Source organism: the organism of the source record quoted next, unplaced genomic scaffold, assembly GCF_019419815.1.
Source record: "Pyrus x bretschneideri cultivar Hongxiangsu unplaced genomic scaffold, Pyrus_bretschneideri_v1 Contig22, whole genome shotgun sequence".
NCBI classification, from domain to species: domain Eukaryota; kingdom Viridiplantae; phylum Streptophyta; class Magnoliopsida; order Rosales; family Rosaceae; genus Pyrus; species Pyrus x bretschneideri.
Window position 1 is genome coordinate 1 of NW_025999524.1, and position 133091 is coordinate 133091.

Below are 133091 nucleotides of genomic sequence, written 5' to 3' on the forward strand. Positions count from 1 at the left end.
TGGCACGGCAAGAAAATCGCTCAAGCCCTAATTTACAAGGCAGGTCCGAATTTCTTTCTAATTTCAATTCCTAATTTGTGTTTGGTTGCCGAGAATCGAAGGGAAACGGAAGAGAGTGAAACGCTGAGTCTTATTGCCCATGACTAGAAAAAAGAGTGAAATATTATCATCTGTTTGGTTGCCTAGAAAATTTGAGTTTGGGTTTTCCTAGTTGACAGGGAAAAGGGTAACATGCAATTCTTTTTTTTATTTAGATTGCTGCTTGATGTTAACTGGGCCTTATTGTCTTTTGTTTGTGTGTATATGAGCAGTCTAAGCAAAGCAGCAAGGAGGTGAGCGGCTAGTGCTTCCCAGTGTGGAAGGGCAAGAGGGAGGAAAGTGGATTGTCATCGACTCTGGTATGTTCTGCTCTTTGTAGGATCTTCGTTTTTGGTTGTCGAAAAGTAGCTTTGATTACGTATTTACTCTTGTTATGGTATGTTTGGTTTTTTGCATAAACCCGCCACAATATTCCTGGAAAACTAAAAGCAATTTCCAGTAGCCATACGAGGGCTCAGAGTTTCCGTAGAGTGTATTTTGACTAAATTATGAAGGATAATGCTAGAGAGACCAAACTATCTCGATCAAATTCTGTAAACCATATGACGTGGTTGTTGATGATTGTTATTACTTAATTGCGATTAACGTGCTTATTTCCCATTGGTGACACATCCCATGGAATTTTACAAATGGTAGTAGAACGTATGAATCTTGTACTTCTGCATAATGTTTGCCATTACATGCCTCATTGATATTGTTAGTTCCTTTCTCTTTGGGTTTTAATACTTGGTTTCTTTATTTATTTAGGCAAAGTGATAATTCATGCTCTTGATGAGAACGCTAGAGCTTACTACAATTTGGAGGCTCTTTGGACCTCGAAGAAGTCGGAAAAAGAAACATTGGAGGTGAATTGCAATACATACTTTGAATCATATTAGTTTGTTATGCTACCCAACCAAAGGGCACTACTAGAATATTATCAATGTTTTTGGGAGATCAGATCACCTAAGCACTTTTTCACTAGGTTTAAGCCGTCATTAATCTAACCAAATATCTCAGTAAGCTTTACATGTACAGAAGCCATTTAGTAACTTAAATTTATCTTAGAGCAAGGTTGACGGATGGAAAAGTGATTTGGTTAGTTGAAATTTGCATGATGGTTTTTAAACTATTTTTTTGTGGTAATTCAGGTTATCAATTTTTTAGAAGGTCTTGTATCAAAAATGAAAAGAAAAGAAAAGAAATTATCGTGTCGTTCTAGTTATCAGTGTCCTGAAATCAGTTGACATAATAGATTATTTCTACATATAACAAGTCAATTAGTTTCTTAGGGTCTTCTGACGTTGCAAAACTAGAAGTAAAGATCTGATATGGCTGGCTGAAGCTAGTGCTCGTCGTGGACTTTAGAGGAATACTGTGTCCAGCTATGTTAAAATTCTGCTAGTTTATTGATATTTGTTATGTGTTCTGTTAACATTACTGAATTGGTAACCTATGTCCTTACTCTCATGCAGATGCAAAGTTCTTGCTTGCATAATTCCTCTTAATTTCTTGTGTTTTGATTGTTTAGGATTTGGATAAGGCTTTTGTGAAGATTCGTCCGAAGAACAACTCCAAGAGGAAACCAACATGAAACGGGCATAATCATCGATTTTCAGATGTATAAGAACCTTTGCCAATTTATCTTTACATCGTCAAGCTCCATGCTTCTTCTAAATGTACATTCTGGTTGCTTATCTAGTTGAAATTTTCGTGGTGTTAGACTTAGACATTTACACTGAAGACATCATCTCTGACTTTTAATAGGGCATCGGGTGGTTGGGGTTGAGCTTCAACCCGTGGCAGAAACCTGTTTTAGATCTTGTATCGAGTTTTAATACAAGCGATATTAAGAGGAGAGAATGTCCTTGGATTGCACTTGGATTGCCAGATTTCATAAATTTCTCTTTTTTTCATTGATAACAACCCCAAACGAAGTTTAACGTTCGAATATAACATCGACAGAAGTTCCATAATGAAACTAGGTTGGACAGTGGCCGGTTCAGAAAAACAACTTGCATGACACAATTATACTATCTCATAACATTTTGCTTCCATGAAATTAAGTCCCCCTGATTTAGGGCCGTTGATGGACTAAATCCGGTCTACGTCCTTCAAAGCAAAGATCATGACCCAGACGTCTGTCGTTATACTACCAAAAGCCCACACGACATTTGGGCCCAACAAACAGTTGCCACAGCCCATTGGATTTTACTTATGTTACTCTCTTCTCCTTCCGTCAAGTGATTTCCCGCATGGAAAATACCGAATTTGGATCCTCTCCGAGGTAAACCCTCGGGATCCAATAACATGAGCTATTGAATTTCAATCAAACGGCTACAATTATTAGAACTTTTAGAAAGATTCTCTGTTTATGACCGTGGATCAAAATCTAACGGCTTGTGTTAGTGGATCCCGAGGGTTTGCCTCGGAGAGGGTCCAAATTCGAAAATACCAACTTCTTCGCTTCATTATCCGCGTTCCATTTTCCGCGTTCAACCTCAATATTACCATCCTGCCCCTTCCCCTCATCATTGTCATCTATGGCTTCATGGTAATTAAATGCAAAAGCAGCCCCACTCGTCAATCCCAGCAGCCACTCGTAAGAAACAACTCAAGCTTGCTTCCATCGCCACTGCCGGAGTTCCCAAAGCATTTCAACGCAGAACACAACCTCACCAAAACGCCTTCGTTTTATAAAAGCCGATCGCCAATTCCTCGCATTCGAGCTTCTCATTTCTCCCTTTGCATTTTCCAATTCTCCAGAGCTCCCATGGCTTCCATATCTGCATCAAACGTCGTCGCTTTAAAATCCGCCGTTAAATTCGGAGCTACCACAGACGGCAGGGCCTGCCAGTTCAAGCAATGGGCTCCGATTGGTGGAGCAACCGTATGGGGTCGGAGCATTGGGCTTCAGTACAGATCCAAGCGCTCCTCCACTTCCTCAGGTAATTCGAATTCCAATTAGTCATCGAAACGATTTGTTTAGTTGTGATTTAGGATGATTAGGGATTTAGAGAATGTAGAAATCAGAAAGTAGTTGGTAATGTTATGTAAGAATTTTGGAAATTGAAATGAAAACTATAATTTGATGGTGATGGTGATGGTGATGGCACGTGACAGGTTACGTGAGGGCACAGGTGGCGACGCTGGAGCAAGCGACCACTGGGGAGGCCAAAAGTGTGGAGGGTCCGGTGGTGGTGGTGACCGGAGCTTCTAGAGGCATCGGCAGAGCTATTGCTCTGTCTTTGGGCAAAGCTGGTTGCAGGGTTAGGTTTTTGTGTAATGTTCTTAGTTTCTGTATTGTTGGTTTTGGTTGTTGATGGTGAATGATGATTGTGTGCGGACAGGTCCTTGTTAACTACGCTAGATCGTCGAAGGAGGCCGAAGAGGTTTCCAAAGAGGTACAGTCAAATCATCTATGCAAATCATACGAATAAGTCTTGCTGACTTGAAATTCGGACTAAATTTGTGTGCTATGATTGTTGGGTTTATTTACTAGTGATAGAGCGATATTGAATGAGGGTTGTGTTCTTTCAGATTGAGGCGTTTGGTGGACAAGCTATTACTTTTGGAGGGGATGTTTCGAAAGAAGAAGATGTTGAGGCGATGCTCAAAACCGTACGCAAATGTTCCTTCTTATTTTAATTGTGGCATGATTATGCTAGTTTGGTGATGTGGTTAATAATTTTGCATCTGCAGGCAGTTGATGCTTGGGGAACTGTTGATGTACTGATAACCAATGCAGGTTATTGCAAATTTCACCTGCTTTTTGTCTAATGTCCAATTTCAAACATGATCGTCATTTATACCATGGTTTCAGGAATTACCAGGGATGGTCTGTTGATGAGAATGAAATTAAAACAATGGCAGGAGGTCATTGATCTAAATCTTACCGGTGTATATCTATGTACCCAGGTATGTGTTTCGAATTTTCGTTTTTCATGGAAATGCTACTTGACTTCAATGTCGAACTGAGGAACTTCACTTTTTCAGGCAGCAGCCAAAATCATGATGAAGAAGAAGAAGGTGAATACCATTCCTTTCAAAAGGAGTATCCCGACCTTTTCGTCTAATGTCTTATCTCAGTCGAATAATGCTTCTTGCAGGGAAGGATTATCAATATTGCATCCGTTGTTGGTCTAGTTGGAAATGTTGGACAAGCCAACTACAGTGCTGCAAAAGCAGGAGTAATTGGCCTGACCAAGACTGTTGCTAAGGAGTATTCAAGCAGACACATTAATGTGAGTATTCCAAGATTCTTCTATTTGTTCCACTAATCAGACACATCCCGAGATGGTATTAAATCCAGATGATGGATTGGGTCGTAAACAATGGATTTCCTTCAGGTTAATGCTGTTGCCCCGGGCTTTATCGCATCGGACATGACTGCAAAGCTAGGGGATGACATTGAGAAGAAAATTTTACAGACTATTCCATTAGGTGAGGCTGGGGAAACTCTAGTTATTCAAGTCAAGCATGTTTACAATAATAGCTTATAATAGTTTGCTAAATTTTTTTCATACTGGCTGTGATTACAGGTAGGTATGGCCAACCCGAAGAAGTTGCTGGACTGGTGGAATTCTTGGCCCTTAGTCCTGCAGCCAGTTACATGACCGGACAGGTATAAAATACATATCAGTTTTTGGAATAATTGTTGAACTCTTTGGACTTGAATCTTTCTGATAGTTACTCAAATGTGACTTGTTATGGTCTGTGAAACGGGATGCAGTATGTTTCACCTATCTTGGACCTATGATAAATTTGACTTGGATTCAAGTTGAAGTTTCATAGACAGTTTAACTTTTAGTTTGAATGTGATGGAATCTAAATGTATTTGTTTTTTGGATAAGTTTAGCCTCGACAAAAGTTCTTTAGTTATCAAGTTACTGTGTTTCTCTTCAAGATGATTTATTGAAGAGATAAATGAAGGAGATTTTTGGATCATTGGAATGGAAGTGTATCACGTTTTGGACAAGTGAACCAGATCACAGATCACAGATCACAAGGGCAGTAGTGCCTATTGTGGTGACTATGTTGCAATTAAGGAGCTTTTCTGTGGAAGTTCATCGGTAGCCCAACACTGTTGTGTTAGAAACCTTTCTTGCAATTTATTTATCGATGCTTATTGTCATTAGCGAAGGTCGTGTCATTACCTTGACCTTCCTGGCCTTTATGCAATTATCATTTGACAACAATCTGCTTCTCTAATTTTGCACCAGTGACCATAACACGCCTTTCTTGCAGGTGCTCACCATTGATGGAGGGATGGTGATGTAGGTTTACTATACTGCCGGCCTCAGAGAAATGTATTAGAACCTTTGAGCTTCAGAGTTCCTACCATGAGATCAACAGATTCTACCATGACAGTAAAAGTGTATGTGAAAGCTCATCAAATTACAGGTCTTTCGCTTTAAGTTAGTTCAACAACAAATTTTACTGCAAGTTTTGATAGAATTTCAATTTTAGCTTGTTAATGGCACTAAAAAGTGCTCTGTACGATGACATGTTTGTGGAATGTGTACCAACTTGTACACACTGAAAATCTCTAGTAAGTGGGGACACGTGATGACGCCTCTTTAGTTTGGGCGTAAGCTTAAACGAAGTTGGTCAAAAAGATCATTATTTCACGTTATACCAAGTTTGGAGATTAATACTCATATTTTTAGTTCAAAGATCAAAGCTTCAATTGAGTTAAAACCCTAATTTTTTCGAATATCTAATTATTGGTCAAGTTTAAATTTGGCCAATTTAGTAAATAACTTTGCTCAATTCCGTCTAATTTCCGTGTAGCATGCACATGTTCACACGTCTGAGTAAACTAATATCAATAACTGTTGGGAATTGTTATTAGCACAATGTATTTTTTTTTCTTCTAATTATAGAAAATTTGGAATGTTAAATGAGATTTTTAAAATGTTAATAACAATTTTCTAACTACTAACGAGATATAGTACAAGAACCAATCTTGTGAGATTCAGAAAAAGGACGAAAATGAAAATTCAAGAAGTAAAACATAAGGACAAAAGTAATATTTAATCTACATGAAATGATGTTGAGTTGAACTCGAATTGTACAACTTTCTTTGGACCACTTAATTACGAGTTTGAATTGTACAATAGATACATCAGGAACATTTTCGGATCACCACTACAATACTAGAATATACTAATTGAAGTAAATTATGGACTATCTTAGTTTGCGAATCACTTATACAAAACGATTTTATCGTTGCTATAGCATCCGGATCAATAATATCTTGTCATATGTAAGGATTTTCTTCATATAGCAGGATATAATTAGACCAAGATAACACATGGTGGTGATTTTATCTCATACAAATTTCTCTTCCTTACAGTTAAGCAGTGTTTAAAATATCCACGAAACTGTTGACATTTCTGGCAAAAACTCGAAAATCAATGATCGATATGGAAATGAGGTGAAATGCAAACTTTACCTTCTATCGACGAGATATTGAAAATTAATGAATATTAACGATATTTACTAATTTACCATAGAAATCAAAATTTTAATTTGTTTTGAAATAATTTTTTCTCTAACTTTGACTAAATTTGAATGAGTTAATATGCCCATTGAAAACAACTGATATTGAATATCCATTGATATTTACATAAAGTTGTACATCCATATTTCCAATATTTTAAACGCTGCTCTTAAGCTAACAATTTTTTTTTTTTGAATAAATGATATTATCTATATTACGGGCGATGGGTGGACTTAGCCTCACAATAGACTATCAATAATACGGTTCAAATTCACCTTCAACGATAATTAAAGCTAAGACATTTCACTTACAAGTAAAGAACAATATTACTAGACTGTAATAAGTGGTTGTTAAGCCAGCTATTGAATCAAAGGTTTATGTAGTTGTTGACCCTAAAAATTACAAAGCCTATGTGTCCTTTGGTTGATGCGGGGTGTGCCAACTCGTCGGGCGAGCTCGGCCAATGAGTAAAATTTGTTGATGTTGCGTTGAGCGCGTTGTTGACTTCTTGATCTTGCAACTACGGTCGAGGAAGGAACATGTCTCGGCCTTCGAATTCTTGAGCCTGAAGACAAGACTGCTAGTTCTGCGAAGTTCAATATCAAATTCGGCTTTCAATGTGCCGAATGTAGTAACTTGTAACACCTCACTTCGTCGAGAAGACTAATGAGATAACCTCTACCAATAAGGATTCGAAAACCCTTCTCAACTGAGACTTGGATAAGTAACCAGTCGGCCTCAACGCAGTGCTGTTTATCCAAACTGAAGGTGTTGGTGGAAAATGAAAAAAAAAATCTCAAGATGTTTGAGAGATTTGCGCATGGTAGTTGTGTATTGATTTGGAGGTCCTCTTCTCGTTGCCATTGCCTCTGTATTTATAGCATTCATATCTTCTACTGGGCACGGCCAGATAATTTTGTAGAGTCCAACTACAACTCCAATTTGTGGAACGTAATTTGATCCGCATCAGAAACCAAAGCATATCCTTTAATTTGATCAATAGGATTTTTCCTTTGACTTTTCAAACATAATAAAAATTAGGTTTATCACATCTCATAAGAAACCTAGCCCACCTAGGCTTTTTTTCATCAAAACTTTAAACCCATCTGACAATATCCATTACCATGCAAAAATGCTTAGTCTACCTAGATTCCTTATCTCATCATTATCCAAGACCATGATTTTAAGATCATCAAATCCCAAATGGTGATCTCCACTCCAAGCTATTTCAATCTACACATCCATTGCCAGACATTCAAATCAATTTGAACTGAACTGCTTGCTTCATTATCTGACGCGATGCATATCCCAATATTCCACCATCATTCAAATTAATTGGGATTTGGACAAATATTATGTTTAAATAATTTAATATATTAGTAAGAGATAATATCATGATTAAAATCACAATATTATTTCTCAATAATAATTGAAAATTATTTCAACTATTTTGTCCTTCAATGGTCTAAAATTCTGCTCATTCAGCGGTCTCGATTGCTCAGACCCATAGTGTAAAATCGGATCCAAACAGTAGTACAACTCTATATACAAAGGAATAATTGTTTTAAGTTTTTGCTTGCAAGCATAAAAGATAAGAATATTACGTGTTATTATTAAACTTTGATTTGTTAACTTTCATGTTTCAACACCCATATTATTATTGTTATTATTACTTGAGAGACTCAACAACCGTACGACTTGTCATTACCAATAATTACCCAAAAAGAAGAAAGTGAACTACCGTGTTAAACACACAACAAACATGATTAGCTCAAACGACAAGGAATGAATAGTTGAGTTATAATTAAATTAGGATTTCGATTTTTCGAATTTGTTAAAAGATATTTGAATTTGAGTTAGGTTAAGAGTTCAACCTTCTTCTACGTACGTGAAAGAAATTTTAACAAACAACAAACGTTTGCGTTGATATATTACATTGTATTTGTGTGAGTGAAATATAAAATTGCATTTAATCACGATCAGTTGAGATTGATTATCGCTAAAACAAATTGTATTATGGTTAGGATCGCTAAGGGTCCACCCACGAGGATTTCCTTCTACTTTTCATCCACCTCTCACTTAAAGCAATCTCGCTCGTCTTCAAAAGCAGGTCACCTTCTATCCACTCAGTCTCTCTCTGTCTCTCTGTCTATGATTAACCGAAGCTAAGACTCTTCCCCAACAGTTTTGGAGCCCAATAATTTCAAGTTTCGACCTTTATTTCTGCTTCTCTCTCTTGCATTGTTCCTGCAACTGGGTTTTGATTTCCATGGAGACCTCAGCAATCCCCACCCCAACACTCCCAAGATTCTTCTCCATCTTTCTCCTCATCTACCTCTCTGCTTATTTCCTACTTTTCCGCAACTGGGCCCAAAACACCGACCGGGAGCTTCAAGCTGCCTAATCTCTCTATCCCACGGCTCCGCAGCTGCCGCCATGGCCGCTCACGCGATCCTCCGCAGCCACAAAGCCACCACCTTCGCCTCCCCTAACACCACCACCCAAAACACCGTGCTCGAGTTCAGCATCGCCTACTTCTCCCTCGACCTCCTCCACTACCTCATCTTCTTCCCCAACGACGTCCTCTTCATCCTCCACCACCTCGCCACCCTCTACGTCTTCACCACCTGCCGTTACGCCGTCCGCCACGGGGCCTACGCCATCCTCGTTCTCCTCTTCCTTGCTGAGATCACGAGCGGCTGCCAGAACGCCTGGACCCTTGCCGGCTTTCGGAGGTCCGGTTCGCCTGCCGCCGCCAAATTGTACGACTTTTTGTCCCCTAAATTCTATGCTTTTACAGTGTTTTTAGAGGGATCTTGGGGCCGGTGTTCATGTACAAGATGGGGGCGTTCTATGTGAGTGGGGCGGCTGACCCCGTCATCCCCAGATGGGCATGGGTTTCTTGGATGGTGGTGATTTCAACTGCCATTTGTCTGAGTATTTTGTGGGTTCTGAATCTTTGGATCGATTGGTACAAAACAAAGTGCAGAAGAAAAAGAGGTAGAAAAATATATATTTTTTAATTTTTAATTTTTATGAATTGGCAGTAATTTGCTAATTGCATGTATAATACAAATATATAAGAGTTTAATATTTCCAATACTAAGATTTAAGTTTCACATAAGTAATACGCCAAACAACTTTCCAAGCACTTGGAATGCGGTATCTCATTTCCTATAAGACAACGGATGATTAGCTTAGAATAGCGTCAAAGGCAGCAACCCTGTTACATTAGACAGGTTGGTCTGCAATTATTGATTGTCGTTTGTGGAAAAGGATCCAAACTTCCCATCAGGTCTCACATCGACTCTTAAAGTCTGTGTACATGAGTTCGATTCTTTTTTGGGGGGACCTATCACAATGAGTCCGACTAATATTTGCAAGAATTGCACCATAAATTTATCACCATCAGTCACTACAAACAATATAAATGATGTTGCAATCGACCCTAGCCTGTGGAGTTTCTTTGAAACTTACTGTGAATTGAAATCATGTTACAACAAATTATAACTCAACTCCGATGTTTATATGCTTATAATCGAAGCACTCGTTGTGTCGGGCTTACCATAGTAGTCAAGCTCGACGAAAGTACCTCCTCCTTCTCCCTTGGCCAGTCTTCCCGGATTGACACAAATGCACTTTAACTGCTCTTTTTCTTCACCTCTTTCACCAATGGACAGTACCTGTACTCAAAAAGTACTTCTCTAGGTAAACATCTCAAAGTCGCAGAATGTCACACCCAATCTCTATTGGAGCGACGTGCACGTTTCTGTACGATTTATTGGAATTGCTTTGACATTGAAATTGGAATAACCATTTACCTTCACAAAATACTTCACGTCAGAGGGTAGGATGAGAATATTTGGGATCAATGAGATGTTTAGAGCTTGAGGAGCAAGTGAAAAATCCAGTGGAATGTCTTCTGCTGGTGGATACAGAGGATAAAAGCTGTCCGAAAAATTGCAAAATATGTTTAGAATTTTAGATTGCAGAGCTCTTCTAACCATATAGACCTTAACAACTTCTAAGAAATTAGAGTGTGCCTGCGTTGCTAATTATATGGTTTGCAAGTCTACTCAAGCGGTCACTGGGTTTTCCATCCTTCGGAACGCGCGAGATCTCTTCTGCACTAAGGTGTTTGAGAACATCCACAGAGCAGCAACCTATCTTGACCTGAAATCAGAATGTGGTAGATAAAATGTTGTCTACATCTTATCATTTGGATTCTTATCAAGCCAACTAGAGCAAGGAATGAAAGATTTGTAACGTAGATACATAATATAAAAATGGTCATGGATAGAGCTCAATCAAGTTACAGTTCATTTGTTTTGCCAATTCATCTTTGTTGGCCAAGCGTGTCTACGAAATTAGAATCCAAGCCTTTAGATAATAATACAATTCTGGACTACCAAACTGATAATTCTAGTATCAACAATCATTTGAGCAAAGTTACAGAGGTGGTCAGAATTTCAGGGCAAATGCTTGGTTACCTGATCTGCCTCGAAAATCCCTGGATTCGTGAGACTTTTTATCTGATTAAGAGTGGTAAAATCACTTTACTAAGCATAACTGCAGAAATATTTAGGAACTTTGAATGACAAAAGCTCGAAATCTACAAACATGTACCTGATGCTTGAGATCAGGTGGGTGAATATCAAAGGCAGGCTGCACAACAAAGAAATGGTATCTCGAGATTACATTCTCTTATCATCTAAATGAATCGGAAGCAAATTGTGCAGTATATACTACATTGACTTGATTCAAAAGTAACATTACCTGAGGGAATACAAAATCATGGTTAGCATCCCGTATAGATGGTACAAGAACAATGCGCGCATGCGAACCTATGCATTCGACATGATCTTGCAACTGAAAGAATGATAAAAGGAAAGAAGTCATGAAAACCAACAGATGTGGATAGTTCTTCGGGATAACTACTACACAATGTTCTGAGTAGATACCCTTCTAAGAATTTCAGTTTGGAATATTCCATCAAAGCTCCTGTCGACGGTTCCTTTCTTAATTTCTGTATGTTCAGAATCAATAAATGGTCCTAGCTGCGAAAAAAAAAAAAAAAATCTGTTTGTAAACAACATGAATGGTTCAAGCAGTAAAATCTTGTTAAAGAAAAATCCAGTTCAAGAAAAGTAGGTAGTCACCAATATAAGCAACTGAGGCAGCTTTTTGCTTGCATATGCTAGAAGCTCTCTCAGAGGCTCAAACAATAAGTTGTCTGTTGTGGTAAAAGGGCCTGATGCGATGATCTGTTTAAATACAGAAATTAAATGTTACCAACACTGATGAAGAATTTTGCACAGAATTATGGAAAGTTCAATCTTTTCACATCAATGATTAATAAGCCAATAATTTCCAGAGTTGCGTCTCATTGAGTAACATAGACTAAAACTTGCATACCACTGATAGCTCTGGTTGTTTACTGGAAAGTTCAGTTGGCAAAATCTCCTGATCCAAAGCCTGCTTTTTAGCAGGAGGCAAGTTTGCATCAGCAGCAACAGGTAGAGGGACTGAATCTACCAGTTTTGAAGCAAGGAAGCAGTGTCCACTAGGATTGGTCCCTTCGACACCGATTATCTGCAGGAATGCAATCTTTCCTGTTAGATTTAGACTACACTACAGTACTTCAAAATTTAAAAATCTGAACATGGTTCTATGTCTTTCATGTTCCAATTTCCATACCTGGCCTGGAAAGATTGAAAATTGGCTCAAATTTTGTAATTCCATACGAACACGTTGACCTCCAGAATGCTCTGCGCTGCCATTGAAAAGGAAAGATAAAAAGTTTATCTAAAAAAAAAAATATGGATTACCAGAAGTCTTTCAGCTGTATGAAGTAAAACATAGGTAGTTGTGCTTCACATTTAACAAGTTCCCTCCAAGAGAGTGTTACCTGAGGGAAGACTAAGATCCTCAGATACTATTGTTTAATAGCTAAACTTATTTAAGGAATGCTTTCCTTGTAGGGATGTTAGTAACTGTTTCACATGAATAGTATAAAGGAGAGTGCAAGACTTTCTACCTGCTCTGCAACAAGGTGGATTTGTCGTTCAAATGGCCCTCTCCGTCACAACAGACCATGCCAGCAGTAAATATAGTTTTCTGAAACAAAACAAGTTTACATCATAAACAGCCTCAAGATGACTCGGAGAAGATTGAGTTGCCAAAACATCTTCCCACCCTCAGGGGAGGGGGAGGTACCATACCTGAGACGAAACTGTAGGGTCCAGCGGTTCCTCATACTGCCCAGATGAAACTAATGCAGTCGCATACTTTCTAATTCGGTTTTCAAGTGCGTTAAACTAAAACAGAAAAGTCTTATGTTAGTGGACAATATATATGTGTGTGTGGAGATTAAGATCACCATACTATAATAAGTTTCACTTACCCTATCTTCAATCCTATCATACATAAACCTACAACCTATTTCGGGTCCTGAACCATGGACTACTAAAGAACACCGCTTTCCAGGCTTAACCTTCCTGATAATTTCATCATCCTCATCATTCTCATTATCATGTTCCTTCTCCCCGTTCTCTATAGTTGGCTTATTATCAATGCTGAATTTCACAACAAACTTGTCTGTTCGTTGCCCAAAAGGAGTTACAAGTCTTGATGGTTTTCCAGAAGAAGGAACGTTCCCAATTGTTTGTGGCGTTGAGTCAGATGGCTCTGAGTAACGGTTCTGGGATTCGGATGGTGGAGTGCTAGGAACCTCTTCCTTTATATCTACATCCTCAACATTCAGAATCCTGGACTCAGTTTCTCGTCAGATACTGAACCTCAGAAACTAGAATCACACTAATCCCATATCCACAAAAATTCATGCCACCAAAAACAAATTACAGATATAAAAAGGGAAAGTGAAAAAAGTGTGTGTGTGTGTATATAGTGCTCACATGTCCGTGTGTGTGTGTGTGTGTGTATAGATATATATTGTGCTCACATGTCCACATCTCTGCTTGAGTAGATATGCAGATTGGTCTCCTGTTCTTCAATGGCTACTTTCTTCTGCTCTTGCAAATACCCTTAAAACCCATCCATTTCCGCATCACATACCACCGTTCCATTCATTTGCCTGCCCAAAATAACATTTTATCCGATTATATTTGGCAACACATACAACTTATTCATCAAAAAAAAATTACTAACACAAATCTATGTACAAAATTAATCCCTTTATCCGGCGACCATAAAAAATATATTATTAAAAAAAAAGCTATTTAAAGCTAAAAGCTATCCTCAGATACAAAATTGAATCATTCCAAACGTTGTAGTAAAAATCGTAAATTGGGGAAAATTGGGAGAGAAATGAACCTGTTTAGGTAGTAAATTTCCCAGCTCGTAACGAGATCAGAATGCGAAAGATTGAAATTTATGCAGAATGTAGCACCTAATCAACAATTGAGGAATCAATATATACTCTTCTGTAAAATTAGGGATTGAATTCAATTGGGAACAAAAAAAAGCGAAGGATCTTACATTTTTTGAGGATTTCCTTCTTGTCGTCGAAAGTGAAGCCGCTCCGGTGGAACTCATCTTTGATTTGGTCTTCCATGTGGCGCGTTCTGGTTCTGTCTGTCTGTCTGTCTGTCTGTCTCTCTCTCTCTCTCTCTCTCTCTAGGGTTTCAGAAGCTGCCACTCTGAGAGTTGCAGAGAAATGGCGGGAAGATTAAGATTTTTGGTGGGTAAACTGCTAACTAATTTACTATAATACCACTTTGTGGATTCTAACGCGTCAAGACTGCAAACAACCTGTCGTATGTGTCTTAGACGAATTTCTTCTTCCTTGCAATTCGGGGAAAAAAGAACAAAAAATAACTGTACGCATTGGCAATACTAAGCCCAACTATATTGACCCAAAAAAAGCCCAACTAGTTGAATAAATACTGAACTCTTCATAGAATAACGCTACACTTGCTATCTATTTGTACGATCATTTAAATTATCTCTCCAATAGAGGTAGGACCCACCAACACATATGAATCCCATCTTTATTGGAGAGTTGATACAAATAGATGGTAATAATACATTCATCTTCTATAATACATGCGTTAATTACAAAGATGATTCTGCATTAATTGTCTTTAATTTAATAGTATATAAGAGAGGAATAAATCGTTTTCTTTCTCTTTATAGTTGTTTCCTCAATCATCTCTATTTGCTGAAGAGTATTTTTATTTTTTCAATTCAAATCAACGAAATTTATTTAAAAAGATAATCATGAATTTGAAATAAAAACCGCACAAACAACTAAAAACCTTACATCACTAATATAATATGATTATACAAATAAATGGTAAGTGCAACATTACTCATTATAGAAATATAATTTCCCATGTAGGATTCCTACCTAAATAGGGATTTATGTAGCCCTGTATATTGTAATAGTTGACCCAAATTAATACAAGAGTCATATTTCTACACATAACTTCTCCTGCTGCATATTCATTATTCTGCAATGCTTGCAGATCAAGTAATCTAATCCCTTTTCTTTTATCATTAGCATTGTGTTTACATAAATGACTAACGAATTAAACAATACTGTTGGACATGATTAATGTGCAAGAACTCTAATCAAAGAGGAGGTCGCTCTTGTCTCAAATCCCATCGTGGCCGTCGGAGGGTACCAGAAGTCAATTAATCTAGAAACGCCGAAGGGTTTGCCTTGATGGTCAAGCAACAACGATCATATCTGTCTAGGTTTGAGCTTTGAATATGAGGAGAGATGAATGTTTGTTGCATGTAAAACTGGCAATTTAAGAGAAGAATGTGTAGGTTTTCGATTGCAAGATGATACTCCGTAGGGCACCGATGGGTGCTAGAATCATCAAGGTAACTCCCAGTATAATGCAGGTCTGAAATGAATGAAGTGAGCGTTATGAATGAGCCTGAAGAACAAGTTATCGAAGCAAAAAAGCGCAACGTACCCAGTTTATGCACCAAGATAGACTGAAACGTCTCGGTTTGTAGATGGCGAGCCACATGATGCAGGGAAGCTGCAAATTAAGAACAGCATCGGAAGGTTAAGCTCTATTTGACATGTTATCAAAGGGTTGGTGCAAATTCACAAACTTGAGAAAGAATAAAGGGTATTCGTGTGTGTGTGTTTATGTAGGGCAAATGAGAGCAACGAATCCTTTAATTTTCTTACGAAGTATGTGGTTGGGGCGAAAGCAAATCCTCCAAAGAATCCGAGAAGGCCACCAAAGAAAGGGATGGCCATACCAATGACCATGGTAATTGCTGCCAAATTAAGAACATATTATATGGCATGTACTGATATATTAGCATACAAATCAGGAAAAACACTCTGCAGTAGTGATGAGAATTGTAAGCTAACTCAATTCACGTACCAACATATATCGTGCGAGTAATAAAGCGAAGGGTGAAAGAAGGTGGGAAGTTCATTTTCTTGACCAGAAAAGTTTCAACCATGTCAAAAACTCCCATTGCGAAAACTTGGTAGCTTCCAATGACATGGATCACAACAAACATGTTAGCTGCTGCAATTAGCCAGACAGGTTTTTCGAGTGAGATGAGGATGTTGTCTTCAACAGAGTTTCCGTACATATAGTAGCCAACAAAACAAACAGGGAAGTAGCACAAAGCCACCACAATGTATGCCACAATAACTCCTTTCCACATTGGTCCCTTGGAAGGCTTCTCGAGTGTGGAAGGAATCGTTGCTTGGATCTCCAAAACGACATTGTGGCCAGCGTAGGCAAATGCTATGTCTCCCAACCCACTAAAGAAGTTGAAGACAGCTCCGACATTGGATTTAGCTTTGTAGCTGTAGTCCACGTTCGGTACCTTCCCCTTGTGAATAGCAGCTCCCCACGCGATCGTTGAGTAACTGCATATGATCACAAATTAACAAGATCCAACACAAGAACGGTAAGAAATCGGATCAAAAAAAAAAAGTTTCCCTAAACATTAGTCACGGCCAAATGATCGTGCGCATTAGCGTTTGAATTAATCTACATACATACGAACAGGCAAAACACTGTCCACATCATTTTGATCTAAAATTTTGGGAATTTGGTTTGTAATTGGTCTCGATAGCATTACTTGGGAATCAAGAAATTTCTAGAATTTACGATACTAACTGAACGATTTAATTAATTACCTCAAGGACATGACTGCAGCAGCAAGCGAGATACCAGAGACGGAGTTTAAGTTGGGGAGATGGGAGAGAACAAAGTGGGCAGAAGCAAAAATCAAAATCCATAAGGTGAGTTTGATGTCTTTGCAGCTAGGGCAAATCACATCATGGACCTTCTTCAATGATTTTCCTCCTGTGACCATGTAGACAATATTGACACCAACTTCCACAATTAGCTGTTGGGGCACAACGACCCAGAGCCCCAGCTTTTGCCCAAAGGCGTGCTGTCCCAGCTCGTGGTAACGATCGAACCGCTTCCCCGGCACCATTTCATGCATCTCAACCATTTGCCATAGTGTGTATAGGGTGATGATCCATGACAGAAGCATGACAGCAATACCAGGACCCCTGTTTAATTTTGTTAGGAATCAACATTCGGTTTCAAATTGGCACAGATCATACACAAAAAAATTGTAACTTTGTAACATTCAATCTGAAATGCAGATGGCTAAACGAGGAGTGCCAAAATCGCTACCCAATTATAATGGGTTTTAATTCTGAGATTTCTACTCAAATTATAGGAATGAAAGTCATGAAACAAAACAAAGGGTAGGTTAGTAATGTTCACACTCCCGTTTTCTCCTTTTGCACTCATTTGCTTGTTTCTGCCCCTTAATTTTCCTCTAATTTGTTCGGTTTGAAGGTTAGATGAAAAAAAAGGACAAGTGCAAAGGGAGGAAAAGAGGAGTGCAAAAATAACTTCCCATGAAACGAAAGTATAAACATATACATACCATCCAAGCTCAGCCATGGCATAGGGAAGGCTGAGGACACCAGCCCCAACCATGGCAGTGACATTGTGGAAAGCTGAGTACCACCATTTGGCATTCCTAGCAGAAGTGACCGGAAGCCAATCATCAATCTGCTTCTGCTTCTGCCTCGCCTCTTCAGCTTCCTTCAACGATTGTGTCATTCTCTCTCTCTCTCTCTCTTGAAACTCAACAATGGCAGAAAAAAGGGACGACGATGATAGTATAACTTACACAAAGCCAAGACCTTTGTTTATATACTGGTCAGGAGAAATGCAAGACTGCCAAAGATAGCAAAAGCGTTGGCCAAGTTAGGAAAATTAAAGCCGCCCGCTTAGGGGGGGAGTCTTTGCGCTGTATGACAGTTTGGAGAATTACCACCAAGCCCCTATTTTCTCACTCTTGACAACTTGGTTTATCCGTGACCTCCAGAGGGTCCAACTGTAAAATTACCTGTAAAAACCAACCCAAGTCCCTCCCCAGTCCAACGGTCTCCAAAGTCCTAGGGGGATTTGACCTCTGACGCCCTTCAAACATGGTTCAACGGGGACTCACGTCCTTCTCTTTAAGACAGGCTACCACATTTCTCTCTTTAGGGCTTCCCCCATCCACAAGCTTATCAGTTTCATTGTTTGGTTATCTTCTCTCTTTTTATTTATTTATTGTTACCATGATATTTTTTTTCAGGTAGGTTGAATCAACGATCTATCAGAATATGAAGCAATAACTTATCGTAATTTTAACCCCTCTTTCGTTTATATTTGGGAGTTAGGACATAACTTCTGTCCACGTGTCGTGTCGAGAGCGGACGTTGAGGTCCACATTGACATTGCATCCTCTCCTACTTGTAATTTAGAAATTTGGGTAACTGAAAAATGGGAAAATGAGAAGGAAATTGAATACTGCACGAAATTTCTTCTGGCAGAATATGTTATAAGAGGATAAAAAAAGTCGGCCATCTCAAATGGCACATGACTTGCTTGTTGCCATTTCTTGTCAAAACTTTCCCTACCAAGCTTTTTACGTGCACGATTTTCCTGATTGTTGGGACGGCAATACCACGCATTTCTGCGAAAAGGGCAGGTCTGCATTGTGGCCGGTGTATCGAGTACAGATCATGTCCCGGCAAACTAAGAAATAAACTTTGTGGACGGAAAAAATTCGGCGATATAAATGACTACGTAAAGATGACAAACATTTATCATGACATGCTTTCGTGTTTATGATAATCTGAGTTTTAAGTTGCAGAGAGCAGATCAGTTAGGTTATCTGATATCAAAGCTTTAGAGAGGTATGAATGACAAAGAAACGAATTCATAGCACCAGCAAATATATTCACGTCTCTAACCAAAATTTGGCATGAAAAGAAAAACGAACAGAAAACACGCAATGTGTGATTATTTAAGCATTTTATGGCCCTCTATATAAATTGGTCATCTGGAAGTCACTTGTGAAAGCTAACCAGAAAAGAGGGAGATTCATTTGACTACCATGCTGCTTAAATTCACACTCAACTGACTCAACCAATTTACAATCAGTGTGGACGAGCCAAAATTCACGTATGAGGATATGCAAAACAGTGTAACCCTATCATAACATTTCTTGAACATTATAGAGAAACTTTCACACCTGGTACGAGACTATGCATATATCCACAGAAATTATAAGACATGTGACGGGAACTAGGGGGAAAGGGAAAAGAAAGCAAGAAAAAGTGTATCGATAAAGAAAAGAAATTTTTGAGAACTCACCACAATTCTACTCTCTATAGGTCTAACCAAGAACACCAACTCCTTTGCACATCCTGATCAAGCAAATAAAGGACCGCAGTGTTTGTAATTCTGATTCGGCCAAGTGGAACTAATTGATTCGTTCATGTCCAGGCCTTGCGCGCCAACACACAAATATTGGTTTATTAACTTCTTATTGAAGGAATCATGTTTGAAGCTCGCTTGTGGATGTGGTGGTTTGCCATTTGAGCTAGAGGGTCCTGAAATGTCAACACCCTTCTCTTTGTCTATGAAAGTAGGGGAAGACATAGACGATCGTGACAGAGGACTTGTGTGTGATTCAGATGGAAAAGCTAAATGAGGCCTTGCCTGAATCACACCGTGTGATAAACCAGCAGTAAATTTCATTTTAGTGTATGGGCTCGGAAAGGAAACTGTCCTTTTGTTGTTTGGGAGGGAGGAAGATTTGGAATACATCTGCCGAAGTGGAATTGGATTGTCGTCCAAATCTACACAGGTGCTGAATGACTCAGAATCATTATCTCTTATGTCTATGCTAGATTCCCTTTTTTCTTTCCTCCTCCGCCATTGAAGAAGAAACTTAAGGCGCCTTGCAGCATAAGTTACAGAACTTGACTTCTTATTGTTTACTGAGTTGGGTGAGCCAAACTGTCTTAGCTCACCTGAGAACGTGTTGAATTGCATGCTTGACTGATCGCAACTGGCATCAGAAGCATTGTCAATGCCTGTGTATAAGAATATCTCTGCATCGGGAATTCTGAAAGAGGTTCCCGGACTGCTCCCAATACCCTGCATTCTCAAATGGGAAACAAGGGCACTCCTTGCTTTACGGTCCTGACAATTAGAGATCCCTCCAGCTGAAACCAATTGCTTGATCAGAAGTTCCGAAGATGCTGACTTTGGCCTTTGCTTAAGAATATCTAGAGGGGTCATGCCGCCAGAATCACGGATGTTTAAATTAATTGATGGAACAGTCATGAGGAGTTCCACCAAATTAGATTGAATGTTCTCGGTTACAGCCATGTGAAGAGCAGTTCGTCCATCATTGTTCTTAACATTAACAACGTCCTGCATGTTCGCAGTATCACCACATACTAATTGCTTAATAAGCTCAATCTGTTTGTCCAGTCTCCGGAAACCAGGGCTTCTGAAACCAGCCACTGCCAAATGCAGAAAGGTATCTCCATAGTTGTTTGACAAAGTGGTTAATGAGGGAGATGCACGAATTAGGACCTCCACCACAGCCAAGTGACCCCTATAAGCGGCCACATGTAAAGCTGTGTTCCCTTGATTATCTACAATTGTGATGGTATCAAAGAATGCTATTAGATACTCAACCACCTGCACAACAGAATGATAAAACTTTTAACATTATAAGTAATATTTCAATGTTTAAAGGAGTATGAACGATATAAAAGGTTAAAATCTAACGAAGCAAGAAAATGGATTAAAAAGAATACAAAGAGACTTCCATTCAGTCAAGTTTTGGTGCCTGTGAGGCCGTTAAATTTGGTGAGCAGCCATCAATATGTTGAAGCCAAACTATTTATGAGTGGATGTTAAGGCCAAACTAACAATTAACCGTTTAACTGTTTATTCTAATTTAATTAAACCAATCCTCATTCCATTTCAGCAATACAACTCAAAACTAATAAGCAGTCACATAAACTGAAGAAATAAGTAAATAACTGAAGAAAAATCTCTTCCAACTTCTGTAAACCTCAATATCAGACCTAGCGTACCTTCAAGTACACAACATTCTACTAAACGATGCGAAAGTAACTGAATTCAATCGTCTAACAAACATATAGAACGAGACTCACCTCAACCTGACCTCTGCCAGAGGCTGTATGCAAGATGGTAGATCCCTGAGCATCTCTATAAACCAATACATCCTCACAGTCCCTAAGCAGGTCCCTCAAAATCTCCAAATTGCCACCTCTAGCAGCGGCATGAACCGCCCGGTTCATCATTTCCCACTTGAAATCCGATGTAATATCACCCAACCTCTCTTCCAATTCTCCATTGCTGAGACTAAACCTTGGCGACACAGAGAAATCAAGCAGCAGCCTGAAAACCTCAGAGTTCTTGCTCCTGGCTGCAGCATAGAATATGTCAGTGACTCCATACTCTCCTTCTCCAAAAACAAGAAGAGGGTCTCTGTCCAGCAACTCCCTGACAAACCCCACATCCCCGGCTGAGGCGGCGGTGTAGAGAAGCCATCCGCCGTAGCCGGCCCTGACGAGAGAGTTGTGTCCACTCTGCATTTGGCACTCGTGGAGGAGCCTCTTGGCAACTTGTGACCGGCATTTGGCAACATCATCGAGCTGAGCCTCGTCGTCCCAGACAGTTTCGAGGCGGCGGATACGGCGTAGTGAGGTCAGCTTGATGAGGAGATTAGTATCAAGGTGAAGAAGCTCACAGACCAAATCATATAAGCCATTGGCTGCTGCCCAATCGATTGGTGATGCATACCACCATTGGTCTCCCGTGCTCTCCCACCTCAGAGGGAAGTAAGATGGTGGCATTGTGACCCAAAAAATGGCTATCAAATACTCAAATACCAACTCTCAGAGGAATTTTGTCGAGCACATGGACTGCAAAATCCAAAACCCAGAATAACAGAGCACACAAAAGCAAATCAGAGATGAGACATAAAGCGAAAGTGAAAAGGCCCAACAGGGTACGAAAGGAATTTGCTTTTTTAGTGGGAAAGTTGCAGAAAAGCTAAAGATCTAAGTTTTTCACTGGAATGGAGGTATAAGAATCAATGCAACTGAGTTTGTTAAACCAAAAAAAAAGAAAAAAAAAAGATTGGAGAACGGACCCATCAACTGTATGAGAACGACATGCAGTTTTGGATCAAACCCAATAGATTTTAAGCTGAGAAATTGGTATTGGAGGACTGGGAGGGCAATATTAAGCAGGAAAGGCCACTGTCTGTTTCCACTTTCCAGATGAAGCTATGGAGGTGGAAAGATAAGCAGGGGAGACTTGGCCTTTTTAGGAAAAGGAGAGAAGGAGAGGAGCCCAATGAGTGAAGGTGGGGAGGAAAGTGAGAATTTTGGAAGATAATAACAAAACAAGAGGAAAATGACTTAGAGACAAAAGCATCGAAAGATAGAGATTCTTTTTCGGTCCGTGGGGGCGCAGTGCAGATTGAGATTTGAAGTCACTTAGAGTGAGGGAGAGTTTTGTAAAGATTGCATAGGAGACCGGTGACGGACCAAACTAGGCAGATCATTCATAGTTTTGAGTAATCTTTTATGAAGAGACAAAATGAAAATGATCGACGGTACTGGTTCCAGAAATTCGTTACTTTTTTGTGTTAAGTTACTCGTTCATTTAAAACACGCATAGAAGATTGATTCGATAATCTCTCGTGTGTATCTTAGACAGATAGATGAACTTAGCATAAGAACATATGTTTTAAGAGTTTCTCGTGTTGGTTAAATTGGGTATTCTCATCCCTTAATTTAAGGGGCTTTTATTATTTTGGTAACAACTAATAATGTATTTCTTTTAGGAATTAGTGTAGTATACATGTGACAAAGAAACCCTAATTATATTGGTATAAATACAAGTAGGGCAGAAGGGGGTCACGGTCACACCGACAGTGGGGGTATCCTATGGTAGGGTTGACCTAATAATCTGGGTGCATAAATGGGAAGTTGGGTTGTAAATAGAGGACCCTCCATGCTGGAATTCGTCCTTAAATTATATTTAAATGAGAATAAAAGGGCACGTGGACACTTTAATTATTTCATCTCTATGCTTTTTAATGATCATCAAGACCTACTAATTGAGCGTCTGAGTTACTTTTTATATTATCAATTGATTTTATGGTATAACTTTAATTTTTTTTTTTTTTTTATCAGTTGTAGATACGTGTTGCTCAAATTTGGTGAGCAAGCATGGCGGACAAAGGGTCCCCTGATCCCTTAATGAATTTGTCTCTAATTATGACAATAGTCTAGCCATGAAACATATATATTTGTAAATCCTCCGCATCGTTATAATCAACAAAACGCAAACAATAACATAGACTACAATTACATTATCGAAAATATCAACACAATATCGCTAACAAGATCCCAAAGTATGGGAAGGGGAAACATGAGCAATGAGGAGAGCAAACATTAATGGAAGAAAATCATGACTACCAAAAAGGAGTGGGAGAGTAAAAGAAGGGAGAGCAGGTAGACAAGGGTCAAATAAATACGAGTAAAAGAAGAGAGAATTAGTTAAGATTAAGTAGGTGGGCCATGTTGCATCGCTGCTCGCACATGGCTTGGTTCGTGGTTAGTAGATCGTAAATATCATTGGTTCACACGAGAGAAACTGAGCTGATTCTCTGCAGAAATTCGTAATCTTTTATATGGTCACGTGATCCAATATCTCCAATGTTGCATCGCCATCGAACACACGGTGAAATATTCTTCAGGATAAGAACGACAAATGCAAGGCATCGTCGCTTGTCAAAATTTAGGAACGGAGTGCCCTACCACGACAGCAGGTTAGGTACAAATGAGCATAGAACATTGCACTAATTGCGTGTTTATTAATTCGTAATCTGGAATTTAACAGAAAAAAAAAAAAAAAGAATTTGATTGACGAAGGTTCAGGATCCAGATTTCTATCAGAAGTACGCTAAACTACCTTTGGATTAAACTATTACGCCTGGGGCGTTGTAGGATTTGCTTGTGTGCACACGAAGTGTGGTGTTACCACCCCATATTGCACAAGTATGTCAGAGTGCTGTTTTAGGTAAAGAGGGGTCAATTTTCCGATGTGAGATTCAGGGTCTAAACATTCACCATTACAACTTATTTACGAGTATTAGCACACATACCAAGGCAGAGGGGGACTTTATATAAGTGTGATGGCATGAAATAAGAATTCAGATCCTTTCCAAATTTTTGTATCCAAAGCCAACGGTTTAAAAATTCAAACTACTCGATTTAAATCACATGACTTTTATTAGCCCATCCCATTGAGATCACTTCACATAAAACCAAGCCTGTAAACATCTTGGAGAGATTTTTCACCTAAACGGTCCGGTCCAGGAATCCGAGGTCCATCAACTCCAAAAACAGAGATCCAGCAGAACAGCTTAGGCAAATCTAGGGTATACAAAGAGAAAGCAAGAAACGGACTTAAGCTACAATGACATATCACAACTTTGCCCGATAAGCATTACCAAAAGGGAATAATGGCGAGTTTAAGGGGCAGGAAGTTGAAGTTAGAAGAGAGGAGCAACCGCCCTCCCCTCAGTTTTTACATTATATCAAAAATAGATAACCCAGGGAGCATTTAGTCACACGAAACTTCTTATTCTGAACTCCCAAACCATAACCTCCTAGAGACTCGACCAAAACATTTAGAAGATTAAAGCCTTGGATGCTCGAGGAGGGCTTATCATTTAGCAGGTGGATGCTACGTGCACGATCAAGTCTACCACACGGGTACTGTAACCCCACTCATTGTCGTACCATGAGACAAGCTTGACAAATTTGTCGTTCAATGCAATTCCAGCCTTGGCGTCAAAGATGCTTGACCTGCAACAGCACCAGACATGTAATTAGGCTACATTCATGGTATATAGTAAACAATCAACAAAAACTACGCAGGTGTGCAAAGCGATCCCACATCAAAAAACAGGGCAAACTTGGATTCAAAACTGTTTTTTTTAACGTATTATCAATAGAATCTTGTTTCACATAGACTAACAATACCAAATTCATCAAAAATGGATTTGCTATTTTACCTGCTGTCACCAATGAAGTCGGTGGACACAACATCATCTTCGGTGTAACCCAAGATACCCTTCAACTTGCCCTCAGACTCCTCCCTGTTCATAACAGAATCACAGATGAAAATTAAAACCAACACAAACTCATGGTTATGTAGATGACAACATCCTGATAAAGAATACCAAATGCAAAGCAAAACAAGAAAAACAGAGCAGAGCAAATCTTACTTGATAGCGGCCTTGATCTGTTCATAGGTTGCAGGCTTCTCCAGCCTGACAGTCAGGTCAACAACGGAAACATCAACAGTGGGCACACGGAAGGACATTCCGGTCAATTTTCCATTAAGAGATGGGAGCACCTTTCCAACAGCCTTCATAATAACACATGGTTAGCACTACAAGACAACTTAAAAGAGATGGCCAATAGTGATGAGCATTGTTAATCAAAACTCATCAATTACCTTGGCAGCTCCAGTGCTGCTAGGAATGATGTTGAAGGAAGCAGCACGTCCACCTCTCCAGTCCTTCATTGATGGACCGTCGACAGTCTTTTGGGTGGCTGATTAACAACAGGGTAACCATAAACTTGGGTTAGTTTCAGCCTATGTTATATCAAAACTCATACAACTTAACAATTCAAGAACCAAATCTTACCAGTGATGGAGTGCACCGTGGTCATGAGACCCTCAACAATCCCAAACCTGTCGTTGATAACCTATGAACAATTGAAACAAAAAACAACGTAAATTACACATTCAATAGTATCGAAAATAAATAAAAACCAACAGAAACAAACAGACTCAAACCTTGGCAAGGGGAGCAAGGCAGTTGGTAGTGCAACTGGCATTGGAAAGAATGTGAATGTCTGGCTTGTATTCCTTCTCGTTCACACCAACAACGAACATGGGAGCATCCTTGCTGGGAGCAGAGATGATAACCTTCTTTGCACCTCCCTGGACACGAAAACAAAACGATTCAGTCCTGATGAATTTAAAAATAAAGATATAAAAGAACCATATGAATACCAATAAGGTTGACTCCACAAAGACACAATCACTATTCAGGCTACAACAAGTCAGCCTAACTTCAGGAGTAACAGATGAAGAATTCCAAAAGCTTATGCAGGATCAATTAACGAACGGGATCATAATCACTATATAGGCTACAACAAGTAACACAAAGAAGCTAAAAAGTACCAAGTGAATTCCGAATGCCTATCAATGATGTAAGAACAATCACCAGAAACGCAATTACTAGATGGCAATTGTGATAACAACCAAAATATCATATGCTATTTTCAAAAATCGAACGATCAATGCAATAGAATCATAAAACCAATAAAAAGAGAGTAAACCTTGATATGGGCAGCTGCTTTCTCCTTGTCGGTGAAGACACCGGTAGACTCAACAACAAAGTCAGCACCGCTCTCACCCCATGGGATCTCCTCTGGGTTCCTTTATAAGATCAAACAAAGAAATCATTCATTAAGCAATAAGCATTTGAATCTACAAAGCAAAACAAATATTGCGCTCCAATTGTCCCAAAAACAACAAACTGGATTCTATGCTAAGTTCAATCACTTAAGACAATAAACTAATTAGTACCTGATTCCGAAAACAGCGACAGGCTTCTCACCGAAGAGAAGGGTCTTGGAGTCCTTGACCTTGAGCTCATGGTGCTTCCATGCGCCATGGACTGTGTCGTACTTGAACATGTAGGTCTAAACACAAAACCAACCACACAAATCACTAATCCAATTCAAAATCCGAAATCAAAACTCGAAAAACAAAATAAACAACAAATCACATTCAGCATCCGAATTCGAAACTCACAAAACAAATAAACAACAGATCAGTGAAATCACAGATAGATATTCATGTCAATAACTCACCATGTAGTCAGTGGTGATGAAGGGATCGTTGACAGCAACGAGCTCAACATCGTCCCTCTGAAGAGCGACCCTAGCAACCAATCGTCCGATTCTTCCGAACCCTAAACCCCATTTCATTTCAACTCTCAATTAATTCACAGATCAAATCACAGGTCAACAACCCAAAGGTCAAAACACAAAAAGCGATGGATCCGATAGTTACCGTTGATTCCGATCTTGATCTTCTTGCCAGATGTTGCTGATCGATACAAAGAAGAACAAACAAAAATGGTCAAAACACACAAAAATTACAGAAAATTCAACAAATAAACACTAGATCAGCAGCAAAAATGGCGAAATCGAAATCAGTAATTGAGAATTAAGATCAATACCCATGATGATTGTAGAGAAAGAAAGTAAAGTCCAGAGAGAGAGGCAGATAAGAAAACTGATTGAGGATTTTAGATGGTAGTGTGAGAAAGAGTGAGCGTCGAGATATTATATATAGCGGCGAAGGGGTTAAACAAGTCGGTGGTTTTGGTCACATGCTGCGGTTTTTCTTGGACAAAAGGAAAGTCGCTTTGCAGCCGTTGGTTGCGTTTAGGGCTTTGTATTAGCCGCTGATTTATTAATATCCGCTAGATTTACTGTGAAGCGCACCCCGGCGATTGGACAAAAAGAAAATCGCTTTGCAGCCGTTGATTGCGTTTAGGGCTTTGTATTAGCCGCTGATTTATCAATACCCGCTAGATTTACTGTGAAGCGCTCTCCGGCGATTCGGTCACCCGTGACCGAAATCCTTCTGGAGATTTGGCATTAATGGGATGTGCGTGGAGGGCAAGCCGCTTCAGCTGCACGTGGCGCTCGTGAGAATGGGTCGGCGACCCTTTTTTTCTGGTATATTCGGAAGGAGATGCTGCGTTAAGGAAGGATGACGTGGCGAAATTGAAATTTTGGTCGATGAGTGAAAACTGAATAGTCAAATTAGAAAGGCTGAGCTTCTGGGATTACCGGTCAAATTCGACTTAAGGGCAAATACAATTCACGCGATGTTCTAGATAGTTTTATATACGTTTTTACGAGATTTATTTTGTAATGTATGCTAATAATTTGAATTGTTTATCATTTAGAACATTATTTATACAATATTGTGGTGAAAAAATTAGATAATATAGAACAATTAATTAAGACATTAATTTATAGTGAAGAAATTAACGAATATGGTTCTCCAAAGAAACGTTAAACCTTTAATCTACCAGTCATATGATTTTAGATTTTGTGATTTTTGGTAAATATGATATTTTAGAGAAGAACTAAAAGGTAAACAGTTCGTATCATTGACATACGTTAATGATGTAACAAAAACACGTGTCAATTGGAAAAAAAAATTGGTGCCACAGATCCATTTTCATAAAAAAAAATTATGGTTAATGTACAAGAAAAAGGTCTCAAGTCATAGATTAAATTCTTGTGTTCACGATAGAGAGATTAAAGTTGTGCTTGAATGTTGGTGAAATTTTATATTTTGACTGAGTATATAATTTTTTATCTATGAATTTTATTTACGAAGAAAGATAAAGTTTACATGTTACTTTGCCTAATTGCCTTTTAGCTTTACGCAATCTCAACCTCATAACGCATTTTCTTAACATTTCGAACAAATGCATGTCTATTTATGTGTTGTTGACGTAGCAACTAGCAAAAAACAAATTTTGCTCTATACCTTTTGAAATTGATTTAAAAATGATAGATATCGTCGTTGAGAATTTTGAAAGACTTATTGTCATGCCTTACCGACGGATGGTGATGCATCAACTCATCCTGCCCACAGATTATGCACCAATTGACCAGTATTATTCACATGTTCATTCTTTAAATCACAACCATTACCTTGATCAAGTAACTACTAGTCTTGTTGCTCAATCATCTATTCTAAGTTAGAATAATCTATATATACACAGTGACAAATCTAAAATTTGAACTTTGAAATTGTCGAACACTTGGTAGGTTTGTTGTCGTTAGTCGAACCATGTTGCACATTCACAATTTGATGAGTGTTATCAAGAGCTTTGAGTGTTGTCGGCGCAACATTACATCAAGTCTATTAAGATATGCCTAGCAGACATTAAACGCTTCATGATTACAAGTGGGATCTATATCAAATATTTAGAGGGTCTCCAAAGTACCTTCACATGCATGTTTCCCCCGATCTCCAAGTGGCCTTGGAACCCCATATGCGACACTTGCATACACTTTATCGCTACATTTTCTTATACATTCAGTTTGACGTATTTTATCCATACCAATGTTATAATTATTGATATCGACAATGATCGAGTTATCGTTTCCAGTGGCAGAGCCATGTGACATCCCACATCGCCCAAGATAGTGATCCTTATATGTATATTCTCATCCTTACCTAGCACGATACCTTTTGGGAGCTCACTGGCTTCGGGTTCCGTATGAAATCCGAAGTTAAGCGAGAAGGGGCTAGAACAATCCCATGATGGGTGACCCACTGGGAAGTTGCTCGTGAGTTCTCAAAAACAAAACCGTGAGAGAATGGTAAGCCCAAAGCAGACAATATCGTGCTACGATGGTGGAGCAAGGCGGGGAAGTGATCCGCCCCGGGCGGGGATGTGACAATTTGGTATCAGAGCCTAACCCTGGTCGCGAGTGTGCCGACGAGGACGTCGGGCCCCTAAGGGTGTGGATTGTGACATCCCACATCGCCTAGGGGAGTGATCCTTATATGTATATTCCCATCCTTACCTAGCACGAGGCCTTTTGGGAGCTCACTGGCTTCGGGTTCCATGGGAACTCCGAAGTTAAGCGAGTAGCGCGCGAGAGCAATCCCATGATGGATGACCCACTGGGAAGTTGCTCATGAGTTCCCAAAAACAAAACCGTGAAGGAATGGTAAGCCCAAAGCGGACAATATCGTGCTATGGTGGTGGAGCGAGCCCGTGAAGTGATTCGCCCCGGGCCGGGATGTGACAGCCATGCTTCAGCTGCCTATGCACAAAATATGAATACGTTCTTAACTCAATCAGAGTCTTTCAACGTAGAAAATAAAATACCTAAATATATATGATAAGAATTTTTACCATCTGCAAAAGTAGGAAAACACTTAAAAATACTTGCAAGAGTACAAGGTTTTCGTAGTATAGCAGCTCAAGCAAAGTCGTTTTCCACATGGATTGAATGAATAGTTTGTGTTTAAAACCAACTCTCAATTAATTATTTAAAACAAAGTTTGTAAAATGTTGATTTTAGAATTTAATATAATAAAAACGAATTTTAAAATAAAACAATTAAAGAAATTAACTAGAGAACAATTTAAAAGAAAATCAATTTGTAAAAGCCTAGAGTTCTGCTGTCCCCTTAACAATCCTATGCAATTTTACCAATTACTTATGAATTTCCACACACATGCTTTGAATTTTAGGTTTTCCTAATGCATATATTTCCTCGTGATGTTCAAGTGAAAACGTATATCTAACATGCAAGACTCATTAAGATATGTGAAAACCCTTTGAAAAACCATGCAACCCTTAAAAGCGTGATGTTCGCCTTAAGTGAACTTACAATTACTAATTACAAGAAGCCTTCCTCAATTTCATGGTGATGTTCCAACAAAATTGCATCAAATTACTTGTCTAAAAATACTAATGGTTGCGAATCACTAAGACAATTAAATAGTTTAATCGCAGTGATTAATAATTCAAAGCAAGCGTGCATCCATTCATAAGCAAATTAATAAAATCACATATTCATGCTAAGGTTCATGATATCGCCCTAGCAAAAGAACTTAGTTATGAACAATTATAAAACAAAATATTATTAAGAACATGGAAAGAAACACATCTAGAAAATAAACTTGAATTGTCAAAGGCTTGTGCGTGCGTTTCCACCTCTCCTTCCCTTCTAACCCTAAAAAGTCTTAGAATAAAACTAGGAAACATAATAAAATAATAAAACAGAAAATAAAAGGTTTCCTATTTAAACTGAAATTCGGATTTCTCAGAAAATTAGACCTTTGACCGACCAAATCAACTCCGATTTGGTCCCAAAAGGTCTCTTTTGAAAGCTGGAGATATCCACTACAAATCCTCAGAAGGAACTTCCTCAAAAAATACCATATTGACCTCCAAAATACCCAAAATGTCAAGAAACATCAATCTGGGAAAGCTACACGCTGGGCCTTTATTTGATCGCCACGGTCAAATAGTTTGGTAGAAAAATCTGAAACTTTGATACAATCATCTTGAAAACTCACGAACATCCTCCAATTGGAATCACTCCAAAATTCATCCGTTTGATCACTTTTTGCTCCAAAGAAAATCAAATGTCCTACATTAGAAATATAACTCAAAGTATCAAAATAATCAATAAATTAATACTAAGATTAGGGTAAAATATATAGTCTAATATTCGCTCATCAATATAGCTAGGCGTGCATGAAACATCACCAACCACCATGTTGAAGCGTGGATTGATGACCGAATGGTAGGTATGCATTTTCAATTACAATAGTCAACCATGAAATGAAGGCTCTAGCGATTAATTAATCTGCAAGTGACTTATAGCTTAACTAGTTAATAGTGTTTATTTTTGCACTTGAAGCTCTATGTTTGAATTCCTTTTCATGTAGTTTCGATGAATTAGTTTTATTTATCTTATCGATTGTTATAGAAAATGAGTGCAGTGACGTTTTATGGTTCATACAGCTGAGCCACTTAATGAGATAAGACTTTATTGTTATATCAATTGTCATAAAAAAAAAAAAGAAGAAGTAATTATTCTATTTTTTTAAAACATTACCATAACCTAATTGAAACGTACTAGAATTGCATAATGTCAAAGGCAGATGCCGGATTTTTTTATTAAAATTTGCGGCCGATCGAACAAGAGAGAACTAAAGCGAGAAAATCATGTTTATAGGTTCCTCCAATTGCCCATTTCATGATATTTAAGCGGATTGAAGGATAGATAAACCCTATTTTGATAGCAAAATTCTCAAGGACTTGGATAGTTTGTTTATCAATGACTTGTCCTTTCAAGTTCGACTTTTAAGTTGGAGCATGACACGAATGTTGTTCTATTATAATAAGGTGATTTAGTAACATACGAGAGCTAAAAACTCATTGAGACCAAAAAGCGTGTGTGGTCCAAGATAAGGAAATGACAACAATGCACACGAAGGCAAGTCTCGATTTGCGATCAAGACGGATAATGTGATGACAAGTGACCCTTTGTTGGATGCATCGTGCCCTAGGCTCGGGTAAGGAATTTTTTGTTGACTGGACCTGCACGAGAGAACATTCTATAGGCCCATTGGGCCAAAATGGGTGACTTAATTAACTTGTAAATATGGCGAGGACCAAAAAATAAACTTAAATCAAATATTTCCTCAATTGGAAAGGCCACAAATTTTGAAACGAAAAATTAGAATTGTTGCCCACATACCAATTTGAATTGGAATAGGATACTCTCTCCTTCAAATTTTTTTTATTTATTTATTTATATTTTTCTATGTGAATGGTCACGATTAAATCACGTCAACATATTGTGTTGACTTTTTTATAGAGAGAGAAAAAGAGAAAGGAGAGGGGAGGAGAGAATTTAGATGGGAGAAAATCCTACTCTATCGGAATTTGAATAAAAATTGGTCAAGGCTGAGCCTTTTCTTTACCTTGTAGTACACGCGAGCCACTCCGTAATTTTTTGGAGTCTAAAAATGGGTAATTAGTGGGGGCAATAAATATACAGCCCATAATTGTGAAGAAAAACTCATTGTTCTGCCTTGTCCCTCACCCCACCTCCGACAAGAAAGAGAAGGGAATTGTTGTTCAATCATCTTCCGCTCTCTTCTCTTCTCTTGGTTTCTCAATAGCTTTATCATGGCTTCCTCCTCCAGATGGATAAGGCCTGAGGTACTGGAATTATTTCGATTCTCGGTATCTTATATGGTTACTTCAAAGTCGAATATGAAAAAACCCGATATTGAATTGATGAAGGAGAATAGTTGATCTCATTCTCTCGTCATCCTTTTGACAATCGACACTCTGTTTTTCATGTGGAACCGTTATAAATATTCACTCGATAGACTTTTAGTGAATTGTGTTCTAGATTTGTCGTGTAAGTTTTAATTTTTTAATTTTTTTTTTATCATATATGTGGTAAATTTCTGAATTCCATGCCAACTTTTTATTCTATGATATACTGTACGCTAAATAATATTTTTTTTTGGCATGGACACATAGGTGTTCCCCCTATTTGCTGCAGTTGGTGTAGCTGTTGGCATTTGCGGCATGCAGCTTGTTAGGAACATCACCAGCAACCCTGAAGTCAGGGTTACCAAGCAGAACAGAACTGCAGGGGTGCTAGAGAATCATGAAGAGGGTGAGAGATACGCAGAACACGGACTCCGGAAATATGTCCGTACTGTTAGACAAGATCAGCATGCTAAGCTTATTGCCGAAACTTGTGGAGTTTGACTTCGTTCAAACTCTTATCGTTCCAGCCGTTCCTTGTTTCTAGGGCTGTTTAGTATTTGTTCTTCTGTTGTATTTTTGAACGTATGGTTGTAATCTGTTTCCTTAGTTTTCTGGTTGTAATCCTTTCCTTGTATCTAGGGTTTTCAAACCCAATCTGTAATCATGAAACTCTTATAAATACATGCATCCCACGATTGTTTGGGTATGCAATTGAAGTGAATATTACAAGTGATTAAGTTTTACATGGTATCAGAGCCTTTTTCGTCTAACGACATCGATCCTTTCCCTTCTCCTTCCCACGCTCCAATGGCTGAAAACACTATCACCCCTTCCTCCTCCACTTCCAGCCCTACCACCAACCCTACTTCGAATCACCCCTTCCATCCATTCTCTACAGTCGTCAACATCAAACTTGATAGGACCAACTACCCACTGTGGTTGGCCCAAATCCTTCCCATTCTCAAAAGCCGAGATCTGATGGGATATGTTGATGGTACCTTGATTCCCCCTTCCAAATTTTCCCCATGAAAAACAAAAGTGAAGTGTTTCAAATCTTTGTTAATTTTAAAGCCAATGTAGAAAATATGCTTAATTTCAAAATCAAAACCCTTCAGTGTGATGAAGGGGGTGAATATAAAAACCATGACTTTCACAAATTTCTTACTGCCCATGGCATTTCCCAACGTTTTTCGTGTCCTAAACACCCTGAACAAAATGGAATTGCCGAGCGCAAGCATCGACATATTGTTGAAACAAGTATAGTCCTGCTTTCCAAATCTCACATGCCACAAAAATGTTGGTATGATGCCTGCTCCACGGCTATTTACTTGATCAATCGTATGCCAACTAAACTTCTGTCTTTTGCCTCACCTTATGATAAACTCTTTCAAAAACAACCACACTATGATTTTTTAAAGGTTTTTGGGTGTCGCTGCTTCCCTTGGTTAGTGCCTTCTACTCATAATAAGCTTCATCAGAAATCCAAACCGTGTGTATTCTTAGGGTATTCACTGAACCACCAAGGTTACAAATGCTTGGATCTATCAACAAGACGCATTTACGTGTCTCGCCATGTCCTATTCGATGAGGACTGTTTCCCCTTTAGGGGACTCACATCTGTCTCTAATAACGTCTCCACTTCGGGTAATCCTCAGGTCTCAGACCTAGTATTAAATTTTGATTGCCCTAGCACCTATAGTGTCCCTCCACCTCGAAACCTTCCTCTGGCCGAGCCACCTCTTACCCAGGATATCCATCCTACCTCACTTCCCCGTGTCCCCGACCTCTCCCATCCTGCTACACAATTTTCTCCTATTGCAGACTCATCATGCCCTCCCCTGCTAGTATCATCTAATATTCCCCCAGCCGCCCCACCATCAAATGAGCAAGTTGGGGTCACTCCTGAAACCTTGATACCTGTCACTGCCAGTGGTTCACAACATGTGATTACCACACGCTCCAAGTCCGGAATACACAAACCCAATCCTAAATATGTTATGCATTTAACTGTTGACAAGTTACCTGTTGAACCCACGTGTTTCAGTCAAGCTATCAAGTCTCAGGAGTGGAGGAATGTCATGGTTCAAGAGTTTAATGCCTTGCAAAAATATGGGACTTGGACCTTGGTCCCTTATCATTCCAAAATGAATCTGTTGCCTAATAAATGGGTGTTCAAGGTGAAACGACGTGCAGATGGTTCGGTTGAACGCCATAAAGCTCGCCTTGTCGCCAATGGATTTCATCAACAAGCGGGTGTGGATTACGGTGAGACATTCAGTCCCGTTGTTAAGCATAGTACGATCAGGCTTGTTTTAAGTCTTGCTGTGTCCCACAGATGGCCTGTCAGGCAGTTGGACGTGCAAAATGCGTTTCTGCATGGGTTTCTGAAAGAAGACGTCTACATGCGACAACCACGGGGCTTTGTTGATCAACAATTTCCATCTCATGTGTGTAAACTACAACATAGTATTTACGGGTTAAAACAAGCACCCAGGGCCTGGTTCCAAAGGTTCTCAGATTTTCTGCTCGAACTAGGGTTCCAAGAATCCTCTTGTGACTACAGTTTATTTGTGTTTTGACAACAAGGTGTGTATCTGATCTTGTTAATTTATGTCGACGATATTCTGATTACTGGCAATAGTCCTCATCAAATATCCAGCTTGATTACTCGATTGGGAACGCTGTTCTCTATGAAAGATTTAGGCCCACTTCATTATTTTTTGGGTGTTGAAGTTAAATACAATGGGACTGCTATGCATTTGTGTCAATCAAAATATGCATTAGACTTGCTTTCTCGCACCAACTTCACTGAAGCCAAGCCAATATCCACCCCGGTCCCCTCTGGTCACAAGCTCAGTGCGTATGTGGGGGAATCATATGACAAACCCGACGTGTATCGAAGTGTTGTTGGAGCCCTACAGTACATCACCATAACACGCCCTGATCTGTCCTATGCTGTCAACCAAGTGTGCCAATTCATGCATTCTCCTAAAACTACTCATTGGATGGCTGTCAAACGGATTTTACGGTATTTGAAGGCCACGCACACTCATGGGCTTCTATATAAGCCTGGTTCTACTCAAATCAGTACCTTCTCAGATGCGGATTATGCAGGCAATCCTGATTCTCGGCATTCAACTGGTGGTTTTTGTATATATCACGGTTCAAACATTGTCTCCTGGAGTTCTAAGAAGCAGAAGACCGTATCTCGGTCTAGTGCTGAGGCAGAGTACAGGCAGTTAGCATACACTGCCGCTGAACTATCGTGGTTTCGGTCTTTATTCAAGGACCTGCATTTGCATCTGGATCGTCCTCAGATTTGGTGTGATAATATCTCTTCCATAGCTCTGGCGTCTAATCCAGTTTTCCATGCACGTACCAAGCATTTGGAAGTTGATTATCACTATGTTCGGGAGAAGGTTGTTCGTGGTCAATTATTGGTTAATTACATTTGTTCGCAAGATCAACTTGCAGACTTATTCACCAAAGGCTTGTCCTCGTCTCGATTTCAGTCCCTTGTCTCCAAGCTTCCCGTTGTTCCACAGCTTGTCAGCTTGCGGGGGGCTGTTAGACAAGATCAGCATGCTAAGCTTATTGCCGAAACTTGTGGAGTTTGACTTCGTTCAAACTCTTATCGTTCCAGCCGTTCCTTGTTTCTAGGGCTGTTTAGTATTTGTTCTTCTGTTGTATTTTTGAACGTATGGTTGTAATCTGTTTCCTTAGTTTTCTGGTTGTAATCCTTTCCTTGTATCTAGGGTTTTCAAACCCAATCTGTAATCATGAAACTCTTATAAATACATGCATCCCACGATTGTTTGGGTATGCAATTGAAGTGAATATTACAAGTGATTAAGTTTTACGCGTACCAGAGCTCCAAATACTTCTCCGATCCACTGATGCCAAAGTGAATCAAGTGATGCAATTCATCGATGTGCCGGAATTGGAGAACGTAGGACACGAAGTTTGTTTTGTAAAAGGGTTTATGAGGCGAATTCTATGTGCTACAAGCTTCCAAGTAGTTGCTGTGTGTATGATCTTTTTTATCAATAAAGTTCATATTTTTTCCGAGTTGGATCTATAACTAATTCCCTATAGTGCTTGTGGGATAAGATCAGATAAAATGTCGTAATCTGGTCTTTACACGAACTCGAATTTGTACAAGAATCGCTTCCCGATAGGCAAAAGTCAGGAGCAAAAATTAATGAAAAGACCTTCAGTTCTTGCTCTATTTTATCTATTTCCACTAATGAGTAGTATTAGTTCGTCGTCATCATTCTCGTGGAAGATCTCCTTAAGAATTCTGCCACTAACTTTGAAAACGCAGAGGAGCTATCCTGAATTAGTTGAGCTGAAGAATCATACTGAATGGAGGACTGCGATGGCTCAGGAATTCAGTGCCTTGCAGCGTTGTGTTACGTGGACTCTTGTACCTTACCATCATGCCATGAACTTATTGCCAAACAAGTGGGTTTTCAAGATAAAGAGGAGTGCAGATGGCTCGATTGAGCGACATAAAGCTAGGCTTGTGGCTAATGGCTTTCATCAACAATCCGAGATCGACTATACGGAGACCTTTAGTCCAGTTGTCAAGCATGGCACCATTAGACTTGTTTTAAGTTTGGTAGTTTCAAAGAAGTGGCATGTTCGACAGTTGGACGTTCATAACGCATTTCTACATGGGTATTTGAATGAGGATGTGTACATGAGACAACCACTGGGTTTTGTTGATAAACAGTATCTTAACTATGTTTGTAAACTGCAACGTAGTTTGAATGGTTTAAAACTAGTGCCTAGGGCCTTGTTTCAAAGGTTTTCTGAATTTCTCCTTCAATTAGGGTTCCAAGAGTCCATGTGCGATTACTTTTTGTTTGTTTTTAATCAAAGAGGAGTTTATTTGATTTTGCTTATCTATGTGGATGACATATTGCTAACAGGAAACAACAACACTCAAATGGCATGGTTGATCAAGAAGCTCAGCACTTTATTTTCCATGAAAGACTTGGGTCCCCTTAGTTATTTCCTGGGTGTTGAAGCCACTTACGTTGGTAACAATATGCATTTGGCTCAATCCAAGTATGCCCTGGACTTGCTTGAACGAAAAAAGTTTAAAGATGCCAAGCTTATTTCCACTCCAGTTTCTGCAAGACAAAAATTGAGTGCTTATGTTGGTGAACCTTACAAGCATCCAGATCATTATCGTAATGTTGTTGGAGCGTTGCAGTATTTAATCATTATGAGACCGAATCTCTCCTATGCCGTTAACTAGGTGTTCCAATTTATGCACTCACCCAAGGACACTCATTGGGTGGCAGTGAAACGCATCTTGTTGGAACGAAAAATTAGAATTGTTGCCCACATACCAATTCGAATTGGAATAGGATACTCTCTCATTCAAATTTCTTTTTTTTATTTACTTATATTTTTCTATGTGAATGGTCACGATTAAATTACGTCAACATATTATGTTGACTTTTTTATAGAGCGAAAGAAAAAGAGAAAGGTGAGAGGAGGAGGGAATTTAGATGGGAGAAAATCCTACTCTATCGGAATTTGGATAAAAATTGGTCAAGGCTGAGCTTTTTCTTTACGTTGTAGTACACGCGAGCCACTACATAATTTTTTGGAGTCTAAAAATGGGTAATTAGTGGGGGCAATAAATATACAGCCCATAATTGTGAAGAAAAACTCTATTGTTCTGCCTTGCCTCTCACCCCACCTCCGACAAGAAAGAGAAGGGAATTGTTGTTCAATCATCTTCCGCTATCTTCTCTTCTCTTGGTTTCTCAACAGCTTTATCATGGCTTCCTCCTCCAGATGGATAAGGTCCGAGGTACTGGAATTATTTCGATTCTCGGTATCTTATATGTAATTAGTAATGGGTTGCTTACCAGACTTTGGAATTTTAACAAGATAATAAGATAATGTGTAGACATTAATGATAAAGCACTTTGGTGATCATGATCCAGATTCTCACCTTATCAGAAAACACATGTTTAGATTTCATTTTGTTTCAATTACATTTTTATAATTTGTTACACTGTAATTTGATTTTGGTTGATCCTAGAACTGAAAGGGAGGAGAAGAATTCTTGAGTAAAGCTGCTCTACCAACAAAATGAACAAGAAAAACAAGAGAATGTTTCGACACCTAAACGAGTCAGAAGAATCAATTGAAACCACAACAGAATTACTTTGAAAACAACCCGCGTTTGATTTTGCTTATCTATGTGGATGACATATTGCTAACAGGAAACAACAACACTCAAATGGCATGGTTGATCAAGAAGCTCAGCACTTTGTTTTCCATGAAAGACTTGGGTCCCCTTAGTTATTTCCTGGGTGTTGAAGCCACTTACGTTGGTAACAATATGCATTTGGCTCAATCCAAGTATGCCCTGGACTTGCTTGAATGAAAAAAGTTTAAAGATGCCAAGCTTATTTCCACTCCAGTTTCTGCAGGACAAAAATTGAGTGCTTATGTTGGTGAACCTTACAAGCATCCGGATCGTTATCGTAATGTCGTTGGAGCGTTGCAGTATTTAATCATTACGAGATCGGATCTCTCCTATGCCATTAACAAGGTGTGCCAATTTATGCACTCACCCAAGGACACTCATTGGGTGGCAGTGAAACGCATCTTGCGTTATTTGAAGGCCACGTATGATCATGGTCATGTTTATAAACCTAGAGGTATGCAACTGTATGCTTTCTCCGATGCAGATTATGTGGGCAATCCTAATACCCGTCACTCTACAGGAGATTTTTGTATTTATTTGGGACCAAATCTGGTGTCTTAGAGTTCAAAGAAACAGAAGACTGTTTCTCGGTCGAGTACAGAAGCCGAATATAGGCAACTAGCCTACACTGCTGCTGAGCTCTCTTGGTTAAGGTCATTATTCAGAGACCTTCATTTGCATCTTTTCATTCCACACATATGGTGCGACAATGTCTCTTCAATAGCCTTAGCTTCCAATCTAGTTTTTCATTCGCGGACGAAACACTTGGAGGTCGATTTATCACTATGTCCGCGAGAAGGTGGTTTGAAAACAACTTCTGATAAATTTTATTTGTTCTCAAGATCAGATTGCTGATTTGTTTACAAAGGGTTTGTCTGCCTCGCGTTTCAAGCTTTTGGTGTCCAAGCTTCTAGTTGTTTCTTGGCATAAAGACCAAGTCAGAGTTATCAAGATTCCAGCTCATGTTTAATCTTTAAAGTCTGTTATTTAGGGATGCAGTCCTTATCCAAGGATAACTCTGATAGGTCTAGATTATTTTTAAATGTTTGAAAGTTTGATTTCACAGATGTTGTATTATTCAAATTCAAATATTGCCCTCTAAATAGGGTTGATAAACCCCAGATGTAATCTAAAAATTATTATAAATACACACAACCCATCAGTTGATGGGTATGCACATTCTGAGCTGGAAACCTGAGAGTTCTAAAGTTTTACAGGAATAACAAGGTATGTTATTTAGGGTTTGTTTCTTATTGTTGTAAAACTTATACTATACCTTGATCGAGAACGAGAACCAAGTCATTGTCGACTACTGCAGGAATCCGGTGAGCAACAGTGATCACGGTGCATTCCTTCATTTCTTCCCTTGTCGTCTCCTGAATTACATTGTCTGTTGCCGTGCCTATAGAAGCCGTTGCCTCGTCCAGCACTAGAATTCTCCTCCCTTAGAAGCACTCTAGCTAGACAAACTAGCTGCCTCGGTCCATGAAAAAAAACTACGAGATTTGAAAACATAGCAGGGGCAAGCAGTCGCCTCTGATCCTTCCCGACTGTGTTACTGAGTCAACATTTGTTCAAGACCTGCGTTACATATGAATATCTTGTCATACAAGCTACCATATTTCGTGACACGAATGCTGCGCCAGGGGATCCAGATTAGTCCTCACAGTTCCTTGAAATAAGGTTGGATCTCGTGGGCTTAAGCCTAAACTTGACCTTAAGCCTTGCAACCCTATTTTCGAAATGTCTAATCCGTCAATGAGAATCTTTCCTCCTAACTCCTGAGGGTTCTACTACTCGGAACAGTGCTTGAATCAAAGTAGACCTCAATTAGCCTAATTATAATCTCTAATTGTCACTTAATTCTCATTTACTATTAATTGATAATTTACAGGCCTCCACGAAAAGATGGAAACCCGATTAAGCTCCACAAATAGATGGAAACCTGATTAAGTTCTATGTATTCTTAACCAGCAGGAAAAACAAACCTTTCTTCATTTGATCAGCAACTTCGAAATGAAGTTTTCCATTGCTGAAAGCTTCCCTTCTCCATTAATTTCATTCAGGCAACAGTAGCCTCTATGAAAATGAAAATTTTCTTGTTTTATTTTTTTGGCGAAGAAAATTTTTGTTTTCATAGTGGCTCTGCTGCCAGAATAATCTCCTGGCCATGCAGCTGACTGTGATCTTGTTGCCCATATTTACTTTTTATCTGGGCTGAGAAATTGTGGAAGAAGAAGAAGGGTTTGAGAGAGAGAGAGAGAGAGAGAGAGAGAGAGAGAGAGAGAGAGAGAGAGAGAGAGAGAGAGAGAGAGTTGGGGTGGTGTGGAATGAGGAGAGAGAGATTAGGATGGGAACTTAAAAGCTGGATGTTTTAAAGCTGAATTGCACTATAGTCCTTGTTTTATTCGGTTAGCATTGTTAGTTCACCTTTTTAACTTTCTTCCAACTTGGGTGTTCCAAATGAGAAAAGTGCACAAAAATGAATTCGACCGCTACCCATTAACTCATTTGGATTGCTCACCTTGCACAAATCAAGAGCTCCAATATCTTTTTCACATAAATCAAGGTTCTGAATTTTCTGATTCTTGGGCTTCGGACAGTAGATCTGAAAAGGATCCAAATTCAAAATGCAGGACACTTTTGTCACAGGTCCAAGACTCTTTCCAATTCAAGTTTCCATCCGAAAATAATTTGGCCGCACCATTCACAAAACTCGGGACCTTCCAATGCATGGTATCACAGCATTATTGAGAATGCAAACATGCACATCTGTCCTGGAGTTTGGACATGAAGCTGGAATTGTGAGACAATCATCCAATTCATTGAAATCTACAGATGTCTCTATACGTACTACTCTCTTTCTAAATTTCTGTTAGATCTTGTAAGTTTGTAACTTATAATTTAGTCACTTAATCTACATTCACGGTTAACAACTTAAGCAACGAAAATAGAAGAAAAACCGAAGCATTGTACCCAATTGGTACCTTTATATTTGTTTTGATGGATCAATGAAATATCAACTATCGTTTCTTGTGAAAAAAGAAGAAAGAATATTACATATTTGCCAAGATGGCTACACTACATAGTGAAAGGACTACATCTTACAAAGCTTAGTTCCTAGCAAGTTACAAGTGAATTTATAAATACCTTATTCTTGACAAACAAAAAAAGTAATCTTAAACCCTAGTAAATAACAGGAAAATATTCAAAATCCTTTATCTTACTAGAAAACCATAAGTGATGCTAGGGAAACTGTATTTATAAATCACATTCACATGATCACGAGGTAACAAATTTAGAGTTATATAAAGATTATCTGACCCTAATGGGATGAACTTACTAAATTCATTTTTACTAAACTCATCCAATTAAAGGATGTGTTGAAGTTACCAAGTTTTGGGCTAGAGTATAGCAATGCTTAAGTACTTCCGTCCATAAACACTTCTAACGTAAATGCTCTTATTAAAAGCACATTGTCATCTCTTAGGTACTTCTCCAAAAAGCACTATTTAGTGCTTTTAGTCATTTCAAACACATTTTCTTCTAATTCAGTATTTATTCTATTCTTAACTGTAATATCTCCAGCTAATCAAACACCCTTATTCCCTTTAAGTAAATCTTTGAACTTTAATATCTTTGCTAATTGCCACACCTAATGATTTACTTAAACAAAGCTCAAAGATATCTCATTTGGCCTTCCGGTGTTGGCCTCTTCGCTTTAACCATGACTTTTCATTGCGCCCTGCACTCTAAGGACCACTTCCTTTGTCCTTAATATTAGTTAATTTGGGTATCAAATTTTCTAATCTTGATCATGTCCTTTCAATTTCAAGTTTTCAAATTTATATTCTACACAAATATCAATATATTATTGAAGGACAATCATGTCGTTGATCTATGGCTTGTTTGAAATTACTTTTAAAATAAGCAAAAGTGCTTTCAAACGAGTCTCTAATTGTTCAGCTTGCTCGTTGATCTCCTTGCAGTTGATTTTATGAACCTAAATGTCCAAAACAAAGGGAAATATTATTCGACCCCAACAATTTTCGTTCCATACACAACGAAAAAAACTGCACATTCAAAAGCAAACCGTAACAAAAGAGAAACATAAACACAGAGATATGAAACCTGAGCACACAAGATGTGATCAGATCATATGGAGTCTAAAGCACTCGGATTCAGAGAAGCAAATGCAAGAAGCTGCGCGTCGCGCTCGAACACATCCAATTGTTGCTTTTCCAAATTCACATATGCTTCAATCCCTTCTCCATTCCTTGTATCAATCAGAAAAATAGCATTCTTCAGGGGACAGCTCGCAATAGTCACCCAAATTGGCTTCCCCCAGCCAAAGTCAGCTTCATACACTGGGAACCTGCACCAGCTGCTACATCTGTACGTCACCAAATTCGCTATCGAAAATTCTTTCCTTAATGCTTGCGTACACTCTTTAAAGATTGCCGGCCATTGATCTTCCCCGCGAAACTTTTGAGCATAAGAATCACAAAATCGGGTCATGCTTTGCTTCATTTGAGTCACCAGGTCATGCAACTCCATCACACTGTCCTCAGCTGTGGACAATGTAAAAGCCCAAATCATGCTGCCTACAGAATTTTTGGGCAACGGAGGGACCACCCTAGTGCGGAGATTCACTGTATGGATGAAAACTGTCGGGTTTAAGGACGACTGTGAAGTTGATCTTAACGCAGAAATTGCACAGCTGTAAATCAAAGCTGTCACAACTTCAACCCTTGTAGGGTTTTGCACTTTGTCCGCGACTATAGCTTTGAGGGAAGCAATCTTCAGGGCATCAAACACAAATCTCTTGGTGACGCAGTCGCCTTTTTCGAGCACAGTTTCCGGGAACAATGGCATGTCACCTTGGGGAAATGTATCTGCTCCGATGAACAAAGGAGACGGTACGTATTGATCACACTTGTTTCGAGCTGCCCAGTCGTTGATGAAGTTGGCCACGGTGGATGTGTCAGCTACTTTGTGTGACATACAGATGCCAATTGCCATGCCACCACAGTCAAAGAAGCTTACTTGAACAGCAAAGATCACGCTGAGACTCGAATCGTCGTTCCACTGTAAATTGTCTGTGAATAACAGGGCCAGCCATGTATCTTCAGGGTGTTCAAGAATTTCAGATAGCTTGACGTTTCTGACTCTTGCTTCGACAAACGCAACTCCTTCATCGTTGCAGTCAACGGAGGCTCGGTCTCTGATCCTGCCCGCGAATGGGTAGTACTTGGATAGTATTTCTGATAAAGATTTCTTGAGCTGATTGGATTCGTGATCGCCATTAGGAGAAGCAGAGCTCTCCTTGTGATAGAAGTAAACCACCGGCAGATAAGTACGAGGAGTATTCTGTTCGATGAATGAAAGGTTGTGTGTCCGAAGATGTGGTGGGGTTGGAGTGGAAGGTTTGATGATTTCTCTGGATATGAGTTCAACTTCCATGGTCATGGTAACTGTCTTGGTTTGATGCTAAAGATCCAAAGCTGCAATAAAATTTTGAGCTTTTCCAAGTTCATGTAGTTGAAATGTATTTATAGGATGAAATCTAACGAGGTCGTGAGGAGTGATTATCATACTCTCATTTTCTGCTTCTGCAATCTTCTCTTTGTTTCTATCCATCGATTCTCCATCAATTATCGCCATGATTGTCCTTTAAGTGATATATTATTGAAATTTCTATGCAAAAAAATTGAAAACTTGAAAGTGAAAGGATATGATCAAGATTAGAAAATTTGATAGCCTAATTAACTAATACTAAGGACAAAGGAAGTGGTCCTAAAAAACTGTACGGCAGAATGAAAAGTCATGTTTAAAGTGAAGAGGCCAACACTGTAAGGCCAAATGAAATGAGGATCTTTGAGCTTTGTTTAAGGGATTATTGCGTGTGGCAAAGACACAAGGGGAATGAGGGTGTTTGATTAGCTGGAGAGATTAAAGTTAATAAAGGTATGACTAGAATAAGCACTGGATTAGAAACTTTGACCATGTGTTTGGAATGACGATCAGCACTCAAAAGTTCTTTTTGGAGAAGCACGTAATAGGTGACAATGTGCTTCTAATAAGAGCATTTATTCTAGAAGTGTTTATGAGCGGATGTACTTAAGCTTTGTCAAACTCTCTCCTACCGCGAATTGTTTGCGCAACAAGATATGACGAGTGTATAATGGATGGACCGAATCCTAACAGCCCAAGACTCGGTAACTTTAACACATCCTTTAATTGGATTTAAACTATTTCCCATTTTCCACACCCCCTTAAGAGCTAGAGTCTCTCTTTGCTGGATCCGATAGCTCCTACATTTTACATGCCCGTCGTTCTGTCCTAACTCTGCATGACATGTTGAAGCCGACTACTATTATGTTCCGGAGAGTTACCCATAAGGAACTGATGGGTTGAGATTTTCATTATCTCTAAACTCTTTTCAACAAACCCAAATGAGCAAAGCAGCACAGCAATAAGGGAAGTACCAAGGGAAATTTATTGAGACCCGACTGGGTTCTTTTTAGACATCACAATGAAAAGAAAATGCAGATTCAAAAGCAGAAACAAACACAACGGTTTGAAAACTAACACGAAATAAGATCGACTATGTATGTGCTGAAGATGATCAGATCAAACGGAGTCTGAAATGCTTGGATTCAAAGAAGCAAATGCAAGAAGCTCCTCGTCGCGCTCAAACACATCCAGTTGCTGCTTTTCCAAATTCACATATGCTTCAATCCCTTCTCCATTTTTCGTATCAAGCAGAATAAAGCAATCCTTAGTCGTGCAGCTAGGGACGGTGATCCAGATCGGCTTTCCCCAACCAAAGTCAACTTCATACATTGGGAACCTGCACCAGCTTGTACATTTATACATCACCAAATTCGGTCTCGAAAATTCAACCATTGATTCTTGCAAACACTCTTGGAAGATCACCGGCCATTGATCTTTCCCCCGAAACTTTTGAGCATATGAATCACAAAATCGGGTCATATTCTGCTTCAGCTGAGCCACCAGGTCATGCAACTCAATCACGCTGTCCTCGGCTGTGGACACTGTATATATCCAAACCATGCAACCTACAGAGTTTTGCGGTACCGGAGGAACCATTCTAGTGCGCAGGTTCACCGATTGAGTGAGAACAGTCGGGTTTGAGGAGGACCCTGAAGTCAATCTTAGCGCAGAAATTGCGCAGCTATAAATAAACGATGCGACAACTTCAACCCTCGTGGGGTTTTGAACTTTATCCGCGACTAAGGCTTTGAGGGCAGCAATCTTTGTGTGATCAAACACAAATCTTTTTGCGACACAATCGCTTTTCTCGGTCACAGCTTCTGGGAACTGTTGAATAAGAAGAGTATCCAAAATAACTCTAATGATCCCAAGAAGAAGAAAATAGAGCACACTCTTAAAGAAAACTCACAAAACAAACTAATTAGCAAAGCTTTTCTTATTTAGCTCTAGGCTTTGTTTTTCCTTGGATGATATACAATGCTTGGGGACTTGGGGTATTTATAGCAAACCAAATGAAAGCTACACCACACACTTACTTCACCTACAACATCCACCTACTTCACCTACAACCTCCACTTACTTCACCAACCTCACACACTTACTTCACCTACAACATCCACCTACTTCACCTACAACCTCCACTTACTTCACCAACCTCACACACTTACTTCACCTACAAATGACATTGATTCTCAACACTCCCCCTCAATGTCAGCTCTCATTCTTTGCACTGTGCTGAGTAAACAGCGAAAAATTTCGAGCTTGCCTGTACTCAAACTTTTTGTGAACAAGTCCGCAACTTGATCATTCGTCTTGACCTGTCTCATCTCAATCTCTTCTTGCATAACCTTTTCTCTGATAAAGTGGTAATGTACCTCCACATGCTTAGTTCTTGCATGAAAGACTGGATTTTCCGCCAAGCGAATTGCCGATTGGTTATCACAGTACAATGGTACTTGATAATCTACTGGTTGATGTATATAGGAATTGTAATGGCAAGTGGCAGTGCGGATGCGGCAATGTCCTTCACGCGTCTTCTGAAAAGCCGGGAGCTTTTGACAAAGTGGCACACGCTTTCTGAAAAGCCGGGAGCTTTTGACTTTGTCTCCCACACTTGTCGGCAAAAGTGTGCAGCTGATTTCTCACCTTCCACGCGTCTTCTGAAAAGCTGGGATGGCGTCTGAAGAGCTGGCGATCTTTACGCCGGAAAATCCGGCTTTGAAGAGTGGTGTCTCTTCATTTCTGAATCGGTGAACGCCTCTCCTTTAATAGAGGTGATCGATCACCTCTATCAATGCACACTTTGAAGACTTCCCAAACATCATCTTCGGCCCGTCGAGATTTTCCTCCATCCAACCCTTCTCTTTAAACTCTTTGAAAAAATGGCTAGCTCATCCAACCCATCGAACATTTGCTTAGATTTGAGTCTAAGCAGTGATCCGGTCGCGCCGCGTCAGGATAAGGTATGGTGCCCGTCTTTTTTATCTTCTCATGGCCCCCTTACAGGTGAGGACTCTGTGATGACGGATGCAACAACGGCTACGATAGTAGCTCGGAACCTCCTCACTCCCAAAGATAGTCAGCTGCTTTCAGGACGGTCCGATGAGTTGGCCGTTCAAGAGTCCCTGGCTCTCAGTGTTCAGTGCGCTGGCTCTGTGTCCAACATGGGCCAACGCCTTCTTGCTCGCTCCCGTCAGGTTGAATCCTTGATGGTGGAGGTGGAGAGTCTTAAGCAGGAGATCAAATAGCTTAAGTACGAGAACCGAAGTTTGCACGTGCTTGCCAACAATTATTCGACAGGCATGAAGAGGAAGCTTGATGACCGTTAAAGACTTGCGGCTTTCTTCCAGAGGCACCTCTTTCCTGGATCATCTAGCGTTCCACCAAGGATTGGGGCCTTGAATGATCTATCTTCGGTTCCTCCCGCTCCTATGCCTCCTGCTCCTATGCCTCTCGCTCCGATGCCTTCTGCTTTGATGACTCCTGCTCCGATGCCTTCTGTTCCGAGAGTGTTGCCACGTAGTGGGGCCTCACGTACACAACCTTTGTGAATGCTCCATCTTTCTGCCATCTTTTTTTTTTTTTTTTTTTTTTTTTTTTTTTTTTTTTTTTTTTTGGTAATCACTCGGAAATCAATGAACAAGCTTTATTCACTGTATTGGGTTGCCTCCTAAGTAGCGCTTTCTTTTACGTCTTGCAGCCGAACGACGCTTTATCTTGTAAACCCACTTGCAGGATATGGGTTTGACATCTCTTGGCTTTGGCACCAAATCCCAAGTCTGATTTTGCTTAAGCGCAGTGATTTCTTCTTCCATAGCTCTTATCCATTCAGAACTCTGTGATGCTTCTTCAAACACCTCAGGTTCTTTTGGTGCTCCATCAATTATGGCAGCATTAGCATATTTAGGATTTGGCTTTCGTACTCTTGTTGACCTTCTTAGTTGTGATTGTGGAGTTGATACTTCTACTCTACTAGGTCTAACTTCTTGTGGTTGTTGGTACACACCTGTTTGCCAAGGACTCTTAGGTACTTCTTGGTCGACATCGTCTCCAGTAAGCAAATCTTCAGGCTCATCTGGACTTGATTGGATTTGGGCAGCTTGGTCACCCAGTTTCCCTTGCAACGTATCTTCAAACTCTTTTGGGTCAGGTGACGCCTCATTTTCTGAGCACCAACAAGATGATGCTTCTGCGTCCCATTCTTCCTCCACAGCTAGAGACGCAACGACATCCCAATCATCTTCAATTTTCTTCTCTGAGTTGGCGACGTTACTTTATGCAGGCCTTTTGAACCAGCAATCCTTCGCCATGTGGCCATTCTTTCCACAATTGTAACACTTGCCCTCAAATCTTTTATTATTCTGGGACTGACCACGGTTGCCGTGATACTTCGGAGCTCCCCCTGGCCGAGAACTCCCTCCTCCTTGATGACCTTTTTCCTTGTCACCATTTCTTTTAGATCCACCACCAGCACGCTGCTTAAAGCTGCCTTTACTTTTGGTGTAGAGCGCTTCCTCTTCACTCTTCAGTGAGACTCCTCCCATTTGCTTGGCCATAGCTTCTTGACTTGCAAGCAAATTTTCAAACTCAACAAGCGATGGTTGTGTCGGCCATCCTTGTATAGCGGCAATGAACCCTCGATATTCGGGTCTCAAACCATGGATAATTATTCTCTTCATCCTGGTTTCCCCAATAGGAGCTGTTGGATCTAATTCTGAAATTTCGCGGCATATCGACTTCACCTTGTGAAAGTACTGGGCAATCGTCATGTCGCGTTGTACCATTGATAGCAGCTCATTCTCGAGAAGTTGCAATTTTGTATCGTTCCTCTTCGAAAAAAGTGTAACAAAAGTGTCCCATGCTTCCTTTGGCGTTTTAGCATCCCGAATGTGCTCCAACATTTCTTCTTCTACTGTGATCTTTAAAGCAAACATTGATTTGCCTGCTTTAATTTTCCACTTCCGCAAGACGCCGTTAGCATCTTCCGCTGCCGGTTGTGTAGCTTCACTACCACCGACAACCTCCCACAAGTCTTGACCTTGAAGATAAGACTCTATACACATTGCCCACGTGTTATAGTTTTGGTTGTTGAGCTTCTTGATTCCTCCAACAACTTGAAGATCACCCATCGTATCGGCAAAACTTTGACTACACCGAACAAGCTTGAGTGACTACCGTGCAGAGTAATACACCACTCTCGACACAAAGAAGCTCCCTCTCAAGGTTTGTGATGACCCCAGCAATAATCTCAAGAAATTTTTTCTGATGTGGAAGATCAGTCAAAACTGCAACCACAAAGCATACTCGGAATTTCAAGAGACTTTACAACCAATGCTCTACCAAGAACGATCCCTGACCGACTTGGCTCTAGATACCAATTGTTGAATAAGAAGAGTATCCAAAATAACTCTAATGATCCCAAGAAGAAGAAAATAGAGCACACTCTTAAAGAAAACTCACAAAACAAACTAATTAGCAAAGCTTTTCTTATTTAGCTCTAGGCTTTGTTTTTCCTTGGATGATATACAATGCTTGGGGACTTGGGTATTTATAGCAAACCAAATGAAAGCTACACCACACACTTACTTCACCTACAACATCCACCTACTTCACCTACAACCTCCACTTACTTCACCAACCTCACACACTTACTTCACCTACAACATCCACCTACTTCACCTACAACCTCCACTTACTTCACCAACCTCACACACTTACTTCACCTACAAATGACATTGATTCTCAACAGGAACAGTGGCAGGTCAGCTTGGGGAAATATATTTTCCGCGACGAACTCAGGGGATGGTACATACGAATCACGAGCCACAGCTGCCCAGTTGTTGACGAAATTGATTATGGTGGATGCATCAACTATCTTGTGTGACATACCAATGCCAAGTGCCATTCCACCGCAGTCAAAGAAGCTCACTTGAACATCCACGATCACACTGACATCCGGATCCTCATTCCACGCCACATCTTTGGAGATTAATAACGCCAGGTCCTCGTCTTTAGGGTTCTCAAGAATGTCAGAGAGCTTGAAGTTTCTGATTCGCGTTTTGACAAATGCGACTCCTTCATCGTTGCAGTCAATGGAGAATCTGTCTCCGATCCTGCCGGCAAAAGGGTAGTATTTGGACAGTGTTTCGGATAGTGATTTCTTGAGCTGATTGGATTTATCCTCGACAGACAGATAATCGGAGGCTTCCTTGGGGTAGAAGTAAACGACCGGAACATAAGAGCGATGGTTAACCTGATCGAGGAGCGAGAGTATGTGTGTTCGAAGATGTGGTGGGGTTGGAGTGGAAGGTTTGATGATTTCTCTGGATATGTTTTCAACTTCCATAGCCGCCATAACTGTATATTTGTGAGCTTTTTAAGTTAATTTGTATGTAGCAGATAACAGAAATGTACTTTATAGGATGAAAAACCCAATGATTTCATACGCCCCTGGTCAAATTTGGTAGTCTACAATCGCTGGCATAAATAACATTATTGTCCTCCATTCCTTTTCAAAACCTGTCTACATAAGTTCGACAAGGGCTGAGAAGAAAATAGGGTCCCAAGATGTCGACTACTATAAGAAAGGGTTAAAGGGTTAAAGGGTTTTTATAACAAATGATCCCTGAAAAAGACTCCAATTATGATAGTCCCTGAAATTGAAAATCGATTAATGTAGTCTTTGAATTTTAACCCCGTGAATCAATGTGGGTTTTCCATTAGTGTTCTGTCCAAATTAACTCTAAAAAGGGTCAGACAACCAATTTTTCATGATAAAATGACCAAAATAACCCTGTTACTTATAATTTGACTTACTACCTCTCTTTTCCTTTCTCCATCTTCACTTTTCTCTCCATTTTTTTCATGGATTCGGATATTGTAAATCAATTGCCCTTTTTCATTGCTTAAACTTGGGCATCTGACTTGCCCTTTGTCTCCTTCTTTTGCTGGTAACTTTAACACCTTTTTCATCTTCTTCACTGTCAACAATTTGACTTGCCCTCTGTCTCCTCCTTTTGCTGGTAACTTCAACACCTTCTTCATATTCTTCATTGTCAACAATGCTACCAAGGTCACCGAACAAAGCTTCATCATAGAAAATCTCCTCTATCAACCCTATCTATTCAGGCTCTTCTTCAATGGGGTTGTCAAAATTTTCTACAAACATGTTATCATCATCTTCATAAAGTTGTTCTTCAAATTGCGTTATTGGTATATCATCTTCTTCCTCTTGCTCATAATCACTGTCAATAAGTTCCTTGTCAGTACCTTCCTCTTCCTCCTCATTATCATCATCTTCATTCACACCCCCTGCACTGCTTTCATCTTCATTCCCACCACTATTACAGGTTGCAGCTTCACCCTCATGCCCTTGCTGTCCAATCCCAAAATCCCCAAACTCATCATCCCAATTCAAACTATGTGTTATCTGCAACTCTTCATCTAAGTTCACAACCACATCAAATAATTCGTTTCTTGTCATTATTTGCTTGTCAACTTGAGTAGAAGATTGAACCTCATATATTTCCCTCTTCCAATTGTCACTTGAACGTCAGACCATGTACAAATCAGGCAAGTCTTCAATCAAATTCATCACATCTGCATCGCATTTCATCTCTTCAAAGGTCCCATCAGGAAGCTTCTTATACTGTGCTAACTCTTCCTCATATTTTAGGTCCTTTGCAATATTGTGACATTCTACCAATGATTGCATGTCACCATCAACCCAATTGAGAAATATAACCTCACCCCCTGTGTATACTTCCTTGCGTCATTTTTTAATCAACTGACCTCCATGGTGAATTTTATAAGTGAAAAAGCCAGGATTAGCTACAAGACATACAAATTCAAGTCAAAAGTATGTTACACTTAGAATGAATAGGTGACATGCATCAAAATCTACTATGTTTCATTCCTTGTATTTATGCAACAAAAAATTCTTCTCCTATAATTAATCATGTGCAATTCTTTCTTAGTAGTTCTCAAAACTACATTTTAAGCCAAGAGTTAATCAAATGTGGTAGTTAAATGTAAAGAGAGAGAGAAGACACTTACATATTAATATTGAACTAATATTAAAGCATTACAACTAGAATATTTTCAAGTTAAATCATCACTTTATTTAACCTAGAAGAGAGAGAAGCCAATAAATTAGGAAGAGGAAATTAAGAGCATGGTATTGTCAAATCTATGAAAAAAGGATATGGATACTCTAAGTTTGAGAGGAATGTGAAGAACATGCTAATTAGTCATTCCCCATCAACTTAATTAAGTTCCTTCAATTTTATTATCATAAATTGTTTGCATAATTAATTTATTGGGTGTGGCTAGTAATGGAAGGAATCATGTTGTTCCTGATTGGAGGACTAGCAAGGTGTCCAAGGTGCAACAAATGAGGTGATAGGTAGAGGTTTGAGAAACTATGGGGAAGGAAGCAGGAGAAACTAGTTCAAGAAAGAGAGAGCTCGATTCTATTCAAACCCTACACCTAAGTGAATGCCACAACAACCAACAACCAAACCAATACCATTAAATAATGGAAGAATTTAACACAAAGTGACAAACATATACATTGGGACAGCAGAAAAGTCTAAACCCACTTCAAACCCTCAAACACCGACATTACAAAACAATCCACTGACAAAATTCACAAGAAAACAACACCCACTTATCAAACCGAACAAAAAACCATATTGGGAGCACTAAAAGTGCAAACAAACTCAAAAACTAAAGGAGATTCGATTTACTCACCATATTGTAAAGGCTTTCCATTTTTTTGATATATTTATGGCATCACAATCAACCTAAATCACCATCGCAAATAACCAAACTCGAATTATTCCTGACAATCCTCTAATTTAGTCGAATCTAACAGGTTTCATTGAATCTCATGTAAAAAATCCCCAATATTTTTTCAAACCCTAAGTCTTACAGTAGAAAAAAATTCGCAGAAGGAGAAGGAATGAGGAAGAGTGAGGAAAAGTAAGGGATTTGGTGGGACAAGTGAAATAGTGGGAAGGGAGGAATAGGATTAGTAGGGTATTATTGTCATTTATCATGAAAATTTGTCACGTGTTCTTTTTTAATGTTGATTTGGACGGAAAACTAATGGAAAGACGACATTGATTTGCGGGGTTAAAATTCAAGGACTACATTGATCAATTTTCAATTTCAAAGACCATCATGATTGATGAGGTCAATTTCAAGAACCATCATAATTGATGATATCAATTTCAAAGATCATTTGTAATAAGGATCTTATAAGAAATTGTCAAGATGCACTTTGACCATGTGCCACACGGGAGGTTGAAACAAAATTACAGAAATAAAAAGACCATAACTACCCACCAAATGCATAGTAACTGTTTTTGTATATTTACTTTTTGGCAAACACTGTTTTTGTATATTTTTCAGATGTACATGACACATTTCTCACGATTTTTCATTCTGATAATAGAAACGGGGATTAGTTGTGAGGCCAAAAAGACATCGAACTTCAATGATGTGGCTCATCTGTTTTTTAAGTTGCACCACATAAATCGTCCTTGCAAAATATTAGTCAAAACAGAAAAATTTGAGACATTTAATTGAGTTCAAAGAAACTCATGAACACTGTGGTCTAAGAAACGTTGAAATTTCATCATGACAATCAAATGGGCAAATTGTTTCGGATTAAATTGAATTTTTACAAGGATAATCTGTGGATCGAGACTTGCAATATAAACAATTTAAATTGTTGAAGTTCGATGTGAGGTGGGCCCATAACTATCCCTATTTTTTCCAAAGTGCAATCAGTTTTCCAACTGCTTTTGTAAAAGGTTACCAGGCGAGCTAAGGAATTTTTTTCAATACAATCGTTATTGGAGGATGAAGAATGAACTTAAGACCTCGGATGTAAAAGGTAAGTTATTCTTAACCAAGTGCAAAACTCTCACAAACTTAAAGCAATTTAAGAAAACTGAAAACAATTATGATTGACGAAAACTTATCAGAACTCTCCAAGAAGCAATCTCATTTCTAATAAAAATTACATATAGTGGTTTTTAATTAAAACACTTAGAAAGCAAAAGTTCTTCTAGGAAAAGTGCTTCTTGTAGAAGCAATCCGAATGCATATCTCCTATCGATGGCTTGTTTGTCCAACACGATTAACGTGTAATCTACAGCTAAATCTTCCAGCCTTCTAGTAGCTTAAACAAGTTTCCAAATCATCTCCAAGCTTAACAAGTAGTTAGTTCGTTGAAACTTGCTCAACGAAGGGGATTAAAATCGACAATTAGTTTCTCTAACAATAGAATAGCTGCTTATAAATAGAGAGTTTCGATAACAGATTAACTGTAATCGGTTAATTTCGCTATAATTAGTGATCTTCGTCTCAAAGCTGAACAATGTAAATTCAATGAGAAATCCGCTGTGATTATTCTTTCTCCGGAGCTGCAATTCCTACGTAAAAAGGTCAAAATGCAGATGAAGATTGAGATAGTCTCTGAAGATCAATGTAAACCATCATCTCCGACACCAGACCACCTTAAGAGCTACAAACTCTCTCTGCTAGATCAGATAGCTCCTATCTTTTACGTGCCCGTTGTTCTATTCTACTCAGCTCCTGAAAACATTGACGATACCACCATTGTCGATAGGTTGAAGAAATCTTTATCCGAAACCTTGACCTGTTTCTACCCTTTGGCCGGAAGGATTGAGGGCAACGCATCTGTGGATTGTGAAGATGGACGAGTTGCCTTCACAAAAGCTAGAGCTCACGTTCAGCTCTCTGAGATACTAAAAAGTCCAGAAATGGATTTAGTGCAACAACTTCTTCCACTTGATCCCTACAATATTAGAACAGACAAGGCGGTTGCAGCCATGGCCGTCCAATTGAACTGTTTTGACTGCGGTGGCATGGGCATTGGGATCTGCCTTTCGCACAAGATTGCAGATGGTGCAACATTGTCTTCGTTCCTTGATGCTTGGGCAACAAGGTCACGCGGTATTTCAGAAAACATCACTCCCTCCCTAAATTCAGCCACCATGTTTCCACCTAGGGACAAAGAAATCTTCATGCCATCCAATTTGATCAAGAGAGAAAATATCGTGACAAAGAGGTTTGTCTTTGATGCATCCAGCTTAGCCAAGCTGAAAGTCAAAGCATCCAAGGGTTTGTGCACGGATGACCGTGCTCCTACTCGTGTGGAAGCTCTGACAGCCCTTATATGCAAGTCTAGCATGAATGCGAAGAATGGTACATTGGGTAAGGGCAGGCCATCAATGGCGATATCCCATGTGGTGAATTTAAGGGAACGAATGGCTCCACCTTTGCCAGAGCATTCTTTTGGTAATATCTGGCGGTTTGCTGTTGCATCCATAATGAACGATGAAAGCAACCCAGAGTTGCATGACTTGGTGGTTCGATTAAGAAAAGTAATAAGGAAGATCGATGATGGTTATGTGAGGAAACTGCAAGGTGAAGATGGGTTTACACATGCTTGTGAGCCTCTAAAAGAAACCAGTGAATTGGTCTCCGAAGGAGAGGTTGAGTTTTTCAGGTTCAGCAGTTGGATTAGGTTTTCCCTGTACAACACTGATTTTGGATGGGGAAAACCCACCTGGGCATGCATTCCTAGTGTGCCCATCAAGAATGTTGTCATACTGTTGAGTAGTAGCTCGGGTGACGGAATAGAGGCATGGGTGACCTTGGATGAGGAAGACATGGCTAAATTTGAACGTGATCACGAGCTTCTAGAATTTGTTTCTGTGGCACCAAGCTCTTAAGCCTATGTAGCTAGGTTCATGTCTTCCAGCCAGTCCTATGCTTTAAGTGGTTGATGTTCGTAGTTTACACATTTGTAAATTACCATCATTTGGTTAGGAACATGTAACCGAAAGTGCAAGTCCAGTAAATGCATATTAATGATGATGTAGGGCCTAAGAACATTCATCGCAAATAAAGCCAATCAGATATATCAATATATTAAAAAATGCACACGCAAATAGATCTTTCTGAGATCCACCAATAGATATTATACACATACAGAAACGCGACAAAGTAGTTCAGTGAGTACTTCAAACCAATTAAATCAACTCCAAGTGAATAAAATTACCTGTACTTTGCAGCTTCTTACATGTTAACCCTTATCGACTATACCACTATGTTCACCGTGCTGAATATGTAATGCAGCGTCAAACTCCTGTTTTGTTGTTTTGTGTAAATGGTATCTGTGAAAATCCCTGAATTCCATTGCTGTGCAATGTTTCTCGAACGTGGGGTGAAAATAGCCGAATATAGAGGGGCAAACAGGAAAGAGAATGGACAACTATCAATTAGTGTTCAACCTTCACAGCACACAGCCACGCAATCCCCCCAAACGATCCAAAAGCAGCAAAACAGAAACATGAGACCTTCTAACAGCATGAGTATATCCCTCCACCATTAGCTTGAAGATGTTTGGATTGAACCCAAACGGCGACCAACTGCTTCACTGCTAACAGCGTTTGAAGCAGCAACCTCTTCTAAGCGCTTCCAGGTGGCTTCATGTTTTGCTTGTATCTCCTCCTCTTTTGCTTCCTCTTCTTGAAATTTGAGCAAACAATCCTCAAATAGCTCAGGATCAACATCGGAGTAGATTTTACGGATATTTAATGTCAAGCTCCGGGCCACTTGGTTCCAGTGGTTGCGGCCATTCTTCTCCAGGGCAGGAAAGATAATGGGCAATATGACTTTACAGTTTTCTCTGATTAAGTTCTCAATGTGATCATTGTTCCACAAGTACAAAGCCCTCTCTGCCACCTGTAAAAGCACACATCAGTCAGCTCAATCAAGGTGAATGTGAGCAAACAATTCAGAAGAACTTGCCTGAAAGTTCAATACGGAAGGAAATACAATAATAACGATCAAAGGTATAAACAAGAGTAAAACCAAACCAAAAACGGACAATACTTATCAGAATCAATAAAAGGTGATGCGAAACTTTTGGAAGCGCAAGTGGAAGAGAGAGATGGGTTTCTCCAAACAGGCGTCAAATATTTGTAAGCACAAAGAAATAATAAATTAAATGAAGACACAGCTCAATAGTCAATACCTGAAAGTGTGAACTGCTCAAGCAACGAGATATTTGGCGGAAGAGTGGTACCATACATTTCTGAAATTCTGCTGGCTGAGTTGCTTCTAAAGTTTCCTCGAGCTCACTTAGGAACATGACTTCCTTTGAACTATTTGTGATTGGCCAGTACTTTAACAACCCTCTTATAACAGTATCTGCAAGCCTGCAATCTTTCTCGACAAACTGTGAAATGCAGTAGGACAACTGCTGATGGTACATTTGTAAGCATCTTGGCTTGTGAAGGGGGATCAGAGCCTGAACTAGGAAAAGTTTGTGTTCTTCTTTAAGTGGAAGAGCAAATCCATTGATTATACTGCCCAAAACCTCTAAAAGCTCAGCAATCCCATTGTGCCTTTCTGTTTCAAAAATAAATCGGAAAAATATATTGTTGATCGCCTTCCTAATGAATGGGCGATGCGCCATAAACTTTCCATAGACACGATGCAGAATTGTTTTTAAGTACTCCCTTTCCCTGGGATCCTCAGAATCAAAGAGATCCAATAATTTGAGAACAAAAGACTGATCAATGTACTTCTTAGCAACCTTTGCATCTGTCTCAGGTGATGCAACAAACCTCAGAAAAAGTTCATATACAATCTGTAAGTGTGACCATGCAGGGTCCATCAAAGGCTCCTCCTCCTCCAAATCAAATCCTTCTAAAGCCTTGTTCTCTCGGGGCTGTGGAGAGAACGACCTGAACAAATTCACACTCACCACCTTTACAACTTCTTGAACTATAATTTCAGTGAACTTTCCATTTGCAGAGGTAACATAATCTACAAGCTCTAGCAACGTCTGCCGCTTGATGTCTTTTTCTCTCAGATTTTTTGTCGGGTCGGTGAAGTCAAACACTACACAACATAAGTTCAGCTTTTTCACAAACAAGTTATGCTTCTCGGAGTTGGGTACATCTCTAAACGCTGGAAATGCTTCATACGAAGTTGTAACAGAATTCAGACTTGAGTTGACAAGTTGGGGGGACTTGCTTCCATGGCCATATCCTAAATTTGAAGCAGAATCAAGACCCAAAAGAGGGTACTCTATTCGAATTAAGTGGCCTATTCCCTACATCACCGCTTCTTGAACCTATGGAGGAAGCATTGAATGTAGGGGCAGATGAACCCCCGAGCTCACGATTCTCGGCTGACTTAGACGGCTTCCTAGGAAGCTTACCAAATAAGTTCTTGATCATGACTTCAGAAACAAATGATCTCAACCACAAATCCTGCCAAACCCTCAAAGCAGAACTGAACCGAAAATTCGATACCTCAAATGAAAGAATCAAACCAGATATACACAACCCATTTCACCAATGAGGTACAAAATCAGCAGTATAAGAAATCGAAAACCCAGATAGAGACAACCATTTATGAAGATTAAATTACTCCCACAAGTTCCCTTGTTTTCATGTATCATTCTCTTCTAGTAATTCTCCAATTTCTATATATATGTAACACCAAAGTAGAAGAATTTGACACCTTCTGAGGTCAAATTCAGTAACTCATGAGCAGAAACTGATTTAAGTCAAAGTCCAATAAGCAAGGCTCTTGTCTTTAATCTACTTCCAGGTAAGGACAGCTTGAAGAACATATATATATGTGTGTGTGTGTGTGTGTGTGTGTGTATTTTACCAAATCAGCAGCCAAACCGAGATAGCTCTGCGGCTGACACGATCTGGGTGCGATCTGAAACACAAAGATAGCATTCCACAGATATCATTAACAACAAAATAATCAAAGGGAAAGTGATGCATAAAAGAAACATCTATAAGGTGCGAGCAAAAAAGCAAAAGGGTAAGAAACTAAATTGTGAAAAGATGAAATTTTTCTACTTACAGAATCAGCAGGAGTCTTGAGTAAGAGCAAGAAAGCAAAGAACTTTTCCTCTACTAAATTCTGGGTCAGACGGGGGAGAGAGAGAGAGAGAGAGAGAAGGAAGAAGACAAGGTGATCAGAAGAACAGAACATCCAACAATTTCAGAGTCCTTACTAAATTCAACCTTTGATAGAGTTTTGAAAGAAAGTAAAAGGAAAAGTTGGGAAAAGAGAAAAGGTAAAGGAACCAACGCCCCTCTCTCTCTAGCAAAAGCTTTCTCTCTCTAACTTGGACTTGGAGGGAGGGAGAGAGAGTTCTTGAAAGAAAAGTCAGCCAACTCGCTGCCAACTCATCGAACCAGAATCTGAGTCTCGATGTTTTTTTTTTTCCTTTGTTGGGACGTTGCCTGGTTTTATTTTAAGAGCCCCAAAAAAAGAACAATATCTTCAGTGGAGTCTATATGATCTCGTCACTACCCACTCCTATTCCCATGATGAGTCTTTTGACCAAACGGACGCGCGGTAAGGCTGTCGAATTCCAACAGGATGCTCTCCGAATCATTTTTGGTGAGAATCTACAAATCTGTGAATTGTATCCGTCTATTGTATACTTAATAAAAATTGATAACACGATATACAATGAATGGACATGATTTAAGAATTTCTAGAATCTTCACAAAGAGAATCCGTAGGGATCCGGACTCGTCTGAATTGAAGAACTCCGGGAGAATAAGTGAGCCTATCACGTCTGTTTTGGTTGAAAAATTATGAGCATTCAATCGGTAAATCAAAGGTTTGAAAAGAAGAACATAACAAATTTAGTTTCATCTCTTCTCACCGCAGCTGCCCCACCCCCCCCCCCCCCCCACCCACTTGTTGCCGAAGTCGCATTATCTTGAAAATCTTCCATTTATGTGATTGTCAAAGTATTCTTGAAAATCTTCCATTTATGTGATTGTCAAAGTATTCATTATTAGGCCAACGATGGTTGGCTCGAGGCCAGTTTGAGATTATTGTATTTTTTATTAAATTGTTTATGTTGTGTTTTAAGAATAATCACTGTAAAATAAAACAATTAAGCGTTTTATAAATTATATTTTTAAAATTTTGTGAGTATGAAAAACAATGTTAAAACAAGGTCTAGAATGATAAGTAATATCATAGTTTAAAACTAATGAGCTTATTTAAGGAATTAAAAATATTCTAAGGGCTCAACTCTACTTTTTATTAAAGCAGCTTTTAAAATCAATCTACATGTTGCTTTTAAAAGTTGTTGTCTGATGGTCATTACCTTTTAAAATAAATAGTATATTTTATTTTTATCAAATATTTTTTTATTACTTAACTTTAAAATGAAGTACTGTTTCATGAAAAATGTATCGTCCACTAAGGTTGAGCCCATCACGTCAAATAGTAAAAAAGTTAATCATACATCGTACATTGTTGCACAGTAAAATTTTCCTGGTGCCAATCAAGCTCAAGACATAGTGATCTTTAATTGCATACAAAGCCAACAAGTTACGAAGAGACGGATTGATTGCCAATTTTCTTCGATATAATGAATACTCTCACCACCAATTTCAAGCATATCCACAACCTCAAGTTGGAAGGACTTACGTATAACACATAATAATCAGATACCATAGATATAGGTTTACGTAAAAATTTACAGATCGTGCACCAATGAGAACTGCTTTCAACGAGACTCAAACAACACAAGGCAATGATCTTACCTTAGGCTGAAAAAAAAAAAAAAAAAAAAAAAAAAAAAAACCTAATTTCCCGAACCCGATCCGAAATTTCCCAAACCCGACCCAAAAAAAAACCGAACCTGAAAATCCCGAAACTTCGGTAACCCGAACCAAAATAGTCCGAAACTTTCAGTATGGAATTTAGTTTTGATAGACCTTTAGTTCGGTAATCCCGAACCGAATAACTATATTAATATATAACATGTATTTAATTTAAATTAAAAATTATAAACTATCTGGACCGTTGGATTGGTTGAGATTTAATCTCAACCGTCCAATGTAAGTTATAGGGTTTCACACTCTCACTCTCTCACATTTCTCACCGAAGCCTCAACCCTCAACCCTCTCATCTCTCTCGAGTTCTCACTTCTTCGCCTCTGTTCTCTCATCTGCCTCTACATTTCTGAGGTCAGTGGCTACAACTACTGCCATAACAGTTGCCTCTTCACGTCCTGCCGCTGTTGCCCTTTCTTCCCTCTCTTCTTCCTCCTCCTTTGTATCTTTTCCATTCCCAAAACCCCAAAATAGCTCTTCTTTCATCTGCGTCGTCTCTGCTCAACCCAAATCCTCCCTTCCTCGCTACAAGCTTCGCCCACCTGCCATCATTTCAAGTCTTCATGATTAATTATGTGGTTTTTTTTAATGAGTTGCAGTCTTTTCTCATAATAATAATAATAATGCGTTGTAATATGATTCTTTATTTGATTTGAATTTTGTTTTGGGATCTGTTTGTTTGATCATTTTGAGCTTTTTACAGAATTTTTATTTTTAATTTTGTTTTGAATTGTAGAGTGATGGTGCAATTTGGCTTCGTATGAATTGGATTTGGGCATGAAGGATCAATCCCAATCCGTCTCGATATCCCGAAATTTTTTTGGTCATCCCGAAGTTCGGGAATCTCAGAAATTCGGTTCCGTTTCGGGATTTGAAATCCCATTCCGAAATATTTCGGTTTGGAAATCGAGATTGTGGTTTCGGTTCGTTATCCCATACCGAACCAGCCCTAATCTTACCAACTATGCCAACCCTCGTTGGCAGTATAATGAATACTAAACGGGTGGGGGCAGCTGTGGTGTAAAGAGATGAAACTCAATTTGTCATGTTCAAGCCCTTGATTTGCCGATTGAACACTCGTAATTTGTATCATGCAAATATCTAAGGGGTGGTAGAAGAATTGCATCGTCTGTATATATTATAAGCAAAAGAAGAGCTAGAAAATTAACTTAATAAAACAATCAATGAGGCAGAATGTTTTCTTGGGACTCTGGTCATCTGCCAGAACCATTTCCTAGCTACAACTACAACATACACAATGATCCTGCAATATTCAGTACCAGTGAGCAGTTAGCAAATACGAGCATTTCACCACCTGAACCACGGTACAATACTACGAATCCCGTTTTCGATTGATAGAAATTTGATGTCATTGTACTGTCAACAAGTGTCCTGCTTCGGCTAAAGTGAAGTAGTGCGCGGAGGTGCTTTGCCAAAAACAAGCACAGCTTCGTTGCTCGCAGATTTCTTTGCAGCAACTTCTTCCAAGCGTTTCCATGTGGCTTCACGTCGTGCCGTAACCTCGCCATCCTTTGACTCGTCTTCCTGGAACTGGAGTAAGCATTCCTTGAACAGCTCGGGATCAAGCTCATTGAAAATTTTTCGGACATTTAGGGTCAAGCTATGAACAGCCTGGTTCCAATGGTTTCTAGCATTTTTCTCCAATGCAGGTAAGATAATGGGCAGTATAACTTTACGATTCTGTCTGATTAAGTTCTCAATGTGATCGTTGTTCCACAAAAATAAAGCTCTCTCTGCCACCTGACAAAACAAGGATTGATTGCATAAGATTCAAGAACGACAGCTGCAATGGGAGAAAGCTATTTCCTCACAAAGAAAACATGACATCCAACACAAATAGGATTAATTGCAGACTAATGTCAAATTTCTATATAATTGGCTAGTATAAAACCTCCTGAGAAGATTCGATCAGAAATTCATTTCACATTATTCATCCACTGCAAAGAGAATTCATACGCATAACCTTAAGTTTACTTCAGCTCTATTTCGTGCTGAATACTTGGTTAAACATTTTCCAGATTCATAGAGTGCCTTCTTTTATTGATAAGTCACAACCTGTTTAAAACATAATCATATCCTCAAGCCGACCAACTAAACAAATGGATAGGATTTTATTTCAACATTTATACTTTATGGGATTGACAGTGACATTGCGGTTTTAAGTAAGAGCATCACGAAACTAATTTTAACGTTCTTGATGGACTCACAGAACAGAAAAACAGAACTCCAAAGAGACTCAAAATGCTATTTACACATGAGACTCTTCTTAAGCACCCAAATTTTGTTGACCAAAAAACAAGGAGCACCAAAATTTCCTGGGACATTATATAGATCCTCTCAACAGCCAACACTAATTGTTCTAAATCCTAAAACCATTTAGGGAAAATAAATCAACCAAGTATTGTAGGACAACTTCTTTGACCCATATGATCTATGAGACACTAGCTAACCCATCGACTATCGGTCATGAAGTTGGCTGAGCATGGAATTTTACTCATTATCTTATGTTAGCGCTTATTTCAACTTTTAAGGTGGAATACCAATATGCATCCTCACATTCAAACGCCAATTGCTAGAATTGAGAAAGTACTGAAGAGAACTCAACAAACATAAATCTTCCCGACAAAAGTCCTAAAATTAAAATGAAAATACAGGAAAGAGCAGGGCTAACAAGTAAAATCCAACTAGAAAGATGTAAGAGTTTTCCTTTGGCTGACAGAAAGGATCCAAGGTTTAGATGACTTAATTAGGACATCAGTGATTAACAAAGAAAAACATTGTCAAAAAAACCCTCACTTAAAAAACAACATACATGGAAAGACAAGTAAATATTGATCACTAACAATATGGGAACCTAAGACATAACTGCAGAACAATTTGAACTGCTGAGGTGTCTAAATTTACCAGCCAAAGATGGAAAGAGAAGAAAATTTACATGAGCAACACACTTATAATTATATGTACCACATTCAACATAGACAAGAAAGATAACGGTGCACAACTTGAGTATCATTCATGTGGCAGACCAAAAGCAAGTTAGAAAGAGAAAAAGTGCACCAAACAGCTTATAGGAAATACTGAAAGCAGAGAAAGAACCTGCTACCTGAAAGTGAGAACTGTTCAAACAATGAGCAATCTGGCGAAATAGGGGAACCATGCACCGCTGGAACTCAGATGGCTGAGTTGCTTCCAACACTTCTTCCAACTCACTTAGGAACAATACTTCCTTCGAACTATTAGTGATAGGCCAGTACTTCAGTAAACCCCTTACGACAGTATCAGCAAGCTTGCAATCTTTCTCTACAAATTGCATAATGCAGTAAGATAACTGCTGATGGTACATAGCTAAGCATTTTGGCTTATGCAGGGGAATTAGAGCCCGAACGAGGAACAATTTATGTTCTTCTTTCAGTGGTAGAGCAAACCCATTTATAATACTGCCCAAAATTTCTAGGAGTTCAGAAATCCCATTATGCTTCTCGGTCTCAAAGATGAAACGATAAAAGATGTTGTTAATAGCCTTCCTAATGAATGGGCGATGCACCATAAATTTTCCATAAACTCGGTGCAGTGTTGTTTTCAAATACTCTCTTTCTCTAGGATCTTCAGAGTCAAAAAGATCCAGCAACTTAAGTATGAACGAGTGATCAACATATCTTTTAGCTAATTTTGCATCTGTCTCAGGTGATGCGACAAACCTTAACAATAACTCATACACTACTTGCAAATGAGGCCACGAAGGATCCATTGAAGGCTCCTCCTCTTCCAAATCAAAGCCTTCTGCAACTTTATTCTCACGTGGCTGTGGGGTGAACGCCCTAAACAAATTTGCAGACACCATTTTTATGAGTTCTTGCATAAGATCTTCTGAAAATTTACTGTTTGGTTTAGTCACATAATCCACCAGCTCTAACAGTGTCTGCTGCTTGATCTCCTTTTCTTTCAGGTGCTTTGTTGGGTCCGTGAAGTCAAATGCAACACAGCACAAACTCAGCTTTTTAATGAATAAGCTCTGCTTCTCAGCGTTTGGAACGTCTCTAAATCCAGGCAATGCTTCATACGAAGAAGAGAATGCGAAGCCATTCGGCTTCATATTTGCACCCCTCGCATTCTTGTTGCTGTAACTTTTCACCACATCAACAACAACATTTCCGGATGGGAAAGATGTTGTCAAATTCCCAGACTTACTGGTCCCTGAATCATTGCTTCTTGAACTGGTGGGAGGATTCGAATACAATGTATGGGCTCCATCACGATTTTCAGCCTTCTTAGAAGACTTCCGGGGAAGCTTATTTAGTATCTGTCTCAACATAATTCATACAAAAAACAAAACTCCACCCTCTCAAAGCACAGCACCGGTATCTAAAGTTCCAAAAGCTTTTTGCAAAAACACTCCCGGGGCAACCAAGTCACACAGCTTTCGTAAATAATTATAATCTTAGGCTACCCAGAAGCTTATTAACTGCCTATATTTCTGAAAACAATGCAATAAAGGGGGCCAAGTACCCCCCCTTTTCATCCGAAAACTAAAAACCCACACGACAGATCACACCACGCCCTTATTTTCCCAAGCTCAATCACCCAACAAACAAAATCCCATTTAGCTTTCTGCCATTGTTAGGAAAAACAAAAACACCCCACAAAAACTCAAACTTTCTGCTTAAAATCGAAAACCCAGATGCCAAAAGCCACTCTAAACTCAAAAAATAAAGCACAAACTTTCCAGATTCAATTCACGAATCCCAACTCCCTGCCCTGTTCATCCAAATCAAAAGAGGAAAAACAAAAACAAAAACAAAATCAGAGTGTGCAATCACCACATTATTCACCTTCCCAGTGCTCCAAAAACAAATTGAAAAACTAGAAATTCAAAAAATAAATAAAGCAAAAGGCACATGCAACAAATACAGGAAACAGGAAGAATAAACAAAACCCAGATGAGAAGAATGAAGAATTTCGGGGTTGGTTGGGTGATACTCACGAGTTTACGAAAGAAGGGACTCGGCCTTCGTTACCATCCACCATTATTCTCGTTGTAGTTTGTTGACTGAACAAATCAAATATTTGTTGAGGTTTTCTTATTATTTTCCCTCTTGTGATTTGATTGATTCAGTCTCTATTCACCTTTGCCTCGCAAAACTTTTGGTCAATTTTCTCTCTCTCTCTCTCTCTTTGGTTTTTTCTTCGACTCCTTTCTGGACTTCTTCCCAGCAAACCCAATACAAACACCACACCAGCCCGTTATTTAAATTCAATCTCATCGGGTCTTTTTCCTTCCTTTTTTTCCTTTGTTTTGCTGAAATTAGGATATTACTATTTGTTTCCTATTTTCTTTTGGGTTCAAACTTCGAAGTAGTTTAACATCTGACCTCTTATTAATGATTAAACAAAAATACTATCAGATCAGTAGTATTAGTTGACATGTCTAACGTTATTTATTTACGTGTATGATATTTCTACTCATCTAGAATTAGAATCGTAATCATTTTAATTCTTGATTTCTTTGTCTTATCAAACATAAGTATTAAAATTATTCAAATATATTCTCATATGTTTACTAACACATACGAAATCTAAACACAGTATGAAATCAGAGCAAAGTCTAATAAGTAAAACCAAAATTAGTACTAAAATTATCCAAATATATTCTCATATGATTCCTTTTGCTTCCTAATTTCAGTGTGATTGGGTGAGGACATACCCTAGCTTTCCCAAGTACTACTTAATGACGAACAATATTTGCTACTAAACCACGTTTAGTAGTCAACGAATGGTTTAGATTGGATTACTCACTAATTCAGATACATTGAACAAAGAGAAGATAAATTAATCGTGACGGAAGCTTAACCCTCTCACTGACACCAAACGAGACCAATAACGAATAAAACATCACTTCCAAAATAAAAAAATGGACGTCACGTATGCGGTTTCTTAACCTGATCTTACTACAAAAATTTCTAAATCTTTAAGGGCAGGCCAACGGTTAAAATTTTCGAAGTAAGACTCTCCAAAACACCATAAAAATTTAATAATGAAAAAAAGAAAAAGTACCACGAATTAATTGTCACATAATTCATTTCAAGGGAGAAAAACAGCAGCCCGGGAGGAAATATTCAATCTTCAACTCAGCGTGCAACACCAAGTCAACAGTCAACGCGCAAGGTGACCTTCTGGATTAGTCAGATATGGCAAATTGTGATTAAATTCTCGAACTGCCCATAATTTCTTCATTTTAAATACTAAATACTAAAATTATTCATTATTTTGGATGCACTAGCATGCAAATTAATTTTCAGGTATGAACAGGAAGGGGCAGTCGCTTAAGCAACAAAGTCTTATATATTAAAGAAGGCTTTTTAGCTAAAATTATCTTGCATAACACATAACTTTGGTCGTTGAGATTTAAAATCAATAGAAATGATATCTGAGATTGTCCACCCTTCGTAATTTTGGTCATTCCATTAAAAAACTCCGTTAAGTAGTCCCTGAGCTTTTTAATGAAATGGTCAAAATGACGGATGGTGAACAATCTCAGGATCAAAGTTATGTGTTATGCAAATCTCAATGACCAAAATTATGTGTTTTGCAAATCTTAAGGACCAAAGTTATGTGTTATACCCTCAACTTAACGGAGTTTTTTAACGGAATGACCAAAATAATGCATAGTGGATAATCTTAGGGACCACTTTTATTGATTTTAAATCTAAGGGATATATGCTATACAAATCTCAGGGATCATTTTGACTAAAAAGCCTATTAAAAAAAGGATGCTAAGGAGACCAACTACTTAGACCAAATTTCATAAACCATATGAGGTGATTGTTAATGATTAAATTAGGATTGTTTTATTGGCACCTCACACATTGATGAATACACCCCACATAAAATTTTAATATCAAATACCTTATCTGCCTAATATGAAATTTACTTATATGCTCTAATTCTTATTTTTCTCACTACTTTGTTTTTGGGTTATTCTAATCATCCGTCTCTGCAAATTTGCCAATAATTTCATCCGGGTTTTGCTCAAATTGATTAAAAACCCCTCTTTTTTCTTAGGAAATTTTAGTGTTGAATATGTGGGGTCCAGTAAAAAATGGTGACGGTAAATCTGGGGTTTCTACATGCACCATGTATTGGACCATGTTAATGGAGTATTCATGCACACAAAAAAGACAAGCCCTCAACTTTTTCTCCCAGAAGCTGCTCGATACCCACTTGTAAAACAATATGGGAGAGCAAGACGGCTTATCTCAGAGTATGGGTTTTCAGGACGCCTTGAGATGAGCAGCTTCTTAGTGTATTGGACCATGTTAACGAAGTAAGAGTTGCATTTCTTGTTTCGAAATTGGCTTCTCCTAGAATATGCTCTAACATAATAGCAAATGGGGTGTGAGGGTAATTTGGGTAAGAAAATGAGATGTATTAAGATAATATTTAGTTCAAAAAATGTGAGGCTTTTTCAGTATGTGGGGTGTAATCAACGATTTAAGGTGTGCTAATAAAAAAAACCTTAAATTATTACTTAAATGTTGATTAACGTACTTATTTACTATTGGTGACAAATCACATGATTTACAAATGTGGTCTAAAAATTTGGTATACCTAACGTTTAGACAAATACTTACAAGAGCGATAGTTGCTAGCTTTTCTGGAGAGACCAAAATTGCGATGCTAATTTAAAGCAACCTACAAACGCTACGAAGATGACCGATAAAACTCATTTTGAGCACAAACGGAATACCGAATATTGTTATCGGAGAATCGGGTAGGCAACTTCTGTCTGCATCACAATTGGCATTGTGATCTGCTGTTGACAAAAGCTTGAATTGATGGTTCTCTCCCAAGAAAGCCAGTTAACATTTCAATGGGTTCCTTGCTCCTCCTGGGGCCAATATCTACAACGACGATAACAATAAAATTAAATGACGGATTTACAGAACGCGATTAGACTATACCAGTCTTAATTAAACCAGTATTCATTAAAAGATTTTGAGGGAGACGAACAAGGATGCCAATGCTCCATACAAATTCAAACGAAAATGGATGGGAAATAGAAGCAAAAGTTGGCAAAACTCCTCTCCATCGAACATATTCTTTACCTTGTTTCTGAACTGCATGCCAACATACTGGTTCAGATAACTCTCATGGAACTTTGAAGCAAATATATCAGCCGCAAAAACCTACACGAAACATTGGAGACATCAGCGCTGGTTGTTGCAGAATCACGGATGATAAGAATGACATTCTTCAAACGTAATCATTGGATTGGGCAATACAACCACAATTGATAATGGTTATAGCAAACTTGGGAAACGAAGTAACAAGGATATGTTGCTTGACTATTTTCGATAATGGATGGGTGACAAACCTCACTCCAAATACGGCTGTAACAAGCAGCTTCGTGACCAATGGCACTAGATGGAAAACATGACGCAGGATTGACATCTTCCAACATTGGCAAACCTAACATGATCTGATGAAATAGGGTCAATAATAATACCCCAAACTGCAACTTTGCATAGAAATTACTGGAAACAACTACATACCCTTGGATGAAGATGCTTGAATAACTCAGCCATGTCAATGTTTTCAGTAGAATGTATAATCTGATCAAAAAGACCTGAAAATGTAGTGGGTTTCAAGATATGTGCATGAAAAGTTGAAATAGCTGCCTCGACAATAACAATTCAATGTTTGAGTGATCTTTTTCCTTTCACAAACTATTCAAAAAATCCAAATCAATACCAAACCAATGAAAAAGCAAAAGGACAACAAATACTTTCCAAGGACAAAAACTGTAACAGCAATTTTCCTATGAAACAAACACAGCCTGAAAAACGATTCTTCGAGTAATTTATGAAGTGCAGTTTCTATAGTAAGAGGACTTACAATAGAGAATTTCTTGCTTCATTTTAAGCGCAGAAAAGGAATATCTCCATCTTTTAATGGATTTACACATTTCATCTTTGATAGGCTTTGTTATATCCTACATGTAAATTCAAGATATGTCAGCAATTTAACTCATTCAATATAGCTGAAAAAAAAAAACATGAGAAGTTCCCTTGGGGAGAGGGGAATGCACATTGATTTCTAAAGCATTTACTACAATTTAAAACAACAACAACAACAATAATAATAATAATAGAGCATGAGTTACCTGATGGAAACCAGATATCAACTTCAAAGTGAAGCTTTCGTAACACCTGAAATTTACACAGTTAAGAAGCAATAAGTTGAGCCATGCATAATCATAAAAGGGAACAATATGATTCATTAATTACCAGTTCTCCAGCACCAGAGCAGGAACCTCTACAAAATCTGGATCAAAACCCAGCCCAGAAAATCTGGCAAATGATGCGCGATTGCATATATGTTGCACCTGAAGGTTTATAATTCACAGAAGAACCTGTTATTTATGGGCAACCCATAATGAAGTGCCAAATCCAGAAAAATGATGTTCCAGGCTGAATCTGTTTCTACAATCAAATTAACTATAGCAGGGGTTCATTCCAATTATTTAAACATCTTTCCAAGATTCGTTATTTCAAACTTAATGGATATTCATTCATTAGTTAATGTCTTTAAAAGAACTTAAAGAGGTTCCGATATGCCATCATTGAGACAACATCAATTGAGCTTGTTAGTTCTCAAAACATCTAGGGGACTCGATAACTTATTCAACTTCTCATTTGACTAATAGATCTTCACAAATATGCAGGTTGCATGTTAGTGGCTGTTAATCCCATGCACCTTTTGCAGAACAAGTGGAAGCATATGCACTTCTTTTAATTCTTGCTAGCCAATTAAAGGACACCAACCAGGCTTAAGTTAGGGTGGATCCTTGGAAGTGAGTGGACTTTACCACAGGTATTTCTCATAATGGCAAAGCATTTGCACTCAAAGTTCCTGTTTTAGCGCATTCCTACTCGTGGAGCAACATTGTGGAACACACTGCCAAAGGCCTTAATCTCTGCATCATACAGCATAAACTAGACGTTGAGGAATTCCTCTGTCAGTATTGTGCTTCTTACTATTCACACGTAGCCTTTCCTATGTCATCAAGCCTAAACATGTGCAGTTCCTGACCTATGTAATGTCCTCTGAAGGCTGTTAAAGACTTACTAGCCACTTTTGAGTTAGTAAAGATGGGAACAGTAAAGGATGAAGGTAAGGGAACGAGGGTGCAACATTTTGAATTGCAAAGATTTATGCTTTCCACAGAAGAGTTTCTAAGAACAAATAGCATGTAGCAAAGAAGATTGCAAGTTCTGCAGATTACTGAGAAAGTATGTGAATGATGAAAAACATACCACATGGCCAAACTCATGGAAAAGATTCACAACTTTGGAGAATCTTAGTAGTGCAGGTTGACCACTAGCATCCTTTTGGAATTGAGATATCAGTAACACCACTGGAATCTGGTTACAAACAAATAAACAAAAGGTAAGTTAATATCACAAGATCAATGAAATTATAAAATTTCAATCTGCACATGATTCTCTACATTAATATGATTCATCACATGAAAATGAGAAGAAAATTGGAACTTTACGCATAAAAATAAAAGAGCCATGTTCAAAAGAGTTTTCTAATTATCTCGAGGAGAGGAGATCACCCAACATGACCAAAAGCAATATTTCTTTTACTACAGCAATTAAACATCAATTTCCATCTGACAACAAAGCTTAAATTACATGGATAATATTTATGGTTATAAACTGAAAACACAACCTGACGTGATCCATTTGTTGATAATGCACCATTTTGAAGAGCAACCACACAGATATGGTTATATTTTCTTTCCCTGTTTACAGACAACATAAACCCATTTGTTAGTGACTCAAATAAATACATAGAGGATGAACTAAATCTATAAAGGAAGATCTCCTTCAACCTTATGAACATATCGAGGTAGAAATGACCCAAAAGTTCACCAGAACTTAAGTCAAAGACTGAGTATACGGTGACATCAGAATGCCAAACCTCAGCATCTCTAATTTCCACAAATCTTAAACCTACCCAAAATAAAAATAAGAGTTCAACAATCACTACTATATTTCATGAAAAGAACAAGTTTATGGGATATTATAATATCATAAAGAACTACCAAAAAGGTCTTGCACTATCTTGAACACCCCAGATATAACCAAATTTACTTGGAAGTATTGCTTAAGAGCTCCAAGATCCATATTAAACTGCTGTGCTTCAGCCTTCTTGACATAGTATAGCAGATCCTCAATTCCAAATGGATGGTCTCCTTCCTCTTTTCTCTGATACCACATAAGATAGAACACAATCAGCCATGAAACAAATCAAACCAGTAGGAACTAAAAAGATATCTAACCTTCAAATCTTTCAACATGGAAAGCTCCATGGTAGCTGCGCCAGTCAAACCATTGGAGATGTCCTCTAAGAACTCAAAAACCTGAATAGTCACCCTCATAAATATGAGCTACAAGAAATGATTGCAAGCAATGGACATAAATGTTGAAGATGGTTCCCATAAAGAGCAAATGGAAATAAATATTGAAAATTAGACGGTTTAATCTCTTATCCATCAGGCCATAAAAAAGGCAGCATCTCTCATCCATCAGGCAATAAAACTTTCATTGTTATCACAGTACCTCAAAAATACCACCTAAATTGACATGGAATAGAAAAAATAGTTGAACGATGAATATCTTAAGAAAAATGTACTGTCATACAAACCTTTGAGGGTGCCTTTGCCATTCTAAGATTAACTGCATAATCTGCATAACTTGAATAGCCAAGTAACCGAGCAAATTTATGGCGCAGTTGGACCTAAACAAACAAAATATCAGACACAATTTTCATCATCATAATTAACAACATAACAATAGTGAGATATGTAAGGAGACAAGAAAAGCAACGCCACTTAGAAAGTTAACCCCAATACATTGATTATTTATGGAGAGAAGAAGACTAATAACAGCTTTAGTTTTTATAATTTAATAAAAACCATGCATGTCACCTATGCTATTCCTATAAATACTTCGAAAAATATATCATTTTTTATTGGGCTAAAGAGAATTATCTGTTGACCAAGAAAATTGGACTTCTAAAAAGCCTTTTGGACATAGATAATTTGGAGTTAGACAAATGGCTAACTGATAAATAATTTTTTTCTGGATCTACATGACTAAAATTGATTTGAAGATGGACTATCTAATTGGAAGTAAAATAATCAGAAGTAGAATATAAATTGCTTTACCAAATCTTCTAAGATAGAAAGATTGACTTCTCCACCCCTCTTTCCATATGCCACTGCTACCATACTCCTTGTTGTTCCAACCTTCACAAAGGCTCAAAATGAATTTGTCAATGACATTAATAAAGATTATGAAGTTATCAAATTACTTAACAAACTTAATGACAATGTTGATAAAATTGTCACTAGCGTTTGGGGCAAAAATTGCAGAAATACAAGATTGCCTTCAGTATGAACTTAACAGATCATACCTCGCAAAGTTCAAGTACTGCTGCCACATGATGACTTTTCAGGGTCACCTTGAATTTACCATCTGCAACTTTGCCTAAGCTCTGCACATGGAAAATGTTTATTTTCTAAATGAAACACAGTTCAGTGATCTATTAACAGACAATGTACATGGTAACACGCTTATTCACATTTTATTTACAATGTCTATTCTGTATTTATGTGAATAAATAATAAAAATAGTTACCCAGAAGATAACTAAGATAGTAAAAATAGTTACGCAGAAGATAACTAAGTTTACACAAGATGTTTGGCAATAAATGATGAGTCAGTCAAGGATATGGAAAGAGATTTAACCGTTGAGTCTGTCAAGGTAAGTAAACTTTCATACAGTGGCTTCCATGAAGGTAAGCTTGCACAAAAAAAAAACGAGGGATAAATTACTACACCTTAAGAAACTCTGGCGGTAACCCAGCCAACTCAGCCTCAGTGAAGAGAAGGAAAGTACTGTCATCATTTAAATTTTGAATATACCGCAAACTTAGCTCATTGATTTGGACTCTCAAGCGTTGCATTTCCTCTGTCTTAGTTAAAGTAAGATTCAACCCATTGCGTTCAAAGTCTCTCATCTGTCACTGATTGGAAAGGAATCAACATCCAGCATTTTCTTTTTCATATGATGAAGAAAGCCTCAAGCAACAGTATCGAGACAACATATTACTTTAAAGTAAATATAATAGATGGAGAAAGAAAAAAATCCACAAAGTAAAATAAAATAAACCTACAAAAATGTTCTTACTCCTTACCAAGGCCTGAGTATAGTACTTTGCTTCAGCATTCACCCACTCCCCTCCTGCAGCAAAAGCTTTGACGACGCGGTATACATCTTCACGCTTGCTTTTCAGTTTGCAAAATACAGAAAGATGTATTATTTAATTTCCATAAGTCTTCTAAATAACTTTCTAGCTCAGTTCAATGTCATTGCACATTAGATATATGTTATAGCCGCACAAAATACTCTATAAAAGTTCAAGATACCTTCAGAATTAGGGATCATCATCCACCAGTAATGAACTATACCTGCAAGTCAGAACATGGGCATCAATTCTCCGCTCTGCTTCGGCACTTGCTTTGTGAACATCATCGGAAGTGGAAGCCATCTTAGGAAACACACAAGACTGGACAAGTGGAAATTGTTGCGCCTCTAACTCTGCTAGAGGCAAAATAACGTTCATATATGTAACCTGTGAAATAAAACCATTTATAAAATTAGCTCAAATTCATCAAACAAAAAACAAAGCAGTTTAAAATTTAAATAGTCACGCAAATTATGTTCGTTCAATGGAATCATCATGGTTACAAACGATAGTATTCCCTAATCTAATTTGAGAAATGTAGAGCCTTCCAAGCCAGATTAACGGCACAAATTCAAATGCAAAAGCCACTGAACTGGATTTTCATACTAAACTGTGTGAATTGTGGCAATTGCCTATAACCGTATCGAGTGGAACTGAAGCAACTGGCACCAAAATCAACTCAAATTCATAAAATTGAAATTAAATAATAAAACCAGCTTAAATACACATTCTTTTTACAAACTATACTATCTTCGAAATCGAGAATCAGAAATGTAACACTTAAAGGGATTTTGCAAACCATATTTTAAGTCGCAGATATTGAAATGCAAAGCTACTAAGTTCATGCTAAACTGTGTGAATTGCTTACAACCTTGTCGAGTGGAACCGAAGCAACCGCATCGTGGACCTCTTTCGACTTTGAAATGATTCGGTCCGCCAATTTCAAAATTTCGGACGCCGATAGATTAGCCCGAACCTTAGAGCCCTGAAGATCTGCAACTCATTAACGCACAGAGAGAGAGAGACAGAGAGAGAGAGAAGAGTGAAAGGACTGTTTGGTTGACGGAAAACAAAAAGCACAATAGCAGAAACGGGCGAATAAGACTGTTTGGTTGCCAAGAAAGTGAAAAGAAAAGCAAATGAGTAAAGAAGAAGAAGACAAACATTTCTTCTTTCTGTTCTTAGTGTGAGCATTGAAGGCGGTGATTCCAAGGGTAGCGGCGAGGGTGAGCAGAGCAGCGGCGCCGCCGAAGGCCAGTAGGCTGCTACGTTCCCGCTTCTGTTTGGGCATTTTCTCGCCGTTTCCTGGAGTTTCTTCCATTTGTTTCTGTGAGAGGTGTAAAGGCGGAAAAGGGAGGGAGGCAAAGGCAATTGACCCAATTTTATGAGCCGGGAGGTAAACTGCATTTATTGGATTGAAATATTTTAAAATTATTGGGAGGGCTATCTTATCAGATGGCGCAATCGGACTCGTGGCATTCTCTATCTTAGAGCTGGTTTATTGTTGCTGTGCTTTGAAAAAATTACTTCTGCTGTGCTGTGAGAATAAACAGCTGTAAAATAAAGCAGTAGAGTGTTTGGTAAACTTTTTTGTAAAAGTGCTTTTGAAAAGAAAAAAAAAGCAGTATTATAGTATTTGGTAAACTTTTATGTAAATCAGATGTGAAAAAAAATCGGTTTTTCAAAGCTGAATTTTGCAGCTTCTTGTGCTTGGCTTTTTTTCACCAAAAACTATGAAAAAAAGCTGAAGCTGAATGTTTACCAAACACAAAAACAGCTCCCAGCTTTTTTTTATACCAACTTTTTTCAGAATCACCTCAGTACCAAACCAAGCCTTAGTTTTTGTAAAAAAGATGTGATATCTACACACCTTATTTTACTTCTCACACACCTTTTTAATTTTCGATCATCGGATCGGATGAATTGAAGAAAATCAACGGACAAAAATTAACAAGAATGTGTGAGAAGTAATTTAGGATGTGTGAATAACACATCCCTTTGTAAAAATGACATTCGACACTTGTTAAAGTGAAAAGATCTTAGTGCAAAGGTAGCTAGCAATTCTCTAATTTTTATTGTATATACACATTTTTTTTTGTCAAACTAAATTTCTTCATTAATTTAAAAAGCTAGCACAAGATATACACACCCCGAGATTTGAAGGATTGTTGCCTCCACCACAACAGTTGTGTCGCCCTCACAAATTTGCCACCACCACGTAGAAGAAGAACCCACGAACAAACTGAATGAACTACAAACGGGAGTGAGCGAGTCCACCCGTGCAAAAAGTGCTTTCATAATCCTAAAAATAGTGCTAATAACACTTTAACACCTACTCAACGTCAAAACGCCTGTCAAGAAGAAGCACCCAATGGCTCGAGTAGCTAAGGTTGGTGGTTGAAGATTGACCACGAGAAGCAACATCTGAGCAAAAGAGGGGCATAAAAGCGCAAATCTGAGACATTTTGCATGTACACATTATGGCTGACAAAGAAGACGATTTCAGAGGAAAAATTGCGATATGTGGTGTATGCTTGGGAATTTGCATTGTTACCACATAAATAGCATACGAAATGTCCTACCAAAATTGGACCTTGAAGTCGAAGGTCACAACGAACTCCCTTCCACGGACCTGTAATTTTTGCAGTCATTCTAAAAATTGGACCTTGAAGCCCAAAACAACTGGATTAATATACCCGACCCGGTTGGGACCTGAAATGAAAGGAGTAGTCAAGCCGATACCTCCGTAGCATTTTTCTCTCTCTCTTCTGTTTGGCAAGCGAGAAAATCCAATGCCTCCGAAAGGCAAAGACAGGCAGCGCGCCGCCGCGTCGACGCAGCAGCCGCCTCCCTCCCTCGAAGAACTATTCGGCTCTCTCAACAAGCACATAGAGGAATCCGAATTCGAAAAAGCCGTCAAGGTTGCAGATCAAGGTTATATCTCCAGGATTTAATCTCGTTTTTCCTCTGAATTTCTCAGTTTAAATTCCTCATTACGTTGCGTGATTTTGATTTTTTGGTAACGTATCGCAGTTCTCTCGATTAACCGTGGCGATGAGGACGCCCTTCGATGCAAGGTCGTGGCCTTGATCAAGGCCGACGACATTGACACCGCCCTTTCCACGATTCGATCTTCCAAGAGTCCTCCTTCGGATTTCAGCTTCTTCGAGGTTCGTAACTTCGATTATATTTTAGCAATCAGCTGTAAATTTTGGTTATTTTCTGACTTGTTTCTTATTATATTTGTTTCCGGCATTGTTATTTGTAATTAGTGATTGATTTGGAAAACTCAGTAGCATAATTACGTTGGCATTTCTTCCGATTCGATGCAAACTCGAAATTACGGTTGTTAGCTTGTAAATTTTCAGGGATGAAGTTATGAATGTGTCTGATATTTGTTAGATGAGGTCTGGTTCACATTTCATACAAGTTAATGTGTTGTTACATAATAATTACTTGCGATGGACCTACATCCGTAGTAAGTATAGAAGTCTAACTGCACGAAATTTAGAATTAGAAAATGTGGCTGGTTAGCGTTGTTAGGTTGAGTGGAATAAACACAGAAGCTCTGGTCAAATTAGCTTTTATGTTCGTACCATTTATGATATTTGGCCATTATTTTTGCACATTACTTGCATGTCTCCTCTCACACTCGAGATTTCGTTATTTTGATTTGAACAATGTATCCAGAGGTAGTCCATTGTCATTTTCATCTGATGGTTATGGTTGTATGTTTAGTTGTGCAAAATGTTATAAAGACACGCGTGAATATCTCTCATTGATGCTCTTTTCTACTTGCTCTATTCCTAAATAGGCATACTGCTTATACAGAAATAACAAGCTAGATGAAGCTCTTGAGTTGTTGAAGAGGCAAGAGAGAAATTCTGCAACCATGATCTTAGAATCCCAGATTTTGTTTCGCTCCGGAAAGATGGATGCTTGTATTGATACATATCAGAACCTTCCAAAACCCAAGGTCGAATCCTTAGAGATAAATTCTGCAGCTAGTTTGGTTGCAGCTGGGAGGGCTTCTGCAGTTAAGCGTACATTGGAAGCTCTAGGGGTTAAAGCAACTAACAGTTTTGAGCTTGCATTCAACACTGCCTGTTCTTTGATTGAATTGGAGAAGTATACAGAGGCAGAACAGCTCCTTCTGAAAGCCAGAAGGTAAATGCTACTTATTTGTTGACTTTGACAACACCCAATCAAGTCATATTTTTAGGCAGTAAATGCTTTTTATTGTGTTTATTATTACTATTTCTCAGTTTTTAATTTGTACCACGACACTGTAAATTTCGTTTGGACTGATTTTAGAATATCTTTTGAAGAAATTTTGAGCCTAAGTATCACAGACTAAGAAAAGTAAGGCATGCAAACTTATCAACTCAACTCAACTAGGCCTTGCCACTGCTTAAGGTTTTTTGTGTAGATCTGGTTTTCCTCTCATTAATCCCCGGATAAAGTCATGTATATGTTAAAATGTTAATTATTTCCTCCCTCATTAATTGTTTTTGTATTTAGTTTGACGTTTCCCTTTAGTATTGGTCTTAAAACCACCATTCACTTTACTATTAAACAGCCTTTGATTGTGTTTATACATCTCACAAATTTATCTATAGAAACTCTTTAGTAAAAGTGAGAATGAACTGATGGACGTAATTCACTTGGTTTCTTAGAATTGGCCAGGAAGCACTGTTCTCTGATAACGTACCTGAAGACGAAATACAAATTGAATTGGCGCCAATAGCTGTCCAGTTGGCTTATGTACAGCAGGTAATATTGGTAACATTAAGCAAAAATTCTCTTATCAATATTTTGGGAAGTTAAAAATCCAATAGCCACTGATGAAAATTAGCTTCTTTCAACAGCTCCTTGGCAGAAACAAGAGGCTGTCGAAGCTTATACGGACATTATTAAACAAGATATGGCAGATGAGGTATCACTCAGTGTGGCTGTCAACAACCTCATTGCTTTGAGAGGTCCAAGAGATGTTTCTGATGGCCTAAAGAAACTTGATCGACTAAAAGATAGGGAGAAACAAAACTTCCACCTGGCTCCTGGACTAGAAAACAAGCTTTCACCAAAACAAAAAGAATCAATATATGTGAACCGGGTCCTTCTACTACTCCATGCGAATAAAATGGATCAGGTCTTTCTCTTTGCTTTTATGTCTTTTCGAGTACTAAGGCTGTGAACATGTTAATTATGAATATATTACATAAGTAAGCCTTTATTGGTGCTTCAGCTCCCCTTGCTGATCTCAACTCTTTGCTTCAAATTTACAGGCTCGAGAACTTGTTGCTGCACTGCCAGACATGTTTCCTGATAGTGTGATGCCCGTGTTACTCCAAGCTGCAGTTTTTGTCAGAGAAAACAGGGCTGGGAAAGCCGAAGAAATTTTAGGGCAGTTTTCCGAGAAGTTCCCTGACAAATCCAAGGTGGTTCTCTTAGCGAGGGCACAGGTTGCTGCTGCTGCTGGTCATCCTCTTATAGCAGCTGAGTCCCTTGCTAAGATACCTGATATCCAGCATACGCCTGCCACTGTCGCTACTCTTGTGTCTCTTAGAGAGCGTGGCGGGGACATTGATGGTGCAGCTGCTGTGCTTGATGCTGCAATCAACTGGTGGTCAAATGCCATGACCGAGGACAATAAGCTCAGTGTTTTAATGCAAGAGGCTGCTTCCTTCAAGCTCAGGCATGGCCGAGAAGAGGAGGCTGCCCATCTATACGAGGAGCTTGTGAAAAGCCATGGAAGTGTGGAAGCATTGGTTGGGCTTGTAACTACAGTTGCTTGTGTGGATGTTAAGAAGGCAGAAGCTTATGAGCAGAAGCTGAAACCATTACCAGGACTGAAGGGGGTCAATGTGGATAGTCTGGAGAAGACTTCTGGGGCCAAACACGATGAGGGTGTTTCTCATGTTAAGGTCACGGAGACCTATGACGAGGGGAAGAGTAAGGCTAAGGCTAAAAGAAAGAGAAAGAGAAAGCCAAAGTATCCTAAGGGGTTTGACCCTGCAAACCCAGGTCCACCACCAGATCCGGAGAGGTGGCTTCCCAAGAGAGAAAGGTCAAGTTACAGGCCTAAGAGAAAGGATAAGAGAGCCGCTCAGGTAAGAGGCTCCCAGGGTTCCGTAGCTAGAGATAAACATGAAACTGGTGCCGCTTCCAACACTTCAAACACAAAATCAAACCAAGCAGCTACCTCCAAAGGAGCACCTCAAAATGCAGTCGCAGAGCCATCCAAGCCTTCTTCATCGAAGTCACGAAAAAAGTCTAGGAACTAGTTGAAGGATCCAATTTTCCGGGTTGATTTTTGTGACAGGTTGCAGAATTTTAGACAATTTAATTTGGTGCCCTAGTGACTAGACAGAGATTTTGTAGTTAAATTATCGGCCTTTTTTCTGCTTGCTTCTGATTCAAGACGACAAAAAAAATGATGAATTCCTTAAGAAATTCGGTTCAGAACTCTATATTTATGTCTTGTGAATTTCAGCTTTGATATTGATGTTTAACTCATTATTCGAATTTCAGCTTTGATATTGATGTTTAACTCTGGTGAGTTTTCGTGCTGAACTCTAGCGTCCCCAGCTAATGATATAAAACCATTTGTTTTTAGGGTGTTTTAACGAAAAGTTCACTGTTTACTTTAACGAAAAAACACATTTTTACACTAAAAAGTCAAACCTGTTACTATTTCTTTTACCCTTATTTTGTTCTTATCATTAAAACTCAAGCTTTCAAGCTCTTTTCATTAATTTTCCTTTATTTTTAACTTTTTGACCTAATGGCACGTGATAAGTTTGACATTTTGCCATCCCCTTTTATGTAAGTCTCTCTATCTCTGTCCCGGGATTATAGTATGCCAATGTTGCATGCCGCGTGAGCGTACCAGAAAACTCAGGCATTTTTTGTTGCTTAAGCGGAGAACTGATTTGTTTATTGGCGTGAAATGTGGAGAATGTGGAGATGCTTGCCAAAGGAGCATCTTCGACAACTCCAAGTTATCAAGAATTCTTGGCCCTTGACATTGGCCATCCTCCCGTCTCTCTCCTCAACGTACAAGAAATAAACTTATTTATATATACATATATTTCCTATTGTTTTTATTCATTATTTTGTTTTAAGCCTTTTTTTTTTTTTTTTTTAAATATTGGCTAAAACCTTCTATAATATGTTCATCTAAGTAGTTATTTGTTGAGGTTATTTGCATTTTTCTTAAATTTGTGTTAAGTTTATCGACGAATCGTCAACGACCATATGAACATTTTTAAAATCGGAGTATTGACTTATCAACGATACTAGTTATAATTTATATCAACAACGTATTAGTGATATATCGGTAATTTGCAAAAGTGCAATTAACTATTTCACACTGCACATCTTGGATTCGATTTTTAGCGTTGGTGAATCACATAATGGTGACTAGGGGAGGCTGAAATGCCTCTGTGAGTCTTCCCGGCCTCCGAAAGGATGGATTGCCACGGTGAAGCCACCAGCTGATCCTCTTTTTAGGGGAAAAATGCAATTAAATTAGATCATATGCAATGTTTGTTACAAACATTTTGATATGGCTATCTTTATTGCTATTCACCTTCATTATACAACAATCTAAATTTTTATATTTTTTATTTAATTTTTACTCAAGGCTTGGACCATTTCAAAGTTATTAATTAATTAATTTTTTTTTTGTGTCAAATAAAATATTAACAAAACAAATAAATACATCCACAACCAACAACCAACCAATAAACAAAGAAACAAAACAAATAAATCAATCAATTCACCTAAATAGCCAAATATGTGAATAAATAAATCAAAAGACAAATGGGATAAATAAAAATTCTCTTAACTTGTGAAAGGGATTAGGACCAAAATGAAAAGAATAGAACTTTCCCAATGGGTTTTTGAACTTTTGACAAAAGATTAAATAAAAAGACTTGCGAAAGGGGCTGGATTCGGATTATCCTGATGGATAATGCCGAAGCCATCAAGGAGAAAATTTTATTGTCCGACACTTAGTACACCATGTGTTATCATATAAATGATAAGATGCTTTATTTTATAAGTTATTAGTATTTTAACGAAATTATTTGACCGTTTTTAATTTTAATCGTGTGTACGGTACAATGAAAAATCTCTTGTTAACTAGGCTCTAAAAATGGGCCCGTGGGTGACACGTCGCCAACTTGACCGTTTGGACGCAAAACCCCAAAACTCTACCAACACGCGCTCCCAAACACAACCTATCTTCCCTCCAACTTGCGCTTACCGACGAAACCCGTAAACCCCCTTCTTCAATGACTAATTTACCCTCCACCTGATCAACAAAATCAAACGGGCACAAATGGAAACCCAAATCTAAATCCAAATCTAAATCCCACTAGACGAAAAGAAAAGAAAAATAAAACATTACGAAAATGGTAATTATCAGGTAATGTTCTTATTTATTGTCCATTAATTTTCCGATCTCATGTCTCTACGACAAATTATATGCAAAGACTTTACAATTTTTTATTATATTATTAGTGTCCCCCGTACCCATTTCAACATAAGAAAGCTATGGTTAAACAATCTTAATTTAATCACAGCAAGTAGTTCAATGAAAAAATGCGAACAACAATTCTCTACAGGAAAAAACGGAAGGTCCCGAGTTCAATATTTTTTAAGCTGTGAATTCTCAATTAGCCTTCTCCGAACCCGAAAGTAATGGATAACAATGGTTCGTCATCAGTTGTCTTCTCTTAAAATAAAAATCCTAGTTTAAAATTCATAATTCCAAAAGTTTTTTTTTTTTTTTTTTTTTTTTGCCAAAATGAAGACCCAATTGGCAAAAAAAACCTAAAACACAGTGCAAAATGTTATGATCAAAGAAAAACATTATTTATTATTCAAAAGTGAGATTAATTATTATTTTAATTGTTTTAATTTGGAGGGCGAGAGAGTTCAAAGAGAGCGAGAGATGGGGGCGGGGGAGAAAGGGAGCGGCTGTTGGGAATCAGAGCGAAAAAAGGATTCCTTCTCCCGCCACATCCTAGTATCCTACTGCGAAGAAGCGGTAAACCCTTCTAACAACCGACACGTGTCCTTCTCCCCAACCCCACTCCTAAATTGGACAATTCACCCTGACTTTCTCTCTCTTCCCACAATATTTTCTCCCCCCCCCCTTTTTTTATTTATTATTTCTACACTTTTATTCAATTTTCTTGGCGTTTCTCCTTCTCTCTCTTCTCCCTGAACTCGATCGACAAGCGCTCGTCCTCTGTTCGGATCGAATTCCCACCTCAGGAAAAGAGCAGAATGTTCTGAAAACCCTAGAATTTCAATCGAATCGAGCAGAAAGTTAATATCTTTTTCTCCTTCTTCTTTTTCTTCCGCGAGGGTTCGGTACCAGGAGGCGGCTTCGCTTTGTCGATTGTGTTTGTCTGAGCAAAAATTAGGGTTGGTGGTAATTGTTTCGATTCGTTTCTCGTTTATTTCATTTGGTTATCCCTTGAGTTATCAGTTTCCCTTTTCAAGTCTATCGAAATTTTGTTTCTTTGATCCGTTCTGTGTTGGGTATCTGTTTTTGCCTCGTTTGGTATAAACCCTAGGTTAGTCGAATAAAAAATCCCCCCAAAAAAGTTAAATTCTTTGATTCTTATCCCTGTAGATAAATTGGTTGCGGCATCGTTTTTTCGGTTTCCATTTCAGCTGATTTTAGGTTATTTGCAAGAAATTCTGTGAAATTTTTGGGCGTCGTTTTAGTCTGCCATCAGAAATTGAGGGTTTCCTTGTTAGATCTTCCTTCCCCTTGTTACATATACATATATATATATATATATATTTTTTTTTTCCCACACCTCTTTGATAAAACGAAAAAAAAAGAAGAGAGAAAAAGGGTTCAAGAAATCTAGGGTTTGCCGTTTGTGTATAGACTTATGTAGAGAGAAGTCTGGTTGGGGTGTGTATTCAATGGCCTTGAATTTTTCTCACCGACCAATCTTTCCGGGGCATCTGTCTGAGGACAATTTGGTTTCTCCAATGAGGATTGCCAATGGGTACCTCGTGGAGGGTATGCCAGAGAGGAATGGAGATGGTTTCGGTAGGCCGTGGCATTCAAATCGAGAAGTGGATGGTTGCTTTGATTATGGAAGAGATAGATGTGATAGGGGTTTCTCACAGGATCCCGTTTCGAATGACATTCTTGATCTATTGCCTTCGGACCCTTTTGGCATGGATATAAGTACCACGTTTACGGCTATCACAGGCTGGCTTGAGGATTTGGAAGTGGACTACAGTGGTTACAGAGGGATGAGGTGGGGACAAGTAACGGTAATTATGAACTTTTTGCGGGGTTGAATTTTATCTGGAATAATGCTATGAAGTTCCAGGCATTCCCAGGGAATATTGGGGTCGATCACAAGTCTAATGTAGCCAGTGGATTCGGTGGGTGCTCAAAAGAGAAGGGAGTTGATGATTCGCCCTTACACAGCGGTTTTGGATCAGCATGTCCAGTCTTTGACGTTTTGAATTTTGGCAATGAAAGTTGTGGTTTTTCCAATCAGCAAAATGTAGAGGTCCAGCATGGCGATGGGATTTGTGGTGGCGGTGATGGAGGAGCTCCTCATGGGGCTTTGATGTTTGCCCTTAGTTATCTTGGGGTGCAGGATCTTCTTGTTGTAGACGGTGTTTGCAGATCTCTCCATTCTACAGTTCGCGGTGACCCCCTTTTGTGGAGAAATATTCACATAGATCAGCCACTGAACGAGAAGATTACCGATGATGTTCTTTTGCAATTAACTGATAGGGCTCAAGGAAATCTGCAGAGCTTGAGCCTGGTGGAGTGCCCAAGGATCACTGATGATGGTCTGAAGCGTGTGCTTGAAAGTAATCCCAGGCTAGCCAAGGTTAGTTTTTGGCTTCTGGATTTTACCTTAACTGTTTGCAGCGTTTTTTTCTTAGAATTCTTTTATTATTGTCTCTTTACAAGAAGTTCTGCACGACCATTCATGGTTATTAATTGTTTACCTTAAATTTCGTAGACTTGTGCTCAAAGTTAACTCTAGTGAAGAAAAATTTGATTCATGTTCCATTTATTTGTGCAGTTGAGCGTGCCTGGATGTACTAGACTCAGTATTGAGGGCATTGTAAATAGCTTAAAGGTGTTCAATTCCAAGGGTGCACAAGGTGTGAAGCATTTACGAATTGGTGGACTCTATGGTGTGACACAGAAGCATTTTGAAGAGTTGAAGTTCTTGTTGGGAACTGATGGGCAGATGCAGCCTAATACACGCAAGCCACATTTTTATCAAAGAGGGAACTTTTATCTGGCCTCTGATGATGATAGTGACATTGATATTGAAATGTGCCCTCGATGCCAGAACCTGAGGCTTGTCTATGATTGCCCTGCTGAGGCTTGTCAAGGGAAAGAACATCCAACTCAGGTATGCAGGGCCTGCACACTTTGCATAGGGAGGTGTATTGAGTGTGGTCGGTGCATTAATGATAGTGAATATGAGGAAACGTTTTGTTTGGAGTTGCTTTGCTCAGATTGTTGGAAGCAGCTACTAAAGTCTCAAGAGACACAGGATGGAACCTACGGTCCCTCCAAACCTTCTGTTCTCCATGAACGGAATGATACTTCTTAGTCGACATGGCTAGGTTCTGTTGGTTCTGTAAATCTGCTGGTTTCATATTAATGGATGAGAAAATTACAAGTGGTTCCTAAGGTATCCAATCAGTTTAAGATTATGGTCCCTTTATCTCATACCGCTTGGTCAGCTGGCTTTGTTGGATTTAGTCTATTGGTTGACTTCAGCTTTGGCAGTTTGTATCTCATCTGGGGCTCCGAGCCCACTGCTAGTACATCGTGATGAACAGAAAAAAAAATGTAAAATAAAAACAAAAAAGATGGAAATTTTAGGGGTGAAGGAGATTGTGAACAAATTTCTGCATCCACTGGAGGGCATGGAATTTTGTTCTGGTGATTCCGTTAGTTGGCTCTGGCATGGGTAATTGTTCTACAAGGAGTATGTTGATTTGCCTTGGAGTATTATGTATGAAGTCTGTTGGCATCTGACCAATATGCGAGGTAGCCTACTAGAGCGGTCAACAGTAGGGAACTACTACTTGTAGAGAGCAAAGTGGAAAGGCAACTTATTTGTTGTACATCGGCCATTGTGCTCTGTGAACTCTGTGCCTACGCATGGAAGTGGTCGTCGGTTACCTGTGAAGAGTTTGAAGCGTGAAGTACGTTGGTTCTTGCAGTCATACAAGGGAGTTACATTGTTCATTCTTCCAGTTGTGCAGCAGTTTATGTTCCGAAGTAGCACTCCCATCTGTGACCTGCTATTTGGGATGAATCCCAGAGCAGGACAGGATCTTCTACCTGGCTTTATATATTGCACTGATTTTATCTGGTGTCATCTATAGTGCCATTCCACAGATTCGTTCTTGTTCAGTCAAGAATGAAGCTACGATTGTTTCCTCCTGCCGGAAACAATGTTGTTCATAAAAGACGGGGCATGTGCATGTGCATTGTTAAAAAAAAGGCCGTGCTGGTATGTTCTTGCTTTGGAGGACGTCTTTCGTCTGTCTCAGTTAGGATCCATGGCAGCTTCACCGTATGCTCTTTGAGCAAAGAATTGCCAAATGCTGCTTCTCTGGCGTCAACCAGAGTTATCTTTCGTGTGTGCCTTGAGCACCAAGTTATCTGCTTCTTTACGGTCGAAACGAATGATGTAAAATGTACTTTCTCTCATTAAGTTATGGTTTTATGTAAAAGCGGGCAAAGCTATTGCTCGCTATGTACGCTCTTTTTCCCACTTTCCTTGGATGTATTATTCTCTTATTATCGAGATTTTCCCACTTGTTCTTTCATCCTTACATTTTTATCGTTTAGGCCACAATCCTTTCAAATGTGTATCTTTTAAGCATGTTTTGTAACAATGTATTCCCAAAGTTGGGAGCAGAAACAAGGTGCCCTAGTCAACTTACGATAAGGAGAACTTATCATTTGATTCATTTTTGGTGCGATCACATTTGCATCTTATTTTACATTTTCAATAAATATAAATGTGAGATCTATTTTGACGGGGCGTGTATAAATTTTAGATACAATTTACTTGTCTCATTATAGAGGTTCACTTATGAAAGATGTATATTTACATTGTTGGTCACATCTCATCTATTGGAGAGCTTTTCCGTCTAACAAAAATGTTAAGTGCTCAAACATGACATTTTACATCTCCAATTAGATATGATCTAGGTCAATGAAGAGTGTTATTCACGTTTTCAGTGGCTATTTGATACATGGAATTATGTCGAGAGTGAGGATAAAAATAATTTTTTCACATGATAGCATGTAATTAATACATAAAATTATGTCGAAAGTGAGGATAAAATTAATTTTCTCGCATGATAGCACGTAATTGACTTAAGATATCGTCGTAATGTTGCTATATCATGCGTAAGGATGTTTCTGTTGGCATGCGTGCATGGTCCAACTCAAAAACGTAACATTCATTATTCGCTCACATGTCTTGCGTGGGGCTAACTCAAATACTTGGTAAACTGGTCATCGCTCAAGAAACGAAGAAAGACGTGTCATTTTTGCAGCTCATTTTACTTCTTGTTCGCGACAGAGAGATGCATGTGTCATTCATTCATTTATGCCATGGACACATGATATGACAAATAATTTATGCAACAGGATGTCATTGTAATGATATTTGCATAGAAAACTTCAAAGTCAAGACAATGCGTGATTGACTGATATATTTTCACAGTAAAATTCCGATTATACGCTAGTTTCTCTTATTTTCATGACATACAATTTTAATTCAAGCAATACAAATGAAGTAAAATTGATCGTAAATTAACTGAAATTTTCATTAATTAAACCATTTATTCAACAGAAAATATGAAGACAAATGGGATTAAACTGGTTAGTGACATTATATATACTGGAAGAAGCCACATCGTTTCATTGCCCATCTTCTTTCTGAGTTTTCTTCCGGATCTTCTCCACCCACTTGAAACTCAAAACTGCCTTCCCGAAGCTCCTCTTCGATCCATCCTTGCCCTTCTTATTGTCCTTGTCGGATGATCCCGGTGGCGGCGGGTCCGGGTTGTTGTCCCATTGATCAGCCCAAGACAGACCAGAATCCATTGTCCTCTTTTTTTCCTTTTTTTTCTTTTTTTCTTTTCTCTCTCTCGCGTTCTTCTTTTTCGAGGTTAAAAACTTCTTTTAGCAACAGAGCTTTGGAATTTGTTGCAAAAGGGTTAGTTTTTATTTTATTTTAATCCAATGTTGATTTTTCCTTAATTCGATCGAAAGGAAAACTGTTTGGCAGAAGTTAGTTAAGTTTGATGAACAAGTTTAGAAATTTGTCCAACGGTCTTTTGCTTATTATGTAACTTGATTTATACCTAAACCAACTCGAGTATCCTAAATTTGGTCATGTTCGTTATTGGACTAAAATAGTTAGTAATAGACTCGTTTTCCTTTGTCGGAATTCACGTGATGCAAAAAATTATAACGAACGTAAATAACTAGTTACACACAAGATTTTGCCTTGTCTACCTACTGCAGTTGACCGAGCAGTAGGCAACTAGCAGTCAAGTCAAACTCTAAAACCTACATCCATGCCAAGCCCTGTAAATTATAACCAACCATGTCATACAGACAATGCCTGTTTTAGAGAGTGGTAAGTTTATCATCTTAGATGCACATCGTCTCCCTACATTTCGGCCGAAATGTCCCTTTTTCTCAAGTACCAAACACCGAAATTTGAGGGGAAAAACCATTTTTACTCCCAGGCCGGCGGTATTTCCATGATATCGCTGAGATTACACGATGGTTCGCACATATGCCGATGTTCCCGACAGACATAGAGGAACATTCGGGAACCGTTGGATTACAACTTCAAGCCTGGGAGGGAGGGAAAACAAAACAAGGATCAATTTCCCTCATCCTTTTACTGAACCTATCGTCTACAAAAATTCTACATGACCTGCAATTTCTCTACACAGCAGCTTAGACTCACTGGCAAGCTTCAAGCTTTTGACAATGGCAAGGCCTGTTTGCTTGTGTGTAGAAGTCGGAATGTATTGCTTGGCATCTTCTTCTTTCCCCATCAATAGAGCCTCCCTAGCCGGAACCACATTTTCCCACCAGAATTCCCTTAAAATTCCATGCATCAAGTTCCAGTAACTCCAGTCCCTGCACACGCGGAATATTGTGCTTCCGTTCGGTGTCCAGCAGTACAGATCAACCCACTCTCTGTCCAGTACCTCCATTTGGCCCTGCACCTGAGGCATGTAATAGAAAGGCATGGTTGACCAGGGCAGAGCCTTCTCTGGCTTCCCCTTGTTGTATGGACACTTCACTTCCAGTATCCCACCGCCTTGATAGCAATCAATAAGACCCTCGAGAAGACCGTCTGGGGAGGCACCAATCCAACCATATCGCTCCTCTGCATGGGTAGCAAATCCGTATGAACTCACTTCACGACCTGTGATGCTTTTGTACTTTTCAATGGCTACTTCTTCATTGAGCACGCCCCACTCCATGGCTCTCTTAGATGCTTCCACAATATGTTTCTCTGATTCAAATACCTTCTCTTGCCAGAGCTCTGGCCGGCGGGTCCCTTTCCAAAATCCCAAGGCAGTGCTGAAGGTGCTTGTGGTCAGCTTGTCCTTGCGTAGGGCAAACCATTCCTCTGATCGTTGGGGAGCATCAGACGGTGAAAGCTGGGTGGCTAGCACTAGTAATGATGGGGGACGATGAATGACAAGAGGGACAACCGGAGAGATCAGTGTTTTGGTGCATGTGGAAAAAGGTCTCAAAATATCTTTCCTAAACCCTATCTTCCTTGAGGATAGCAATTCTAATGCTTTATGGTGAGACCTGCAGAATCCGGTGCAGCAGGCATTGCTCGTTGTCGTTGCTAATCTGACAATGCCACCCATAGCTACTTTGTTTCGATGAAGGGTCCTGCAAAAGCCACACACTGCTTGAAAGTTTAGTTGAAGAAACTTCCTCAAACGATATTGGTTTACAAAATTTTAGACACAAAATTCATCAGAAAGAATGCCAAATGCGTTCTAGACACATCTAACATTACATGAATACGCAGTAATCTTCTTCATGACAAAATAAATCCAAGTGAACAAGCACATTCTATCGTTCCTCCTGTAGGGCAAGTATCAATTTTCAACCAAAGAAGGAACTGAATTTTCGAAATACCATCCTTTTCCTACAAAATGTATCATTCCATTCACAGTATTCGCAAAGCGATTCAAAAAACAAGAAAACCAGAGGACGCAGTTTACTCTAAATACAAGTACTGCTAATGAGAAAAAGATAAAAGAAAACCCAAAAAGCTCAACTTCCTCCCCCAATCTCCCAATTCAATTCAAAGTCAAAACCCACACGATTAGAAGTCCTTAATTCGAACATGAAGGGGATAAAAACATATTGCACTCAAGCTGTATGATTTAATACCTGAGAGACGGCTCGAACTAAAGGCTCCGACTTTGGGAGCTGCGGAGGAAGCGGAGCGAGGCTTGGGAGTCCGAGAGGTCACTCCGCCATGGAGAAAATACAGAGAAGCTCTGGAGTGAGCGGAAGAGACTTGAATGAGCTTCATCTGTCACTATGTTCCAGCCACCACCATTTCTAGGGTTTTGTTTTTGCCACTGCAAAATTTGATAGAGAGAAAAGGAAGAAGATTTTAGGGCGGGTAGCAGGCTAGCAGCTGATAACATTTTCCAAAAATCCAACAGGCCACGTACTTATACCAGTCTAAAAACGCCGTCGTTTTGAGTAAAACGGCTTCGAAACGTAGCGTTTAAAGTTGGGAACTTCGGTATAAAGCTCAGCAACCAGAGAGGGAAAGAGAGGAGAGAGAAAGCGCTGAACTCTCTCTTCTTTCTTCGCTAATCAAAAGACAAAAGCTTTAAATTCAAGCACTTTCTTCCTCTCACTGTAGTTTCTCTCTGTGTCTGAGCTGTGAAAACCCAAAACCCACCGACTGAAAAGAAAGAAAAAAAAACGAAACAAAAATGGGTTAGTTCTGCCGCTGGTCAAGTACTTCACTTTCTTCTTCCTTTTCCACCCAATATATCACTGAATCGAATCCACAGTCTCACTCTCTCAAACATCCTTTTCAAACTCAGACTTTCAATTTCCACACCCGCCACCATGTATTTGCCGGAAAAGGCTCGACCAATCGATTTCTACAAAGAGGAAGCCAGCCGGGACATGATGATGGAGGTGGTGGTCTCGAACGAGGACCTTCCCCAATCTCAATCCCAATCCCAAGCTCATCTTCAACAGCCGCTGCCGCAACAGATGCTTATGGGTGACAGCAGCGGTGAGGACCACGAAGTGAGGGCGCCGAAGAAGCGAGCCGAGACTTGGGTGCAGGACGAGACCCGAAGCTTAATAGCCCTCCGTCGCGGGATGGACGGCTTGTTCAACACCTCCAAGTCGAACAAGCACTTGTGGGAGCAGATTTCTGCGAAGATGAGAGAGAAAGGGTTCGATCGGTCACCGACGATGTGCACGGACAAGTGGAGGAACTTGCTGAAAGAGTTCAAGAAGGCTAAGCACCATGATAGGGGAAGTGGGTCAGCTAAGATGTCGTATTACAAGGAGATTGAGGAGATTTTGAAGGATAGAAGCAAGAATACGCAGTACAAAAGCCCCACTCCCCCAAAGGTCGATTCTTTCGTGCAATTTTCAGATAAAGGTATCGAGTTATTCTTCCCTTTTCTGAATTTTTAGATTGCTGGTTGAATATTTGTGATTGAATTCGAAGTGGCTTTGTTAAACTTGAGCTGAAAATTATAGTGTTTTGAAGAAAATTGCCTACCCTTTTGATGTATTTGTCAGTCGTTTCCATTTTTGTAGTTGTTCTTGTTTATCTGAATTTGGTACATTACTAATCTGTTAAATCTAAATTGAGAGGGGTTTGGTTTAGCGTTTTCAATTTAGAAATGTTCCTGTATATGGAAATGGCTATAATTAGTAATGTGGAGTGTAAAAGGTTTGTAACAATTGACCATTGAATACTAACGTTAATAGAGTCATCCTCTTCACACTGCTGATACCCACGTATTATCTCTTGAGTAATTCCTGCATTAATGGCCATTTAAGACATATTTATGGTAGCTCTGCATGAACATCTGGGTGTGATGGCTATAGATATAAGATATGAAAACCTTGATGAGTAATTTGATGTTATCGGGAGAGCGGACTGTGTGGTGAGTTTAATTCTGAGTATCTTGCACAGCACTTGCTTTCGGATCTGGTATACGGGTTGGGGTAGGCTTGAGTCATGATAGATATGCATTCTGGATGTATTTCCAGTTTTGACGATGAGATTGCACATTTAATAAACCAGTGGAGAGGGATTCACAGATTAGTGTAACCTAGTCAAAAGTCAATTTGTTCTTGGTTGATGCCTTGATATTATAAAAGATGAACAAGGCACTGGCCTATATTGTGGCAACGCATTGAATTTGTCCTTTTGCTTATCATTGTCTATTATAGAGATGTCGTATGCTGGGTTTCAAAGCAGGTTGAACGTGCATGAAAGTTGTGTAGTATTTAGTAAAGTATTGAAGACGCTGCTTCATACCAAACAAATCTTAAATACAAGGAATGTTTTTAACCTTTCATGTGTTTTTCTGTGTCTTAGTTGTTTTTTTCCGCTATCATGGTACCCTGGCGTCTGTCCTGATACATTATAGGCCGTATAAAACACCATTTCCTGTGACGATATCCACTGACATCAGCTTCATATGTTACATTTTCTGTTGTGCGTTCTAAATACTTCATCATGTAATGACACGTTTCCTGGAGTTGCGAAAAACTGTTATGTATGACTTTTGTAACAGACAATGGGGGGGACTTATCCTTTGATTTGCCCTGTTTTAACGTTCCTTATCAGGAACGTAACCGGCCTTGCAATTTGCGGAGGACTGCAGCTCAGGTGATCCTTGCCCATGTTCCGTCCATGTTCCCTATGTATCAAGTGCTGCATGGGGATTGAACAACACATTCCTGTTCTTCCTTTTCTTCTCCTTCTTTTGGGTAGTGCTTTATGTTCTTTAGTCTTTCGGTCTTGGAAATTCTGCTATCGCATTTCCTAGTATGCCTTGGAGTTAGGAGTTAAATGTTATAGTTCGTTCATATAGGCGAAAATTTCAACATAAACGACTTCATTTTGCTCCAACTTTTTCTCTCTACGTTGTGTTGATGGATTAGAAATTTCTCTCTGTTGTTTTGATAGATTAGAAATTTCTTTGACGGATTTTCTGCTCATGCAGGTATTGAAGATGCAAGCATTTCATTTGCACCTGTTGAAGGTACATTAATTTAATCTGAGTTTTAGTGTTCTGGTGTATGTTTATGTTATTTCATCACCTAATTATTAGCTTGCCTGATAACTCTTGACCACTCTTAGAAATTATGATAACTTATTATCTTTAGGGGAATGATCAGTTCTTTAAGGTTATTCTGGTACAACCATCTCAAATAGTCCATCTCATGGCTCATGTTGGATATTATTAGCATGATAGATGGCATTCAAGATTCAATGACCAATGACTTTTTTCCTCCCTTTTTTATCGTCAATGCTGAGTTCTGTTTTTTCTTTTCCTTTTGGCGGAAATGATGAGTTCTTCATGTGAGCGTATTAACTTTTCTGCATGTTTCTTTTCCTATATTCTACTTCTATGTATCATGTTTTTCTAAGTCATTTTTTGTTTTCAAAGAGACATATGTCCTCTCTTTTTATGTTCCTTGGTGTGCAGCTAGTGGCAGGCCAACACTCAATCTTGAAAGACGTTTGGATCATGATGGTCATCCTCTTGCCATCACTGCAGCTGATGCAGTTACAGCAGGTGGAGTTCCACCGTGGAATTGGAGAGAAACCCAGGGAAATGGTAAGTTAAATTGAAGTTGGGATATTTGCTCAACAAGCGTCTTGTTATATGTGTTTTGCTCCAAATGTATACGGATGAGTAGCATGCAAAATGCCTTGTTACTGTGTTGTCAATAGTTCGTTTATTTCAATTTCTTTTCCATTTTTTGACAGGTGTGGAGGGTCAAGCATATGGTGGTAGAGTCATATTAGTCAACTGGGGTGACTATACTAGAAGGATTGGTATCGATGGCACCGCAGATGCCATTAAGGATGCAATTAAGTCTGCTTTTAGGTTGAGAACAAAACGCTCCTTCTGGTTGGAGGATGAAGACCAGATAGTCCGAAGTCTTGACAGGGACATGCCCTTGGGGAATTACACTCTACATCTTGATGAAGGTATAGGTCATGTATCGATCATATTGATCTTAGTAGTTCCTTAGGAGAGTGGTTGAGAAGTAGCAACTCCTATTCACAGAGATCTATCTAATAATGTTTTGCTACCCCTTTCGTATTGAAAACTTGATGCTAAAGTCCAAATTTCAGGGGTGGCCATCAAAGTGTGCCTCTATGACGAGTCGGACCACATACCAGTACACACAGAGGAGAAGCTTTTCTTCACAGAAGAAGATTATCGCGAGTTTCTGTCCCGCCGGGGGTGGTCGTATCTGAGGGAGTTTGACGGGTACAGAAATATTGAAAATATGGACAACCTTCGCCCGGGTGCAATATACCGCGGTGTGAGTTGAGGGAACCGCGTTCCCTTCTCAATGTAATTGTGGATGGTTATGGACCCTTTTTTGTTCAGCGTTGCAGGTTATGTATCATGGTAGAAGAAAGACGATATTATATTTGCACACTTGGCCTGCACTTTGCTGTTTGTAAATACAAGTCTACTCTTCTACACTTCATTGCCTCCTTTCCTATTCATTTCATTTATTTCTTATGGTTCTTCCGCCTCTCATTTTTTGACAAATTAAATGGCCAGCTAACCATTTCGCTTTCAGTTAATTCAATTTTTCGTTATCAGATGGCCCCTAAACATTTAATTATCAATTAATTCAATCTTTTGACTCCCAGGAGCAAACTTTTCGGTAGAACTGTCACACCAACATCAACATGGAGTAGTTCAAACCCGCTCGTATATATAATGTGTGCGCATCAAACTTTTTGGCGAGAAGGTTTCCCATCATGAGCAATTTTAAAAGGATATAAAGTATCCATCTTGACGGAAAGATGTAAATATTTATGTAAATTTACTTTTAATACGGAAAAAAAAGGGAAAAAAAAAAAGAAAAAAGCAATAGCTCCACGTTTTAAAGAGAAGGTGAGGCCAAATTTTAGTTTATCCAGCCCATTTTATTGGGCCCAATATATGCTGAAAGCACAAACGGTATTTCGTTTTCTTAACCACACACCAAGGATTGCTTTCATGCGATTTAAGTGATGTCTTTCTGCTGCATTTCGAAGAGCATGGGCACAACAGAATCTATTTTATATATGGAAACTAATACATCCGATGACTTGTCTGGTACGAAATGAATATCCAACTCCCATGTCGAAAACACCAAGACGAAAATACATCAGCGCACAAATTTTCATCCTCGCCCGAACCGTTCTAACAAATTGTGAATAAAAGATTCACAATACCAGAAGTCCACGAAACATGGATACTGGATACCATCCCCCTCCTCTTACTGCTCGTCCCATTCGTCGTTCTTGTACGACACTAGAGTGTCAACCTTGTGAATCTGCACGATCCAGCAAACTGATCAACTGTCAGCAACCAAACCATTTCCTTGTTTTACGGGGAAGAGATTTCTAAATGAATGAAAATTATAAAATGGGAATGCAATGTCTGGAACTTGCCTTGGTGTCAAAGGAATGCAGTTTTACTATTTCTGGATTTGTAATCAGTTTCGGATCACTCTCGATCCAAGTGAATGGGACTGCAACATCTTTATCCGTGTATGCCAACACATCAAACACACCTAAAAGCAAGTAATCGAACAAATGAACATGATAAATACCAATATGAATAAGTAAACCACCTTCGTTTGGATAAGTGAGTGTGTTTGCCTTACAGGGTTCATCAAGACATGGCAAGTAAGTGATGCTCGAAGCAATCTGCCTCATGATTGCCTGAATCTCCCTCATGATTTCCTTGTCACTCTTTTCCCTCGACACGCTTAAATCAAACAAAACAAAACAATGAAACATGAGTTAGAAATGAATAAAACAAACTGTAGTTTCATACAACAAGAGGAACTCAAAATAATCCAAAATTGAATTGAATTACCCCTGCTCGACAACCTCGCTATCAGTCTCAATGCTGAAGTTCCACCTCTCAAGAACCTCACTGGTGGTCTTGCTCATTATAACAAGAACAACTCTTTGCAACTTTCCAGATTCCAGCCATTCTTTACAAGATTCAAGATTAAAACATATCAGTCGCCAAGAACAACATATCTCAATCAAGCAATGTAGATTTAGTAGGTGCAGAATGCAGTATATACATCGTATCATATTTCGATATCGATCTACTAAGAAAAAATAACCCTAAATAGGTAGAAATTACCAGAAAGCTGAGCGGTTAGGTTGGCAATGAAGGATTTGAGGCCCTCGTCTTGAGTAAGCAACATTGGCAATCCATATTTCTTCACCTTCACAAAGCTTTCTTCAGGATATACTCCGCGATTGTACAGAATGCTAAAAAATACCCAAATTTTCAACCAATATTAACTTCAATATCCAATAAATACATATCCCAAATGAATCAAACACAAAAAGGAGAACATAAACAACAAAAACAAAGGCCAATATCCCATGCCCATTACCTGTTTGCTGAATATCCTGAAAGAGGGAACACAGAAAGAACACAAAACGCAGAGATCAGAAAAAGATATCTCAGAAACCGAACAAAACCCAACAAAGAGAAATGAGAATCAAATCCAATGGACGATAAATTACCGAAGAACTCGCTGACAATGGCGGCGGAGCCACGCAAAGTGATGATGTCTTTGGTCGCCGTTTTTGAAGCCATTACTACGATGTGCTTCCAAACCCAGTAAAGATTCTATCTAATTTTCTGTTTGGCAAGTAAGAAAATTATGAATTTCCCAGACGAAAAGCGGTTTCTGAGTTATGTGCGATGAGGAGGTGGAAGAAATAGATTTTTAGGGCTTCGAGAAAATCATCGAAAGTAAAGTAGTGCGAATGCAACGGCTAGATTCTTTAATTTTGGGTTTTCCGGGATTAACGGTAACATTTTTAAATTTGCGCCATTTTATGGTATGAATTATGAAATTATGAAAGGGGGTTTTGGACCAAAATATTTTATGAAAGTGGGGCCGGCTCGTAAGATGGCCTTGTTTGCGATTGCGAGGCGGTCCTGTACTTTGTTGGATTTACACAAAGGCCCAAGACTGTTAGTACCGCACCCGTTAAAACAATTTCCTTCTTCTTTGTTTTACACAATTTCTTCGTAATGCAACCATTTTCTCTTCAAATCTGAAAAATAAGTTTGATATAAAAAATTATAAGTATTTATGGACGTAATAAAGGAGAATAAGTTGGTAAACAAAATACATGAATAATTATTTAAAGTGTCTTAGGACTCGTTTGAAAGTGCTTTTAAAATATCTGCAAGCGATTTTAAAGAAATTTTTTTTGTTCCAAAAGTACTTGAAGTGCTTCTTGTAGAAAGTATTAGTTATGTGCTTATTAAAGGAAACACTTTAAGTGTTTTTTTTTTTAAGATTAAATTGCATTTTTACTAAAGATTGGTCTAAAAATATTTTTCATGAAAAGTGTTTTCAGCTATCTTAAAAACACTTTCAAGATGGTAATAACAACAATGAGTGTTGAATGAGAAGTCACTAACTTAAATATTTGTATCAACGGACTTCTCAAATCGACAACCATAGACATCGAATGAGAAGTCCCTTAATACTTAAAAATCACTCATTCATACACAACAAAGAAATGTTAAAAAAATACTTTGTTTAGTACACCAAGTAATTAAGATTCAAACGTCACTTCACCTTACACATGTTATGCGTTATATACAATGGAAAGGGAAGATTTTCTCCACGAAATAACCCTAGCTGCTCCTCCCATTCTCTCTTGTACGAAGCCAAACCCAAAACCCCTTCTCAATGCCGCCGACTTTTTTCTTGGGTTAGGGTTGGTGGCAACCTCTTCTTTCTAATGTTTTCCCACTTCTTCCTTTCCTTTTTATTAGCTATGCATGTATACTGCTCTTTCGACACCCATGGTTGTCGATTTTGAGAAGTCACATCTTTATTTCTCGACTTTCTTTGTAGTTTTCTCGGCGTTCTTTGCTGTTTTCCAGTGTTTTTGCCGTCTCTCAATGTTTTTCACCATGTTTTGCGTTTTGATAAACCCAACCCCATCTGGGAACTCCCGTCCTTCAACCCCAACATCCATCATCTTTCATTGCTCCTCCTTCTCACTTGCCATCCCTCCCACAACCTATGCTCAAAGCTAAGGCGACACACCTGTTTTGGTCCTCAGACCTAAGCTTCGTTCATGGCTCCGCACCCTACCGACATGCCAAAAATTCAGGGCCAAGTGTGATGCGGCTTTGCCTAAAACGAGGGTGTTTTAGATGCCCCTTAGCCCCACCCCTTCCCATTTATTTTGGTTTTTGGTTCGACATGCAAGGGCTTGTGTTGGTAGTTTAGATCTGTTAGCTCTTCTCCGCTGTGGCGGTGAAATTTGGTTAGGAGATTTTCCTTATTGCTGTGATACCGCCGACGAATTCAACGCGTAGATGATTTTCTTCGGGCAGCTAGCCTTGTGGTCGTTGGTAAGGTGATGGTGATCGGCCTTTACGGGTTGATGATTAGGGTTTTTCTTCAGCCTTTTTGCTCAATGGGCTTTGGCTATCCCATCCTTATTAGGCTAGTTTGGTGTAATTGTTTTGGGTTTTTCTCATTCAAGGAAGTTGTTTGTTTTTCGAGAAAATAATGGAAAGAGAGATCCATTTTATTTGTCAAAATTTAGGATAGTGCGATTCAAATAACTATTTTTACTTTTGACACACTTATTATTTTTTTACCATTGATTTTCTTTAATTCATTTAATCTGACGGTTGAAAATTAAGAGGAATATATAAGAAGTAAAAATGGATATGTGAAGACTACAATTAATCCATGCATGCAGGAATCAGGATGACACAAAATAAGGGCACACACCTATGTGGCCTGAGTCAGTGTAGACCGCATTCAAACCCTAGCAAAAACCTAACTATGATTCTCATATGATATAACATAAGCCTAATACTCACTGTTCTTGAGTCTTGACCCCTCCATTTTCGAATCTCGATATCTACATGCAATTGGAACTCGGATATAAATTCATGACCTAAACCATATTATTTCCAATAATGCACATTGCAGTACATGCCAGCTGCTGAACCTTCCAAGATTTTGTGCGCATATGTACACACAAACACATATAGATTGTTACGTTTTTGGTGAAATATATATAGAGTTAGAAAGCAGATTCATCAGCTGTTCTGGTGCTTTCCAGGAAATGGTACACAGGCGTGAAATCAAAACTCAAAAGGCTGGTATTTTATGGGTAAGTGCATGCGTGCGTGGTCCTCTCCTCTTCCTATCAGATTCCTTTTCAGCTAGAGCTACTATATATTTCAAAGAAAATTCGATATATCTTAATTAATTACGAACCTCCTTTTCTTCAGAAAAATGTCGACGTTATGTGTTCATTCATTTCCTTATTTCTGCAAAACACTGTAATCTATTAATGTCTGGTCTACATTTCAACCTAATTTCCTGGAATTTGTGCGATCATTTGACATGTAGTCTGTTTTGTTTTGGAAACTGATGTGCATGGGTTTGGTAATTTGGTCATGGCCTCTACTTCAATCACAAACGAGAAATGCAAAGGAGATTTTCTCAAAAGAGAAACTTTTCATAGACTTTCTTTCATCTCACAGTTTAACGTCAATTCTCGTACCAATATTATAAAACATTGTTAACAAAATATGAGGTGACAGAGAGTTTATAGAGAGTCCCGTCAGCATTTCTAATCACAATATTATATGTATCCTTCAACCATAAATATTAGGATTTACAAATCTCTTTTGCTGAAATAGGAAAATTAATACAATAAATCGGAAATCTCTTAAATGCCCTTTATACATATATACCACCTAAAACAAGGCGATCAATACAAGGATTTGAATACCAAAGCAAAGATGATACATTGAATTGAAAGTTGTCGTACATTTAGTTTTAAGTGAGATATAACATGAACATTTGAGATATTTTTCGTTTCAAAATTTGTATGGATCGTCTTATACGAACACAAGGAGCTGCCGTTTAACTCATTTTCCTAATTTCATGTTTTATATTCAAGATGCTAGTTCAGAATATTCGGGTCAGGTTTGAGATATGCACTCAAAATATATAAACGACGTATATCCTTTCTGTCGTTGTGGATAAAATATATAAACGACATATATCCTTTCTGGTGTCACGATTTAATTAATTCCAAATATAATAATCATGTACCACAAAAGGAGACCAATAGACGCATGTGGGTTGGATAGAAAAGATATACAAAAGCAACATGAGAGACAGCAGCAGAGAATAGAATAATGTTGTGGTGGTATCAACCCATTTCTTTTAGTTTTTATAAAATTTTCGATCATTAAATTAAATAAATTAAGAAAATATTAAAGAACTACAATTATCAAAAAATGCGTAAAAAATTTAAAAAGTTGTGTAGATTGAACGACTCTAAAATAAAAGAGACACAATTGATAACATTCATATTCATGTAAGTGAACATAGATCACACTGTATATAATATTATATAATGAGCCATTGCATAGTGCCATTACAAAAAATGAAAAGCTGCAGAAGGCTCACTATTTTATTGCAGAAAAACTCCAAAACACTGTGACAGGATAATATGAGATATTACTTTCAGGAATCCGGATTTTCTCTGAATCCTTTTTATAAGAATTTTAAGAATTTGTGTATTATATTTGTCTATCGTATATTGTGCGGTTAAAAATTATTTTAAATATTTTTATTTAAAATTAAACATAAAAAATATTTGACAAAAATTGATCGTACAATGTACAATAAATAAACACGATTTATGAATCTCTAGAATCCTCACCAAAAAAATTAGGGAAGGATCCTGTTGGTACTTTGAGCAATGAGGATTGGTATTTTTAAAGAAAAACTAATGAAAAAAGATTGAAAATTTTAAGTTTTGACGATAAGGACAAAATAAAGGGTAAAGTGAATAGTACCAAGTTTGACTTTTTAGTGTAAAAATATGATTTTTTGTTAAAGTAAACAGTACCGTGAATTTTTCGTTAAGATTTCCTATTTTTAAAAGTACGCATTATTGATTATCACACATCGAAAACATCATGAAGTTAAATCTTTTTAATATTGAATGACTATACCTCCAATTGCATGAACGCCTTTATACAAAATCTTGTACAAATAATTAAGTTAAAGATAATCATGCGATGTTGATTAGTAGTGATCATTGGACTGCTTCTGAATATTTTCAGAGTAGTATTATTCGCATACTTTTTTTAGGGATGTGATATCCACACACCTCATTTTATTTCTCACACATTTTTTAAATTTTCGATCGTTGGATCGGATGAATTGAAGAAGATCAACGGACAAAAATTATCAAAGGATGTGTGAGAAGTAAAACAAGGTGTGTGAATAGCACATCCCCTTTTTTTATCCTTCTATCCTTTGATTTTTATCATTTCATTCGATCTAACAACAAAAAAAAGGGAGCACCACCCTATTTTAACACCTAATTTGTTTAGAGCATCCCTAAAAGAGATGTCAAAAGATAAATTTTAAATGTTAATTTGATGGCTGACATGATAATGTCAGGTTTTCTCTTCCTCCAACCTATATTTTTTTTATTATAAATGACATTTGCATGACTCATTTTTAGAAAGTAAATTCATTGAAATAAAATTTTAAAATCTTTTTAAAGATGCATGCATGAAATTTAACAAAAATAAAAATCTTTTTAAAACATTGCCACATACATTCATGGAAAAGAATTCTCTCTGGATTCCTTCCACCTAATCCTCTCACCACATTCATGGAAAGGAATTCTCTCTGGATCTCTTCCACCTAATCCTCCTCATTAAACAATTCGGACCTTTGAAATTTGATCCAACGGCTACAAACATGGGCCCACTTTAAAAGTTATAATAACTTTAGCCGTTTGATCAAATTTCAAGGATTCGGATTGTTTGATGAGAATGATTAGAATGAAGAGGATCTCTTTCCCACATTCATTTCAAAACCTTTATCTATAAGACAAAGATAGGAGTTTGGTCTTTACTTTTCCACCTTTGACCCATAAGCTTTTCAAATTTACTGCTATTCATCTTTTTTCGTTAGTTTTACAATTTCTACTCATTTTTCATGTCTTTTTTGTCAAAGTGTGTTTTTTGGTTTGCACAAAACCAGTTGTGGTCAAGTTCAAAGAATGTGGGCAGCTGTCAAATTTGGCCAACTCAACTAGTAGTGGTTGCTTTGCTGTTAAGGCCGTAAAGGGATCAGCATTAGCAGCCATGAAAAGTGATTGGTCATGAAATTTTTTTTTTATTTAGTTTTTCATGTAAATATTAAGTGGTGATTAGATGGAAATCGGTAATGACAGGGCAGATACTTGGCACGAGGGCCGCGCACATTTACAGTGGGTTTGCTTTTACCCGGCAGATGGCCATGTCCCCACCACCGCGTGTTTGCTACAGTTAAAGTAAGTCGGATGGTCCGGACCACCGGCTAGCCACACGCCCTCAGTAACTTTTGTCTCACCAAATCATCGCCCTCTTTTCTTGTTCCTGATGATCAAAGAAAAACTTGAGTAAGAATGTCCTACCACTTGTCACTTACGTGTTTTATAACTTGTTATATGCGATTTTATGATTCTTTCACTTAAGGGCGATAGATCACATTTAGCCTAAAATTAATAAAATTAGTCTGCAACTAAGGGCGATAGGTCTCCTTTAACCCCAAATTAACAAAATCATTCTCAAACTAAAAGGCCAAAGGAAATTAGGTTAAGTTTGGCTGCATAACAGACAACTTATATCTCTAGGGAAAATTAAGTTATACCTAAAAGAGTAACAAAATATGAAGGAATACATGTAACAATGCATGGTTGAAGATGGAAAAATTTAGTCCTAAGCAATTTTTAAAATATCAATTGTTAGAGGTAAAACATTGCCAAAAGAGCATCTCCAATGCAAGAACTCAAATCTCATATTTGAGTCCAAATATAAGACAAAGCATCTCCAATGCACATCGAATATAAAACTCATATTTGAGTTTTGAGGCAAAATGAGACCCTACGTCTCATTTTATGAGATGAATGAAAAACTTAGAATATAAACACATTATAACTTAATAACATATGTGCCACTGAATTTCTATCACTTATGTTTATGTTCCTACTTTTGGTAGTTATGATGTGTAGAATCATACAAAAAGTTTCTCAAAGGGTTATTCTTATCTACTAATATTTTCGTGCTGATCTTGTAGTTAGGTTTTAATAGTTAAAGTTTTGACTTGAACACGACAAAATCAATATAATGAAGACGAAGAATGCTAAAAATATTCTCTCAAAAGTGAAACTTTTCATGAATTATCTGCCGTTCATGTTTTTTTTTCACAATAGTTTATGAGGTTGGCACAAAAATTAAAGTAATAAATATAGTGTTGGCTCACTATTCATATTATTTTTGCTAGACCAGGACCAAGAACTCCATTTTTAATGAATTATGGGTCTAGGTGCTTAGCAGCCCTTACCTTCACATTTTTTTCGCTGTGAGGTGATAGAGAGTTCATAAAAATTCTCACTTCGAAAGAGAATACTCTTAGCATTTCTCTTTCTCTATAATGAAAACACGTGTTTAACAATTTATTATCTATATACTTGAAATGAAGACATGCACGAACACATTCCTTTTTTTTTTTTTTGGGTAAATCTCAGTTTACTACCCTCAAATTTCGTGGTTTTCAACATTGGTACATAAAGTTTTTTTTCGTCCCATAGTCATACCTAAAGTGTTAATTTTGGGACAGTCTCATACATTCGTTGGTCTGACTGTTAAGTTTTCCGTTAATTGATGACGTGACCCCTATATGGACAATGACTGGACGCCACGTGTCATTAAGGGGTCCATGTAGAAATTAAGAATTTAAAAAAAAATTTGGTCATCTTCTACCTCCCCCGACTTCCCTTCCTCACTTATCCCTCTATTCTCTCCTCTGTACTAATTTGAATGACCAGCTCTCGAAGAGGACCTCCATTTTCGGTTTGCATTTGTGGGTAGTTTTGGGAATTTGCATCAGAGCCGCCATTGTTCTCGTCTTCTTCCTCGTCTCGCTTTGGTTCACTTCTCGCTGCAAAAGTAACAGCTCCTCGAAAGCCAAGACCTTTACACACAACTTCTCAGTCATCCCAAACGCCTCCAAAGAGATCCAAGAAATTCGAATTGAGGACTTCTATACAACACATCGCAACTCGACCCAAAACCCATCAACCATCAGAGCCACCCTGACCTGGCTGCTGACTCGGACTCCGCCAAAGCCCAACCCATGACAGCTTGGCTGGGAGCGGTGACCAACAAAGAATTCACATTGAGATTGGAGATGACCATTAGATTTCGTACCCAGAGAGGGGCGGCGGTGTTGGGTCGTCACATGGCAGCGGGGAGGCTCAGTTTGGGGACCAAGGGATGATCGCCGCGCTAGAGGTTTCACATTTGGGGTGGGGACATTGGTAGGCCATCTCCAACCGAGGGCTGGCCAGAGTGATCATTTTAGCCTTATGACCCTCCAAGAAATTAATATTTTAATGAACAGTATAGGGTCATATTTGCCTTTGTCTCCAACCGAGGGCCAAATGGCCATAGGGCTCGTTTTAGCCCTGTCACAAAAAACCGTTTCCAACCGAGGGCCAAAGGGTCATAGGGCCAAACATAATTTATTATTTAAAAACTACAACTTAAATTCTAATATAACGGCTAAGTGATGTCAGCATGACATCAGCTAGTCGTTGGTAGCTGACAACATGTTAACGTCAGCTAGCCGTTGGATTTGAATTTTTCTTTTGCTATAAATAGGGTGGATATTGGGCTATAATTCACATAACTTTGAATTCAATCTATTTCGATTTAATTTCTTTCAATTTAATCTTTTTCAATTCAAGTTTGCAATGAATTCCAACTTTGGATCCTCTTCTGATTCCAATTGGGGGTCCTCATCCAATTCCAAATTGGAAGCAAAATGGGCGCAAATGAGACGAGAAGATAAGGAGTCTGATGAAGAAGTTCAAGTAAGGTGCAACAAACAAAACAGAGTAGCAACTATGGCTGTGACCATGATGTGTCAACCAACTGAGGAACAACCTCAATGGGGTGGCTCTATTGCTGGTCGCTCTTACAAACCACTGAAACAGAGCGATGTTGCATGCCAATCTGATAAACAACTTACTTTAACCCCAACTCGGTGTACACAGAAGAGGATTTCCGACGTCGCTTCCTGATGAGGCATCATGTCTTCGAGCGTTTACTTCGTGATGTCCAGCAGGTTAATCCATACTTTCAACAGAAGTAGGACAGAGCAGGTTGCCTTGGTTTCTCACCTCATCAAAAGGTTGCTGTTGCACTCTGAATGATGGCATATGGCTACCCAGCTGATTCGATGGATGAAACCCATGGTATGTCTAAGTCTACATGCCTTGATACTCTTGAACAATTATTTGACACAATTGTTCAGGTTTACAAAGACGAATACCTCCACGAGCCAAATCAATAAGATATGAATCGGCTCATTCGTAAAGTTGAAGACCGTGGATTTTCGGGCATGATAAGGTCATTAGACTACATGCAGTGGGATTGGAAGAACTGTCCCATCGGATGGTAATGAGGCTTTAGCGAAAGGTCGAGAAAGCCAACTGTTGTGTTAAAGGTGGTTACCTCATATGACACATGGATCTGACATTCTTTCTTTGGAGTCCCTGGATCCCAAAATGACATTATAGTTCTTGGGCGTTCACCCCTCTTCAATAACTTGACGGAAGGTAAAGCACCTTAACTTTACTACTACATTAACAACCGTCAATACAATATGGGGTATTACTTGGCAAATGACATCTACCCAAAGTGGGCGACACTTGTCTAAGCAATTCCAAACCCTAGGAATGACGCAGAAAAGTTGTTTACCTTACACCAAAAGGCATACCGGAAAGATGTTAAGAGAGTTTTCGGTATTCTACAAGCACAGTGGAAGATCATTAACGAACAGGCAAGAGGGTGGAGTCGAGAAAATTTGGACTCCATCATGATGTCTTGCATCATATTATACAATATGATAGTGGAGCATGAGCGAGATGGGTATATTGATGGAGAGTCCGATAACGACCAAGAAGATCCAAATAGGTCAAAAAGCTCTCGTGCAAAAGTATATGATGGGCCTAATTTGCCTTTCAATCCAAGAACTGGTAATATCTCTATAAATGAGTACATGAGGCGCTATAGAATGATACGTTATCGTGCCACAAACAAGTACCTACAACAGGATCTTGCTACACATCTTTGGGACAAAAGAAGCTTGGAATAGGCGTTTAAGTTTTATGTTGTTAAATGTTTTTAAGTTTCATGTTGTTAAATATTTTTTTTATGTTGTATAATTTGTATGTTGGTTAATGTTATTTAATGTTGTTTCATATTGTTTAATGTTGTTTCATGTTACTTAATTTAATTTAATGTTGTATAATGGCTTAGGAAGTTATAGGAAAAAAATATAATTTAAAAAAAAATATGAAACAAATTTTGTGAAATAGAAGTTATAGGAAAAAAATAGAATTTAAAATAAAATGAAACAAATTTTGTGAAATAGAAGTTGTAGGAAAATTTTTGTAAATAAAAAATAATAATAAAACTATAAAATAATAAATAAAAAAATCAAATGCAACGGCTAGTTGACGTCAGCTAGCTGTTGCAATTGAATTTGAGCTTAAGGATTCCTATTGGTTATAACCGATAGGAATAATGATTTTTCTGGCCAGCCCTCCAGCCCTTTCAGATTCCCTGGGGCCCTCCCAGATTCCACGAGCCCTCGGTTGGAGACGGTTTTTGGGCTATTTTCGACCTTTTAGCCCCCTGGATTCTTCTTTTGGAGATGGCCGTACACTCTCAGAGAGCTTGAAGATTCCACTAATGGGTTTGTTGGTGAGATTGTGATTGGTGAAGGTGGCTATGAGATTGTTTACCGCGGGGGAGGGGTGGCTCGGGTGGGCAAGGGATGAGTGATGTGGTATGGGAGAAGTGGGTGAAGGGGATAGATGGGTGGAGCCATGGAGGGGGTGGAAGGGATAGATGGGTGGAGGGTAGGGGAAGACAAAAGGGTTTTGGGTGTGTGTCGTGTGTATGTGTTTTTTTTTTAATACTTTTATTTAATTAATTATTTTAAAATTTTAAAATTTTTTAATGACATGTGGCGCCCAATCATTGTCCACATGGACGCCATGTCATCAGTTAGAGGGAGACTTAACAACAAGACTAACGGATGTATGAGACTATCCCAAAATTAACAATTTAGGTATAACTTTGGGATGAAAAAAAATTCATGTACTAAATATTGAAGACCACAAAATTTAAGGATAATAAACTGAGATTTATCCTTTTTTTTTTTTGTTGATGAAATGATGAACACATTTTTAGTTCCAAGTTTTTTTTTTTTGTTGATGAAATGATGAACACATTTTTTAGTTCCAAGAAAATTGAAAGGTTGAAAATTCAAAAGACAGGCCAAGATAATAAAATGATATATATATATATATATATATGTATATTTAAAGATAGTAAACTGAGATTTATCTTCTTTTTTTTTTTTTTTTTTTTTTTTTTGTTTTGTTTTGATGAAATGATGAACACATTCTTTAGTTCCAAGAAAATTGAAAGGTTGAAAATTCAAAAGACAGGCCAAGATAGTGAAATGATATATATATATATATATTATATTTAAGGATAGTAAATTGAGATTTATCTTTGTTTTGATTTGTTGATGAAATGATGAACACATTCTTTAGTTCCAGTATGAAATGATGAACACATTCTTTAGTTCCAAGAAAATTGAAAGGTTGATGAAATGATGAACACATTCTTTAGTTCCAAGAAAATTGAAAGGTTGAAAATTCAAAAGACAGGCCAAGATAGTGAAATGATATATATATATATATATATATATATATATATTTAAGGATAGTAAACTGAGATTTATCTTTTTTTTTATATTTGTTGATGAAATGATGAACACATTCTTTAGTTCCAAGAAAATTGAAAGGTTGAAAATTCAAAAGACAGGCCAAGATAGTGAAATGATATATATATATATATATATATATATTTAAAGATAGTAAATTGAGATTTATCATTTTTTTTATTTGTTGATGAAATGATGAACACATTCTTTAGTTCCAAGAAAATTGAAGGGTTGAAAATTCAAAAGACAGGCCAAGATGGTGAAATGATATATATATAAGTAAATACGGATGTTAATAAGATTCTGGTCCCCTTTCATATTTTAAAGAAATCAATGATGACACTACTTGATGGAAAAAAGGATTCGTGGACAAATATGGGAATGATGTGATGCGGATAGTTCATTTTTAGTACTACATGAGTAGGCATGCCTTTAAGAATATTTTTGTTGACCACTATGAAGTGATGATGATGTTTATTATCTTATTAATTAATTATTGTAAAATGAATTTAAATTTCGAAATCTGTATAATGGATAGATACAAATCTTAATATTTAAATTTATTTAATTATAATAAGTAATATAGTGAACATTACCATTCCTTGAAGTTAGTGAGCAAAATTGCACGCTTATTCTTCTCTCTAATCTTCCATTTTTTTTTCATTTTCCTTCTTAAACTGAATTGATTATTTTCTATTTTTGTTCTATCTTCCATAAACTTTTGAATTTACAACAATATTTTGCCAAAAGAGCATTTATTTGTGATTAAACTTTTGAAAATGCATAATGATATTTTACAATAAAAGTATATATAGGAATGGCGGGTCCTATTGATTTTGGGTATTTTTTTTTTCTGTCAAATGATAACTTTTATTACATTTTAATAGAAATGTTTACATCTCCAGCAAGAATATTAAATAAAAAATCCAGACCAAGAGCATCCCAATGGAAAGCACCTCCATGCGGTGCAACATATGAAGCTACAATATGAGCATCGACTTTTCCATTCCGCTTGACAAACACAAACCTCATTCCGCCTAATTGAGACGTCAAATGACCAATATCATTGATAAAACACTCCAAAGTAGCATCTACCACATACTCCCCATTAAGCATACTAATTATCACCTAAGAGTCAAACTCAATCTCTACTTCATCACAACTCATCTCATATTGATTTTGGGTATGACTACATGAAAATTGAAGGTACGAGACAAACAAGAGGTTGTGACTTGTGAGGGTTGTTTACTTGATATGTACTTCTTCTCACACTCATTTATTCTCATTCCTAAATCAATTAATCATATATATTGTAAGGGAAGACTGACAGTGATTTGAGTTGAGCAACACAATTACCTAGTCATAAATATCCAACTCCACACAAATATACAATAACTTTTTTAGAATTCATGAGAACCAAACTTGAGACTTCTCATTGATATAATAAAAAAAAAGGAAAACTTAGGATTCCATCCCTATTTTTTCTCGTTCATTGATTGAAACCTTATTCATTTTCAATTTTTGATCAAGATCCTTAGATTTTAATAAACGTCATTAATTATTCCAATTTTTTTATTTAAAATTAAATATAAACAGTACCTGACAAAAATTGATCGCACGGTATACGATGAATGGACATGACCACCCCGATCGAGATCAGGACATGCTGGCCGTCACGTGGAAGTGACGTAACTATGTGCACAGTGCGGAAGCTAAAAACTATTAATAAAAGTACGAATAAATAAAAACCAGCTTTACACAAAGTAAGAACATACATGTGCAAGCGTAAGTATGAAAAACAAAGTTCAGAGCTCGAAAACCTAATGCAGTCCGGGAGAAATAACATTACAAAAACACACCCAAAGGTGGTCCTACACTGGTGATGATCTGTCAGATATGCCGGGGAAATCCTCTGGGGAGCCACCAAAAGTGCTAGCCAACTAGAACCTGGAGGGGCGCAAAACAAAAAGTGTGAGTGGGCAAAAACAAAGCTTTTCAAAAACCTTTTCATAAACAAGATTCTAACCCCTCGCCGTAAAACCTGTATACTTCCCAGAAAAATAGAGTATACATACATATATATATATAAGTCATGCTCAGAAATATGCCATGCCAAAAGTCTCAAAATAAAATGCAAGTGCTCAGGAAATGTCAAATCAATGCCATGTAATCTATCAGCCGGAGTCACCTAACGTGACTTGTACGGTTGAATCTAGAGCTCAAATCTCCATCTCACTAACTATACCTGCACATGAGTCAGAACCACCTAAAGTGGTCTGTACGACAGGACTGGGTGTAATATAAGTACGCTCAAGTGCTACGATCACGTGAAGGCTGGGCGAATAATCGCGGGTCACCTACGAGTCGGAACCACCTAAAGTGGTATGTACGACAGGACTGTGCACCTAACTTGGATCCAAGATGAGCGTGTGGTGCGGGAGGTGAACATCACGTGAAGGACTGTGCCCAACTCTGGGTGGGAGCAATAACATCGGGGGTGCAGGTTACGAGCTCTCTATGCATCTCAAATCACTACTGAACATAAACATAAATCATAACTCACCTGACACTTACCTGTGTGTCCGCAGCACCAAACATATATATACATATGCGACTAATAATGCGTAAATAAATGGCAAACAATAAGTATGGCATGTAAACGTATAAACGTTTCATTTCACTTTCTGGGAAAAGCATAAGTATATAGGTATATACGGAAAACCAAAAGCCCACTCACTGGTATGTAGAAGGGTCGTAACCCCCTTGCCTCGAGTGACCGCGCTCGTCCTCGGGATAGGTCTCACCTATATGCGAAACAACTATAAAAACGTTAATTTTAAAGCACATAACCAACATCACGAAATAACTTCTCATACAATGCTCAAATGGGGTGTATGAATACACCAAAGTGATCTACTCAACCTCAGGATCATCCCCATATTTTTAGAAAACTTTTCTGACGCCGCAAGCGCCCCCACGCGCCGGCCAAGGCACGGCCACACACGCCGCCCACGCGCAGGTACGTGCCTAGCACACTTACGGCATCAGTTAACACCGTCAGGAATATTCCGTTAAATCTGACGGATTTCGTTAACGCCATTAGGAATATTCCGTCGTCTTCTCCGGCCAAACTCCGGCGCCGGAAAACTGGGAAAACTTCAAAACCTTGTATCTTCTTCGTTTTTCAACCAAATTTCACAAAATTGGTACCAAAATGAAGCTTACAACAAGAGGAACAAATCCATACCACTTTCAAGCACTAAAACCCACGGAATCTCATCGGGAAAACACCACCAACTCCGGCCAAGCTTGAAACTCACGATCCCGACGTCCAAAACCTTCAAACGAACCACCTCGACCTTCTAAGGACCTTACCAAGCTTCCTACAAGCTTGAAATTCTCAAAAACATAAGAATTAACGTGTGCATGAACAGTGACCAAATCGGGGTATCCCTAGTTCGACGTGAAAACGAAGGTATCCTTACCTGAAATGGGTATGGTTGAACTCCTACGGACCTCATGAGCACGAATATGTAATTTGTTTCCTCGATCTGTGAAGGTTTCAATGGTTTTGGGTGTGTCCGTACATATGGGGATAAAAATGAGAGAGAGAGAGAGAGAGAAAGGGACAAGGATACGGGACAGGGAAAAGGGTGAGGGGGTGTGGGATAGTGTGTGTGGTCCAAAACCAGCCAAACAAAACCCAAAGCAACCACACAACGAAACAACTATAATAGGGGCAAAATCGTCATTTCACCCCTACGGTTTGAAAATCCGGAACGGGCTGTCACAATTGATTGATCATCCGGATCCCCACAAAAAAGATCTGAAGAAGATCCTTATCTGTAATACTTTTCAACTTCAAGACTTGTAATTTTATCCAGCCGCCAAGAAAAAATGAATTAAGATTGTTGTTGGAAAGCGATGTCCAATTTGGCTTCGACTAATTATTAAAGGGACATTTGATAAAAACGTTTTGTTTTCAATTTTCATTTTGTTTAATAAAATTAAAAATAGAAAACTAATATTACTCTAAAATTGATTTTCAACTATTTATTATATTTTAAAAATATTATTTGAAATTGTTTAGATTTCATAATTTGTGAGGCATTAAATGCATAATTGCATGAGTTAAATCTCTTAAATGATGCTAAGGATCTCGATCAAAATATTTAAACAAATAAGATTTCAATCTAACAATTAGGTTGATTAGAGACCGGAACCAAAATAACCAAAAACGAGTTTTGTATTTTTAATTTTATCAAACAAAATGTTTTTTTTATCAAATGTCCCTTAAATAATTAGTCGAAGCCAAATTGGACATCGCTTTCCAACAACAATTTTAATTCATTTTTTCTTGGCGGCTGGATAAAATTGCAAGTCTTGAAGTTGAAAAGTATTACGGACAAGGATCCTCTCTGGATCATTTTTGTGGGGATCCAGAGGATCAATCAATTGTATCCGTTCATCGTACACCGTGTGATCAATTTTCGTCAGGTACTGCTTATATTTAATTTAAAATAAATTTTAACCCACAATGTATGATGAATGGATACGATTGATTGATCATTTGGATCCCCACAAATAAGATCCTATTCCAAGTATTACCAGTACTAGCTAGTAGCTATTAGGAATAATTCACAATAAATTTCTGCATGTATAAAATTAAAAGTTCAAAACCCACATAGTTTCACTCTTCCTCAGTAGCTAGTCCTCTCTTATTTAAGGCCAATATGTTGTATGGACATGGACACGGAGATACGACATGACACAATGAAAATATATCAAAATTTTAAAAACGAAAACACGATACGACATGAATACTGTAACATCCCACATCATCCAGGGGAATGAATCATGTAAGCCTTATATGTATATTCTCATCCTTACCTAGCACGAGGCCACATCCCACATCGCTCAGCGGAATGGATCATGTAAACCTTATATGTATATTCCCATCTTTACCTAGCATGAGGCTTTTTGGGAGCTCATTGGTTTCGGGTTTCGTAGGAACTCCGAAGTTAAGCGAGTTCGCGCGAGAGCAATCCCATGATGGGTGACCCACTGGGAAGTTCTCACGTAAGTTCCCAGAAACAAAACCATTAGGGCGTGGTCGGGGCCCAAAACGGACAATATCGTGCTACGGTGGGGTCGAGCCCGGATGTGGTGGGGGCCATGGCCAGGATATGACAATTTGGTATCAGAGCCAATACCTGGTCGGAACTGTGCCGACGAGAACGTCAGGCCCCTAAGGGAGATGAATTGTAACATCCCACATCGCCTAAGGGAATGAATCCTATAAGCTTTATATGTATATTCCCATCTTTACCTAGCACGAGGCCTTTTGGGAGCTCACTGGCTTCGGGTTCCTTAGGAACTTCGAAGTTAAGCGAGTTCGCACGAGAGCAATCCCATGATGGTTGACCCATTGCGAAGTTCTCGCGTGAGTTCCCAGAAACAAAACCGTGAGGAGTGGTCGGGGCCCAAAACGGATAATATCGTGCTACGGTAGAGTCGAGCCCAGGATGTGGTGGGGACCCAGGCCGGAATGTGACAAATACGGTGTTAAAAATATACACAAAAAATTAAATATACCTAAATTATTATAAAATAACCATTCAAATTTATTACTCAAGTACAAATTTATATTATTAGACCCAAACCTTCAGTTATGTACTTATGTTGGCACATCTACAATTTAATTATTAAATTTAAAAAAACCAAACAATGCCAAAGTCATCCGAGAAAACAAAATTGATGTGCTCAATAATTACAAATAGAAACTAAGTAATATTAAACCATCACCGGATGGTCTATTAGTTGGGAATGAATTTCAGACGGCACATCATGAATTTGATTTTCGGTGCTTGTAAGTTACACGATTGTGGTTATGGGAAGACCAAAATGCATCTGTGAGTCTTCCCAACCCTTGAAAAAATAGACTACCGGAGCGAAGAACTAAATAATATTATAGTTTACATGAGGCCAGAACCACATATAATATATTATAATGGAAAAATTAGGTTTCCATCCCTATTTTTCCTCATCCATTGATTAAAACTTTATTACTTTTCAATTTTTGATCAAGGTCCTTAGATATTAAAAAACATCATTAATTATTCCAATAATAAAATATTTTTTTATTTCTAAATAAGTAAATATATTCATTTAGTGTTGGAAATGTTACATTTGGTATAATCATATTTATGGTTAAGTTTTTTTGTCATATATATATTTTTTAGTTTGTACCCATTTTATTTTTTTAATTTGTACCCATATATTAATTTCTTTTTGTGCCCATATTTTTAAACTTTTATTTGTATTTGTACCCATTTTTAATTTTGCTAAATGTACCCATGCTAATTATATGTATTTTTTTATTTTATATTTTAGGATATATCAATAGTTATTTTTTAAAATATGTTAATTATTACGTGGGTACATTATTTTTTTTTGCTATACTTTTTTTGTTAAGAACAATATTACTCTAAAATTGATTTTCAACTTTTTATTATATTTTAACAATATTATTTGAATTTGTTTAGATTTCATAATTTGTGAGGCATTAAATGCATAATTACATGAATTAAATCTCTTAAATGATGCTAAGAATCTCGATCAAAATATTTAAACAAACAAGATTTCAATATAATAATTAGGTTGATTAGAGACCGGAACCAAAATAACCGAAAACGAGTTTTCTATTTTTAATTTTATTAAACAAAATGAAAATTGAAACAAAACGTTTTTATCAAATGCCCCTTTAATAATTAGTCGAAGCCAAAATGGACATCGCTTTCCAACAACAATTTTAATTCATTTTTTCTTGGCGGCTGGATTAAATTCCAAGTCTTGAAGTTGAAAAGTATTACGTACAAGGATCCTTTCCGGATCTTTTTTGTGGGGATCCGAATGATCAATCAATCGTGTTCGTTCATCATATATCTTGCGATCAATTTTCGTCAGGTACTGTTTATATTTAATTTTAAATAAAAAATTTAATATAGTTTTTAACCCGCGATGTACGATGAACAAACACTATTGATTGATCATTTGGATCCCCACAAATAGGATCCTATTCCAAGTATTACCAGTACTAGCTAGTAGCTATTAGGAATAATTCACAATAAATTTCTGCATGTATAAAATTAAAAGTTCAAAACCCACATAATTTCACTCTTCCTCAGTAGCCAGTCCTTTCTTATTTAAGGCTAATACGTTGTATGGACATGGACACGAAGATACAACACGACACAATGAAGATATATCAAATTTTTAAAAACGAAAACACGATATGACATGAATACGGTGTTAAAAATATACACAAAAAAAATTAAATATACCTAAAATATTATAAAATAACCATTCAAATTTATTACTCAAGTACAAATTTATATTATTAGACCCAGAGCTTCAGTTATGTACTTATGTTGGCACATCTACAATTTAATTATTAGATTAAAAGAAACCAAACAATGCCAAAGTCATCCGAGAAAACAAAATTGATGTGCTCAATTTTTACAAATAGAAACTAAGTAATATTAAACCATCACCGGATGGTCTTTTAGTTGGGAATGAATTTTAGACGGCACGTCATGAGTTTGATTTTCGGTACAATGGTGGTTAGGGGAAGACTAAAATACCTCTGTGTGTCTTCCCAACCCTTGAAAGAATAGATTGCCGGAGGGAAGAACTAAATAATATTATAGTTTATGTGACATCCCACATCACCCAGGGGAGTGATCCTTATATGTATATTCCCATCCCTACCTAGCACGAGGCCTTTTGGGAGCTCACTGGCTTCGGGTTCCATGGGAACTCCGAAGTTAAGCGAGTAGCGCGCGAGAGCATTCCCAGGATGGGTGACCCATCGGGAAGTTCTCATGTGAGTTCCCAAAAACAAAACCGTGAGGGCGTGGTCAGGGCCCAAAGCGGACAATATCGTGCTACGGTGGTGGATCGGGCCCGGGAAGTGGTGCCCCCGGATGGGTGACCCATCGGGAAGTTCTCGTGTGAGTTCCCAGAAACAAAACCGTGAGGGCGTGGTCGGGGCCCAAAGCGGACAATATCGTGCTACGGTGGTGGAGCGGGCCCGGGAAATGGTGCGCCCCGGGCCGGGATGTGACAATTTGGTATCAGAGCCTAACCCTGGCCGCGTGTGTGCCGACGAGGACGTCGGGCCCCTAAGGGGGGTGGATTGTGACATCCCACATCACCTAGGGAAGTGATCCTTAAATGTATATTCCCATCCCTACCTAGCACGAGGCCTTTTGGGAGCTCACTGGCTTCGGGTTCCATAGGAACTCCGAAGTTAAGCGAGTAGTGCGCGAGAGCATTCCCAGGATGGGTGACCCATCGGGAAGTTCTCGTGTGAGTTCCCAGAAACAAAACCGTGAGGGCGTGGTCGGGGCCCAAAGCGAACAATATCGTGCTACGATAGTGGAGCGGGCCCGGGAAGTGGTGCGCCCCGGGCTGGGATGTGACAGTTTACGTAAGGCCACAACCACATATAATATATTATAATGGAAAAATTAGGTTCCCATCCCTATTTTTCCTCCTCTATTGATTAAAACCTTATTCCTTTTCAATTTTTGATCAAGGTCCTTAGATTTAATAAAAAAAAAACGTCATTAATTATTCTAATAATAAAATAGTGTTTATTTCTATATAATTAAATATATTCATTTAGTGTTGGAAACTTTACATTTGGTATATTCATATTTAAGGCTAAATTTTTTTATCATATATATATTTTTTGGTTTGTACCCATTTTTAATTTGCAACCCTTTTTTTAATTTGTACCCATATATTAATCTACCAATTATATAAATCAGTCATTCAATTATAAAAATCTACCAATTATATTCCTAATATTAGATTTAAAGCTATTGTATTCAATTTTTCGTCAATTTAAGTCATGTTACTTGAATGTGATACATATTGGAGGGTAGATTGATAATTTTTCATAAAGAAATAGTGTACTGAGTTAACTTTGGAGAGTAAATTAGACGTTAGATTTGCAATCTATATGAAATGTTAAGGGCTTAGGCGAGAAAATGATGGTATTACACTCTAAAGTGTGTCAAGTAACTTAAGTTGACAAAAAATTAGATAAAATAATTTTGAAAATAATAGTATAAACGAAATTAATAATTTTTATTGAATTTAAGAACTTATTTGACTAAATTGTCACATCATGCAAATAGGAATGTTAAAATTCCAAATTCATACCGCCTACGTTCCTCAGTGCGTGTTCTTTATAAGAATCCAGAGGCACCGTTTAGATTCTCAGAGAGAGAGGAGAGGGAGACCCACCAGAAGCACTAGATGTAAAGCATTCAGCAACTTTGATCCTTCCTCGTCACTAACCTCCCTCCACGTGCGTCCTCTCGTACATTCACAGGTTCGCTTCTTTAAAAACCAACCCAGCTTATCATTTTTCTTTGTTTTCCTCTCCATTTAGTATAATAGAAAATTAGATTTTAATCTCTAAATAAGATGAAGTTTAGAAAAATGTCTTATACAAGATTAAAAATTGATTTTAGTCCCTATACTCTATTAAATGTCAACATATGTATTCAATGTTTCTTTTTTTTATTTATAATTTTATGGTGTTCATGAATTAAATTTTATGAAAATATTATAAATTTTAATTCTCATTATTGTGAGTGTTTATATAAGAAAATATTTTCGTAGAGATTTTTCGATACACTTATGTTTTTGCATATTTTCTTATATGCCACTAATGCATTACAATATATTTAGGTACGAACATTTCGGTACATTGGGTTAGTATAATATGTTTAGGTACACTAGTGTAGTATAATATATTTAGGTATCGACATTTCGGTACACTAGTTTAGTATCATATAATTAGGTACGAAATTTTCGGTACACTTATATTTTTGCATATTTTCTTATGTGTCACTAATTTACTACAATATATTTTGGTACGGATATTTCGGTACACTAAATTAGTAAAATATATTATGATACAGACGTTTAGGTATACTAATTAGAGGAAGTTAAATAAAATTAATGAATTAAAATATGTATAATAATAAATTTAAAATTTAATATAATGACATTAAATAAGATATCTATTAAATATTAAACAAAAATATAATATAAATTTGAATTAAGTACACATTAAGGGACTAAAATCAATATCCAATCTCACACCAACTTTTTATTAAATTTTAATCGTCTTGAAGGATTAAAGTTCAAAAACCTCTTAATATAATCTCAAAATTTTTGTTTGCACCTGCGGCGTTTCAATGGCGATTGGGCTGTTGGGTTTCAATCTTTTGCTTCTTGTCTGAATTGGGTTCCCATTGTTCTTATAGGCCTTTAATATGCAGGTCTTGTCGATTAAACTCTCCCTGTACGTAGAAGAAGCCAGAGTATTTCATATTCTTTGAGTTGGGTTTGTTAAATTTTCAAAAAGTTTCTGAATTTATTTCTGCCATTGATGGATGTCTCACTGGAGATTGCGAATGTAGCATTTTTCATAGTGTTATTAACGTGGGTTTTGCTTGATATTATGAGAGGAAGAAGAAATGGTAGCCAAACAGGTTTGAGATATAGAGCAGAAGACAGAGGGTGCAAATTTCCTGATTTGGTCACCTTTTCAGCAAATGCTTTAATCTCAAGCTTTTACCTTGGTTTTGGGATTTATGAGTATTGGGGTGGTAGAATTGTAAGCTGTAAATCCATCTTCTCAGGCATGACTTGGGTTTTGGCCACAGTAGTTACAGTTTACTCAATGATTTACAGAGCTCACAGTGAGCCAAAAAGGTGGCCTTGGGTCCTCAGTTTCTGGTGGATCTTTTCCTGCATTTTTTACTCACTTTCTGTGTGCTTTTACCTCATTGCTCACTTCAAATTCGACAATTTTCCAGAGATTTTCCCAAAGGCTAGTTTATTCGATTTCGCTTCGTTTCCTTTGTCAATACTGCTTTGTTTCAATGCTTTTAGTTACGTCCAGAAAAACAATGACCTTAAACACCCATTACTTGAGAAGGAAGATGAAATTCCCTCCCAAGAGAGTGACACTTACACCAATGCTGGAATTTGGAGTAAGGTTACATTTCAATGGCTGAACCCGCTTTTCAAACGGGGTCGAACCCAAAAGCTGGAATTGCCTCATATACCATCTATTCCTCCCTCAGAAAGAGCAGAATGCGCTTCCTCTTTGCTCGACGAATCACTGAGGAAACAGAACATGGAAGACTCTTCGTTGCCAAAATCCATAATGCTGGCTGTGCGAAGATCATTAGCTGTAAATGCTGTTTTTGCAGGTAAAATCGTTGTTCTTGGATCACTTATCTTTTTAGTTTTTGTTTTATTCAGTCCTGCAGGTTTTTATGTGTTTTTTTTAATTTATTTTTGTAGGAGTCAATACGGCTGCATCATATATAGGTCCTTTTCTGATTACAAATTTTGTAAATTATTTACTCGAAAAACAAGAAAATTCAGGCAACCGCCATGGACTGATTCTTGCGTTAGTATTTTTCGTTGCTAAGACATTGGAATCATTGAGCCAAAGACAGTGGTATTTTGGTGCTCGCTTAATTGGTGTACGAGTAAGAGCAGCTCTCACTGTGTTGATTTACAAGAAATCTATTTCCATCAAGTATTCGGGTCCAAGCAATGGTAAAATTATTAATTTGATCAATGTGGATGTTGAAAGAATTGGAGACTTCTGCTGGTACGTTCATGGCATTTGGTTGCTCCCGCTCCAGGTATTTTTGGCCTTGGCTATCCTTTACAGGAATCTTGGTGCAGCCCCCTCTGCTGCTGCTCTTCTTTCCACTGTTTTGATCATGGTATGCAACACACCGTTGGCCAATACGCAAAAAAGGCTTCACTCCAAGATCATGGAAGCGAAGGATTCGAGAATCAAAATAACATCGGAGATTCTGAAGAGCATGAGAGTTTTAAAGCTGCATTCATGGGAGTCCACATTCTTGAACAAGCTGCTTCAGCTCAGGGAAACAGAGAGGCATTGGCTGAAGAGATACCTTAATACAAGCTCGGTGGTTGCCTTTCTCTTCTGGGCTTCACCAACTCTAGTTTCAGTTACCACTTTTGGTGTTTGCATTATACTAAACACACCTTTGACAGTAGGTACTGTATTGTCCGCTTTAGCTACCTTCAGAGTTCTACAAGAGCCTATCTACAACCTGCCAGAGCTCATTTCCATGATTACACAGACAAAGGTATCGATTGATCGTATCCAAGAATTCATCAAAGAAGATCAAATAAAGCCGATTCCTTGCCATCATTCAACAATATCCAATGTCATGATTGTTATCGAGACAGGAGAGTATGAGTGGAAAACAAGCAATCAAAACTTAAAGAAACCTACAATCAGAATTACAGAGAAAATAAAAATACCGCGGGGATACAAGGTTGTGGTTTGTGGCTCAGTTGGCTCTGGCAAGTCAAGCCTACTATTGAGTATACTTGGTGAGATTCCCCAAATTTCTGGGCCAGGAGCAAAAGTTTATGGCACAAGAGCTTATGTTCCACAAAGTGCTTGGATTCAGACTGGAACGATAAGGGAGAATGTATTGTTTGGCAGGAAAATGAAAAGGGGCTTCTATGAGGATGTTTTGGAAATTTGTGCTTTGGACCAGGATGTCAAGATGTGGGCAGATGGAGATTTGACGGTAGTGGGAGAAAGAGGGATGAACCTAAGCGGAGGAGAAAAGCAAAGAATTCAACTCGCACGAGCTGTGTATAGCGATTCAGATGTTTATATTTTGGACGATCCTTTCAGTGCTGTTGATGCACATACCGGAACACACTTGTTTAAGGCAAGCCAAATTCTCATCATTTTATATTTTCTTTAGTTTTTTATGATATTGTTATTTTATGTTTTATGTAGCGACATGGTTTTAATCAGACGTAATGTTTTGCAGAAATGTCTCTTGAAACACTTGTCCCAGAAGACTGTTATCTATGCTACCCACCAATTAGAATTTTTAGAGGCAGCAGACCTTGTCTTGGTAAGTTTTTGACATTTTCGTTTTTATATTCAGATGATAACATGTTTTATCGAGTCTCTTATCTCTCCGGTTCAATTCAATTGCTGATAGGTTATTAAGGATGGTCAAATTTCTCAGTCTGGAAAATATGAAGATTTGATTGTGGATCCCAACAGTGAACTTGTTAGACAAATGTCTGCACATAAAAAATCATTTGAACAAGTTAACACTTGCCAACAAGATGATTCCCGTAACAGAAGATCTCATCAAGATAATCCCATAGAGGTTTTAGAAGAAAAAGAGCCTTTCAACAACGGCAAGCTTTCAGAAAAAAGTCATGAAGAAGAAGCGGTAACTGGTCGAGTAAAATGGAATGTTTACTCAACCTTTATCACTTCTGCTTATAGGGGTGCTCTTGTCCCGGTCATCCTACTCTGTCAAGTCCTCTTCCAGGGACTACAAATGGGAAGCAATTACTGGATTGCATGGGCAGCGGAGAAAGAATCCAGGGTCAGCAAACGGCGGTTGATTTGGGTATTTGCTCTGTTGTCTGGTGGGAGTTCCATCTTCATATTGGGAAGGGCAGTTTTTCTGGCAACTATTGCTATTCAGACCTCTCAGCGTCTCTTCCTTGGAATGATTACTTCAGTTTTCCGAGCACCAATTTCATTTTTCGACTCCACACCTTCTAGTCGAATCCTCAATAGGGTCAGTTTAAATTCATCTTCCGTTTGCCTGTTTAATAAATTCCATTGAAGTATAAATCAAGTTCGACCACTTAATTCTTATTCCCCTGTTAATGTTTGCAGTCTTCTACGGATCAAAGCACAGTAGACATGGATATTCCGTATAGATTAGCTGGATTGGTATTTGCCCTCATCCAGCTAATAAGCATCATCATTCTTATGTCTCAAGTGGCCTGGCAAGTCTTCATTCTTTTCCTTCTTGTTCTTGCACTCTCCGGCTGGTATCAAGTAAGTAATACCCCATTTTGAATTTCGTTTTAGTTTTTAAACTTTCGATTTTATTTAGAACCTACAAGGGTATCTGCACCGTATTGCACAATGTGGAAGTTGACGGTTCTTCCAGCTCATATTCAAGTACTTGGTACGGGTATTTTATTTTATTTTACATGTTTTGCAGGCTTATTACATTACCACAGCTACAGAACTAGCCAGGATGGTTGGAATTCGAAAAGCTCCAATTCTTCATCACTTTTCAGAATCGATAACAGGGGCAGGAACAATTCGGTGTTTCTGTCAAGAAGGTCGCTTCCTGATGAAAGTAATGGCCTTGATTGATGATTATTCTCGCGTAGCCTTTCACAATTATGGCACAATGGAGTGGCTATCTGTTCGGACGAACTTTCTGTTTAACCTTGTCTACTTCCTACTTCTTGTCATCTTGGTGAGCTTGCCTAGGTCTGCCATTGACCCCAGTAAGCACCTCCAATCCCTGATTTCTGTTGAGCATTAGTTTAACTGTCAGTATGTCTTGGAATGCGTTATCAGGCATTGAAATTCCAACTCTTAACTAATGGAGTACTTGCTCTGGTCTTAGGTTTGGCGGGATTGGCAGCTACATATGGTTTGAACCTAAATGTCCTTCAGGCTTGGGTAATATGGAATATGTGCAATGTAGAAAACAAAATGATTTCTGTCGAGCGGATTCTTCAATTCACAAATATACCAAGTGAGGCACCGCTTGTGATTGAAGATTGTAGACCAGCGCCTGAATGGCCTATGGCCGGAAGAATTGAACTTGAAAACCTTCATGTGCAATATAATCCAGCTCTCCCAACCATTCTCAAGGGGATCACTTGCACCTTCCCTGGAATGAAAAAAATAGGAATTGTGGGCAGGACTGGGAGTGGAAAATCCACTCTGATCCAAGCTCTCTTCAGAGTAGTAGAACCCTCGGGAGGGCGAATTCTTATTGATGGTGTCGATATATCTAAAATAGGTCTGCAGGACTTGAGGTCAAGGTTGAGCATAATTCCACAAGACCCGACATTATTTCAGGGAACCGTGAGGACCAATCTGGATCCTTTGAAACAGCATTCTGATCAAGAGATATGGGAGGTAAGGATCAAAACTTTTTATTTTAGATAGATTATATGGTGGTATTGTTACTTATGCGACTCAATAACTCAGGTTATCAATCAATGTGGACTGATAGAGATTGTTAGGCAGGACCAAAGGATTCTTGATGCACCTGGTATGAAGATATTGTAATCAACTCAATCATATAATGAAAGTTGATAAATTGTTTTGCTGTCTCATTCACCGAGTTGCATAATTTATTTGAAAATCTGGATTATATTACAGTTGCTGAAGACGGAGAAAACTGGAGTGTTGGACAGAGGCAGCTTGTTTGCCTCGCTCGAGTGCTCTTGAAGAAAAAGAAAATTCTTGTGTTGGATGAGGCTACAGCTTCTATTGATACAGCAACAGATATTGTAATCCAGGAGACAATAAGGAAAGAAACGAGTGGATGCACCGTGATCACTGTGGCTCACCGGATTCCTACTGTTATTGACAACGACTTGGTTCTAGTTCTTGACGAAGGTAGTGTAAGAATTCTTAAAATAGGGCGTTTTCTTACAGTAAATTTAATAAATATAAAACAACATGGACTTTTACCACCAGCGAGAATACTTTTGATTGCTAGTATAACCTGGTCCCTAGGTTTTTCCCAAAAGTGATAGAACATTTCACTTTTGCGGATTATTGGAAAACGTATTATTGCTTAGGTGACATGCCCTGAAATGATTTTTTTAACTTGTTTGAATCATACAGGCAAGGTTTTGGAGTACGATTCTCCAGCTCGGTTACTTGAGGATCGTTCTTCGGCATTCTCCAAGTTGGTGGCAGAATTCTTGAGGAGATCTTCCATGAGCGGCTGCTACAGAGATTCATGATTTTAACGATTTGGTAGAGATATGCAGGAACCTTAATCATTCCAAATTTCCGAAATGGTTGGCAACATACTCCTGCACAGGCCTATGCCTTCCCATGCTAATCCACGCAAGGGCATGTGCAAAGCTATATCAGAAAAAAAAAGGCTTCCCTCGGCTGAGTACAGAAAATATGGATGCCAGTTGACGCTCGGGAAGTAGAGGCGCATCTTTGTAACTCCCAAATGATGCAGTTGGTTCGCGTTATTATTCTTACTACCCAAATGTTGACGTGAACGGATGAAGGATGATATTCTGCAACTGAAAGGTGCAGTACCGATGGAAGTTGAAACGCCGGAAGAACCTGCAGCTGGAATGGCACTCTTTCGTGCATGCGCAACTGATGTCGCAATGTCTCGCACGGTGCAAATCTGTTCGTATCCCTGCCTGTGTCGACTTCAGAAGCCAGGCAACAACCTCGGAAACATGTCTAACGACTCGTGCTGGGGTCGCTCACGGCACCATTACCAGTAGAACTTGACAGCCATTCGATGGAAGCTCATACCGTGAAGATTGAAGTCCCAAAATGCTGGGACTGCAAAACAAAGTCCTAAATTATTTTAGTCCTAAATATGTTATTTAGCTTTTGTAAAAATCCCAAATTCCTTCTTTCATTTGTCCACGGAATCATCGGCTAATTAGTTTATACAAAGATCGGCTAATTAGTTTGTGTAGAAAATTACATGTGTAACGTGAATAAGTGAAAAACTCCAAATACAAAGGTTGCTAGCATTTCTCCAACATACAAACTTTTGAGTGTAGGTTAAATTATTATTATTATACAATAATTTAGATGTCCTTAATTGACTGCAACATAATGAAAGAGAAATTAATGTAAATAGACTAGAAATATTTGATTGAATAAGCATTTTTTTTATTGCTACAGTTCAAATTATTTGAGTTTAACGGTCAACATATTATTTGAAATTTTAAATGTGCAATATTGTTTTAAGCCTTCTTGCTTGACACGCCCCGATCCCAATGTTCTCAGGATTTCGGAATGGTCACGTGCTGGTTGACACCTGAGGGGTGACGAAAGCCATTTAATTAATGTAAATGCTAAGAACATGTGAAACATGCATATAAATTGGGACTAATCATGCAATAGGGACGAATAACACAATACTAAAGTTCAGCTACTAACAATTTAATATCAAGATAATGCATGACATGTTCAGAGCATACATCTAATACAGAGTACGAGCGGAAATTTAAGATAGAAAAGTGCTATTACAGTAGATGCTGAAGCAGAGAGAATATAGCAAGATATCACTGGTAGGGGAATGCCTCGTAGCTCAGATTGAAATCCTCGTTCCTAGGTCTTGAAAGGGGTGCAAAACAAACATGAGTGGACCAAGTTGATATATATATATATATATATATATATATAAACAATTATCACATACTAACCCCCAGTTTTTATGAAAACACATATATCATGATAAAATAGGTTTTTCGAAACTTAGCATGCCGTGCAATGTCTCAAAATATATCTTGTATAAATAATAATCACTAGTGAATGTCTGATAACCCCCAGGCCTCATGCCAGCTCCCATTTTCTGTGCCAGTTGCCAGAGGAAAATTACCCCCAGGTTGTTGTCTCTCAGCCTTCACCTGTTGGCAGATAATACATCTAGTCACATAATCCGCCACATCATGCTTCATTCCAACCCAGTAATAGAACGGACGGATAGTGCGATACAGTTTGGTGCTTCCTAGATGCATGGCATATGCTGAAATGTGCGCTACATCCAGGATTTCCTTCTTCACCGCTTCATTATCCTAAGGCACGTACAACCTATTTTCCAACATCAAGGCTCCATCCTTTCGGATATTAAAATCTTTCCTCTTCCCCTTCTGCACCTGACTCTTTATGTCGGCACATTCCTGATCAAGTTCCTGGGCTTCCCTGACCATATCGACCAAAACAAATCTAACCTAAAAGTGTGCCAACCAAGCTCCCTGATCACCCAGTTTCATAGTAACGTTGGTTTCTCGAAGAGAAAATAATAGCGGAACATGGATAGCTCTAAAGGAAGCAAGTTGTCCGTGATATTTCCGGTTAAGTGCATCCGCCACTACATTGGCATGTCCGGGATGATATTCGATCGTGCAATCATAGTCAGTGATGAGCTCCATCCATCTTCTCTGCCTCAAATTCAAATCCTTATGCGTAAAGATATATTTGAGGCTCTTATGATCAGTGAAGATATTGACAACTTAAAAAAATAAAATTATTATATAACACAGAATGTATCACTCATGTTTCGGGCATAATAAATTTTTTTCCCTAAAGATAAGGAAGTGTTAAAGCATGTGGCTGTGGTTGAGCGTGATTAGGAGTGAAATAGATGACCGAGGGCCCTTCTAGATGAAGCCAGGTTAGGTCACTTCGATTGCTTAAGCCTAGCTAGCCTTTAATGACAGTTTATACTCAAGTTGGCATATAAGACTGAAAGAAACAGAATGTTATTGTCAACCAAATAGGATAAGTCCAACTGCCCAAGAAAAAAGAATCAATTGGCAAATGTCTAAAATGCCCATACACAAAATCTTCCTCATTGTATGGTTAGCTAAGCACGATCAAAAAAATTCCCTAGAGATAGTGAAGTGTTAAAGCACGTGGCTGTGGTTGAGTGTGATTAAGAGCTCATTTGCATCGTACATCGTGCAATCGGTTTTTATCAAGTACTTTTTATATTCAATTTTAAATAAAAAAATTTACATTGATTTTTTACTTCACGATGTACGATGAACAGATGTGATTGGAAGATCCCTAGGATCCTCACAAAGAGGATCCGACGAGGATCCTCCTTGCACTACAATACCCTACTTTGATGGAAACTGGCTCAACATCAATTATGTGTTTTGGTGAGTACAAATTATACTTATGTTAAGTTTGATATTTAACCGACAATAATTGGTTGATTTGGATCGATTTTTGGTTTATGGATGCGCTGCGGGCTGCTGCTCTCTCTATTATCTGCTTCTTGGGAGAGCTAAACGCTCTCACCCACTCCCAAAAATAGCAACTGCCTTTAAAACAAAATGCATCACTCTCCCCATTCAGCCAGAAGCATACAAAAAAGTGAAAAAAACGACACACCAACCTTTCTCTTCCGTTAGCCGAATGCAGGGAACCAAAAAACAAAGGCCACAAATTTGGCCAAAATTCAACAAAAGCCACTCCAACCCGCACGGGTTCTCTCTAGCCTCCCCTCCACCCATCATCCTTTCAATATTTTTATTCACTTTGTTCCTTCCGTCAAGTTTCAGAACTCTCTCTCTTTCTCTTCCTCTGCTTTATCTCTCTTTCTCACACTTAGTGGTGAAGTCAGGAATTCTCAGGAGAGGGGCGAACTTAAGAGAGTACAAAGTTAAAGAAAAATGGCAACAACTAAAGCTTTTTATATAGTAATGTCTTCTATAATTAATCAATACAAACAAATTACAATTGTTGCAGGCGAGGTTTCATGTCATAAAAATGTCGCATAATAGGCTCATAATCAATAAAAACAAATACATCTCCCTCAATGTAAACAATCATGCTAAGACTCAACCATTGATCTCCAATTTTGTTATGCAATGGTGTTTTCACAATCCTCATAGCAGAAGAAGCTTTCTCCATTGAAGCGGTTGCAACCGGTAACACCAAAGTCAATGTAAGAAGCTTAGCGCTTCACAATTTCAGGCCGAACCAAAAGGGTTCAAGTCTTGCTCCTGCCTTTGTTTTATGGCGAGCGGAGGCGCGGCCGCCCCCCTTCGCTCGTATGTAGCTTCGACATTGCTCACACTCCGGTTCCTCCATCACTCTCTCCAGGTAAAATTCCTCTTTTTCTCTCTTTTGATTATTACCTGTTAAACAAAGAAGGATGTTGATCAACTGAAGGACAGCAAGAACGTTGGGTTTCGATGACGCAGGAGTGTGAGCAAAGGCAAGGGAAAGTGGCTCTTATGATTGGTGCGGTTCCGTTAACCGCAGTTTGAAAATTCCAGGAATCACTTACCGGACCGATTATGGTCGGTGTGGTTTGGTTTAACTAACGAAAATAAAAAATAAACAAAAAAACCAAATCCAAACAAGAAGCAGACAATGACCCTAATAACCCCATTAATTAGTAATTCTCCAATTCATTTCTCTGCTGAAAATTTGTCATGGTTGTTGTTATACGAATTTTATGCCAACATGACAACCAAGCAGGCAAGTACCATCGGGGCATTTTATCAAACATTGGAGTGCCTGCATATATCTAATTTCTACTTCAAATCATCCAAACCCCACAAATCAAACTTCACATAAATTTGATCCAAAGAATTAATAGAATCAACAAAACACACCATAAACTTCAAAGACATAAAATCTAGTAATCACAGTAACCAGGACTACAAGATTTGGTGGAGATGTTTCATGTCGTCGCCGTAATGGAGAGAGGGAGCTATGGAGTATGTCAAAACTTTTACAACTTGTATTGCACGGATCCACTGTCACCTTAACGTTTCGTGTCAATAACACAATTACATGTAAAAAAAACTTAACACATGTCATTGAATTATTAACACGTGATGCTACGTGATGGAATACTCATGCCATGCAAATTCTTACCAGAACTCGACTTCAATTGTCAACAATTTCAATTCAGAATTATCTCCAAAAGGCTAGCTCAAAACTTCAAAAACATTTGTTTTGATTTAACTGTTGCACTAGTTGGAAGGCCGATGCATGCAATAGGAGTTGCATAAATTGCATTCTTTCCTTTGTGTTATACACCACCAACTTCACTCGAAGAGAAATGATTGTCGTACTTGCTTTTTATCTTTCTACACTGTCAATTTAATTTGTTTTTTTCTCTTGATTCACTATTTTATTTAGTCAAACACCATGACATGTTTGTTACCATAAACAAATTTTATTGGATCGAATCAGGAAACACTTGAGCACTAAAAACATAATCAAACTGAAGAGACGCTAATTACTCATTTAATTTAAAGACGCGAAACTGATTTTTCCTTTACATTACCACCAACTGGGGACTTGAGCAACGAGATGAACCCACTGTGAAGTTCAAACTTGGCCATGTCTTCCTCCGTCAAGCTAAAATATGACTCAATTCCATCACCATTTTTGGTGTCCATGAAACTATCTGATTAGCGATGCCCATGGCAGCCTGGCTCACCCATGCAGGCTTCCCCCAACCAAAATCAGCATCATACATAGGAAATCTGCACAAACTCGAAAAGGTCAACGTCAGGAGCTCTCCTATTGCGGCCCTCTCCATTCTTTTCCTCATGAAATCCAAATGTTCTTGATATCCCTCTTGAAATCTCCTCATGTAACTATTGTCAATTTTCTTAATTTCCTCTATCGCCTGCCTCACAAGGCGGTGGCGCTCCTCCCCATTAACCGACGTTGGAGTTGCAGTGGCAGCCCTGTAATAATTCCCAAAAGCATGTTGGGACAGTGGTGGATCACATTTTGACCGCAGATCCATAATGCAAACAGCTGTGTACAAAGTTTGAGTAGTTTCAACTTCAAGTGGTTCTCTAGGCCTTGATGACAGAAAGATGTTCCACAAGAAAGCTAGGCCTCAACTCTTGAAGGGCGTTTATGGGTTTTTGAAAACTCCATGCTCTCTTGGTATCTCGATCTTAAAGCCTCAACCTTTGCCCCATCAAACACAAACCTCCTGGTTATGATTGCTTTCCTTTTGGTGATGATAGAAACCCCTAAATACCCTTCCACATTTCTTGGTGGGAAAACTGAGGCTGCAGAAAAATCTGGACAAACAAAAATATTGCTACAATTCTTAGCAATAGCTGCCCAATTGTTGACGAACATAAAACATGACAACGCATCAGCGATCCTGTGGGATATACAAACGCCAATTGCAAATCCTCCACAATCAAACACGCTGAGTTGAACACCGAGGGGTATTTCAGTAGCTTCAGCTGTCTTGAAGGGCAAAAATCTGTTCTGGTCAGACTCAGAGAGAAGAGGGTTGGTGATCACATCGGAAAGGAGTTGGGATTTAACTTTGGCTTCAAAGAATGGGACGCCTTGGTCACTGCAGTGAACAACGAGATTGTGTTTGACTCGGTCGGCTAACGGGTAGTAATGGGTTAAGACTTTGGACAAAGAAGTCTTGAGGATGTCTGATATTTGAGTGAAGGTTTTGGTGACGTCGCCGTCGGAGCTGTAAAAGTAGATAAATTGCATGTATGCATGGGGAGCTAATTGATCGAGAAACGAGAGCTGGTGATGGTGGAGATGGTCTGGGGTTGGAGAAGATGGTTTGATGATCTCTTTGGATATTACTTCAACTTCAATCTCCATTCTCATTTATTTCTCACCTACTAACAATTGACATTCGAAATGCAAGCCAATATATCTCCGCCATTACGCTTGGGTAGTTGACGAATGGAAAGACCCATCAGAGGAAGCTCTTGCTGGTGACAAAGGAATATTAATATTGTAGCAAACTCAACAGTGAAAGCTTTTGAACGCCCATACCTGCTTCTCCTCGGCACTTGCAAGCGGGTCTTTACCCTGCACAACATTATGTCTTCTTTGCTAAAGCCAGAAATCCCTCCTCCATTTCAGCCCCACAATTTGATCGGTTTTTAGGTTTTTTCCTTTATTTATTTTTTTTTTTTTTTTTTACTCATTTGTGTATTTTAGGTTTTTGGCAATATAACTAATGATGTGGCAAGACATGATTGTGTGGTCTTTAAGTCTTTGAAGGTCATATTCCACAAGGATAAAGCTATCAATCAAATTATCATTTCAAAGTAGGTGGGAAAATAAGATTCTAGAGTGAGCTTAGTAGCATTCATAGAAAATAATCACGTTAATAATACTTAATAATTAAATCATCAACCGACATATTATTTAGTTTAAAGTTTTAATTTAAAATTTTAACACAATATTTATAACATTAACCTGATAATTAACCTTAAAATGTAAAATGATAAAAAAATTATAAAGAATTCTATTTTAAAAGAGTTTTAATAGCATTTCTCTACGGCATCACAATGGAATAACCTTGTATATTTATCGGTGGGAAAATAGGTGCTGCAGAAAAGTCCGGACCCACAAAAATATTGCTCTTCCTTTGCATCACAATTCGTTAGAGCTACCCATTTGTTCACATATGTAAAAGATGTTAACCCATCTGCAATCCTACGTGAAACACATAAGCCAATGCAAATCCTTCACAATCAAACACAAACTGAATTGAACCCCAAAGGGTATTTCAGTAACTTCATCTAGTCTGCAGGGCAACAATTGGTTGAGATCAGAGATCGAAGGGTTGGCGATCACTTCCGAGAGGAGTTGGGGTTTTGTCTTTAGCTTCGAGGAATGGGATGCCTTGATCGTTGCAATGAACAAAGAGAAAGTGTCTCACTCGGCCGGCGAAAGGTTAATATTGGGCTAAGATTTTGGACCAAGAAGTCTTGAATTTGCTGCATCAGTACATTTGAAGTTTTCGTTGAGGAACTTTTTCATTTAAATTTGCATAGCTCGGTGGTTTTTCATTTCAATTTGTATGCCTTTGTGGCTTTGAATTTATATTTAATTTTGCCTACTATTTATGATTAGTATTAGCACTGATCTTTGCCATCAAACTTTTTCACTTGAATTTGCATACGTCTGTGGCCCTTATTCGCACAGATTTATTTCTTTGCAGCTAAACAATTTTATAATTTTACACGCACACGCGCGCGCACACACATATATACATATATATAATAATCAAAGATTATTTTTGGAATAATAATGGGTGGGGAAATAAAATTTCAATTTTTTAACTTTTTAAGATGTGTGGAATTATAATGTAAGTGGGAAAATAAGACAATGAGGTGGGTTTAGCAGCTCTCAAAAGCAAAAACGCAATTGGTTCATGGGACTTAATCATCACCATGACAACATCCATTGTTTTATTTAACTTGAAGACTAATGAATTGCACGAATCACAAACATAAAGAAATAAAACCCATAATGGTTTTCATTATTTTAGGAAAAACTAGAGAAGAAATAAAACCCATAATGGTTAACATTATTTGTAACATATCACACAAACATAAATAAATTAATTTACACAGTTCAGCAGCACCCAAACAGTTGAAGAACCATAAGAGCAAGTCTATCCCTCCCAATTACCCAAGCAATTGGGTGATTGAATCCCCCAAAACCTACAAAATCCTCTCCACCCCAAACCCAAT

General features: G+C 38.4%; 18 protein-coding genes and 4 pseudogenes across 20 annotated transcripts; 9 read left to right on the forward strand and 13 right to left on the reverse strand.

Annotated features, from left to right (window-relative positions):
• Positions 1-317: 317 nt before the first annotated feature.
• Positions 318-1697, forward strand: LOC125477602 (protein Iojap-related, mitochondrial-like; the record flags this gene model as incomplete). Its single annotated transcript, XM_048584920.1, has 3 exons — positions 318-398; positions 847-944; positions 1610-1697. Coding segments are annotated over 3 exons (242 nt in total), but the record flags the coding sequence as incomplete, so codon positions are not given.
• Positions 1698-2807: 1110 nt separating this feature from the next.
• On the forward strand, positions 2808-5738 carry LOC125477543 (3-oxoacyl-[acyl-carrier-protein] reductase 4-like). The gene is made up of 11 exons (XM_048584722.1): positions 2808-3026; positions 3202-3347; positions 3429-3482; positions 3619-3699; positions 3781-3826; positions 3902-3996; positions 4075-4107; positions 4188-4322; positions 4428-4521; positions 4620-4702; positions 5326-5738. The coding sequence occupies exons 1-11, from the start codon at positions 2852-2854 to the stop codon at positions 5356-5358; spliced, it is 975 nt and encodes a 324-aa protein (XP_048440679.1). The 5' UTR covers positions 2808-2851; the 3' UTR covers positions 5359-5738.
• A 2744-nt stretch (positions 5739-8482) lies between these two features.
• On the forward strand, positions 8483-9641 carry LOC125477698 (annotated as a pseudogene).
• Positions 9642-10021: 380 nt separating this feature from the next.
• On the reverse strand, positions 10022-14249 carry LOC125477829 (annotated as a pseudogene).
• A 701-nt stretch (positions 14250-14950) lies between these two features.
• On the reverse strand, positions 14951-18928 carry LOC125477761 (annotated as a pseudogene).
• Positions 18929-19080: 152 nt separating this feature from the next.
• On the reverse strand, positions 19081-22175 carry LOC125477760. Its single transcript, XM_048585193.1, has 2 exons — positions 21087-22175; positions 19081-20604 (listed from the first exon to the last, which is right to left on the reverse strand). Exons 1-2 carry the CDS (start codon positions 21789-21791, stop codon positions 19321-19323), a joined length of 1989 nt encoding a protein of 662 aa, XP_048441150.1. The 5' UTR covers positions 21792-22175; the 3' UTR covers positions 19081-19320.
• Positions 22176-24621: 2446 nt separating this feature from the next.
• LOC103949900 (glyceraldehyde-3-phosphate dehydrogenase, cytosolic) lies at positions 24622-27292 on the reverse strand. Its single transcript, NM_001302290.1, is given in 11 exon segments — positions 24622-24821; positions 25031-25114; positions 25244-25386; positions 25477-25574; positions 25670-25730; positions 25822-25968; positions 26370-26469; positions 26620-26735; positions 26907-27007; positions 27109-27144; positions 27278-27292. Coding segments are annotated over 11 exon segments (1026 nt in total). The 5' UTR covers positions 27282-27292; the 3' UTR covers positions 24622-24685.
• A 5410-nt stretch (positions 27293-32702) lies between these two features.
• Positions 32703-33592, forward strand: LOC108867446. The gene is made up of 2 exons (XM_018648089.2): positions 32703-32821; positions 33152-33592. Exons 1-2 carry the CDS (start codon positions 32789-32791, stop codon positions 33383-33385), a joined length of 267 nt encoding a protein of 88 aa, XP_018503605.1. The 5' UTR covers positions 32703-32788; the 3' UTR covers positions 33386-33592.
• Positions 33593-43129: 9537 nt separating this feature from the next.
• LOC103949890 (acyltransferase Pun1-like) lies at positions 43130-44905 on the reverse strand. Its single transcript, XM_048584816.1, has one exon. The coding sequence runs from the start codon at positions 44586-44588 to the stop codon at positions 43275-43277; it is 1314 nt and encodes a 437-aa protein (XP_048440773.1). The 5' UTR covers positions 44589-44905; the 3' UTR covers positions 43130-43274.
• Positions 44906-45595: 690 nt separating this feature from the next.
• On the reverse strand, positions 45596-51063 carry LOC108867456 (acyltransferase Pun1-like). Its single transcript, XM_048584817.1, has 3 exons — positions 50390-51063; position 50349; positions 45596-46463 (listed from the first exon to the last, which is right to left on the reverse strand). Exons 1-3 carry the CDS (start codon positions 50989-50991, stop codon positions 45753-45755), a joined length of 1314 nt encoding a protein of 437 aa, XP_048440774.1. The 5' UTR covers positions 50992-51063; the 3' UTR covers positions 45596-45752.
• Positions 51064-54637: 3574 nt separating this feature from the next.
• Positions 54638-56445, forward strand: LOC125477630 (stemmadenine O-acetyltransferase-like). The gene has a single exon (XM_048584978.1). The coding sequence runs from the start codon at positions 55097-55099 to the stop codon at positions 56402-56404; it is 1308 nt and encodes a 435-aa protein (XP_048440935.1). The 5' UTR covers positions 54638-55096; the 3' UTR covers positions 56405-56445.
• Positions 56446-56577: 132 nt separating this feature from the next.
• On the reverse strand, positions 56578-59731 carry LOC103949892 (serine/threonine protein phosphatase 2A 57 kDa regulatory subunit B' theta isoform-like). The gene is given in 4 exon segments (XM_009361031.3): positions 56578-57419; positions 57712-58767; positions 58769-59417; positions 59568-59731. Coding segments are annotated over 3 exon segments (1569 nt in total). The 5' UTR covers positions 58925-59417; positions 59568-59731; the 3' UTR covers positions 56578-57062.
• A 2777-nt stretch (positions 59732-62508) lies between these two features.
• Positions 62509-66590, reverse strand: LOC103949884 (serine/threonine protein phosphatase 2A 57 kDa regulatory subunit B' theta isoform). The gene is made up of 3 exons (XM_009361022.3): positions 66354-66590; positions 64476-66127; positions 62509-63112 (listed from the first exon to the last, which is right to left on the reverse strand). The coding sequence occupies exons 2-3, from the start codon at positions 65682-65684 to the stop codon at positions 62753-62755; spliced, it is 1569 nt and encodes a 522-aa protein (XP_009359297.2). The 5' UTR covers positions 65685-66127; positions 66354-66590; the 3' UTR covers positions 62509-62752.
• A 2284-nt stretch (positions 66591-68874) lies between these two features.
• On the reverse strand, positions 68875-76079 carry LOC103949886 (probable thimet oligopeptidase). The gene is given in 21 exon segments (XM_009361024.2): positions 68875-69252; positions 69255-69270; positions 69475-69555; positions 69744-69848; positions 69922-69995; positions 70265-70361; positions 70533-70578; positions 70657-70754; positions 71686-71793; positions 72107-72179; positions 72270-72390; positions 72483-72645; positions 72720-72800; positions 73085-73177; positions 73608-73688; positions 73856-73936; positions 74282-74461; positions 74639-74729; positions 74913-75076; positions 75561-75682; positions 75854-76079. Coding segments are annotated over 21 exon segments (2124 nt in total). The 5' UTR covers positions 76011-76079; the 3' UTR covers positions 68875-69160.
• A 1353-nt stretch (positions 76080-77432) lies between these two features.
• LOC103949887 (signal recognition particle subunit SRP72) lies at positions 77433-81159 on the forward strand. The gene is made up of 6 exons (XM_048585067.1): positions 77433-77623; positions 77723-77859; positions 78504-78856; positions 79366-79462; positions 79545-79838; positions 79975-81159. Exons 1-6 carry the CDS (start codon positions 77482-77484, stop codon positions 80971-80973), a joined length of 2022 nt encoding a protein of 673 aa, XP_048441024.1. The 5' UTR covers positions 77433-77481; the 3' UTR covers positions 80974-81159.
• A 2688-nt stretch (positions 81160-83847) lies between these two features.
• LOC103949888 (F-box protein SKIP14) lies at positions 83848-87547 on the forward strand. The gene is given in 3 exon segments (XM_009361028.3): positions 83848-84971; positions 84974-85575; positions 85774-87547. Coding segments are annotated over 3 exon segments (1476 nt in total). The 5' UTR covers positions 83848-84640; the 3' UTR covers positions 86317-87547.
• Positions 87548-88548: 1001 nt separating this feature from the next.
• Positions 88549-89184, reverse strand: LOC103949945. The gene has a single exon (XM_018648112.2). It carries the CDS (start codon positions 88836-88838, stop codon positions 88653-88655), a length of 186 nt encoding a protein of 61 aa, XP_018503628.2. The 5' UTR covers positions 88839-89184; the 3' UTR covers positions 88549-88652.
• Positions 89185-89458: 274 nt separating this feature from the next.
• LOC103949883 lies at positions 89459-91925 on the reverse strand. Of its 2 annotated transcripts, none has more exons than XM_009361019.3 (2): positions 91176-91925; positions 89459-90681 (listed from the first exon to the last, which is right to left on the reverse strand). In XM_009361019.3, exons 1-2 carry the CDS (start codon positions 91318-91320, stop codon positions 89663-89665), a joined length of 1164 nt encoding a protein of 387 aa, XP_009359294.2. In that variant the 5' UTR covers positions 91321-91925; the 3' UTR covers positions 89459-89662. The 2 variants fall into 2 exon arrangements, with proteins under 2 accessions (XP_009359294.2, XP_009359295.2); XM_009361020.3 differs by having other exon boundaries at positions 89459-90665; positions 91176-91314.
• On the forward strand, positions 91875-95508 carry LOC103949881 (trihelix transcription factor GT-1). The gene is made up of 5 exons (XM_009361015.3): positions 91875-92424; positions 94007-94045; positions 94493-94624; positions 94777-95001; positions 95149-95508. The coding sequence occupies exons 1-5, from the start codon at positions 91875-91877 to the stop codon at positions 95349-95351; spliced, it is 1149 nt and encodes a 382-aa protein (XP_009359290.2). The 3' UTR covers positions 95352-95508.
• A 570-nt stretch (positions 95509-96078) lies between these two features.
• On the reverse strand, positions 96079-97872 carry LOC103949882 (mitotic spindle checkpoint protein MAD2). The gene is made up of 7 exons (XM_009361018.3): positions 97573-97872; positions 97440-97455; positions 97181-97311; positions 96902-97022; positions 96687-96790; positions 96472-96593; positions 96079-96353 (listed from the first exon to the last, which is right to left on the reverse strand). Exons 1-7 carry the CDS (start codon positions 97643-97645, stop codon positions 96297-96299), a joined length of 624 nt encoding a protein of 207 aa, XP_009359293.1. The 5' UTR covers positions 97646-97872; the 3' UTR covers positions 96079-96296.
• A 20300-nt stretch (positions 97873-118172) lies between these two features.
• LOC103949880 (putative ABC transporter C family member 15) lies at positions 118173-125674 on the forward strand. 2 transcript variants are annotated; one of them, XM_009361013.3, is made up of 11 exons: positions 118173-118326; positions 119285-120223; positions 120318-121744; positions 121850-121936; positions 122027-122623; positions 122725-122889; positions 123059-123353; positions 123476-123996; positions 124069-124132; positions 124243-124482; positions 124714-125674. In XM_009361013.3, the coding sequence occupies exons 2-11, from the start codon at positions 119395-119397 to the stop codon at positions 124833-124835; spliced, it is 4347 nt and encodes a 1448-aa protein (XP_009359288.2). In that variant the 5' UTR covers positions 118173-118326; positions 119285-119394; the 3' UTR covers positions 124836-125674. The 2 variants fall into 2 exon arrangements, with proteins under 2 accessions (XP_009359288.2, XP_048440710.1); XM_048584753.1 differs by having other exon boundaries at positions 118197-118326; positions 119270-120223.
• Positions 125675-129756: 4082 nt separating this feature from the next.
• On the reverse strand, positions 129757-131755 carry LOC125468290 (annotated as a pseudogene).
• Positions 131756-133091: the final 1336 nt, after the last annotated feature.

Excerpts from the sequence above, each read along its gene's own strand:
- LOC125477543 (XM_048584722.1), top strand. The coding sequence starts at position 2,852 with ATGGCTTCCATATCTGCATCAAACGTCGTCGCTTTAAAATCCGCCGTT. Across the intron at positions 4,108-4,187 it reads TCATGATGAAGAAGAAGAAG|GGAAGGATTATCAATATTGC; the intron begins GTGAATACCATT and ends TGCTTCTTGCAG. Across the intron at positions 4,703-5,325 it reads CCAGTTACATGACCGGACAG|GTGCTCACCATTGATGGAGG; the intron begins GTATAAAATACA and ends CCTTTCTTGCAG.
- LOC125477760 (XM_048585193.1), bottom strand. The coding sequence starts at position 21,791 with ATGCCACCATCTTACTTCCCTCTGAGGTGGGAGAGCACGGGAGACCAA. Across the intron at positions 20,605-21,086 it reads CTGGCAGAGGTCAGGTTGAG|GTGGTTGAGTATCTAATAGC; the intron begins GTGAGTCTCGTT and ends TCTGTTGTGCAG.
- LOC108867446 (XM_018648089.2), top strand. The coding sequence starts at position 32,789 with ATGGCTTCCTCCTCCAGATGGATAAGGCCTGAG. Across the intron at positions 32,822-33,151 it reads CCAGATGGATAAGGCCTGAG|GTGTTCCCCCTATTTGCTGC; the intron begins GTACTGGAATTA and ends ATGGACACATAG.
- LOC103949890 (XM_048584816.1), bottom strand. The coding sequence starts at position 44,588 with ATGACCATGGAAGTTGAACTCATATCCAGAGAAATCATCAAACCTTCC.
- LOC108867456 (XM_048584817.1), bottom strand. The coding sequence starts at position 50,991 with ATGGCGGCTATGGAAGTTGAAAACATATCCAGAGAAATCATCAAACCT.
- LOC125477630 (XM_048584978.1), top strand. The coding sequence starts at position 55,097 with ATGCAGATGAAGATTGAGATAGTCTCTGAAGATCAATGTAAACCATCA.
- LOC103949884 (XM_009361022.3), bottom strand. The coding sequence starts at position 65,684 with ATGTTGAGACAGATACTAAATAAGCTTCCCCGGAAGTCTTCTAAGAAG. Across the intron at positions 63,113-64,475 it reads TGAACAGTTCTCACTTTCAG|GTGGCAGAGAGAGCTTTATT; the intron begins GTAGCAGGTTCT and ends TTGTTTTGTCAG.
- LOC103949887 (XM_048585067.1), top strand. The coding sequence starts at position 77,482 with ATGCCTCCGAAAGGCAAAGACAGGCAGCGCGCCGCCGCGTCGACGCAG. Across the intron at positions 77,624-77,722 it reads CGTCAAGGTTGCAGATCAAG|TTCTCTCGATTAACCGTGGC; the intron begins GTTATATCTCCA and ends AACGTATCGCAG. Across the intron at positions 79,839-79,974 it reads ATGCGAATAAAATGGATCAG|GCTCGAGAACTTGTTGCTGC; the intron begins GTCTTTCTCTTT and ends TCAAATTTACAG.
- LOC103949945 (XM_018648112.2), bottom strand. The coding sequence starts at position 88,838 with ATGGATTCTGGTCTGTCTTGGGCTGATCAATGGGACAACAACCCGGAC.
- LOC103949883 (XM_009361019.3), bottom strand. The coding sequence starts at position 91,320 with ATGAAGCTCATTCAAGTCTCTTCCGCTCACTCCAGAGCTTCTCTGTAT. Across the intron at positions 90,682-91,175 it reads TAGTTCGAGCCGTCTCTCAG|TGTGTGGCTTTTGCAGGACC; the intron begins GTATTAAATCAT and ends ACTTTCAAGCAG.
- LOC103949881 (XM_009361015.3), top strand. The coding sequence starts at position 91,875 with ATGTATTTGCCGGAAAAGGCTCGACCAATCGATTTCTACAAAGAGGAA. Across the intron at positions 92,425-94,006 it reads CGTGCAATTTTCAGATAAAG|GTATTGAAGATGCAAGCATT; the intron begins GTATCGAGTTAT and ends CTGCTCATGCAG. Across the intron at positions 95,002-95,148 it reads CACTCTACATCTTGATGAAG|GGGTGGCCATCAAAGTGTGC; the intron begins GTATAGGTCATG and ends TCCAAATTTCAG.
- LOC103949882 (XM_009361018.3), bottom strand. The coding sequence starts at position 97,645 with ATGGCTTCAAAAACGGCGACCAAAGACATCATCACTTTGCGTGGCTCC. Across the intron at positions 97,023-97,180 it reads CCTAACCGCTCAGCTTTCTG|AATGGCTGGAATCTGGAAAG; the intron begins GTAATTTCTACC and ends AATCTTGTAAAG. Across the intron at positions 96,791-96,901 it reads AGCGAGGTTGTCGAGCAGGG|CGTGTCGAGGGAAAAGAGTG; the intron begins GTAATTCAATTC and ends GTTTGATTTAAG.
- LOC103949880 (XM_009361013.3), top strand. The coding sequence starts at position 119,395 with ATGGATGTCTCACTGGAGATTGCGAATGTAGCATTTTTCATAGTGTTA. Across the intron at positions 122,890-123,058 it reads CACTCTCCGGCTGGTATCAA|GCTTATTACATTACCACAGC; the intron begins GTAAGTAATACC and ends CATGTTTTGCAG. Across the intron at positions 123,354-123,475 it reads TAGGTCTGCCATTGACCCCA|GTTTGGCGGGATTGGCAGCT; the intron begins GTAAGCACCTCC and ends CTCTGGTCTTAG.